General features: G+C 46.4%; 1 long non-coding RNA gene across 1 annotated transcript; it reads right to left on the reverse strand.

Moving 5' to 3' along the window:
- Positions 1-2492: 2492 nt before the first annotated feature.
- LOC135050593 (uncharacterized) lies at positions 2493-121336 on the reverse strand. Its single transcript, XR_010241686.1, has 3 exons — positions 121226-121336; positions 36455-36581; positions 2493-3563 (listed from the first exon to the last, which is right to left on the reverse strand). It is a non-coding gene; the product is annotated as an uncharacterized LOC135050593 (long non-coding RNA).
- Positions 121337-121896: the final 560 nt, after the last annotated feature.

Below are 121896 nucleotides of genomic sequence, written 5' to 3' on the forward strand. Positions count from 1 at the left end.
TTTCACTGTGGGAGGTAGCTATAAAAGAGCCCAATGCATACATGGGAAAACTGACACTTGTGTAGTAGTATGATGTACCCTGCATGGAAAGATCCACATGAAGAATATCCTGCCGATGGAGAAACCATCCAAGTCAACCATCTGGGGTGCACTGCATAGGGTGCTGCTGGCAGGGTATAAAATCGGTTGAGGTACTCATTGGGTTTGGTATGCAAGGTCGACCACACTTAGGTCGACAGTGTCTAGGTCGACCACTATTGGTCGACAGTAAGTAGGTCGACAGGGACTCTAGGTCAACATGTACTAGGTCAACATGACAGAAGGTCGACATGACTTTTTTCACTTTTTTTGGTGTCGATTTCTCTGTACAGTGACCGGGATCCCCAATTAGTGCACCGTGTCCCCTTGAGCGAAGGCAAGATGTCTCGTTGCGCTCGGCACAGGTTACCATTTCCAATTGTAGTCCACGTGGATCGCAAAGTCGGCCTTTTGTCATGTCGACCTAGAATCCATGTCAACCTACTTACTGTCAACCTAGACAGTGTCGACCTAAGTATGGTCGACCTAGAGACCGGATACCATACACATTACAGGATTAGCACACAGTGAGGCTGAATATGTTGTAAGAAAAAAAATGGCACATGGTCAGAAGAACTTTGCAGGTAACCAACAGAAGGAGGAAATTGGTATAACATACTATTTTCAAAAAACATATATATGTCAGAATTTCTTCCTTCCTCAGGGTGTCGGAAGGAAGAAATTCTGAAACGCGTTGGTGGTCAAGGATTCCTGATGGTTGGTGTTTTACCCACTGCTATCCCCATTGGCTTTTTGGAGGATCGTTTTTGGTAACATCTTGGCAAATGGTTTTGTCCCAAACTGTTTTTTTCCCGGGAGCAGAGTGGTGAGAAGCCTTTTTCCTTATAAACTTTCCATCAAAGTCCTGGGGCTCAAAGTGGAATAAAGCAACTTTCTATGAGATCAGGATATTTTTTAATTGTTTGTTTCTAACTGTCGGGGTATCCATATGATTTTTATGGGAGAATAAAGAAAAATTCTTTTAATATACCCTTGGATATCGCATGAATTACTTATTACATCCACCGGAGAGAGCCATTGGAGAGTTGGATTAAAGAAACCTTTGTATGCACATAGGGCCTAAAGTCTAGGTAAGTGTCATTCTATACGAGAGTTGCTGAATGTTTGTGAGGGGAACAGCAATCAGTTAAAAAGAAACCTTTATGTGAACGCATCTCACTGAAATACGGTGAGTCGAGAAGTTCCGGTGATAGCGACAACAAGATTGTTGTATGCTATAATTAACTGTTGTTCTTACTATCCTTCTGCGTATATGAGTATCACACAGGTTGCCACGACCAGAAGATTGTTGGGAGGTCTAGCAGCGATTGAGGACCATTCTTCTATTATTTGTATATTTGCTGATCAAGAGTTGGTGTTCTTGTGAACGGAACTAAGCTGCAGCTAAGGGGGCGTAAGTCATTTTCATCTAGTATCTGTCTGTTGGTATGAGAATGTGGGGAGCACACTAATGTCTAAAGGAAATGTCCCTGCTGATGTTTTGCTGTTGAAACCTCTGATTTCTCACCTACTGTACTGTATGTTACTAAGTATACTGCATTAACCTGTTTGAACAATCAAGACAATGGTGGTCATTCTGAGTTGTTCGCTCGCTAGCTGCTTTTAGCAGCATTGCAAACGCTAGGCCGCCGCCCTCTGGGAGTGTATCTTAGCTTAGCAGAATAGCGAACGAAAGATTAGCAGAACTGCTACTAAAAATTTTCAAGCAGTTTCTGAGTAGCTCCAGACCTACTCCTATATTGCGATCAGCTCAGTCCGTTTAGTTCCTGGTTTGACGTCACAAACACGCCCTGCGTTCGGTCAGCCACTCCCCCGTTTCTACAGACACTCCTGCGTTTTTGCCTGACACACCTGCGTTTTTTAGCACACTCCCGGAAAACGCTCAGTTACCACACAGAAACGCCCATTTCCTGTCAAGCACCGATCAGCAGTGCGACTGAAAAGCGCCGCACGAACAACAGCAAAACTGCTAAGTTTTTAGTTAAATAACTAAGCATTTAGCAACAAATCGCAGCATAGCGAAAATCGGCAACGAGCGAACAACTCGGAATGACCACCAATATTTTATTGGTGAAGAGGATACCAGACAGCAGTAATCCAACCAAAGACATTTTTTAGCATAAAGACACCATTCCAAAACTGCATTCTAAGCATCATTATGGTCTGAACAATCTTTATCACTAATTACTGTTTAACTTTGTACGTTCCTATCTTACTACTCATAGCCACCCAATGCAGACTCTGGTCAGGACTAGCCGCTAGCTGGTTATTTTCTTCAGTTGAGGTTTCTGAAGTGTTCCTGACACACGTCGCGGCTGCCCTGCAGTCAGTTCCGTGGCATTACTCATGGATGACTGGCCTGGTCTCTATCTTGTGGGTTCCTTGGAGTCTTCAAATGTTTGCAGTATTTGGCGATCAATCAAAATAAAATCTAATCATTAATTTTCCACTTGTACAAACTGAATACACTTTGATTAGTTTTAAAATACTTTTAAAGAGGATGATCTATGCAGGTCTGCTTTTTATGACAAATCACTAATATAAATCATAAAATCTCTCCTTTAGCAACAGTATATTATGCAGAGAAAAAGCTCATCTATTTACAGACCTTTTACATTCATAAAAGACAGAAATGTGTATCAAATTAGAGATAATAAACAGCAAATGTCATCTATGGTTGTACATATTTGTACATCGAATTTACGTATAAGAATGCATGCAAAAATAACATATTCATGTATATGCACCATGGATGGTGTAATGGTTAGCATTACTGCCTCACAGCGCTGATGTTGTGGGTTTGATTCCCAATGCGGCTCTAACTGTTTGGAGTTTGTATATTCTCCCCATGGTTTCCTCCCACAATCCAAATATCTTTACTGGTAGTTGAATTGTATGTGTGTGTACATGTGGGAGAAAACATAGATTGTAAGGTCCACTGAGACAGACCATATATTCTCTATAATAATAACTGGTAATAAATGTTCAGTTGTACTGGCACGGTGTGGAATCGGGTGAATCCGTAGTGGGCCACACTGCTTCGAGGCCACACCTCTTTCTGTGAGGGGGCAAGGCTTAGTGGGGCGGTGTTTGGTGGGAGGATGGCACTGCCAGCATGTCAGTCCCAGTCTGTGCTGTAACTCCTCTGGCTGGCGGTGGGTGCAGGCAGCAGCAACCTCTTCCCTCTTCTCCCCGGAAGGCTGGTGTTTTATTTGACTTTATTACTTAGTAAAGCAGGACAAGCTCAAGTCTCTGTGTGGGAAGACGGCCCTGTGCTTGCTGTGCTATCAACTCCCATAGGGAATAATAATATAACAGATGATATGTTCCAGAACACTGGTCTCCTCTCCACCCATTTCTGTAAACGGTTTCCCGATTCTCCCTTTGATATATTTGGTACATTTTTAGCAAAATGAATGAAATTCGGATGAATTTAGAAATCAACCTGATCGATTCACCAATTTCTAAAATAGAGAAGTATTTTATTAAGAAATTACTTCATACTGTATGTTGCAATTTTAGCTTTTGTGAATACATTCATGAACAGTCATTATTGATCACATTTATGCTAAGTAGTTGTGTGTTTTTCTTTGATGACATTTGATTTCCTTTTTATGCTCACATCTATAACTGTCATATTTAAAGCACTGACAAATGCAATGTTGTTGAAAACAGTCCATTATTATGCAGATGAACCTCTCTGTGTGGAAGTCAAGTCTCTTTGACAACTCCACATGCACAGTGTAGTGTATAATTGAAACTGTTGTAGCCCTCCACATAAACTTAATGATGTGCTGTTCCCACCACTCACACGGCTGACAATACTTATTATCAGTTGTATGGTGGTGGAATAAGCTCTATGTTGCTGGGAATTTCTGTTGTTTTTGATCATTGGCAAAAGTTACTTCTTGGCTTAGAAGGGTTTTTTTTAATGAAAAATCAGAAGTTCTGTAACAGAGTGCCAAAGTATATATCTTTTCTCACACAAGAAGAAACAAAAGCAGTATGTATATATTGATAGATAGATAGATAGATAGATAGATAGATAGATAGATAGATGTGTGTGTATATATATATATATATATACACTGCTCAAAAAAATAAAGGGAACACTAAAATAACACATCCTAGATCTGAATGAATGAAATATTCTTATTAAATGCTTTGTTCTTTACATAGTTGAATGTGCTGACAACAAAATCACACAAAAATTATCAATGGAAATCAAATTTATTAACCCATGGAGGTCTGGATTTGGAGTCACCCTCAAAATTAAAGTGGAAAAACACACTACAGGCTGATCCAACTTTGATGTAATGTCCTTAAAACAAGTCGAAATGTGTGTGGCCTTCACGTGCCTGTATGACCTCCCTACAACACCTGGGCATGCTCCTGATGAGGTGGCGGATGGTCTCCTGAGGGATCTCCTCCCAGACCTGAACTAAAGCATCCGCCAACTCCTGGACAGTCTGTGGTGCAACGTGGTGTTGGTGGATGGAGCGAGTCATGATGTCCCAGATGTGCTCAATTGGATTCAGGACTGGGGAACGGGCGGGCCAGTCCATAGCATCAATGCCTTCATCTTGCAGGAACTGCTGACACACTCCAGCCACATGAGGTCTAGCATTGTCTTCCATTAGGAGGAACCCAGGGCCAACTGCACCAGCATATGGTCTCACAAGGGGTCTGTGGATCTCATCTCGGTACCTAATGGCAGTCAGGCTACCTCTGGCGAGCACATGGAGGGCTGTGCGGCCCCCCAAAGAAATGCCACCCCACACCATTAATGACCCAATGCCAAACTGGACATGCTGGAGGATGTTGCAGGCAGCAGAACGTTCTCCTTGGCATCTCCAGACTCTGTCACATGTGCTCAGTGAGAACCTGCTTTCATCTGTGAAGAGCACAGGGCGCCAGTGGCGAATTTGCCAATATTGGTGTTCTCTGGCAAATGCCAAACGTCCTGCACGGTGTTGGGCTGTAAGCACAACCCCCACCTGTGGATGTCGGGCCCTCATACCACCCTCATGGAGTCTGTTTATGATAGTTTGAGTAGACAAATGCACGTTTGTGGCTTGCTGGAGGTCATTTTGCAGGGCTCTGGCAGTGCTCCTCCTGTTCCTCTTTGCACAAAGGCGGAGGTAGCGGTCCTGCTGCTGGGTTGTTGCCCTCCTACGGCCTCCTCCACGTCTCCTGATGTACTGGCCTGTCTCCTGGTAGCGCCTCCATGCTCTGGACACTACGCTGACAGACACAGCAAACCTTCTTGCCACAGCTCGCATTGATGTGCCATCCTGGATGAGCTGCACTACCTGAGCCACTTTGTGGGTTGTAGGGAGGTCATACAGGCACGTGGAGGCCACACACACTACTGAGCCTCATTTTGACTTGTTTTAAGGACATTACATCAAAGTTGGAGCAGCCTGTAGTGTGTTTTTTCCACTTTAATTTTGAGGGTGACTCCAAATCCAGACCTCCATGGGTTAATAAATTTGATTTCCATTGATAATTTTTGTGTGATTTTGTTGTCAGCACATTCAACTATGTAAAGAACAAGGGCCCTCATTCCGAGTTGTTCGCTCGCAAGCTGCTTTTAGCAGCTTTGCACACGCTAAGCCGCCGCCTACTGGGAGTGAATCTTAGCATAGTAAAATTGCGAACGAAAGATTCTCAAAATTGCGATTACACACCTCATAGCAGTTTCTGAGTAGCTTCAAACTTACTCGGCATCTGCGATCAGTTCAGTGCTTGTCGTTCCTGGTTTGACGTCACAAACACACCCAGCGTTCGCCCAGACACTCCTCCGTTTCTCCAGCCACTCCCACGTTTTTCCCAGAAACGGTAGCGTTTTTTCGCACACACCCATAAAACGGCCAGTTTCCGCCCAGAAACACCCACTTCCTGTCAATCACATTACGATCACCAGAACGAAGAAAATACCGTGAGTAAAATTCCTAACTGCACAGCAAATTTACTTGGCGCAGTCGCACTGCGAACATTGCGCATTCGCGACTAATCGCTCCGTTGCGAAAAAAAAATAACGAGCGAACAACTCGGAATGACCCCCAATGTATTTAATAAGAATATTTCATTCATTCAGATCTAGGATGTGTTATTTTAGTGTTCCCTTTATTTTTTTTGAGCAGTGTGTGTATATATATATATATATATATATATATATACACATGGGAGATATTCGGCACTCAATGCAGTATATGGTGTAACATGCCGGGTGCTATCCACATCGTTCAACCGCGTTATAAACAAACAGATAGGTGGCACTCACAGACTTCTCAAAGCAAAAGAACAGACGTGACTCTGCCCTTAGCGCTTGGGGCTGAGTCACATCTGTTCTTTTGCTTTGAGAAGTCCGTGAGTGCCGCCTATCTATTTGTTTTTATATATATATATATATACGTGTGTGTAATAGATATACCACTTGTGTGTGCAGTCGTGCTCTAATGTCGGCAGGCATTCAAATAAACAAGGCGTGCATATATCAAAGCGCGACTGAACACCCAAGAGTGGTTTTTCTACCTTATAAAATGGCCCCTGTTGTGACAAAATAGGGTGAAACCGATTCAGAATAGGAGGAAAAAATAGTTCAGTTTTAGATTTACCATACTGTCCATTTAAACTGGGACGCTCATGGATTACACAGGTTCTATGGCTGATTAAAACCAGGTGAAATGCAGGCTTTAAGTCAGCCAGCCACAGACCCTGTGTTTTTCATGTGTCTCCACTTAAAGGGATAGTATGGTAAGCCTATTCAGTATAGGTGTTTTATTTTAAAAATATAGATTTTTTCTATGTGTATTTTAAGGTTAAGTTGTCTGAGTTCCACTACAAGATAGCTTTATAAAATAGTTGTCTCTCAATTAGGTGGAGCTATAAACAGTACCCGGGCATTATTAAACTATTAGTTTAAATCTAATATAGACCATTGGTTTAAAATTGGTTTAAAATTAATATACACAATCCATACCACCCAACAGAACCCATTTCAGGAGGAACAAAATGCTCTCTATCTGGACCTCCTTCTGAATTTATGATTGCAATCACCTGTGTTGAAATACCTTTCTTATCAATTAAAATGTACAACATAGGTGAAGCCAATCATATATTAAGAGGGACATCCAATACATACAATTAGTGTCAGTATTTGCACTAGACCAATGTTCCACATATACCTATCAGTACTGTCCAAATCCCTTTATATGTTGTCCGTTTAGAACTCCAAAGGACAAAAAAAAACACAATAGAGTAATACAGTCTTTTGATCTAATGCAGGGGTGGGGAACCTCCGGCCCATGGGCCGGATAAGGCTCGCAAAGCCGTCTGTTACGGCCAACTGCTGTCTGTGTGTCAGCGAGACATGCCGCTCCTCAGTCCGGAGGTGGCGTGTCTCAGCTCTCAGGGCAGGGAGGAGAGAGTTATGTCTGGCGGCAGCAGCAGGTAGGATCTCAAACCAGCCGCCGGTTTGTGAGCCAATCAGAGCTCGCTGACCGGCAGCCAATAACGAGCTCTGATTGGCTCAAGAACCGGCGGCAGTTTTGAGGTCCTACACGCCTTCACCGTCATAGCCGCGCTCTCCTCCCTGCCTGGCCCCTGACAGCGGTGAGCAGCACAGTGGGGTGTGTGTGTGGGGGTGGGGGGGGGGGGGGGTATGTGTGGCGCATTTGTGTATCTTGCACTGTGGGGGCATTTGTGTACCTGGCACTGTGGGGGCATTTGTGTATCCGGCACTGTGGGGGCATACATGGCACTGCTGGGGGCAATTGTGTATCTGGCTCTGTGGGGGCATTTGTGTATCTGGCACTGTGGGGCATTTGTGTATCTGGCACTGCACTGGCATATGTATATCTGGCACTGCCCTATTTGGGGCATATGTGTATCACGTCCCATTTTAATTGTCCACACCCATTTTTTGGCATGCGCACTCGGTACCACTAAGGGGCATAACTACTGGGGGCAGGGTAATTTTTTAAGTTGATAATTTTTGTATGGCCCCCCGAAGGATTTTATAAATATCCAAATGGCCCTTGGTAGAAAAAAGGTTCCCGACCCCTGATCTAATGGAACACTCTTCAGTGCACGGAAGATGGAATGCTGTGCTCCCTTAGTCACATGCTTCTATGATAGACATGTTTTCCCGGAGACCGGAATTGAAATCACACCATGTGTCATCTGTATAAAAAAAAAAAATAGCTGCTTACTTTTGCTTACATATAAGCCTGCTCTCCGTATGCACATAAAGGTTCCTTTTTCCTCTTGTCCTAGCGTCCCATAAATCCGCAGCCGTATGATAACTGTATGTATGCACCGTAAGGTTTCTCAAAAGCAAAATATGGTGTTATTTGTTGGGATAAAAATGGGGGGGGGGGGGGGGAATAGCTAGCTGATTATCCACCCAGTCTGTAACTGTTAGTCACTGTTTTCCAATGCGTTTCAACGCTCTAGGGAGCACAACATTCCATCTTTCGTGCACTGAGAAGTGTTCCATTAGATCAAAAGACTGTATTACACTATTCTGTTTTTTTCTTGTCTTTATTCTTTTCATGTCCTTTGGAGTTCTAAATGGACAATATACAAAGTAGAGATGTGCACCGGAAATTTTTCGTGTTTTGTGTTTTGGTTTTGGGTTCGGTTCCGTGGCCGTGTTTTGGGTTCGAACGCGTTTTGGCAAAACCTCACCGAATTTTTTTTGTCGGATTCGGGTGTGTTTTGGATTCGGGTGTTTTTTTCAAAAAACCCTAAAAAAACAGCTTAAATCATAGAATTTGGGGGTCATTTTGATCCCAAAGTATTATTAACCTCAATAACCATAATTTACACTAATTTTCAGTCTATTCTGAACACCTCACACCTCACAATATTATTTTTAGTCCTAAAATTTGCACCGAGGTCGCTGGATGACTAAGCTCAGCGACCCAAGTGGCCGACACAAACACCTGGCCCATCTAGGAGTGGCACTGCAGTGTCACGCAGGATGGCCCTTCCAAAAAACACTCCCCAAAAAGCACATGACGCAAAGAAAAAAAGAGGCGCAATGAGGTAGCTGTGTGACTAAGCTCAGCGACCCAAGTGGCCGACACAAACACCTTGCCCATCTAGGAGTGTCACTGCAGTGTCACGCAGGATGGCCCTTCCAAAAAATACTCCCCAAACAGCACATGACGCAAAGAAGAAAAAAAAGAGGCACAATGAGGTAGCTGTGAGACTAAGATAAGTGACCCTAGTGGCCGACACAAACACCTGGCCCATCTAGGAGTGGCACTGCAGTGTCACGCAGGATGGCCCTTCCAAAAAACACTCCCCAAAAAGCACATGATGCAAAGAAAAAAAGAGGCGCAATGAGGTAGCTGTGTGACTAAGCTAAGCGACCCTAGTGGCCGACACAAACACCTGGCCCATCTAGGAGTGGCACTGCAGTGTCAGGCCGGATGGCCCTTCCAAAAAATACTCCCTAAACAGCACATGACGCAAAGAAGAAAAAAAAGAGGCACAATGAGGTAGCTGTGTGACTAAGATAAGTGACCCTAGTGGCCGACACAAACACCTGGCCCATCTAGGAGTGGCACTGCAGTGTCACGCAGGATGGCCCTTCCAAAAAACACTCCCCAAACAGCACATGACGCAAAGAAGAAAAAAAAGAGGCGCAATGAGGTAGCTGTGTGACTAAGATAAGTGACCCTAGTGGCCGACACAAACACCTGGCCCATCTAGGAGTGGCACTGCAGTGTCACGCAGGATGGCCCTTCCAAAAAACACTCCCCAAACAGCACATGACGCAAAGAAGAAAAAAAAGAGGCGCAATGAGGTAGCTGTGTGACTAAGCTCAGCGACCCAAGTGGCCGACACAAACACCTGGCCCATCTAGGAGTGGCACTGCAGTGTCAGGCAGGATGGCCCTTCCAAAAAATACTCCCCAAACAGCACATGACGCAAAGAAGAAAAAAAAGAGGCGCAATGAGGTAGCTGTGTGAGTAAGCTAAGCGACCCTAGTGGCCGACACAAACACCTGGCCCATCTAGGAGTGGCACTGCAGTGTCAGGCAGGATGGCCCTTCCAAAAAATACTCCCCAAACAGCACATGACGCAAAGAAGAAAAAAAAGAGGCGCAATGAGGTAGCTGTGTGAGGAAGCTAAGCGACCCTAGTGGCCGACACAAACACCTGGCCCATCTAGGAGTGGCACTGCAGTGTCACGCAGGATGGCCCTTCAAAAAAACACTCCCCAAACAGCACATGACGCAAAGAAAAAAAGAGGCGCAATGAGGTAGCTGTGTGACTAAGCTCAGCGACCCAAGTGGCCGACACAAACACCTGGCCCATCTAGGAGTGGCACTGCAGTGTCAGGCAGGATGGCCCTTCCAAAAAACACTCCCCAAACAGCACATGACGCAAAGAAAAATGAAAGAAAAAAGAGGTGCAAGATGGAATTGTCCTTGGGCCCTCCCACCCACCCTTATGTTGTATAAACAGGACATGCACACTTTAACCAACCCATCATTTCAGTGACAGGGTCTGCCACACGACTGTGACTGAAATGACGGGTTGGTTTGGACCCCCACCAAAAAAGAAGCAATTAATCTCTCCTTGCACTAACTGGCTCTACAGAGGCAAGATGTCCACCTCATCATTATCCTCCGATTCATCACCGTGTACATCCCCCTCCTCACAGATTATCAATTCGTCCCCACTGGAATCCACCATCACAGCTCCCTGTGTACTTTGTGGAGGCAATTGCTGCTGGTCAATGTCTCCACGGAGGAATTGATTATAATTCATTTTAATGAACATCATCTTCTCCACATTTTCTGGAAGTAACCTCGTACACCGATTGCTGACAAGGTGAGCGGCGGCACTAAACACTCTTTCGGAGTACACACTTGTGGGAGGGCAACTTAGGTAGAATAAAGCCAGTTTGTGCAAGGGCCTCCAAATTGCCTCTTTCTCCTGCCAGTATACGTACGGACTGTCTGACGTGCCTACTTGCATGCGGTCACTCATATAATCCTCCACCATTCTTTCAATGGGGAGATAATCATATGCAGTGACAGTAGACGACATGTCCGTAATCGTTGGCAGGTCCTTCAGTCCGGACCAGATGTCAGCATCAGCAGTCGCTCCAGACTGCCCTGCATCACCGCCAGCGGGTGGGCTCGGAATTCTGAGCCTTTTCCTCGCACCCCCAGTTGCGGGAGAATGTGAAGGAGGAGATGTTGACAGGTCGCGTTCCGCTTGACTTGACAATTTTCTCACCAGCAGTTCTTTGAACCCCTGCAGACTTGTGTCTGCCGGAAAGAGAGATCCAAGGTAGGTTTTAAATCTAGGATCGAGCACGGTGGCCAAAATGTAGTGCTCTGATTTCAACAGATTGACCACCCGTGAATCCTTGTTAAGCGAATTAAGGGCTCCATCCACAAGTCCCACATGCCTAGCGGAATCGCTCTGTTTTAGCTCCTCCTTCAATGTCTCCAGCTTCTTCTGCAAAAGCCTGATGAGGGGAATGACCTGACTCAGGCTGGCAGTGTCTGAACTGACTTCACGTGTGGCAAGTTCAAAAGGTTGCAGAACCTTGCACAACGTTGAAATCATTTTCCACTGCGCTTGAGACAGGTGCATTCCACCTCCTATATCGTGCTCAGTTGTATAGGCTTGAATGGCCTTTTGCTGCTCCTCCAACCTCTGAAGCATATAGAGGGTTGAATTCCACCTCGTTACCACTTCTTGCTTCAGATGATGGCAGGGCAGGTTCAGGCGTTTTTGGTGTTGCTCCAGTCTTCTGTACGTGGTGCCTGTACGCCGAAAGTGTCCCGCAATTCTTCTGGCCACCGACAGCATCTCTTGCACGCCCCTCTCGTTTTTTAAATAATTCTGCACCACCAAATTCAAGGTATGTGCAAAACATGGGACGTGCTGGAATTTGCCCATATTTAATGCACACACAATATTGCTGGCGTTGTCCGATGCCACAAATCCACAGGAGAGTCCAATTGGGGTAAGCCATTCTGCGATGATCTTCCTCAGTTGCCATAAGAGGTTTTTAGCTGTGTGCGTATTCTGGAAAGCGGTGATACAAAGCGTAGCCTGCCTAGGAAAGAGTTGGCGTTTGCGAGATGCTGCTACTGGTGCCGCCGCTGCTGTTCTTGCGGTGGGAGTCCATACATCTACCCAGTGGGCTGTCACAGTCATATAGTCCTGAGTCTGCCCTGCTCCACTTGTCCACATGTCCGTGGTTAAGTGGACATTGGGTACAACTGCATTTTTTAGGACACTGGTGAGTCTTTTTCTGAGGTCTGTGTACATTTTCGGTATCGCCTGCCTAGAGAAATGGAACCTAGATGGTATTTGGTACCGGGGACACAGTACCTCCAACAAGTCTCTAGTTGCCTCTGCAGTAATGATGGATACCGGAACCACGTTTCTCACCGCCCAGGATGCCAAGGCCTCAGTTATCCGCTTTGCAGCAGGATGACTGCTGTGATATTTCATCTTCCTCGCAAAGGACTGTTGGACAGTCAATTGCTTGGTGGAAGTAGTAAAAGTGGTCTTACGACTTCCCCTCTGGGATGACCATCGACTCCCAGCAGCAACAACAGCAGCGCCAGCAGCAGTAGGCGTTACACGCAAGGATGCATCGGAGGAATCCCAGGCAGGAGAGGACTCGTCAGAATTGCCAGTGACATGGCCTGCAGGACTATTGGCATTCCTGGGGAAGGAGGAAATTGACACTGAGGGAGTTGGTGGGGGGTGGTTTGCGTGAGCTTGGTTACAAGAGGAAGGGATTTACTGGTAAGTGGACTGCTTCCGCTGTCGCCCAAAGTTTTTGAACTTGTCACTGACTTATGATGTATGCGCTGCAGGTGACGTATAAGGGAGGATGTTCCGAGGTGGTTAACGTCCTTACCCCTACTTATTACAGCTTGACAAAGGCAACACACGGCTTGACAAATGTTGTCCGCATTTCTGTTAAAATACTTCCACACTGAAGAGCTGATTTTTTTGGTATTTTCACCAGGCATGTCAATGGCCATATTCCTCCCACGGACAACAGGTGTCTCCCCGGGTGCCTGACTTAAACAAACCACCTCACCATCAGAATCCTCCTGGTCAATTTCCTCCCCAGCGCCAGCAACACCCATATCCTCCTCATCCTGGTGTACTTCAACACTGACATCTTCAATCTGACTATCAGGAACTGGACTGCGGGTGCTCCTTCCAGCCCTTGCAGGGGGCGTGCAAATGGTGGAAGGCGCATGCTCTTCACGTCCAGTGTTGGGAAGGTCAGGCACCGACACAATTGGACTCTCCTTGTGGATTTGTGATTTCGAAGAACGCACAGTTCTTTGCTGTGCTTTTGCCAGCTTAAGTCTTTTCATTTTTCTAGCGAGAGGCTGAGTGCTTCCATCCTCATGTGAAGCTGAACCACTAGCCATGAACATAGGCCAGGGCCTCAGCCGTTCCTTGCCACTCCGTGTGGTAATTGGCATATTGGCAAGTTTACACTTCTCCGACGACGATTTTATTTTAGATTTTTGAGTCCTTTTTTTAACTGATATTTTGTGTTTTGGATTTTACATGCTCTGTACTATGACATTGGGCATCGGCCTTGGCAGACGACGTTGATGGCATTTCATCGTCTCGGCCATGACTAGTGGCAGCAGCTTCAGCACGAGGTGGAAGTGGATCTTGATCTTTCCCTATTTTTGGAACCTCAACATTTTTGTTCTCCATATTTTAATAGGCACAACTAAAAGGCACCTCAGGTAAACAATGGAGATGGATGGATACTAGTATACTTATGGATGACGAGCGACTGCCGACACAGAGGTAGCTACAGCCGTGGACTACCGTACTGCGTCTGCTAGTATAGACTGGATGATAATGATATAAAAAATATATATATATCACTACTGCAGGACAGGTATATATTGTATAATGACGGACCTGCTGGACACTGTCAGCACTGCAGACTCCTAAACTACTAGTATGAAGAAGATAGAAAAAAAAAACCACCACAGGTAGGTATACAATTATGGACGAGCGACTGCCGACACAGAGGTAGCTACAGCCGTGGACTACCGTACTGCGCGTCTGCTAGTATAGACTGGATGATAATGATATCAAAAATATATATATATCACTACTGCAGGACAGGTATATATTATATAATGACGGACCTGCTGGACACTGTCAGCACTGCAGACTCCTAAACTACTAGTATGAAGAAGATAGAAAGAAAAAAAACCACCACAGGTAGGTATACAATTATGGACGAGCGACTGCCGACACAGAGGTAGCTACAGCCGTGGACTACCGTACTGCGCGTCTGCTAGTATAGACTGGATGATAATGATATAAAAAATATATATATATCACTACTGCAGGACAGGTATATATTGTATAATGACGGACCTGCTGGACACTGTCAGCACTGCAGACTCCTAAACTACTAGTATGAAGAAGATAGAAAAAAAAACCCCACCACAGGTAGGTATACAATTATGGACGAGCGACTGCCGACACAGAGGTAGCTACAGCCGTGGACTACCGTACTGCGCGTCTGCTAGTATAGACTGGATGATAATGATATAAAAAATATATATATATCACTACTGCAGGACAGGTATATATTGTATAATGACGGACCTGCTGGACACTGTCAGCACTGCAGACTCCTAAACTACTAGTATGAAGATAGAAAAAAAAACCCCACCACAGGTAGGTATACAATTATGGACGAGCGACTGCCGACACAGAGGTAGCTACAGCCGTGGACTACCGTACTGCGCGTCTGCTAGTATAGACTGGATGATAATGATATAAAAAATATATATATATCACTACTGCAGGATGACGGACCTGCTGGACACTGTCAGCACTGCAGACTCCTAAACTACTAGTATGAAGAAGATAGAAAAAAAAAAACCACCACAGGTAGGTATACAATTATGGACGAGCGACTGCCGACACAGAGGTAGCTACAGCCGCGGACTACCGTACTGCGCGTCTGCTAGTATAGACTGGATGATAATGATATAAAAAATATATATATATCACTACTGCAGGAAAGGTATATATTGTATAATGACGGACCTGCTGGACACTGTCAGCACTGCAGACTCCTAAACTACTAGTATGAAGAAGATGGAAAAAAAAAACCCACCACAGGTAGGTATACAATTATGGACGAGCGACTGCCGACACAGAGGTAGCTACAGCCGTGGACTACCGTACTGCGCGTCTGCTAGTATAGACTGGATGATAATGATATAAAATATATATATATATCACTACTGCAGGACAGGTATATATTGTATAATGACGGACCTGCTGGACACTGTCAGCACTGCAGACTCCTAAACTACTAGTATGAAGAAGATGGAAAAAAAAAAACACCACAGGTAGGTATACAATTATGGACGAGCGACTGCCGACACAGAGGTAGCTACAGCCGTGGACTACCGTACTGCGCGTCTGCTAGTATAGACTGGATGATAATGATATAAAAAATATATATATATCACTACTGCAGGACAGGTATATATTGTATAATGACGGACCTGCTGGACACTGTCAGCACTGCAGACTCCTAAACTACTAGTATGAAGAAGATAGAAAAAAAAAAAACCACCACAGGTAGGTATACAATTATGGACGAGCGACTGCCGACACAGAGGTAGCTACAGCCGTGGACTACCGTACTGCGCGTCTACTAGTATAGACTGGATGATAATGATATAAAAAATATATATATATCACTACTGCAGGACAGGTATATATTATATAATGACGGACCTGCTGGACACTGTCAGCACTGCAGACTCCTAAACTACTAGTATGAAGAAGATAGAAAGAAAAAAAAACCACCACAGGTAGGTATACAATTATGGACGAGCGACTGCCGACACAGAGGTAGCTACAGCCGTGGACTACCGTACTGCGCATCTGCTAGTATAGACTGGATGATAATGATATAAAAAATATATATATATCACTACTGCAGGACAGGTATATATTGTATAATGACGGACCTGCTGGACACTGTCAGCACTGCAGACTCCTAAACTACTAGTATGAAGAAGATAGAAAAAAAAACCCACCACAGGTAGGTATACAATTATGGACGAGCGACTGCCGACACAGAGGTAGCTACAGCCGTGGACTACCGTACTGCGCGTCTGCTAGTATAGACTGGATGATAATGATATAAAAAATATATATATCACTACTGCAGGACAGGTATATATTGTATAATGACGGACCTGCTGGACACTGTCAGCACTGCAGACTCCTAAACTACTAGTATGAAGAAGATAGAAAAAAAAAAACCACCACAGGTAGGTATACAATTATGGACGAGCGACTGCCGACACAGAGGTAGCTACAGCCGTGGACTACCGTACTGCGCGTCTGCTAGTATAGACTGGATGATAATGATATAAAAAATATATATATATCACTACTGCAGGATGACGGACCTGCTGGACACTGTCAGCACTGCAGACTCCTAAACTACTAGTATGAAGAAGATAGAAAAAAAAAACCCACCACAGGTAGGTATACAATTATGGACGAGCGACTGCCGACACAGAGGTAGCTACAGCCGTGGACTACCGTACTGCGCGTCTGCTAGTATAGACTGGATGATAATGATATAAAAAAAATATATATATCACTACTGCAGGACAGGTATATATTGTATAATGACGGACCTGCTGGACACTGTCAGCACTGCAGACTCCTAAACTACTAGTATGAAGAAGATGGAAAAAAAAAAAACCACCACAGGTAGGTATACAATTATGGACGAGCGACTGCCGACACAGAGGTAGCTACAGCCGTGGACTACCGTACTGCGCGTCTGCTAGTATAGACTGGATGATAATGATATAAAAAATATATATATATATCACTACTGCAGGACAGGTATATATTGTATAATGACGGACCTGCTGGACACTGTCAGCACTGCAGACTCCTAAACTACTAGTATGAAGAAGATAGAAATATAATGAATGACGGACCTGCTGGACACTGTCAGCAGAATGCGTTTATAGAATAAATAAAAAAAACACCACACGAGTGTTTAACTTTTTCAGGCAGACAATATACTGGTGGTCACTGCTGGTCAGTCACACTGGCACTCTGGCAGCGAAAGTGTGCACTGTTAAATATGTACTCCTGCTATAACTGCTCCCCAGTCTCCCCCACAATTAAGCTGTGTGAGCAGTGAGCACTACTCAGCACAGTCAGATATACATAGATGATATTATCATGCAGCACACTGAGGCTGAGCACAGATATGGTATGTGACTGTGTATCGTTTTTTTTCAGGCAGAGAACGGATTATATTAAATAATAAATAAAACTGGTGGTCACCACTAGTATAACTATCAGCAAAACTCTGCACTCTCTGAGTACTCCTAAATTCCTGATGCTCCAGTAAATCAAGTGTCTCACTCTCTATCTAAACGGAGAGGACGCCAGCCACGTCCTCTCCCTATCAATCTCAATGCACGTGTGAAAATGGCGGCGACGCGCGGCTCCTTATATAGAATCCGAGTCTCGCGATAGAATACGAGCCTCGCGAGAATCCGACAGCGGGATGATGACGTTCGGGCGCGCTCGGGTTAACCGAGCAAGGCGGGAAGATCCGAGTCTGCCTCGGACCCGTGTAAAAAGGCTGAAGTTCGGGGGGGTTCGGATTCCGAGGAACCGAACCCGCTCATGTCTAATACAAAGGGATATGGACAGTACTAATAAGTATATAGAGAGCATTTTCTCCCTCCTGGAATGGGTCATGTTGGTAGGTATGCACAATCTAATATACCCCCCCCCCCCCCTTACCCCGGGCCCCCCAGCCTTAAGTGCCCAGGACCCCTCCAAGGCTTAATTCATCCTTGGGTTGCACGGTCATATACCTGTCTAAAAAAAACATATCGTCTAGTCATATATGATCAGAATTATATATTACTTTTCATTTTAATTTATTATTTTATTTCAGGAACCATTGGATAAATGTTACATATGAATAAAATCAATGTTCCTAAAAAATAGATTGTTATTTTTTGTACTGCAGCTTTATCTTTGCGGGAATGAAAAAATGTGTCTCTATGGTAACATCATTTTCATAATTAAATTATTGTACTTTTAAATACTCTTGCAAATTGGAAGGTTTTTGGAGGCATGAAATGAAACAGAATAAAGAACGGTTACAGTGTTTAGTAAAGGGAAAGCATCTTGGCAACTGTAATAGTAACTCCATTCCAAGCTGAAACCAGGAGGAAAGCTGGCAACTTCATAGGAAAGGAAGCAGCATATGATGCCTGTATACAGCACCTATGTGGCTGCTAACTAGATGTTGCTGACCTCTATAAACTGTCGGGTTGGGTGACTGGCAGTAAGCATACCAACGCCGGGATTCCGATAGCTAGTATGCTGGCTGGGGGCTCGATGGTTTGCTGCGCTGGCTACAGGAGTTATTCCCACTCTATGGGTGTCGTGGACACCCACGAGTGTGAATAGTCCCTGCTCGTCAGCATTCCGGCAGTCGGCATGTGAAGTGGTTGGGATTCCAGCGTTGTTATCCTGACAGCTAGGAAACAGACAGTCGGTCACATGACTACATCCCAAACTGTAATATAGCAGATCTACCATACTGCAGTTGGGTAAAGCTGCTACCTCTGCATTATTCCCCATAATAGCCTATTATTGTAAACATGTAGCATCTCATTGGAACAAGTATCATGGCTTTAAACGCTATCACTATGCAATATTGTTGTGATGTGGTTTCGCCTCCCCTTGTAGGGGCCATGCAGCAGATTGCTACTTTGTTACTGTGCACAACCCCTAAGAGGCAAGCATGCGGATGAGGTGAGAGTGTCACTGGAGTGTAGTGGGGGTATAAGCTGACTTCCATGTTCGTTCTTAGCATGTGGACGTAGATGGGACGCCTCTCTCTGATGGATCTTATGCAACCAGCATGAGGTAGAGGCATACACAGGCGGATACTTGCACTAGAGTAACAAAGTAAATAAGCTGCAAAGGTAGTACGGAACAGTGAATGTGCCTGACACAGAATCAGGCCCTCAATATTCTACATTAATAGATGGGAAGAATACCTCATTAACTATATTACGATATTATGTGATAAGAGACTCCCTTGATTTAGCAGTGGCCCCTTTGTGTATGCTGGAGACTTGCTGCTTAGTCTTACTATGGTGAAACAGTAACACTAATGATTTAAGTGCTATGAGTTGAAGGGGTCATGATTAAATCAGCCGATCAGAAGCGGCTAGATAGAGGTTCTAATACTCATCATCATCATCATCACCACCACCACCACATATCATTGCCCTTTAGCACCAGCAACAGAGACACCGTCTATAAGTTGTATGGATGCTTCCACGTCTACTTGTGTAGCATTTATGTGAGCACACACTTACTGTACTTTTATCTATGCTTGTTGCCCCTTCCAACCCTATTCCGCCTTTCTGGGCGTAAGGAGTCAATGATATGCAAACATGAATAGGTGAACTATGGGCCTAATTCAGACCTCATCACTGTTGTCGAAAAATCACACATCGGCCGATTACTGAATGACTGCGCGAGCCCAAACAGCAACAGAATGGTGCAAAAATTTTGATTGATATGTGTACGCAAGGTAATTGACAGGAAGCGGGCGTTTGTGGGTGGTAACTGGACGTTTTCTGGGAGTGTCAGGATAAACGCAGGCGTGCAGAAGCGTTTTCAGGGCAGGTGTGTGACGTCAGCTCCGACCCCAATCAGCTTGTTTTATGTCGCACTGTAGGAATAGTCCTAGGTTACGCACAGACTGGAAAAATAATTCGATGGTGAGTGAGTTGTGAACGGATTTGCAGATGTCCGCTGTTTGGCGAAGTTTTCGCACAGTGTACACATGCATTTGCACACTTGCACAGGGCGGGTTTTCACTCTCTATAGGCGGCAGCTATCTGATCGCAGCCCTCTGCAAAATCGCAGAGAAGCGATCAGGTCTGAAATAGGCTCGATGTTTCTCTTTGTGCAAACACACAGTATGCATAGAAGAACATATAGACATTCTGTACACTGGGGGTCATTCCGAGTTGATCATAGCTGTGCTAAGTTAAGCACAGCTACGATCGTAAACTCAGACATGCGGGGGGACGTCCAGCACAGGGCTAGTCCGCCCCGCATGTCAGTGCCGCCCCCCCCCCCCCCCCCCCCCCGCACAAATACAAAAGCATCGCACAGCAGCGATGCCTTTGTATTTGAGGAGTAACTCCCGGCCAGAGCAGCTCCTGCGGCTGGCCGGGAGTTACTCGTCGCTCCCGCTCCCCCTAAACGGCGGCTTAACGCCACCGCTCAGCCCCCTCCCACCCAGCGACCGCCTCTGTCTCAGAGGCACTCGCTGGGCACCGACGACTGCATGCGCAGTTTCGACCAGATCGCTGCGCTGCGACAAACTGCAGCGAGCGATCGGGTCGGAATGACCCCCATAGATCTTTAAACAAGCACCTTAATCTCCTATTATTGTTTAGCTCATTTTTAACAGATAGGACAATGACACAATAAATATGATCTAACTATGTAGATGGAGATCAAAAAAATCAGCACCAGATGATTATTCTTTACAAAATCTGCTTTGAAGCTCAGGTTTGATCTCAGGATCTTAGTAATGTCACTGTGTAGATTTCACTAGCTGAGCAAATGTTCATCATTTCTGATTGAATAACACAAATTTCTTATTTCCTCCAAGGTTTTTTGCTCATGTCTCATCATAATGGTCTGATTAGCAGCTGGCGTGAGTTATCATTTTAGTAATAGATAAAAGAGTTATTGGGAAAGACCTTATGATCAGTAGTTTCACAATGCCTCACGCAGAGCTTCTTCACTATTGGCAAGTCATTCAATTTATCCTGAAATATGTGAGAAATCAAGATTGCCCCCTATCGATGACAACTGTGTCGTGATTTCCCCTCTTTATAAAGACCTCTTGGTCTATGCCATTAAAGAAAATCCCTCATGTAAAGTCACTTTGGGAAGAGCATACTTCTATAGGTTATGATTAAACATCATATTTTGGACTGCTGTATTGGGATTTATAGCAAAATTCCAAATTATTTGCAAGTTTTGCATAAATGTTGTATAGCTCAAAACACTAAGAGGTCCATTTATTAACATTATTTTTACTAAAATAATGTGAAAAAGGGTGTTTTTCTCACCCTTTTCACATTATTTTAGCATCACTTGAATATATTAAAGGGCATTTGCAGCAGTTTTCATAAACACTGCTCCAAACCCTTTAATTCCCTTTTTTTTTAGTAAGCCACATCACATTCCCCATACTTATAATGGGAAATGCGATCTGACTAAATTTACTTTTAAAAAAAATGTGAAAAAATACCGCAGTGTGCCCTGTGATAATCTCGCCAGCTCAGGTTGTCGAGATCACAGAGCAGCATTGCGATAGAGAGGCATTTGCCCAGTTTTCTCTGCCCCTGGCAGAGAAAGCTGAGCAGGAGCCCGGCTCCAGTGAACAGCTATATGTGTGTGTGTCCGATGGACACACAAGCTGATCAAAGTGTTAAAAAAAAAGTAAAAAAAAAAAAAAAAACATACTCACCTGTCCAGGGAGCCAGTGTCTGCTGCTCCGGTGAGCGCTGCCGGGCGCCGGGACCCCCATATGCTGCAATGTGGCCTTATTCCATGTGGCTCATCTCTGACTTAAAGTCACGCTCAATGCCACCACACTAGGCCAGTGGCTCACATCAGACAGTGTGTGTGCTACAATCTGGTGCATCTACACCTGAGAATTGATTTTCAACCTTGTCAACACTTCATGCCACTTACAACAGTGTTTTGTGGCGATCACAACTCTTCTACCTTTCCACATTGCTGTGGCTAAACTGTTCTGGATATGACAAACCAGTGAGACTCCCTTGATTTGGCAGTGGCCCCGGCATTTGATGCTGAAGCCTGTTTTGCCGACTGGCATCTCCATCTGTACCCCCACATTTCTCGCTTTCTATGATCTCCTCCCACTGACCCACACCCACAACTTCAATACTTTCTGACCACCACAGTCTGCCTGTTAGCTTTATCCATTGCCAATTTGTTTGGGTTCAAGAAGTCAATATGCAATCTATAGTATTGTCTCATATACAGCATTGTGGGCCTAATTCAAGGTTTATTGCAAACTAACATTTTCCTCTAATGGGCAAAACCATGGGGGTCATTCCGAGTTGTTCGCTCTGTAAATTTCTTCGCATCGCAGCGATTTTCCGCTTAGTGCGCATGCGCAATGTTCGCACTGCGACTGCGCCAAGTAAATTTGCTATGCAGTTAGGAATTTTACTCACAGTTTTTTCTTTGTTCTGGTGATCGTACTGTGATTGACAGGAAGTGGGTGTTTCTGGGCGGAAACTGGCCGTTTTATGGGAGTGTGTGAAAAAACGCTACAGTTTCTGGGAAAAACGCGGGAGTGGCTGGAGAAACGGAGGAATGTCTGGGCGAACGCTGGGTGTGTTTGTGACGTCAAACCAGGAACAACAAGCACTGAACTGATCGCAGATGCCGAGTAAGTTTCGAGTTACTCAGAAACTGCACAGAGATGTCTTATCGCAACATTGCGAATCTTTCGTTCGCAATTTTGATAAGCTAAGATTCACTCCCAGTAGGCGGCGGCTTAGCGTGTGCAATGCTGCTAAAAGCAGCTTGCGAGCGAACAACTCGGAATGACCCCCAATGTGCAGTGCAGGTTGTGCAGATGTAACGTGCAGTGAGAGTTAGATTTGAGTGGGGTGTGTTCAAACTGAAATCTAAATTGCAGTGTAAAAATAAAGCAGTCAGTAATTACTCTGAATAGAAACAAAATAACCCATCCAAATCTAACTCTCTCTGCACATGTTATATCTGCCTCACCGCCAGTGCACGTGGTTTTGCCCATTAGAGGAAAAAGTTTTTTTGCAATCAACCTTGAATTAGGCCCTGTATCTCTTACATGATCTGAAGTGTAGGACTCACTCTACCCTTCCACCAGAGCCCATTTGTATTCTACATGAAATTTGTATTTCCTCACCATGGTCCTGATTCAGAGTTACACGCTGTCACGGGTGTGTCTTTTGCTGAAGCCGGGGATGATTTTCTCAATACTCAGACACATACTTTTAACATCTTATGGTAGTTCATTTCCATCCAGGGGCTCCTTACATGCACCATCAGACAGGGGCGTAGCCAAAACTTTGTGGGCCCCATAGCAACATTTTGAAAGGGCCCCCGTCCCAATGCTTCTAGAGAGACACTTCTCTGCAGCAGTTGTTAATATTATGCCCTATAATAGTGCCCTAGTTCATTTTCTGAACCATAGTAGAGCCTTATTTAATGTTATGCCCCATAGTGTTTTGTTCATGTTTGTAAATCCATTCATAAAGACACAGAGACATGTGAGTTCACTGCTGTGCTGTTTTTATTCCCTCACCAACTCCAGGCACACTGCACACTGGACCACCCACTTCCCAGCATCCCCCTGGTCCCAGGGACCATCACTGAAGATTCAGGCTTACACATATTAGTAAGGGAGTGTCTACAAATATTAAGCATTCTAATACACTAACATCACACATAGTAGTGCCCTAGATTCTTTTATGAATCGCAGTAGTGCTTAAGTTCACCCTATGTCACATTTCAGAGCTACCAGTACACATTATGTTGCACAGTACCCCCAATTCACATTATGATATATAGTGCTCCCTGTTCTAATTGTGCCTCATTACAGTGACCCGGTTCATATTATATAACTTTAAAATGCCCTCCAGTTCATTTTATACCAAACTACAATGAGCAGGTCCAGGGGCATACCTAGATATATTGCAGGCCCCAAGGAAAAAGTTTGAAAGGACCCCTACGTACCACTTAATGGCAAAAAAATGTATATAACACATGTAACTTTGACAGGGAAGGTGGGCCCCTCTCACCTCTGGGCCCCATAGCAGCTGCACTGCCTGCACCTATGGTAGCTACACCCTGTATATAACACATGTAACTGTGACAGGGAAAGTGGGCCCCTCTCAGCTCTGTGCCCCATAGCAGCTGCACTGCCTGCACCTATGGTAGCTACGCCCTTGCCATCAGATGCACCATCAAAACTTGCACAAGCCCTGTGGTAGGGCTCTGTCTGTGTATGGCCTCCTGTGTGTGCAGTTTACAGCGACACACCCACAACATGCTCGAATCTGCGTAGCCACCTCCCAGGAGCACTCACCAAATTCTATAGACCCTGCATGCAATCCTGTCCTAGAGTTCCATGTGTTAACAATCAGACCGCATGCGCTGTGCGACTTATGTGGAGAGGCCAAAACTTCAGCCACTGTGAATCAGGCTCCATGTATCATATTTCTATGTATTGTGTATTCTGCCCAATGATAGCAGTGCACCTGAGATGGCAGCCCCATCTGATGTGGGTAGGATTATGGTACAATGGGATGATCTAGGCATTTGATGTGATCTAGGGAGCTGGATCTGATGTGTTTTCTGTTTTTCCACCATAATCATATTTCTGTATATTTCTTATCATACTGCCCAAGATGGCAGCCTCCGAGAATGTGGATAGGATGAAAGATACAATTAACTTTGAATATTTTTTTTCTCTCTCATTGTTATGATTATTTCTCTATCGTCCTAGTGGATGCTGGGGTTCCTGAAAGGACCATGGGGAATAGCGGCTCCGCAGGAGACAGGGCACAAAAAGTAAAGCTTTAGGATCAGGTGGTGTGCACTGGCTCCTCCCCCTATGACCCTCCTCCAAGCCTCAGTTAGATTTTTGTGCCCGGCCGAGAAGGGTGCAATCTAGGTGGCTCTCCTAAAGAGCTGCTTAGAAAAGTTTAGCTTAGGTTTTTTATTTTACAGTGAGTCCTGCTGGCAACAGGATCACTGCAACGAGGGACTTAGGGGAGAAGAAGTGAACTCACCTGCGTGCAGGATGGATTGGCTTCTTTGGCTACTGGACATTAGCTCCAGAGGGACGATCACAGGTACAGCCTGGATGGTCACCGGAGCCTCGCCGCCGGCCCCCTTGCAGATGCTGAAAAGAGAAGAAGGTCCAGAATCGGCGGCAGAAGACTCCTCAGTCTTCTTAAGGTAGCGCACAGCACTACAGCTGTGCGCCATTGCTCTCAGCACACTTCACACGGCAGTCACTGAGGGTGCAGGGCGCTGGGAGGGGGGCGCCCTGGGAGGCAATGTAAACCTATTTTTTGGCAAAAAATACCTCACATATAGCCTCCGGGGGCTATATGGAGATATTTAACCCCTGCCAGAATCCGTTGAAGAGCGGGAGACGAGCCCGCCGAAAAAGGGGCGGGGCCTATCTCCTCAGCACACAGCGCCATTTTCCCTCACAGAAAGGCTGGAGGGAAGGCTCCCAGGCTCTCCCCTGCACTGCACTACAGAAACAGGGTTAAAACAGAGAGGGGGGGCACTAATTTGGCGTTAGAAATATATAAAAAGATGCTATAAGGGAAAACACTTATATAAGGTTGTCCCTATATAATTATAGCGTTTTTTGGTGTGTGCTGGCAAACTCTCCCTCTGTCTCTCCAAAGGGCTAGTGGGTCCTGTCCTCTATCAGAGCATTCCCTGTGTGTGTGCTGTGTGTCGGTACGTGTGTGTCGACATGTATGAGGACGCTGTTGGTGAGGAGGCGGTGCAATTGCCTGTAATGGTGATGTCACTCTCTAGGGAGTCGACACCGGAATGGATGGCTTATTTAGGGAATTACGTGATAATGTCAACACGCTGCAAGGTCGGTTGACGACATGAGACGGCCGACAAACAATTAGTACCGGTCCAGACGTCTCAAAAACACCGTCAGGGGTTTTAAAACGCCCGTTTACCTTAGTCGGTCGACACAGACACGGACACTGAATCCAGTGTCGACGGTGAATAAACAAACGTATTCCTTATTAGGGCCACACGTTAAGGGCAATGAAGGAGGTGTTACATATTTCTGATACTACAAGTACCACAAAAGAGGGTATTATGTGGGATGTGAAAAAACTACCTGTAGTTTTTCCTGAATCAGATAAATTAAATGAAGTGTGTGATGATGCGTGGGTTCCCCCCGATAGAAAATTATTGGCGGTATACCCTTTCCCGCCAGAAGTTAGGGCGCGTTGGGAAACACCCCTTAGGGTGGATAAGGCGCTCACACGCTTATCAAAACAAGTGGCGGTACCGTCTATAGATAGGGCCGTCCTCAAGGAGCCAGCTGACAGGAGGCTGGAAAATATCATATAAAAGTATATACACACATACTGGTGTTATACTGCGACCAGCGATCGCCTCAGCCTGGATGGGCAGAGCTGGGGTGGCTTGGTCGGATTCCCTGACTAAAAATATTGATACCCTTGACAGGGACAGTATTTTATTGACTATAGAGCATTTAAAGGATGCATTTCTATATATGCGAGATGCACAGAGGGATATTTGCACTCTGGCATCAAGAGTAAGTGCGATGTCCATATCTGCCAGAAGATGTTTATGGACACGACAGTGGTCAGGTGATGCAGATTCCAAACGGCACAAAGGTGTATTGCCGTATAAAGGAAGAGGAGTTATTTGGGGTCGGTCCATCGGACCTGGTGGCCACGGCAACTGCTGGAAAATCCACCGTTTTTACCCTAAGTCACATCTCTGCAGAAAAAGACACCGTCTTTTCAGCCTCAGTCCTTTCGTCCCTATAAGAGTCATATTTGCCCAGGGATAGAGGAAAGGGAAGAAGACTGCAGCAGGCAGCCCATTCCCAGGAACAGAAGCCTTCCACCGCTTCTGCCAAGCTCTCAGCATGACGCTGGGACCGTACAGGACCCCTGGATCCTACAAGTAGTATCCCAGGGGTACAGATTGGAATGTCGAAACGTTTCCCCCTCGCAGGCTCCTGAAGTCTGCTTTACCAAGGTATCCCTCCGACAAGGAGGCAGTATGGGAAAAAATTCACAAGCTGTATTCCCAGCAGGTGATAATCAAATTACCCCTCCTACAACAAGGAAAGGGGTATTATTCCACACTATATTGTGGTACTGAAGCCAGAAGGCTAGGTGAGACCTATTCTAAATCTAAAAAAATTTGAACACTTACAAAGGTTCAAATCAAGATGGAGTCACTCAGAGCAGTGATAACGAACCAGGAAGAAGGGGACTATATAGTGTCCCGGGACATCAGGGATGCTTACCTCCATGTCCCAAATTTGCCCTTCTCACTAAGGGTACCTCAGGTTCGTGGTATAGAACTGTCACTGTCAGTTTCAGACGCTGCCGTTTGGATTGTCCACGGCACCCCGGGTCTTTACCAAGGTAATGGCCGAAATGATGATTCTTCTTCGAAGAAAAGGCGTCTTAATTACCCCTTACTTGGACGATCTCCTGATAAGGGCAAAGTCCAGGGAACAGTTGGAGGTCGGAGTAGCACTATCTCGGATACTGCTACAACAGCACAGATGGATTCTAAATATTCCAAAATCGCAGCTGATCCTGACGACACGTCTGCTGTGCCTAGGGATGATTCTGGACACAGTCCAGAAAAAGGTGTTTCTCCCGGAAGAGAAAGCCAGGGAGTTATCCGAGCTAGTCAAGAACCTCCTAAAACCAGGAAAAGTGTCAGTGCATCATTGCACAAGGGTCCTGGTAAAAATGGTGGCTTCCTACGAAGAAATTCCATTCGGCAGATTTCACGCAAGAACTTTTCAGTGGGATCTGCTGGACAAATGGTCCGGATCGCATCTTCAGATGCATCAGCGGATAACCCTATATCCAAGGACAAGGGTGTCTCTCCTGTGGTGGTTACAGAGTGCTCATCTTCTAGAGGGCCGCAGATTCGGCATTCAGGATTGGATGCTGGTGACCACGGAGGCCAGCCCGAGAGGCTGGGGAGCAGTCACACAAGGAAAAAATTTCCAGGGAGTGTGATCAAGTCTGGAGACTTTTCTCCACATAAATATACTGGAGCTAAGGGTAAATTTATAATGCTCTAAGCTTAGCAAGACCTCTGCTTCAAGGTCAGCCGGTATTGATCCAGTGGGAAAAACATCACGGCAGTCGCCCACGTAAACAGACAGGGCGGCACAAGAAGCAGGAGGGCAATGGCAAAAACTGCAAGGACTTTTCGCTGGGCGGAAAATCATGTGATAGCACTGTCAGCAGTGTTTCATTCCGGGAGTGGAAACTGGGAAGCAGACTTCCTCAGCAGGCACGACCTCCACCCGGGAGAGTGGAAACTTCATCGGGAAGTTTTTCCACATGATTGTGAACCGTTGGGAAATACCAAAGGTGGACATGATGGCGTCCCGTCTGAACAAAAAACGGGACAGGTATTGCGCCAGGTCAAGAGACCCTCAGGCAATAGCTGTGGACGTTCTGGTAACACCGTGGGTGTACCAGTCGGTGTATGTGTTCCCTCCTCTGCTTCTCATACCTAAAGTACTGAGAATTATAAGACGTAGAGGAGTAAGAACTATACTCATGGCTCCGGATTGGCCAAGAAGGACTTGGTACCCGGAACTTCAAGAGATGCTCACAGAGGACTTATGGCCTCTGCCGCTAAGAAGGGACTTGCTTCAGCAAGTACCATGTCTGTTCCAAGACTTACCGCAGCTGCGTTTGACGGCATGGCGGTGGAACGCCGGATCCTAAGGGAAAAAGGCATTCCGGAAGAGGTCATTCCTACCCTGGTCAAAGCCAGGAAGGAGGTGACCGCACAACATTATCACCACATGTGGCGGAAATATGTTGCGTGGTGTGAGGCCAGGAAGGCCCCACGAAGAAATTTCAACTCGGTCGATTCCTGCATTTCCTGCAAACAGGAGTGTCTATGGGCCTCAAATTGGGGCCCATTAAGGTTCATATTTCGGCCCTGTCGATTTTCTTCCAGAAAGAATTGGCTTCAGTTCCTGAAGTCCAGAAGTTTGTCAAGGGAGTATTGCATATACAACCCCCTTTTGTGCCTCCAGTGGCACTGTGGGATCTCAACGTAGTTCTGGGATTCCTCAAATCACATTGGTTTAAAACCAGTCAAATCTGTGGATTTGAAGCATCTCACATAAAAAGTGACCATGCTCTTGGCTCTGGCCTGGGCCAGGCGAGTGTCAAATTGGTGGCTTTTTTCTCAAAAAAGCCCATATCTATTTGTCCATTCGGACAGGGCAGAGCTGCGGACTCGTCCCCAGTTCTCTCCCTAAGGTGGTGTCAGTGTTTCACCTGAACCAGCTTATTGTGGTGCCTTGCGCCTACTAGGGACTTGGAGGACTCCAAGTTGCTGGATGTTGTCAGGGCCCTGAAAGTATAGGTTCCAGGACTGCTGGAGTCAGGAAAACTGACTTGCTGTTATCCTGTATGCACCCAACAAACTGGGTGCTCTTGCTTCTAAGCAGACTATTGCTAGTTGGATGTGTAATACAATTCAGCTTGCACATTCTGTGGCAGGCCTGCCACAGCCAAAATATGTAAATGCCCATTCCACAAGGAAGGTGGGCTCATCTTGGGCGGCTGCCCGAGGTGTCTCGGCTTTACAACTTTGCTGAGCGGCTATTTAGTCAGGGGCAAACACGTTTGTAAAATCCTACAAATTTGATACCCTGGCTAAAGAGGACCTGGAGTTCTCTCATTCGGTGCTGCAGAGTCATCCGCACTCTCCCGCCCGTTTGGGAGCTTTGGTATAATCCCCATGGTCCTTTCAGGAACCCCAGCATCCACTAGGACGATAGAGAAAATAAGAATTTACTTACCGATAATTCTATTTCTCGGAGTCCGTAGTGGATGCTGGGCGCCCATCCCAAGTGCGGATTATCTGCATTACTTGTACATAGTTACAAAAATCGGGTTATTATTGTTGTGAGCCATCTTTTCAGAGGCTCCGCTGTTATCATACTGTTAACTGGGTTCAGATCACAGGTTGTACAGTGTGATTGGTGTGGCTGGTATGAGTCTTACCCGGGATTCAAAATCCTTCCTTATTGTGTACGCTCGTCCGGGCACAGTATCCTAACTGAGGCTTGGAGGAGGGTCATAGGGGGAGGAGCCAGTGCACACCACCTGATCCTAAAGCTTTACTTTTTGTGCCCTGTCTCCTGCGGAGCCGCTATTCCCCATGGTCCTTTCAGGAACCCCAGCATCCACTACGGACTCCGATAAATAGAATTATCGGTAAGTAAATTCTTATTTTTAATGCACACCTTGTATAAACCTTGTCATGGCTGATGTGCTTCATATGTGCTGTTAAGCGTAAACATAAAAATGATAGAAATCAGTACAGAATACCTGCACATGGGATAGCGGCGTTCATAATACCGACACCGGGATCCCGATGAAATTCCGCCAGGGGTGAGAAGAGGCTATACCCCCCTCTCCCCTACCCCCTAACTCTTTGTTCCCGCAGCCTAACCTCCCCTCTTAGTGCCTGACCCTAACCACCCCCGGAGGTGTCTAACCCTAACCCCCCATACCCACTGCCTAAATCTAACCCCCTCTCCTCCGCAGCCTGACCCTAACCCCTCCTCCCAGCATCCCTAAACCTAACCCGCCTGGTGTTATGTTCGGTATGCCAGCTGTCGGGATTCTGGCACTGGTCTAGCCCTTTCAGAGTTCCGGCATCAGGATTCCAACGGGTGTCGGGATTCCGGCGTCCATATTTCAACTAGCATGATCCTAACAGCCGGCATCCTGACCGCATCCCACTTTATACTGTGCCTATAAAATAAAGACTCGGAGACATGAAATTTTACTGAAAATTGTTAGCTATTTATTTTAAGTCAGAAATGAAAACTAAAAATTAAAAAATGTATGGTGGCCCAGAAAAGTACATCCAGAATCAATGCAACCCATCAATGTACCACAGACAACAACATTGCAAGTGGATATTGTCAAGGGGATCCGGTCTCAAGTTTGACATGACTTATGTCGACAGTGTCTAGGTCGACCACTATTGGTCGACAGTAAGTAGGTCGACAAGGTTTCTATGTTGACAAGGACTCTGGGTTGACATGTACAAGGTCGACATGTCAAAAGGTCGACATGAGTTTTTCATTATTATTTTTGAATTTTTTGAACTTTTTCATACTTTACGATACACGTGGACTACAATTGGGAATGGTAACCTGTGCCGAGCGCAGCAGTAGCGGAGCGAGGCACTTTGCCCGAAGCATGGCGAGCAGAGCAAGCCATGCAAGGGGACACTGTGCACTAATTGGGGTTCCCCATCACTCTACGAAGAGAACTACACCAAAAAAATGTAAAAAAACTCATGTCGACCTTTTTTTCATGTCGACCTAGTACATGTCGACCTAGAGTCCCTGTTGATCTAGAAACCATGTCAACCTTACTGTCGACCAATAGTGGCCGACCTAGACACTGTCGATCTAAGTCTATTCTATCTAACATACCACACCCATTAACAAGGGTGGCAAACAACAAGACAAGCACAACACAAAGAGGGTATCCTACTAAACCTTCTAACATGACTACCCACCTGTAAGGATGATGTTGCTGCCCCTGTTAGGGTGTTACAGCCAACTAAAATAGTCAACTAAAATGAGTGCACCCAAAATTAAATAACCGCATTACAGTTGATGACCTGCTGTTCTTTTCCGGACACAAAATAGCCAACAACACACAAAACAACTACCAAAATCAGGTCAGTGAGGATAGGGAAAATTCACAAATCAAAGAGGCAACAGCCGGAGTCTTATAAAAGTTACACACAAGCCACACCCACTTAAACTTCCCAGGCTGCCCCAAAACAACTCACCTACACTGGGACTCCGCCCACAGCCTTGATGTTTAATTAACTTCAGTCTCATGGCAATCCTTTGTTTTACTTTCTGCAGTATGACTATTGTAGTGTGCCCAAGTTGGCTCACCTTTAGTATAAAGTGTCTTGAGTACTATCAGAGAAAAGCATTACATAAATAAAATCATTAGTATAAGTACTAAATTGGAAATGTTGACTGTATTTGTCAATATGCCCTTTGTGAGAATCAAGTGTGCAACACAATGAAAAATATCTTACAAAATGCATAATACATTCGAGAGGTGGTTTCTTCTAGATTATGGACCCTGATACAATGAGATCATGGAAAGTCATAAAAGATAAATTACAATAATTAATTTCCTTGATTCAGAAAATAAAGAGTGCAGTATACAGTACTTAGCAGATCTAAGGACACTCCCTGTTGACATCCATTGAGAGATCTAAGTGCCTCTATATGATTTATCGTTGCAATCTCAAACAAGAAGCATCTGGGTCCATGAATGGAATACTTGGCAATGATGCACAGGATGTTTGTAATACAATTTTTATAAACAAAAATGTCATGTACTCACAATAATATGGCAAACATGGACTAGCTTGTGCGCTCCAGATAGTGCGCTGTATCATAATGATAAGCTGTTAGTGGAATGGTTCAGTGGTTAAGTGTCATTTTTGGATGCTAGAATGATTGCAAAATCTGTGTAATGTAAGTCAGATGACAGCATGTAAAATAATGTGCAGTGACCACTGATGGGTTGGTACCAGGTAATATTAATTGGATAATTCAAATAATAATAATTATTTTTTTTTGCAGTTTCTTATTTATAGCTGATTGCCCTTCATGTACATTTGACAGCAAATCACGTAGTTGAAACAGGAAAATCCAGTTTATCACGTCAATCTAAAGAATCCAATTCACCTTCAAAGCCCTTACCAACACTTCACTATTCTCAAGTTACTCTACTTCTGCACATCTTAAAACTCCAACTGACCTGCGCCTCACTTTCACTTTCATAACCCCCTCTCACCCGTGCCTCAAATACTTCTCCTATGCTGCTTTCTTCTTCTATAACTCCTAACCAGTCTCTCATGCAACTTTATTTGTTGTTTTCTCAAAATCTACTACATCACTATGGGCACTCTCGGCTACTATCCCATCTAATGCCTATAGACTCAGCATTGCCATGTCCATGTTGACTGAAAGCTCTCAAAAGCATGGCCTACTCTATCCTTCATCTTCTGTCTGCAACTTCTCCATCTACCTCCTGTATACAGTACTTGTCTGTTTTTCTTGTCTTGCTGTATAACAACATTCTGGCCTTGCAGAGTTTTGTGGCACTTTATAAATAAACAAAGAAAATGGATATCAATAATTTGGTACCAAGTCATCAGGCTCAAGATGGCAAAAAATTGGGTATGAATAGCTTTTGTGTTATGTACACTCCTACACATTGCACTATAGTTCTATCTCTCTCTGCCTCTTTTATTATACATTTCAGCATATCAGTTACTGATTTTAAGGGCAAGTCCCACTCATCCTGCAGTTCATGGATTTCAAGTCCACTGGTCACTGATAGCCCATATTGCTCCTCCATGGGTACCTCAGGCAACGAGCACTAAAAATACCAAATACCACAGAGAGGAGAGGCTCCTTCAGTCTTGATCTATTGCAGAGAAAGTGTGCCTTTTTGCAGATAAAACAAAGATATGCAACAGGGTAGACACACCGGGAGAAGTAAAAGAAATAATTGATGATCTAGATAGACTTGAGGAATGGTCAAGAACGTGGCAACTAAAGTTTAGTGCTAAAAAATGCAATATCATGCACTTGGGTCTCAAAAACGCAAAGGTTAAATTAAATATAGTATCTAGGGTACTATAATGGAGACCACCAAGGATGAAAGGGATTTAGGCGTCATTATTTCAAGTTCAGGAAGCAATGCAACAAAGCAATAAAAAAGACTAGTCAGATGCTTGGTTGCATAGGGAGAGGAATCAGTAAGCGGAAATAAATAAATAATATTAATAGTAATAATATTATTTATATAGCGCTCTTTCTCCATTAGGATTTAAGACACTTAACAGAATTAACATAATACAGTGCAGAAACAATGAAGTACAGAGAGCATGGAGACATTAAAGGGACAATTATGAAACTGCTTGAGTAAACAGGAAAGTCTTGAGTTTGTTTTTGAAGGATTCTGGACTGAGGTCCTCTTGAAATGTACGGAGAAGTGAGTTCCACATATATATATATATATATATATATATATATATATACACAGAATTGAACTCCGGCACTAGGTTCTGCCTCTATTATGGGGCTAGGAAAAAACAATGGTTCCCTAATGCACACCGAGTGAAAAATATTACTACATAATAGTCAGATTATACGGAGATATTGGTTGCGTATATCTGCAGATATAGGGTTAAGCCCCCAGGCCGATCGACAAGGCTTCTCCGTCACTGGGGGTCCCTAATACTAGGTATGGGTCCGGGGTGCAGGACCCCATAACGTCGGCACAGGTCGGCTACCCCAGGTCAGCACACATGTGAGAGTTAATAAGGGTTAATTAGAAGCACAGAAATGCTATGTAAGTGGTGTGATTAAAATAATACAAAAATATATACAAAGTGATAGGGAAAATCATAAGTGTTAATAAAGTGTTAGGGTGTGCCGACCTGAAGCAGGCCAGCCATACCGACACAGGGGCCACCACACCCCACACCCACCCCATAAATAATTACAAATATGTCTGGGTTGAATTCCCAGTGTAAGGCCACATGGTAATGGCTCCTACAGCATCTGAGAGCCAGCTTACCTGGAAATACCCCTAGCTTCTCCTATGGCAGTCTAGAGTCAGCAATCCCTCCTAATGCTGACCCATTCATGCCTCTCAATACAATGCAAAAAATGGTGAGCTGCTCAATCAGATAGTGATGTCACTCAGGTGCTAAAAGGGAGGGGTAATTCTGTGTAGGAAAAAACAATGGTTCCCTAATGCACACCGAGTGAAAAATATTACTACATATTATAATAGTCAGATTATACGGAGATCTTGGTTGCGTATATCTGCAGATATAGGGATTGCTGACTCTAGACTGCCATAGGAGAAGCTAGGGGTATCTCCAGGTAAGCTGGCTCTCAGATGCTGTAGGAGCCATTACCATGTGGCCTTACACTGGGAATTCAACCCAGACATATTTGTAATTATTTATGGGGTGGGTGTGGGGTGTGGTGGCCCCTGTGTCGGTATGGCTGGCCTGCTTCAGGTCGGCACACCCTAACACTTTATTCACACTTATGATTTTCCCTATCACTTTGTATATATTTTTGTATTATTTTAATCACACCACTTACATAGCACTTCTGTGCTTCTTATTAACCCTTATTAACTCTCACATGTGTGCTGACCTGGGGTAGCCGACCTGTGCCGACGTTATGGGGTCCTGCACCCCGGACCCATACCTAGTATTAGGGACCCCCAGTGACGGAGAAGCCTTGTCGATCGGCCTGGGGGCTTAACCCTATATCTGCAGATATACGCAACCAAGATCTCAGTATAATCTGACTATTATGTAGTAATATTTTTCACTCGGTGTGCATTAGGGAACCATTGTTTTTTCCTACACAGAATTACCCCTCCCTTTTAGCACCTGAGTGACACCACTATCTGATTGAGCAGCTCACCATTTTTTGCATTGTATTGAGAGGCATGAATGGGTCAGCATTAGGAGAGATTGCTGACTCTAGACTGCCATAGGAGAAGCTAGGGGTATCTCCAGGTAAGCTGGCTCTCAGATGCTGTAGGAGCCATTATCATGTGGCCTTACACTGGGAATTCAACCCAGACATATTTGTAATTATTTATGGGGTGGGTGTGGGGTGTGGTGGCCCCTGTGTCGGTATGGCTGGCCTGCTTCAGGTCGGCACACCTAACACTTTATTAACACTTATGATTTTCCCTATCACTTTGTATATATTTTTGTATTATTTTAATCACACCACTTACATAGCACTTCTGTGCTTCTTATTAACCCTTATTAACTCTCACATGTGTGCTGACCTGGGGTAGCCGACCTGTGCCGACGTTATGGGGTCCTGCACCCCGGACCCATACCTAGTATTAGGGACCCCCAGTGACGGAGAAGCCTTGTCGATCGGCCTGGGGGCTTAACCCTATATTTGCAGATATACGCAACCAAGATCTCCGTATAATCTGACTATTATGTAGTAATATTTTTCACTCGGTGTGCATTAGGGAACCATTGTTTTTTCCTACACAGAATTACCCCTCCCTTTTAGCACCTGAGTGACATCACTATCTGATTGAGCAGCTCACCATTTTTTGCTCTATTATGGGGCTGTCTTGCTCGGGTGCCCTCCTCCAGGGACAAAGCCCATATGGATACCAGCAAAGAATGAAGAGGCGGCACTCTGAGTCTTCAAACAGTGTAAACCTTGTATTGATGCGTATCAACGTTTCGGGGTCTCCCCCTTCGTCAGGATTAATGCAAAACAACAATCAGTGAATTTAAATAAGACTTACCCCCATTAGGAACATCCCCTCAAGCGTGTGCCGCTGGGCGCGCCATCCCGGCATCCAGACTGACGTCACTGGCGTCTCCGCGGAAGTGACGCGCCGGCGCCCGGAGGCGCATCCATGGCAACGCTACCTGCCAACAGAGATGTAAGCAAACCCTCAGTGAGACAGCTCCGTGCACGCTAGCAGCTCTAGCGTGTAATATACACATAAAGTGCTATCTTATGCATCTACAATATAATGCAGTGACTAAACATACAGTGTTATACACATGTGCTGCCAGGTTAAAAAATGATAATAGTGAACTACATTTATGACATAAACACATAAGAAATTCATATCAAAACTTCATGTAAAAAACACACATAAGATGCTTAAACCATGTCCTGGCTATATACCAGTATACTACTGCTCCCTCATCAAAGATTGCCCCCTTATAAGATTCTAGTGTTAATCATCAGTTCCATAATACATGTGTTGATCTTCAGAGTTTAAATAAAACTGATGAGGCCTAAGTTATCATTAAGTCCCACAGGTCTAAGTGTATTTAACCTGTGAATCCACCGCGACTCTAATTGTAGAAGTTTCTTCCCTCTATTACCCCCCCGGATAGATTCTGGCATATGATCAATTATTCTGTGCTTGAAAGTGGCCATGGTGTGTCTCTGTTCCACAAAGTGTTTTCCTGCTGAAAGGGCATTTTTTATTGCCAACCTGTGTTGTGCCATCCTGGTCTTAAATTGACACTCAGTTTTGCCTATGTAGTATCTGCCGCATGGGCACATAATGGCATAAACTACGAATTTGGTGGTACATGTTAGAGGTCATATAATGGGGAATTTTTTTCCTGAACACGGATGTGTACTGTGGTCACCTACAGACATATGTGAACACGTCGTGCAGCCTGTGCACTTGAAGCAACCATTTTTGCGCCTCAAAAAATGTTTAGGTTCCTCTCTAAACTTGGCCATATCGGTCTTAACGACCATATCTTTAATGCTACAGCCCTTAACATAACTGTGCATAATGCGCTGGTGACGAAAAACACAGACAAGTCTGGGTCAGATGTAACCACAGGCCATAGTTTTTTTACCTGTTTTTGGACATATGGACTGTGCGTGTTGAACTCGCTCACCCATGGAATCACTTTGCCTAACTTTTTTGCTCTTGTGGATGTAAGGCTTTCAGCTCTGCTTTTATTCACTGCCTTCTCTCTGGCCTGTGTCAAAAGGTACCATGGGTAGCCCCTAGCTCTTAATCTAGACTCCATTTCATCCAATTGTATATCTCTCTTTAATGGACTACTGTTGATTTTACATACTCTTAAGAATTGAGCATAGGGGACACTTCTGACCATAGAGGTCGGATGACAACTGTCGTATCTAAGGATTGTATTACGATCTGTCGTTTTTTTTTTATAGGGATGTGGCCAACCTGCCCTCCTCGATTTTGATGTTAAGATCCAAAAATCAAATCTCGTTTGGGCTACTACTCAATGTTAGTTTAACTGGACTCTCCGTGGCATTATGTGTCACAATGATGTTGTGCAAATCTGTCACTTCCCCATGCCACATCAACAAGAGATCGTCTATGTACCTATAGTATAAGAACAATCTACTGGAAATCGTCCTGTTGGCAAAAAACAGACTACGTTCGACCTCCCACATGTAAGCATTTGCAAACGAGGGTGCCACGGAAGATCCCATGGCACACCCCGTTCGCTGCCTGTAAAACTGCCCGTCAAAACTAAAAAAATTATGCGTGAGAGTGAACTCCAATAATTACATGAAAAAGTCTATATCAGGACCCTTATATAATGCATTACCAGTGATCAATTGTCTGACGGCCTGCAATCCCTGTGAATGGGGTATGCAGGTGTACAAACTAGTGACATCAATGGTGGCTAGCGTGATATCAGCCGGTATCACATCATAAGCCAAAAACTTAAAGTAAAGTAGTGGAATCTTTGAGGTGGGTAAATGTACCCTGTACACAAGGTTGTAGATAGCTATCCAGGAAGATAGAAATTGGTTCGCACAGAGACCCACGGGCTGAAATGATGGGTCTGCCCGGTGGCATCTGTGCGTCCTTATGAACTTTGGGGATGGTGTAAAACAAGGGAGACACAGGAAACTCTGACCCCAATTTCTCAAACACCTCAGCAGAGATAAAATCCTCATCCCTAGCTTGCTGTAAAATGTGTTTCAGTTCAGCCTGATATTCAGCTGAAGGGTCATGCGGTAGTTTGCTATAGGTGGATTCATCGTTAAGCAATCTCTGACACTCTTCTCTATAGTCTGTGACCTCTTGTACCACAATAGAACCCCCCTTGTCCGCACTGCGGATGACGATGTCCTTTCTCTTACTTAATACACGCAAAGCCTCTCTCTCTGCCCATGTAAATTAAATAGTCCATGTCTCTGTTGTGTATTGCCAGCAGCTTCCAACATCCTGTGGAATGTTTTAAGGGAGGCGTTATGCGTAATAGGGTCAAACCGTTATTTCGGACCTAATTTCTGGATCCTTGTAGGTAAAGCGGCTTTCTGTTTACCAGGTGGTTGTTTACTGAAATATTCTTTCATTTTTAAAGTGTGGTGCAGTTTGTAGGTGTTAACCTTCCATTCAAAAGCGTCCCCAAAATTAGTGGGTATAAACGAAAGCCCTTTACTCAGGACCCTCATCTCCGCTGGAGTAAGTGGGGTTTTGGATAAATTAAAAATCAGTGTTTCTTCTCCCTGGGCAGCCTTGGTCGGGTTTTGTCTTTTGTTCTGACCGCCCCATCTTGTCCATTTCTGTTTCTCCCCCGTGCGGAATATTCTGCATGGGTATTTACCCCTAAAGGGGTCTCACGTTGCACAGGAGATGGAGATAGATTGCGGGCTTCATCAGATTCACTCGCAGATGTATTATCAGATCTCTCAGGCTGTTTCATTCTGCAGAATCGCTGGGGTTTGCCTCCCGTCTGTGCACTAGTGGTGGTCCCCAACCACGGGTACACACGATGGTGGGCATAATCAAGTTGCACTTTAGTGAGCTTTTCTTTTTACATTTTAACAAATTATTCTTATATTGTTCCACCTGCTCATTTAATCTTGTTACCCATCCCGTGGGCTGTTCAGCTGTCAATACTTGGGCATGCTCTTTCTCAAAAGTGGTAATGAGCTCTCTTGTTTTCCCATGCTCCCTGGTGGACTCATCGATCACGAGGAGGATCAAATCCATGGAGCATTTATTCAGTATGGAAATCCACTTTTTGCAGAACTCCATACTGTATCTCCCAGTCGTTGGTATGTTATGTACTCTAAACCCTCTTGGCAGCTGTTTAGCCCGGTAATAGTCTGATAAAGTGCGGCAGTGACATAAATAGTCAAGTTCTCTTTTCTTCAGACGAAACAACTCCTTGAAAGCCTCTTCATTAGTGGTGACCAATGATTCCAAAAAAATAGGTTCTTTATGTAAAATGTTTTCTGCTTCCATGTCAGAGAAGCTGAGCGTATCATACATGTCACAATGCAGGAGAAATGAGGTAAAATCACTAGGCTCAGCAGCAGATGTCGCCATGGTTTAATGCATAAAAAGTGCTAGTGTCCAAATAAAGTGCTACCAGTGCTAGTGCAAAATGTGAAAACAAAGTGCAGAAAAAGTGCAAAAAAGAGATGATCCTGCGGGTGATATAATCTTTCCCAGTTTAGCAAAGTCCTGTGCCTTGAGCTAAGGGCCTCCGTGCCTACACGGCACCTGAGGACCTAATACATACACAGAATTGAACTCCGGCACTAGGTTCTGCCCCTATTATGGGGCTGTCTTGCTCGGGTGCCCTCCTCCAGGGACAAAGCCCATATGGAAACCAGCAAAGAATGAAGAGGCGGCACTCTGAGTCTTCAAACAGTGTAAACCTTGTATTGGTGCGTATCAACGTTTCGGGGTCTCCCCCTTCGTCAGGATTAATGCAAAACAACAATCAGTGAACTTAAATAAGACTTACCCCCATTAGGAACATCCCCTCAAGCGTGTGCCGCTGGGCGCGCCATCCCGGCATCCAGACTGACGTCACCATGGCAACGCTACCTGGCAACAGAGATGTAAACAAACCCTCAGTGAGACAGCTCCGTGCACGCTAGCGGCTCTAGCATGTAATATACACATAAAGTGCTATCTTATGCATCTGAGGGTTTGTTTACATCTCTGTTGCCAGGTAGCGTTGCCATGGATGCGCCTACGGGCGCCGGTGCGTCACTTCCGCGGAGACGCCGGTGACGTCATTCTGGATGCCGGGATGGCACGCCCAGCGGCACACGCTTGAGGGGATGTTCCTAATGGGGGTAAGTCTTATTTAAGTTCACTGATTGTTGTTTTGCATTAATCCTGATGAAGGGGGAGACCCCGAAACGTTGATACGCACCAATACAAGGTTTACACTGTTTGAAGACTCAGAGTGCCGCCTCTTCATTCTTTGCTGGTATATATATATATATATATATATATATACACTGCTCAAAAAAATAAAGGGAACACTAAAATAACACATCCTAGATCTGAATGAATTAAATATTCTTATTAAATACTTTGTTCTTTACATAGTTGAATGTGCTGACAACAAAATTACACAAAAATTATCAATGGAAATCAAATTTATTAACCCATGGAAGTCTGGATTTGGAGTCACACTCAAAATTAAAGTGGAAAAACACACTACAGGCTGATCCAACTTTGATGTAATGACCTTAAAACAAGTCAAAATGAGGCTCAGTAGTGTGTGTGGCCTCCACGTGCCTGTATGACCTCCCTACAACACCTGGGCATGCTCCTGATGAGGCGGCGGATAGTCTCCTGAGGGATCTCCTCTCAGATCTGGACTAAAGCATCCGCCAACTCCTGGGCAGTCTGTGGTGCAACGTGGCGTTGTTGGATGGAGCGAGACATGATGTCCCAGATGTACTCAATTGGATTCAGGTCTGGGGACCGGGCGGGCCAGTCCATAGCATCAATGCCTTCGTCTTGCAGGAACTGCTGACACACTCCAGCCACATGAGGTCTAGCATTTGTCTTGCATTAGGAGGAACCCAGGGCCAAACGCACCAGCATATGGTCTCACAAGGGGTCTGAGGATCTCATCTCGGTACCTAATGGCAGTCAGGCTACCTCTTGCGAGCACATGGAGGGCTGTGTGGCCCCCTAAAGAAATGCCACCCCACACCATTACTGACCCACTGCCAAACCAGTCATGCTGGAGGATGTTGCAGGCAGCAGAACGTTCTCCTTGGCGTCTCCAGACTCTGTCACGTCTGTCACATGTGCTCAGTGAGAACCTGCTTTCATCTGTGAAGATCACAGGGCGCCAGTGGCGAATTTGCCAATCTTGGTGTTCTCTGGCAAATGCCAAACGTCCTGCACGGTGTTGGGCTGTAAGCACAACCCCCACCTGTGGACGTTGGGCCCTCATACCACCCTCATGGAGTCTGTTTCTGATCGTTTGAGTAGACACATGCACATTTGTGGCTTGCTGGAGGTCATTTTGCAGGGCTCTGGCAGTGCTCCTCCTGTTCCTCCTTGCACAAAGGCGGAGGCAGCGGTCCTGCTGCTGGGTTGTTGCCTTCCTACGGCCTCCTCCACGTCTCCTGATGTACTGGCCTGTCTCCTGGTAGTGCCTTCATGCTCTGGACACTACGCTGACAGACACAGCAAACCTTCTTGCCACAGCTCGCATTGATGTGCCATCCTGGATGAGCTGCACTACCTGAGCCACTTGTGTGGGTTGTAGACTCCATCTCATGCTACCACTAGAGTGAAAGCACCGCCAGCTTTCAAAAGTGACCAAAACATCAGCCAGAAAGCATAGGAGCTGAGAAGTGGTCTTTTGTCACCACCTGCAGAACAACTCCTTTATTGGGGGTGTCTTGCTAATTGCCTATAATTTCCACCTGTTGTCTATTCCATTTGCACAACAGCATGTGAAATTGATTGTCAATCAGTGTTGCTTCCTAAGTGGACAGTTTGATTTCACAGAAGTGTGATTGACTTGGAGTTACATTGTGTTGTTTAAGTGTTCCCTTTATTTTTTTGAGCAGTGTATATACTATATATATATATATATATATAAATAAAAAAGAGCACTGGAATAGTGTTTACAGGCAGTTATATTTGCCCGGTTAAGAGGTTCTGGGGTTTGGATGGAGAGGGAGGGCTGGCTCCATCCATTAAGGCCCAGTTTGGATCTTAGGATCTGTTGCCTGAGAGCAGGCTAATTAGTGATCTCATCTGCATGAGGGTGTTAAAAGGCTGTTAGCCTGATCATTAGTTCTCTCATACTGCCTCGGGAAAAAGAGACTGCACAGTCTGTGGGCGGGATGTATTAAGGTACATCGCCGCCCCTCGCTGCTTACCGCAGCGATGTTGATTGCATATGTACTAACATATGCGATCAATATCTCAATGCGGAGACGGAGGCCCCCCGCGATACCTGTGAGGAGGTCTGCTAAGGGTCTCCGTCACCTCCCCGGGATCTTCACACTGTCTAGACGCCGGGAAGCAGCAGCAGGCTGCCCCCGGCGCCTCCTCCTCCCCCCTGCAGCCGGAAGGACCTCCGGCTGCGTTGCTAGGGGGAGGAGGAGACTACCTTCCGGTTCAAGGGCAGCCTGGAGGAAGGTATGCCGGGGGGGAGGGGGGGAGGCGTCTGCAGCGGGGGCGGCGGAGGTGGCGGGTTGCGGCGGTCGGCGATAAGAAGCCCATAGGCTTCTATAGGGTATTGCCATCCAAAGATGGCGATACCCTGGACGGCCTAAACGCGGCGGTAGGGTCTTAGTAAATTTGAAAATGCGGTAAAACCCCCGTTTTCGGAGGCTGTTTTGTTAAATTAACATTCCTGGGTATATGGTAACATTAATATTGTTCTACCCACTGATTTTATTCTATAATATACCCATTAGGTTGGATATACTGGGAATTTCCCTGATCCTATTTATTACTAATATCTTATCTATTACACACCACTTTTGAACTACTCAGGTATGTGTCCCTAAAAATGAATCCTTTCTTTGAGACTTTCTCTTGTTGGAAAATTGTTATGGTAACGTTTCCTGATAGGTGATTGGGCTACGTACATAAGAACCACATACTCAATTGGTAAAAACCTGAATGTCCAAAAATATTTTATCTACTTCTGAGTTTGAGGATTGCCTAATTTTTTAGTAAGGTATGTGCCCTTATGTATCAAATGTGTGGTTCGGCGCATTCCTTTCTCCCTCTCTGTTCACATTTTGTACTGCCATGTCATCAGCTGGATTGCATTATGTTGTTTTCATTTTTTTGTCCGTTGTATAACATCATATTGTATGAAATACTAAAGTCCTAAAAAATCACATTCTGTACTAATAGATGTTCAGATAGATCCATGGTTATCTTGGCTTCTTTGCTGCGCCTAGGCACACCATGGTTTATTTACATAAACCCTTCATCTAGTGTTCTCAGCTGCAATACAATACAGAGAACAATACAGCATGGGATTAAGTCATTACAGCAGGGGATTAAGTCCGACTGCCCAGTCTCAGTTAATCCTAATTAAGGCCAAGGTAAACATGGACCCATCTGTACCCCTGATGAAGTCTCGGAATAATGACAAAACGCGTTGGTTTATCTGTATCTATTTATGACCTCTGATCTCTATGAATAGGAGGAGAAATAGGATTTCTGTGAAATACTTGAAATTTTATGGATTTTAATAAATATATGGATCAAGCAAAACAAAGTTAATATTTGTTGTTTTAATATTTGGGTTGTTATATTCCGCTATTAGGCGGTAAATGTTGATGTTTATGTGAACAGTTCTGGATCTAATTATTATAGGGGCGCCCCTTCACTTTTGGTATACATTCTATCCTTCTTGATTCTGGCTAACAGGGAATCTAAGTGAAAACGGCTGCCCATATTATACTATAATTAGTATAGGACTTTTACAAGCACAGGAAGAGAGTATTGTGTGTGTGTGTGTGTGTGTGTGTGTGTGTGTGTGTGTGTGTATATGTATATATAGCCAGAATCTCACAATAGAAATAACACAACTTGCCTCGATGCCAGAAAGTATCTGGTGGGTGGAGTCCTATAGTCCAGGGGTGGTTGGGGCACGTTACATTGGAGACCTCATATGTGTGGTAAGTATGTTCTGTTACTTGCATCTACTTTTTACGTAGTGCATTACAAGGTACACAAACAGATGAGCTAAACAAGAAAAACGTGACTTACAGTACAAAACATTGCAAAACAGAAACATGGTTTATACATATTACTGCATCAGTAGTCATAGCACTCAAAAAAGCAGCAGGGCAGCAGCAACCAAGGGTTAGGTCCCGTTGTAGGGAGTATGGAGTAGACGACAGTAAAAGAAAGGGAAGGAGACGCACATGAAGGAAGAGGGCCCTACTCATGTTTAAATTGAGTTTATGATCTCAAACCCATTCAGTTGAAAAAGTGATGTGCACCCATCCTGGTGTTAATTTGAGGGGCTGCCCCGCTTGTAAACCCTCGCTGTATCAACATATTCATTTCTAAAAAAATAAAAATAAAGAAAGAGTGCCTCCTAGTGCAATAAATAAATAAATTAATTAATTAACCAATGTGACAGAAAAAAAAACACATAAATCATGTCAGGTGGTCACGTACCAAACGTAATAAATAAAGTGCTTATCTCTACCAGTCTTGGGATGAGTTTCAGTTGCTCGAAATTCTCCAGTCCAAATATGAGAACAATATCAACTCTCCTTGTTGTGTGTTTTAAATTTAAAAGCAAATAATAAACACCAATATTGATCTGCTGGATCCTCAGTAACTGAAGGACCCAATGTGTATGCGCTTTTATATATACTGATTTTATATATATATTTTATATATATATATATATATATATATATTTATTATGCTGTACATCAGTTATATATCTTTTGCGATGCTCCTGCGGCATTAAATAGGTAGGGAAGAGATTTTGCGAACATGTCCTCAACAAGTAGAGTCATGCAGTATCCAATCACTTTATTTCCCATCACAATTCCAATCCTGAAAAATCATCTTTCAAAGCTATAGCACATGTTACTATGGGAGAAAAAGGGGGAGAGCCTGTAAATAAATTGTAATAATGTGAGATGTATTAGATCCCTAAACTGCAAACGTTGTTACCCATGAGAGCTATGAAAGAGCATCCTTCATTTGATGAATGGATTATCCTGTCTTTCTCTTTCTTTCTCTTTTTTCTTACATGTGCATATAATTTTGTGGAGTATATCAAAAATTGTATATATTTTATTGGCTCATATATATTTTTTTAACAATTTAAATATGTATTGTTTAATATGTCTCTCTTTAGTGTGCAGTGAATTTTTGTATATTATTTAAATATTATTTATTATCATTATATTTTGTATATATAGTTTTAGGAATACCTTTTATATTACTATGTGTAATGAGTATCCATAATAGTGTATTGTGCCGACTTGAATGTGTATTTATCGTCTTCCACATCACTAATGCTATGAGCATTTAATATAGTGGTTGGTGCTGATATTAATGCTCTGTTTCTGCATTTTCTTCCTTGTTTTGGTGTTGCCTGGCAACCGCATTATAGACCAAGATGGCTCCAAAAAACCTACCATGCATTCACTTCATGGAATCATTTTCTCAGAGATTCTTTAAAGGTAGGGCAAAGGGTGTGTACATAGGGTAGCCAGGTAACAAGAATTTCTCGACCATGCATTCCTTGTGCATGGATGTTTCCACCCAGTCCATCATGAACAGAAAATAAATTCTAGGGTGCAATGTAATATAATGTCATTGGGGTAGACGCCTTGTGATAGCCACTGTGATAATATAGCTTTTACAGTTCCACTGCTAACTTACTCTCATTGCAGTCACGTTAAACAGCCCTTCAGGTCGCGTCTAGTCATGAGTACGTTTACCGACATCGAGCATTTTTTGTGCATTTTTTCCCTGAAAATGTCCCCTTACTGGCATCACTATGCAAAACCCACAAGCAGACTCTGCTGATTAAAATGATATGTCGCTTTATGTGCAATTGTTTTATAAATAAATTATTATACATTTTTGCACTAATTTCTATATCCCTTTTGTATCTCCATATATTGTGTGCATGAGACTTAATACATTAAGTCAGGAGAACACTAAAGGGAAACAATCCATACCAGGAAAGGAATAATTGGAGGAAAGTATTGTTTGATCAGTATATATACATAATTTTGGGTTCTTTTAACAGTATCCTCACTATAAATCACAGCGCATCTTCGACCTATCCTTTCAACTTATCTATAATATTCATTTATCTGGGTTAGTAGGGGTTAACCTTGGTCAATTAATCGCTGCAGTGACTTAGTGAATACACCAGCGCCCAGGTATATCCTACTATCTATTCTTTAGTGTTAACCAACCAGACCCATTCTAGCCACATAACACCCATCCTCTACTCCCTTCACTGGCTACCTGTAAGATGGCGAATCATCTTCAAGATTGGCTTACTGACTTTCAAAGCACTACATGACCAGGGCCCAAGATACTGAAACAGCTTCTGATTCCATACTGCCCCACTCGATTACTGCGATCTGTAGATTAAGGACTTTTAGCAGTACCTAGAATCTCCCATAATTCATCTGGGGGTCGAGCTTTTAGTCATGCGGCTCTGACTCTATGGAACTCACTTCCCTGCACAGTGTGAGAGGCCCCAACTACACAATCCTTCAAAAATAGACTCAAGACTTTCCTGTTTACTCAAGCATTTCCATAATGTCCCTTTACATGCTCTCTGTATTTTATGAAAAGCTGTTCTGTACTTCATTGTTTCTGTACTATATTATGCTATGTATCTGTTAAGCGCCTTGAGTCCTATTGGAGAAAGAGCGCTATATAAATAAAATGATTATTATTTCCTTTGGCAAGAAACTACGGGGACCTGTGGAGGTAACTTGCCAGGCTTTGTTCTTGAATATGGAGGAATAATATTTTATGATGTGGGCACCATTTATAGTGACATAAAATATTGTTTCCCCTTTCTAAATATCTAAATAATACATGTATTATGGACCTGATGGACGCGTTGTCGATCTTGTACACTGTGAAGCAATATTTTCCCTTTGTGCCTGCAAATAGGTCACCACGATGCTCTTGTGGTGGTGGTTGCAGTGAGGATATATTCACAGAGTGAGTGACAGGAGAGTTTGTGGGAGCTAACGGGGAGTCGCAACTCAAACACAGGCATGTCACAACTGTTTTGGGGGCGTGTCACAGCTTGCAACTGCAAGCTTACCCATTCCATAGGGTTGCTCAGAAGGTTTATTATCACCCAGTGTGGGTTCGATACTTGCCTCTTCATACACCAGGCTGAATCTAAGATGACTCCGGAGCTCAATATAAAGCACGGCAGCTGCAACATCTGCATTTTTTCACACCACTGTGGCTTACAAAATCATGTCTGCTTGGCATTTGTGACCAGCTCTGAATACTCTGTGTCACCTCATGACTGACCATATGTTAGGGTCTCCTGCTCTGTGCTGCCACGTCGTCATGGCAACTGGGAGACAAGTGCTAGCGGAGTAACCTGAGCGTAGCTGATACTCCGGTTCGGGTCTTTTGCTGTGCAGAGGTTACAGGCTCTGTGCACGGCAGGGGATCCGGTGCTGGTTTTTGTGCTCACAGTCTGTGAGGTCTGAGTGGGGCATGGACAGCACCTGCTATATAAATAAACCCTCTTCTCAGGTTAGGCAGATGCTGCTGAATCTTTGTTGGTTAGTCAGTTCCTGAAAGCTAGCTAGTACTGTGTAAACTTTGTATTTGTTTGTTGCTTACTGCAAATAGGCCTTGGGATTTGGTATTACACTCTGCCAATCCAGACCTAGCAGTAAGACTGGAGTCAGTCGTTTAACCTGCTGGGGTTCTTTTGCTACTCTGTGAACCTAGCAAGTTTGCGGCTGTATTCTCAGACTTGCCTGCCAAAATCCTTTCTCACTGGGCAAGGTGTTCAGGTGTCAGTTTAGTGGCAGTAAACTGAACCAGTGCACTGCAAGTGAGGACTAGGATTGTGGAGACTTTCCTTGTGTCTATTATTCCATCTCTGACCAAGGAGTTTACTGCCACACCCGTTGGTAACCCTTTAGGGTTTTGCTGTTGCCCTTAGCAACAGCATTTCGGGTTCTCTACGTATTAAATCACTACATCTTGCTTCTTTCCATCTGAGCATTCCTAATATTAGGGAGACACCCAGTTTCTTAGCCTTTGGGCTTCTCTGTTCACTTTGTGTTTATTTTGTTACCCTATCACCTTCTGTGTATGTAATGTCATATTCCCCAGTCTGTCTGTGAGTTCATTTGTTTTGCATCCCTCACCGTTCAGACACCAGTACATTCCTGCTGGCACTGGTGTGCATAACACCATATAGCTCACATAGCAGCTATTTTTTAGGCATTTTTGGATATATTTGGTGGTTTTTAGTCAACCTGTAAAAATATTGTCTCATGGTGTCTACTAAACTGGTGGTTTTCCAGCACCTTGTCAGTAGTCTGGGCTTTAGTAAATATGGCAGATGAAAATCCATGTAGAAAGAGGCCAATAAAAATAAGAATTTACTTACCGATAATTCTATTTCTCGGAGTCCGTAGTGGATGCTGGGGTTCCTGAAAAGACCATGGGGAATAGCGGCTCCGCAGGAGACAGGGCACAAAAAGTAAAGCTTTAGGATCAGGTGGTGTGCACTGGCTCCTCCCCCTATGACCCTCCTCCAAGCCAGTTAGGTACTGTGCCCGGACGAGCGTACACAATAAGGGAGGAATTATGAATCCCGGGTAAGACTCATACCAGCCACACCAATCACACCGTACAACTTGTGATCTAAACCCAGTTAACAGTATGATAACAGCGGAGCCTCTGAAAAGATGGCTCACAACAATAATAACCCGATTTTTGTAACTATGTACAAGTATTGCAGATAATCCGCACTTGGGATGGGCGCCCAGCATCCACTACGGACTCCGAGAAATAGAATTATCGGTAAGTAAATTCTTATTTTCTCTATCGTCCTAGTGGATGCTGGGGTTCCTGAAAGGACCATGGGGATTATACCAAAGCTCCCAAACGGGCGGGAGAGTGCGGATGACTCTGCAGCACCGAATGAGAGAACTCCAGGTCCTCTTTTGCCAGGATATCAAATTTGTAGAATTTTACAAACGTGTTCTCCCCTGACCACGTAGCTGCTCGGCAGAGTTGTAATGCCGAGACCTCTCGGGCAGCCGCCCAAGATGAGCCCACCTTCCTTGTGGAATGGGCCTTAACCGATTTAGACTGTGGCAGGCCTGCCTCAGAATGTGCAAGTTGAATTGTGTTACAAATCCAACGAGCAATCGCCTGCTTAGAAGCAGGCGCACCCAACTTGTTGGGTGCATACAGTATAAACAGCGAGTCAGATTTTCTGACTCCAGCTGTCCTGGAACATATTTTCAGGGCCCTGACAACTCCTAGCAACTTGGAGTCCTCCAAGTCCCTAGTAGGTGCAAGGCACCACAATAAGCTGGTTCAGGTGAAACACTGACACCACCTTAGGGAGAGAACTGGGGACGAGTCCGCAGCTCTGCCCTGTCCGAATGGACAAACAGATATGGGCTTTTTTGAGAAAAAACCACCAATTTGACACTCGCCTGGTCCAGGCCAGGGCCAAGAGCATGGTCACTTTTTATGTGAGATGCTTCAAATCCACATATTTGACTGGTTTTAAACCAATGTGATTTGAGGAATCCCAGAACTACGTTGAGATCCCACAGTGCCACTGGAGGCACAAAAAAGGGGTTTGTATATGCAATACTCCCTTGACAAACTTCTGGACTTCAGGAACTGAAGCCAATTCTTTCTGGAAGAAAATTTACAGGGCCGAATTTGAACCTTAATGGACCCCAATTTGAGGCCCATAGACACTCCTGTTTGCAGGAAATGCAGGAAACGACCGAGTTGAAATTTCTTTGTGGGGCCTTCCTGGCCTCACACCACGCAACATATTTTCGCCACACGTGGTGATAATGTTGTGCGGTCACCTCCTTTCTGGCTTTGACCAGGGTAGGAATGACCTCTTCCGGAATGCCTTTTTTCCCTTAGGATCCGGCTTTCCATCGCCATGCCGACAAACGCAGCTGCGGTAAGTCTTGGAACAGACATGGTACTTGCTGAAGCAAGTCCCTTCTTAGCGGCAGAGGCCATAAGACCTCTGTAAGCATCTCTTGAAGTTCCGGGTACCAAGTCCTTCTTGGCCAATCCGGAGCCATGAGTATAGTTCTTACTCCTCTACGTCTTATAATTCTCAGCACCTTAGGTATGAGAAGCAGAGGAGGGAACACATACACCGACTGGTACACCCACGGTGTTACCAGAACGTCCACATCTATTGCCTGAGGGTCTCTTGACCTGGCGCAATACCTGTCCCGTTTTTTGTTCAGACGGGACGCCATCATGTCCACCTTTGGTATTTCCCAACGGTTTACAATCATGTGGAAAAAACTTCTCAATGAAGTTTCCACTCTCCCGGGTGGAGGTCGTGCTGAGGAAGTCTGCTTCCCAGTTTCCATTCCCGGGATGAAAAACTGCTGACAGTGTTATCACATGATTTTCCGCCCAGCGAAAAGTCCTTGCAGTTTCTGCCATTGCCCTCCTGCTTCTTGTGTCGCCCTGTCTGTTTACGTGGGCGACTGCCGTGATGTTTTTCCCACTGGATCAATACCGGCTGACCTTGAAGCAGAGGTCTTGCTAAGCTTAGAGCATTATAAATTTACCCTTAGCTCCAGTATATTTATGTGGAGAAAAGTCTCCATACTTGATCACACTCCCTGGAAATTTTTTCCTTGTGTGACTGCTCCCCAGCCTCTCAGGCTGGGCTCCGTGGTTACCAGCATCCAATCCTGAATGCCGAAACTGCTGCCCTCTAGAAGATGAGCACTCTATAACCACCACAGGAGAGACACCCTTGTCCTTGGATATTGGGTTATCCGCTGATGCATCTGAAGATGCGATCCGGACCATTTGTCCAGCAGATCCCACTGAAAAGTTCTTACGTGAAATCTGCCGAATGGAATTGCTTCGTAGGAAGCCACCATTTTTACCAGGACCCTTGTGCAATGATGCACTGTTTTTAGGAGGTTCCTGACTTGCTCGGATAACTCCCTGGCTTTCTCTTCCGGGAGAAACACCTTTTTCTGGACTGTGTCCAGAATCATCCCTAGGCACAGCAGACGTGTCGTCGGGATCAGCTGCGATTTTGGAATATTTAGAATCCACCCGTGCTGATTGTAGCAGTATCCGAGATAGTGCTACTCCGACCTCCAACTGTTCCCTGGACTATGCCCCTATCAGGAGATCGTCCAAGTAAGGGATAATTAAGACGCCTTTTCTTCGAAGAAGAATCATCAATTCGGCCATTACCTTGGTAAAGACCCCAGGGTGCCGTGGACAATCCAAACGGCAGCGTCTGAAACTGATAGTGACAGTTCTGCACCACGAACCTGAGGTACCCTTAGTGAGAAGGGCAAATTTGGGACATAGAGGTAAGCATCCCTGATGTCCCGGGACACTATATAGTCCCCTTATTCCTGGTTCGTTATCACTGCTCTGAGTGACTTCATCTTAATTTGAACCTTTGTAAGTGTTCAAAAACAAATTTTTAGAATAAGTCTCACCTAGCCTTCTGGCTTCAGTACCACAATATAGTGTGGAATAATACCCCTGTTCTGTAGTAGGAGGGGTAATTTAATTATCACCTGCTGGGAATACAGCTTGTGAATTTTTTCCCATACTACCTCCTTGTCGGAGGGAGACTTGGTAAAGCAGACTTCAGGAGCCTGCGAAGGGGAAACGTCTCGACATTCCCATCTGTACCCCCGGGATACTACTTGTAGGATCCAGGGGTCCTGTACGGTCTCAGCGCCATGCTGAGAACTTGTCAGACGCGGTGGAACGCTTCTGTTCCTGGGAATGGGCTGCCTGCTGCAGTCTTCTTCCCTTTCCTCTATCCCTGGGCAGATATGATCTTATAGGGACGAGAGGACTGAGGCTGAAAAGACGGTGTCTTTTTCTGCAGAGATGTGACTTAGGGTAAAAAACGGTGGATTTTCCAGCAGTTGCCGTGACCACCAGGTCCGATGGACCGACCCCAAACAAGTCCTCTTCCTGTATACGGCCATACTGTGCCGTTTGGAATCTGCATCACCTGACCACTGTCGTGTCCATAACATCTTCTGGCAGTTATGGACATCGCGTTTATTCATGATGCCAGAGTGCAAATATCCCTCTGTGCATCTCGCATATATAGAAATGCTCTATAGTCAATAAAATACTGTCCCTGTCAAGGGTATCAATATTTTTAGTCAGGGAATCCGACCAAGCCACCCTAGCTCTGCACATCCAGGCTGAGGCGATCGCTGGCCGCAGTATAACACCAGTATGTGTGTATATACTTTTTATTATATTTTCCAGCCTTGTCAGCTGGTCCTTGAGGACGGCCCTATCTATAGACGGTACCGCCACTTGTTTTGATAAGCGTGTGAGCGCCTTATCCACCTTAAAGGGTGTTTCCCAACGCGCCCTAACTTCTGGCGGGAAAGGGTATACCGCCCATAATTTTCTATCGGGGGGAACCCACGCATCAACACACACTTTATTTAATTTATCTGATTCAGGAAAAACTATGGTAGTTTTTTCACATCCCACATAATACCCTCTTTTGTGGTACTTGTAGTATCAGAAATACGTAACACCTCCTTCATTGCCTTTAACGTGTGGCCCTAATAAGGAATACGTTTGTTTATTCACCGTCGACACTGGATTCAGTGTCCCTGTCTGTGTCTGTGTCGACCGACTAAAGTAAACGGGCGTTTTAAAACCCTTGACGGTGTTTTTGAGACGTCTGGACCGTACTAATTGTTTGTCGGCCGTCTCATGTCGTCAACCGACCTTGCAGCGTGTTGACATTATCACGTAATTTCCTAAATAAGCCATCCATTCCGGTGTCGACTCCCTAGAGAGTGACATCACCATTACAGGCAATTGCTCCGCCTCCTCACCAACATCGTCCTCCTACCTGTCGACACACACGTACCGACACACAGCACACACACAGGGAATGCTCTGATAGAGGACAGGACCCACTAGCCCTTTGGAGAGACAGAGGGAGAGTTTGCCAGCACACACCAAAAACGCTATAATTATATAGGGACAACCTTATATAAGTGTTTTCCCTTATAGCATCTTAATATATATATAAGCATATCGCCAAATTAGTGCCCCCCCTCTCTGTTTTAACCCTGTTTCTGTAGTGCAGTGCAGGGGAGAGCCTGGGAGCCTTCCCTCCAGCCTTTCTGTGAGGGAAAATGGCGCTGTGTGCTGAGGAGATAGGCCCCGCCCCTTTTTCGGCGGCCTCGTCTCCCGCTCTTAACGGATTCTGGCAGGGGTTAAATATCTCCATATAGCCTCCGGAGGCTATATGTGAGGTATTTTTAGCCAAAATAGGTATTCATTTGCCTCCCAGGGCGCCCCCCTCCCAGCGCCCTGCACCCTCAGTGACTGCCGTGTGAAGTGTGCTGAGAGGAAAATGGCGCACAGCTGCAGTGCTGTGCGCTACCTTTAGAAGACTGAGGAGTCTTCTGCCGCCGATTCTGGACCTCTTCTTACTTCAGCATCTGCAAGGGGGCCGGCGGCAAGGCTCCGGTGACCATCCAGGCTGTACCTGTGATCGTCCCTCTGGAGCTGATGTCCAGTAGCCAAGAAGCCAATCCATCCTGCACGCAGGTGAGTTCACTTCTTCTCCCCTAAGTCCCTCGTTGCAGTGATCCTGTTGCCAGCAGGACTCACTGTAAAATAAAAAACCTAAGCTAAACTTTTCTAAGCAGCTCTTTAGGAGAGCCACCTAGATTGCACCCTTCTCGGCCGGGCACAAAAATCTAACTGGCTTGGAGGAGGGTCATAGGGGGAGGAGCCAGTGCACACCACCTGATCCTAAAGCTTTACTTTTTGTGCCCTGTCTCCTGCGGAGCCGCTATTCCCCATGGTCCTTTCAGGAACCCCAGCATCCACTAGGACGATAGAGAAAGTAAGTTCACACAAATCGCCCTTTATTAACACCCCCCCACCACACACACACACACACACACACACACACACACACACACACCAACCCCACCACCACCACCCCACACACCCACTCTCCCACTCACACATGAGCACCACCCCATCAACACCACCACCATCCCATAACCACCATGATTCCAGAAAATACAGGGAGTGGACAGACAATTTAGGGACTGAAAGAGAAAAGCTGCATTTAAAATAGATTGTAGTGCGATGACCTGTCTGGCCTAGGGAAGACCAGTAAAAAAATACACCAATTGGACATGAACATGGATATGGGAATAAAGAACAAGGTGACACCTAGCCAGAGCAGGTAGACCACTACTATTGAATACTTGCTGTCTTTAATGAGGTTGCAGCTGGGATTTACCGGAGATCATCGTGGGAAGGGCAGGGGAAATGTCATCGCGAATCACCTCATTTCTGGAGGTTACAATGAGATGATTCAGCACAAATTGTGTCTTCAATCCACCAGACCAATCATTTCACTAGAGAAGCATCAGAATCTGGTTATTACTCTACTAGAAGTCCAGGAGAGCTCCTCATAATTCGGGAGCAGGAAAGTATGCTCTATTGCTTTGTGTTGGGGGATCCTGTTCCTTCCACTATGTAACTCCCACTCTGTGGCACTGCCTCTGTCACATGTATTCCTGTCATTAACATAATCATAGAAGTGTGCAGGTCAATGCCTCCTACAAGATTAGCACACTCATTTCCTGAAATACTCTGTTGCTGCAATCTGTTTTGCCTTTAGGTTCCTGGCTTGAAGTCAGCAGCAATAGAACAACCTAAGGCAAAACAGATTGCAGCAACAGAGTATTTCAGGAAATGAGTGTGCTAATCTTGTAGGAGGCATTGACCTGCACACTTCTATGATTATGTTAATGACAGGAATACATGTGACAGAGGCAGTGCCACAGAGTGGGAGTTACATAGTGGAAGGAACAGGATCCCCCAACACAAAGCAATAGAGCATACTTTCCTGCTCCCGAATTATGAGGAGCTCTCCTGGACTTCTAGTAGAGTAATAACCAGATTCTGATGCTTCTCTAGTGAAATGATTGGTCTGGTGGATTGAAGACACAATTTGTGCTGAATCATCTCATTGTAACCTCCAGAAATGAGGTGATTTGCGATGACATTTCCCCTGCCCTTCCCACGATGATCTCCGGTAAATCCCAGCTGCAACCTCATTAAAGACAGCAAGTATTCAATAGTGAGGCTTTTATTGTGGCTGAATAAGGACTCTGGTGCCAAGTGACTCTCTATATGAAGCAAAGTTTGCACAACCAAGCTGCATATATACATGAAAGCAAATTGTCTTAATTATGTTTTGAAGACCGTCTACTACATATGTGGGATGCAAAATCTATTATAATATCATCTTAATAACACTCACCTGCAAAAGAAATATTACTTCACTGTTTAACATCTCAATGGCTTTCTGTTTCTTTGTTTACAATTTACATAGCATTACCCAAGCAGGCTGGCTCCATAGCAAGAAGTGTCTTATTTACGTATCACTGGGTATCGCTTAGTATGAACGATTCTATTTTTCGTGTTGTGCGCATTTGTAGACTAAAGATACTGGTGTATCTTCAAATTGTCATATATTAAAAGTAATAAAGCTTTTTATCTTACCCTGTAGAAAAGTTCCCCATGGAAACACGGTAATGAGCTCAAAAGGGTCCTTAATTGTTCATCCACTTATGCCATTTGCTTCTATTCATTTGCTTTATTCCCAAGCCCCATTCATATAATCGTTAGGCTTTGGCTCATTCTGAACCATCTACTTTTTACTTCTATTAGTTGACAAGCAAAACAAAAAGCCTTGTTCTGCAACTGCAGCGAGCACGCAGAGCATTTTAAAAAGCAGAACAGCGAGACTGCAAATTGAGTTTGTTCAAGAACTGCTTCCAGCTTCCTTCTATCACTAATGAGTGCTTTCTAAACCTGAAAGATTTCTTCTAATTAAAATATGCTACAAAATACCCTTTCGATATGCAAAATTATACCGGCAAGCATCATCAATAAGTCTAAGATAGTAGTAGATATTATTTATCTGCTTTCACATTTCAACAGAGCATTTACATTTTTCCCCATACTTCTTTCGCTTATATATCAATCGTTCAATAAATAATCTTACTATACTCGGATATGAATTTTTAAAAAATTGCTGTAACCAGTGCGGTCTTGAGAATAAAAGAGTGAGCCACCCTCAATTAATAAATAATGGCATCCCTCGTACCCCAAACTAGCAAAAGGTGGGGATCCAATGTCTAGCGCCCAATAATTTTGAAGGTTTTAAAATAAATTATACTCCCCTGACTCAGGAATCAATCCCTGGAATTAATACATTTTGCGTCTGCAAAAAGACTGCATTTTGCGACCTGTTACAGGTCACTGGTATTTGTAAGTCTGTAGTTGCAGGGTGCTACAGCTCCCTCTACTTCATATATCTGCTCTAATGCAGGTGGATGCATGATTTCAGGGTACCCAAGTAGCCTAGAACATCTGAAAGGTGAAGCAAAATATGGTAGATGCAATTATGACATTTTCTTTTCTTTAACAACAACACCTAAAGAAAAATATAGTAAGTGCAGGCTTCCCATTCCCCAACTGAGTATGAAGCATCCATGTAAAACAAGAGCTCAATGTACAAAGTGCCCATGCTCATCTTTGCTGCAATACAGTATGCTGCAACACAGCTTGCTGCCTGGCATGCCAGGCTGCGATGAATAGTCGCAGCCTGGCCAGCCATGCAGCATGCCATGATACAGAATGGCGCATCACAGTAAGATGTGTATGGCTACATCTGTAGTGTAAAGTGAATTTTTAACACACTTACAGCTGTTTCAGACCATTTGCATAAATGGGTGTGTTTTTAATGTTTGCGACCAATCACATGCAGTCATCATCATCAGTGTGAAACTTACTCCAGGGCTATAGAACCTACAGGCCATGCCCTTCCATTTGGCTAGGTTTAAGACTTTTTGCTCCCATTTTAGTTGTACTTTGTGTCTGTTACTATATTTTCGTCCTCCTAGTTGTATGTAGTGATAGATATGGCTTATGCATGAAAAAAGATGCACATTGCAAAACTTTGAGCATGTACATTACAAAAAAAAACACTTGATGTGTAAAAAGCCATAAATCGCATTTAAGCCTCACTCTGAAAAAGGTCTGCTATTTGAGAATGGAGCGAGGTGGTTTCCCATACAATAATTTGCTTGGGTGGACAGCTCTTCTAATATAGGTTATGAAAGGTAACATTCAGAGTTATAGTGTCAGTAAATAATCAACTAATAATAATAATAATAATAATAATAATAACAGTGTAAATTTGTGTGTTACTAGAAGTCTTACTAAAGTCAGGCAAATTGACATTCAACATTTGTGCCCATTGCAGTTCCAATTCTTTATATTTCCAGTATTTCCATAAAAATAATTGTTCAATAGGAACAAGGTATTCATTTAGTAAGAAACATTGGAGCATAGAGAATCCTTAACTGTGGAATTCACTATTACTGTACTATCTGTAATCTACTATGGTTTTTATATCAGATTCTTTCTTCCAAAATGGGCATTTCATGAGTGGTAGATTGCAATATACAAGAGTGGGTCAATAAGTAAGGTAACAAGACCTCTCACGTGTGTAATGTTCTCTATTTCATTCTTATTTTCCACCAGGCCAGAGCAGGTAGACCACTACTTCCCCTAATGGCTATTAGACTGTGCTTCAGTCAAACTGTCCAAACATCAGTTGTAAGATAGTGGGGCTGGCGGAAACATGGTCAAACATTGAGGTGCGTAGTGTGATCAGGCTTCTGTGTCTAAAGGGCCCATCAGCAGCTCAAATTCATCCCACACCCAACCCAAAGAATGGTAACACCCCTAGGAAGGCACTCCCTGGTGCTGCAACTGTTACAAAAGGTATTGTGGCTGCCACAAAAAGGTAGGTATGCTGGAGAGAATGGCTATATTAGAAACATTAATGTAATCATTTGAAATGTTGAAAGTCATACTGGTCTGTTGTAGAAGGTCCGCAACTGTATCCAAATTGCTTTCCATAAAAAAGTGTTCTTAACTGAAGTGAAAACAATGATATTAATAGAAATACAATGAATGGGAACTACAATGGATACAAAGTTTGCATACCAGTATGGCAGTCTTCAGAAAGACTTCTAGCAGCACATAACTATTACACTCTTACCAGGTTGACTATTTATAGTAGAATGATGGATTTGAAATTGTGACCATATGCCAACAAATATTTTCCTAAAACACACACATAAATCAGAAAATCAAACTATATGCCTAAGTTAGGGGGAAAAAAACCTAATCATAGTGGAACCTTCACAAAAAGCCAATCACTAGTAATCTGTTAGTGTTGAGGACAGGCATTAATGTCATCAGCTACTTTTATCTGTCATGACTTGCACAAACATGTCTTTATTGTAGTCAGCCTTTGATATAAGCCCCCATCCCACCTATCCAAATACTGGCAAGTGTGGTGTAAGTCGCAGAAATATGCAAATCTGTGAGCACATATACACAGAATATGAATCACTTGAGATGCAAACAGGCATAAGGGCACATATTTCAAGAATTGGAGTGAGATAAAGTGAAGTTGCCTAAAGCAACCAATGAGCTTCTAACAGTAATTTTATAGACTACATAAATGACAGTTAAAGGCTGATTGGCTTCTTTGAGCAGCTTATCTCCTTTATCTCTCTCCGAGCCTTGATCTCCCTCAGTACTCACTCTGCAGCAGCCACAATGGGGCAGATGTATTAAGCCTGCAGAAGTGATAAAGAACCAGCCAATCAGCTCCAATATGTAAATTGACAGTTAGGAGCTGATTGACTGGTGCATTACCACCTTCCATTTATCACTGCTTTATCATTTCCCTGGGCTTAATATATCTGCCCCTATGTGCCAAATTGCACCTATTTACATCCACCTGCTCATATCACTTCTGAATGTAAGCATGGTATGTTTAAATCTTGCCACCACTTCCAATAAACCCTTCTCATCTGTAAACGTTGCTAGCTTAATACTGTATCTATATAGAATTGTTTGATTTTGTTTTATATAGGTGCCGTCCTCCTGTAAATGTTTCATTCACTTTTATCATGTGACTGACCCCAATTTTGACATAATAAAATAAATTATATTATCACGCCACAAAGGTTTGCTTCTAAAAATTGAAGGGGAAAAAAAAAAACACACCAGAAAAAAGCACTATGGCAAATGTTAATTGTATGCCTTGAATTAGTGCAGTGTGGTATTTGATCACAAAGGACTGTGTTCTTTGATCGTGGATGTAAATGTCCATGAATAATGTTGGTACTCAATGACTCTGGCAAAGGATATATACGTTGGGAGGGGTGAAGTGATATGATTGCAATACAGAAAATGTCAAGATCTCGTCCACAACAAAAGAATCCCTTTATTGAAGGTATTCTTATATTAGTCATGTACTTTCCAGATAATAACTAAAATTTAGCATGAAATACAAATCCATTAATTCATTATGCTACTAGTTTTGAAGTACCATTGAGGACTTTCCATCCATGCAAGGGTGAGCTAAAATTCCTATTACATGAAACAAGTTCTGATTGCTAGAATGTGCTCAACTCTTTCTCTGCCAGTATGGAGTTGGCAGAGGAAGACTAGAATATTATGGAGAGTAGGCTAATTCAATAGACTATTATTGTTGAAGATTATTAACCCTCAAGCAAGGACTGGCCAGACTTTTAAAGCTGGAGATCTACTTAAAAAAAAATTAAAGCTTTCGCAACCTACCAAAGTGGCATATTTGGCACATCGCATGCACGCGCCCAAGAGATGGTGACGTGGTATAACATAAAAAGCATGTGGCCTTGCTAAACAGGGTGTGGGGACTGTCTCACACATTGGTCCCCACAGTAAAACCTATTGGCCCCCACAGGGAAATAAACACACACACACACACACACACACACACACACACACACACACACACACACACACACACACACACACACACACACATTGTCCCAACAAAAAACAAACCCATTGATCCTCACAAGAAAAAAAATTAAATTGCCCTAGTGCCCCCTCCATATAAACTGACCTAACCTCAGAGAGAAGATCTCCCAGTCCTCCGCCATAGCAGTCCACCAGCAGCATCCTGTAATTTCTGTGTTCAGTGCGAGGGTGGGTGGCTGTGGTTGCCACCACGGCCGCCAGTCTTCTTTGGTGCAGGGTCCCGGTGTTAGCCACACTGAGCCCTTTAGCTGACCCTGCCCAATCCACCCCCCCCCCACCCCCCCTTTATCCCTGCAGAATCTGGCCCCTAGTGTTTGGCATTATAATGTTATACACTTCCTATTCTATATAATGCATATACAGTATATATATATATATATATATATATATATACACATATAGAATTAAATTTTTTCTCATTTTATATATTAATAAAGCAGTAGTTTGAGTTTTAATGCAGTCCCTTTGGAATACCCTTCCAATCTTGTGCAAGTAACATCCACACAGCATGCAGTACATGATCTATTTAAGATGCCAATCATTTTAAAATCCTTTTAATGTAATGACATTTGTCAATAATAGAATAAAACCTTGGGCGGGATGTAATGGAGCTGGAGTTTGCCCGACGCGTGGGATGCCACCCGAACTGGGACTTTATTTTAAAGGGACACTCATTTACAAGGTAAAACCAGACTATCCACCATAAGGGGCGGGATTCTCCTTCTAGTGGATAGACTTTATTTTGCAGTGCACAGCTATTATCAATAGTTATTGTATGTCAGATTTGATTATTTATATTCTGACATTTATATGTGTTCTTGTATTTTTGTATGTACAAGCATCAAAAAATGATCAACAGTTATATAAAACTATACAACAGATTTGGTTTACTTAAAAGCTATACAGAATACTACAGAGCCTAGACAGCGGAAATCAGCTGTTCACTGCTGAGAGTCCCATTCAGCACAGGAGAATGGGGGGTGGATTCTGTTCTCTTCAATAGAAGTCATGCACAGAACAGAAACTTTAGAAGGCTGAAATGTATGTTCTACTATGGTATCATTAAATAAAGTATTTTACTAATACACTGGGTTACTTTTCCCACATATTAACAATATTATTTCTCAAAAGAAATCTATAGTGGTCTTACTGACCTTCTATGGGGTATATTCAATTAGGGTCGGATCCATTCCGACATGCATTTGTCGGAATGGATCCGACAACCCCTATTCAATCTCATCTCAATTTGACTTTTAAAAAGTCGAATTGAGATGAGAGACCCAGAGGAGGAGAGGGGGGGGGGGAGCCGCGGGGAGACCAGCAAGGACAGCCGCGGGAGGAGATCAGTGCTACAGCAGCGCTGCAAGAGGTTGTCACACAGCCGCCAGACCTCACGGCAGTGTCCACCTGGCTCCAGCAAGCGTGATCTCACTTGCTGGAGCTGGGTGGACGCTGCCGTGTGCGGCGCGGCTGTGAGACATCCTGCTGCAGGGCTGTGCTGTAGCGCTGCTCGTACCTGTATGCCTGCGGCTGTCCACCGTCTCCCCATGGCTCCCCCCCCCCCCTCCTCCTCTGGATCCCACTTCTCAGTCCGTCATTTGGCCCCGTATTTGGCCCCATTTCACTCAAAAGTACGTGAATCGGCAGCTATACCGCCGATTCACGTACTATTCGACAAGCCGAATTCCACGACGAATAAAACTGCTGGAACTGAATAGGTCGAATCACTATTCGACCTTAAAAAGTCGAAAACTGCCGTCTTTTCGACAGACGGCAGTTTTCGACCCTAATTGAATATACCCCTATGCCTCTTATCAGAACTTTAGTATCTCATACAAGTGATAAGGTTTTGTCTACATTATTTACATGTTTTGAAATCCATCAAAACCGATGAAAATCGACTTTTAGTAAATATACCCCTAAAATTTTTGCTATTGAAGCTGTAAGCAAAACTAACGCAAAGTACACAGGATCAAAATAAATTTGCCCTAACAGTGTGAAGAAAAAAATCTGCACTCAAAATTTAGAGCATCCTAGTGAAATAATATAGAGAGGATCCTAGAAACTGAAATACAATAGAGAAAGTCTGCCATATAATAAGGATACCGTCACAGTAACATCCACATAATACATAGAGAACCTCAGTGATAGCCATACACTATAGCGAGCATCCTAGTGACCACCATACAATATATAGAACAACATACCAGTGGTGGTTCTAGAGGTTAGGCTGCAGTGCAGTTCACAATTCAAATAGGGGAGCCACACCAGCTGCCATATCAAATGCTGCCAAACATTGCCGGACAGGACTCAGTGGCAGTAGGTGTGGCTCCTCTATTTGAAGTTTGGACTGCGCTGCAGCCCCATCTATGGAGCCATCACTGCTACAGACCACCATAGAATACAGATCATTTTAATAGAGAGAGCATCTTAATGACCATCAGACAATGAATGGAGCATCCTGCAGACCACTCCATAATACAGAGAGTATTGTACAGACTGCTACATAATATAGAGAGCATCCACGTGACTGCCATACATAAGAGAGAGCATCATACAATAGAGTTACATATCCTGACATTACCTACCTGTATGTAGTGCCTGAATCTAGGCACTGTTTCTCTCTACATCAAGCACTTGTCATATCTATTTTACAATGGATCATTCCACAGGTCCACTATTCATACCATGGAATGTATTCACTGAGGTCCAGTCATAGAATGGGATCTGAGCACCATACTATGGATTTAGACTTTTCCATCTTTTTATTCTTCCTCCTTAATTTTTATTTCTCCTCCTGAAGTAGCCCAGTATGAAAAGTCCCAGGAGGGAACCTGTACCTGCTGCCATCCATCTTCATCTCTCATTATGCAGCCTATTTGTCAAGCATCACATAATGCAGAAATGACTGTTTCCACATGATTAAGGCAAAGCGCTGGTGCTATTTAACAAAAGTCTAATGCAGAAGGTATTATAGTAGCAATAAATACCACAGACCCCTTTTTCTTAGTGGGGACTGTGATCTGGAGCAGTATATAAATCTCAGGAAAGTATAACATTCAGATCTAGTCTATGATTGCAACCACAATCTGAGGATGGTGTAAGCGCCTAACCTATAGGGAAAGCAGCACCTGGGTGGGATCGATCCCTCCCTGACAGGCTGGACCGTGTGCATCCCCAAACTGATTGGCTGTGTATGTGTGCAAAATGACACCAGGGGGTAAATTTACTAAGATGGGAGTTCTATTCAAGATGGGATGTTGCCTATAGCGACCACTCAGATTCCATGTATTATCTTCTAGAAGTTGCTAGACAAATGAGATGTAGAATCTGATTGGTTGCTATGGGCAACATCCCACCTTAAATAGAACTCCCGTCTTAGTAAGTTTACCCCCAGGTAAGAACCTGAAGTTCATTACTTCGCTGCTGAATGATCCATCAATGAGATACAGTCACCACTGGCCCAGCCTCATATCACAGGCGCTGTCTTGGCATGACATTATTGAGAAATTAAGTAGAAAATTAGGGGTAGATGTACTAAGCAGTAAAAAGAATGGACAAGCGAGCCAGCGAAGAAGTTGCAAATGGCAACCAATCAGTATTGACGTAACATTTAAAATTTGCATACTACAAAATTATACAGAGCAGCTGATTGGTTGCCATGGGCAACTTCTCCACTGGCTCACTTCTCCACTCTTTTCACTGCTTAGTACTTCTCCCCCTGAATCTCTTATTTCTGCAAACAGAAATGATACAACCATCTGTAACTCTGCATGACCATCCGTAGATCAGGTCACTTTTAAGTAGACCATGTTAATGTTAGTGTGTGCTGTTTATAGAAATAACACGCACTTACCTATTATTTGAGTCTTGGAAAAAAAAAATTCTGTTGTCAAATAAACCACTTTGCAAAAGCAAACGTCCTTGGATTTAAATTTTAAATAGATGCTGCTAATAACTGACATTTATTCATTCACCTATTAGAAAATCCTGCAACTGTAGAATAATTCACCTCCTACATCAAGAACTACAAACAGGCACAATTATAGTAGTATTTGTATTACAGGATGGATGAGTAATTGTGACAGAAAACGTATCCTCAGTTCAACATGCAATGATATAATTAATAAATGCGCCTCTAACACCGCATGATACACTGAATGCTGACTTATTCATACATTCTGGAAATGTCATGGGTGAAATGCTGTGTTTAGCAGATCATCTTTCAGGTTGTGAGTACAGCAAACATAACAGAAAAGCAGAACTGTTCCCTGTTAAATTAACTAAAAAGCAATCACTTATACTGCACACTAATTTTACAATGTTTATGGGATTCAAAATGTCATACATTGGAAACACTATTTTATTTAATACTGTGTAAGCTAATGTCAACATTAATCTGATGATACACAGAATGAGAAAATATAACGCTGATGCACACTCTATAGTAACAAACACTGCTAATCAGAATAATTATAACTAGCTGATGTGCCTAGTTTCAATCGGATATGCTTTGCGGAACATTTTATCCCTTTTCACCCCCTTAGGAGTTGAAAAATCCCTGCTTAGTATGTGGCTGCAGTTAGGGTCGGACAGGCCCACAGGGGTATAGGGAAACCCCCTGGTGGGTCCCACTGCCTGAAGGCTTACCCCCTCTTCTAGGGATAAAGTTCTAGACTGTTCACTTGCATTACGCATTATACATATGTTACATTATACTGCACAGGACTTTGGTGTATTTTCTACATTGCATTACTGTTTTTCATTTGGTACGTTACCATGTACTCAGTGGCGTCACAACGGGGGTGCGGCCCGCACATGGGTGTCACCCGCCGAGGGGTGACACCAAAGTGCCGGCTCCTCCGCAGTGACAGGAGCAGGGTGCTACACTGTGACTTACGTGTATGAGCCAGCACTGTACTTGCACTGGTCCCCAGGGACAGTCCACATCTCCAGGACCCCAGGGACAGTCCACATCTCCAGGACCCCAGGGACAGTCCACATCTCCAGGACCCCAGGGACAGTCCACATCTCCAGGACCCCAGGAGATGTGACAAAACGGGTGTCCAGGTCGCGAAGCCATGACCCCTGCTCTTGAGGCCATGCCCCTTCCCAGCTGGGCCACGCCCCTTTTTTGCTGGCACACGGATTAACCACGCACTTAATATGCCCTCCTGCACCGGATGTCACTGCAATCAGTGACGCCTCTGTATGTACTAGCAGTATTTACTATATATATTAATATAGGGGCCTAGACAGTGCACTCTCTAATGGTTAGCCAAGCCTCTATTCTGGCTGGCCACATGGTCCCCTACCATTGCATTCTATAGTGGTTTAGTGATTTTGCACTGTGCATGCCCTGTACCTAAGCACCTGCATATACGTCGATTCAGATTCATACACAACTGTGTCGCATCTCCACCACTGGCTGAAGGGGTATTACTTGGAGGTAACAAGGCTAATTGGGGTATTTATCAAAGCATGAAAAGAGATTGGGCCAGATGTACTAAGCCTGAAAAGTGATAAATATCACAGTGATAAAGTACCAGCCAATCGGCTCCTAACTGTCATTTTTCAAACACAGCCTGTAATATGGCAGTTAGGAACCGATTGGCTGGTACTTTATCACAGTGATATTTATCACTTTTCAGGCTTAGTACATCTCCCCCATTAAGTGGGGAGAAATAAAGCACCGATCAGCTCCTAACTCTCATATTTCTAACAGCCTGGAAAATGAGAGCTAGAAGCTGGTTGGTTAGTGCTTTATATCTCTCTCTATGCTTTGATAAATACTCCCCCAAGTGTAGAGGGAATAATCACAGCTGTGATTATGCAGAGATCCATCTGATCTCAGACAGTTCTCTTGCACCAAGGGTAATGTGCTGATGCAAGTATACACTGATAATGATAACGTTATGAAAGCAAGGATTAAGCTGGGCATACAGTACGCTATACAATTATCTACCAGATCATCTGCCTGGTCGGAATGAAAATCTAGTTATGTATGGGAACAAATGACAATTGACCATTTGCTCCCAAACACTGGAAAATTGACAAAAATAGTCGATCAGAAGTTGGTTAAACTCGTGATTTAACCAATCTGTCTGAAAGACAGTTTTTGTCCAACCAGGCAGATTAAGCAGATGATCTGGCAGATATTGCATAGTGTATGCCCAGTTTAACGATAGTGGTTGTGTGCCTGCATAGATGTGTGCACATATACACATATACACATATACGAGCGCAGTGTCGGATTGGGGCATGAAGTGCCACTGGGGGAATGCAGTGGTAGGGGCAGAGGCGTAACTCTGGGAGGCAACGGAGTCATCTGCCGCCGGGCTCCTGCACTGACGGGGGGCACCTCTCCTCCCATTTTGTGACACCATTGAATTAAGTTAATCGATAGCTGCCGCTATCTCTTCAGTGGCCGATTTCCTCACTGATCCCTGCACCTTACAAATCACACACTTTTTATTATACTGTAGATATACATTTTACAAGTGCCATACCCAGGATTAGAAACCACAACCTATTACACTGGAAGCAGGCACCTCAGTGATGGAGCTATTTGATCCTGTATAGGAAATATGATAATTCTAACTACATGAAGTTACTGCTCTGACAATTACACGTAACCTCATATAGTTAGAATTCTCATGCTTCCTGTACAGGAGCAAATAGCTCCATCAGTATAGTTTCTGCTGTCAGTGTAACAGGTCATGGGTTACACATACATAAATATATTTATCTAAATATGGAGGGGGCACCAATATTTAGCTTGCCTCCGGGCAACTGGTACGAACTTACGCCACTGGGTAGGGGCCTATGTTTAGGAGCGTGGCCAGTCTCTAGTTGGGTTGCATGTTCTGGGCCTCATGATAAATATATATTGTAAATACTCCTAGTGCATGCAGGATAATGTAGCAGAATAATACTAGAAATCCACTGTAGAAAATATACCATAGCCCTGTGCAGTATAAGGTAACATATGTATAATGTATAATTCAAATGCAATTCAACTGCACAGTCTGGAACCTGATCCCTAAAGGAGGAGGTGGGCCCCCAGGCATTAGGGCCCACCGGTGGTTTCCCATGTACCCCTGTGGGCCAGTCCGACTCTGTACGAGCGCATATCCACATTAAGTTGTCAGTGGTAAAAGTTATGTAGAAATTGTGACATTCATCAAACTCCGAAAATGCGTTTGTTTCGTAGTTTGACAGTGAAACTGTTCGCCATCCAGAGATAGCGTACAGCTTCCAAATCTCTGCAGTACTTACAGGATATATGAAATGGAATACAGAATCTGATTAGGAAAAGGATTTACATATGGAACTGCACTCATCTAGTGCGGCTCCATCGCAAGCATGCACTCCTGGCAGGACTAGGCGATCTGGCCCCACCCCTTTCATGGGCCCCACCCCTTTCATGGAAAAAATACTGTGATTTGTGGGTTCACGGATGAAATGACGAGATTCACAACATTTAACCCCACCCCTTGATACCACGCTGTGATTCCCAGGATTATCTCCCCATCTTGCCTGCTTCACTAGGAAGTGGGAGATCTCCCTACTCTTTCGGGGTAGCGGGGGACTCCAACTACTCAGAAAAATCAGGTCTCTCTTGGAGAGAAATAAAGTACCAACCAAACAGCGACTAACTGTCACTGTATAGCAGGGTTGGACTTGGACCTCTTTTCGACCCTGGCATATGTGTGTGGGGGCGTGCGTGACGCAAAAGGGGCACATGGACACTGCAAATGGGGACGTGTCGCAAGTCAGGGGGCATGGACTCGTGGCAAGCCCCCATATTGCTTAGCAACGGGGCACTACGGACGGCGGCGGCAGCATGGGGAAAACCAGAGAGCCAGAAGCTGCGTTGCAGGCGCCCTTTACCGGCTCTCTATTGACCGGACCGGGCCACCAGCCCAACAGCCCTTCTGGTATTTGCCAGAAGTGCCAGATGGGCAGTCAGGCCCTGCTGTACAGGCTGGTTAAAAACTGGCAGGAGCTGAATGGTTGGTACCAGAGGTTAAAGTGAGCCGGAACGGGGCAGAACTGCGTTCCGTCAGTTCCAGTCGTTCCGCCTCCTCTGGCTCAACTAACCCAGAAAGTAAGCCCAGAGCCGCATGGGGATGCCGGGCGCCCACTGAGGTTGTGTTACCAGCGGGCGCCGGCACCTTCCCCTCAGCGGCAGCTGGAGCTCACTCCTGAGCTCCGGCTGCCGGCTGTGTGCAGCGCTATGGGAGAGACGTCATGACGTCTCTCCCATAGATCCGAGTGCCGGGCGACCCGAGTGCCAGCGGTCCTGAAGCAGGAGTGGGGCTGGTAAGTATTGTGCAGGTTTTTTTTGTTTGTTTTTTTGTGTGTGTGAAGTGGCGCTACTAGGGGGCAGCTTTTACTGGGGGCAGCTTATACTGGGGGCATCTATACTGGGGTATAACTACAGGGGTCAGCTTCTACTGGGGGCATCTGTACTGGGGCATAACTACAGGGGGCAGCTTCTTTCTGGGGGCATCTGTACTGGGAACATCTATACTGGGGGCATAACTACAGAGGGCAACTGTACAGGGGGCATCTTCTACTGGGGGCATCTGTACTGGGTGCAATATACTGGGGCATAACTACTGGGGGCAACTGTACTGGGGGCATCTGTACTGGGGGCATAACTATAGAGAGCATCTGTACTGGGGGCATAACTACAGGGGGCATCTGTACTGGGGACATCTACTGAGGGCAGCTCTACTAGGGGCAGTTCTACAGGGGACAGATGTACTGGGGGCATAACTACAGGGGGTATCTCTACTGGGGGCATAACTACAGGGGGCATCTGTACTGGGGGCATAACTATAGGGGGCATCTGTACTGGAAGCATAACTACAGGGGGCATCTGTACTGGGGACATCTGTACTGAGGGCAGCTCTACAGGGGACAGCTATACTGGGGACAAACCTACAGGATGTATCTCTACTGGGGGCATAACTACAGGAGGCATCTGTACTAGGGGCAGCTTCTACTGGGGGCATCTGTACTGGGGCATAACTACAGCGGGAAACTGTACTGGTGCAGATTCTACTGGGAGCATCTGTACTGGGGGGCATAACTACAGGGGGCAACTGTACTGGGGGCAGCTTCTACTAAGGGGCAGCTTCTACTGGGGGCATTTGTACTGGGGGCATAACTACAGGGGGCAACTGTACTGGGGCAGCTTCTACTGGGGGCATTACTTCAGGGGGCATCTGTACTGGGGACATCTGTACTGAGGGCAGCTCTACAGGGGACATCTGTACTGGGGGCATATCTACAGGGGGTATCTCTACTGGGGGCATAACTACAGGAGGCATCAGTACTGGGGGCAGCTTCTACTGGGGAATAACTACAGGGGGCTACTCTACTGAGGTCAATACTACATGGGGCATTACTACCGGGGGCATATCTACTCGGGGCACTACTAATGAGGGCATTACATAGGGGGAACTTAATAAAGGGGATCACTCCTGGGGACATAAGGGGCACTACTACTGGTGGCACTGTATAAGTGGCACCAATACTATGGGCTTTACATATAGGGCACTACAACTGTGGGCACTACCACTACAGTGGGCATTGCATAAGGGGCACTACTACTGAGGGCATTGTATAAGGGGTGCCACTACTGTGGTCATGTTGGCTGACCACGCCCCCTTTTTTGTGACGCCCTCCGTATGCACGCACAGTGCCTTTAGAGCTGGGGTGGGGGGGGGGGTGAGTTCCACCACCTCTCCAGGACCACTTTAAGCACTGGTTGGTACTTTATCTCTCTCCACTTTATCTCTCTTCAAGCTTTGATACATATGCTCCTCAGACTTCAAGGTCCACCAGAAGTTAAAGTGTTAAGTGGGCGACATGTGTGTGTGATCTGGAGATAAGACAACATGTAGTTTTCTATTAGTTTTGTTCCTGGACTGGAAACTTCATTTTTGTAATAGGGCAAGAGAAAAAATTGATCTCCCAGGGTGTGGAGCTAGCAAGGTGAGAATGAAGTCTTGACAGCAGTGGTGGGAAAGTTTCTGCACGGTCTGTATGTGTGTTATCCAACAGAGTGAGCTCAGATGATAAACTTCTCCACTAGCAGCCTAGCAAGAAGGCGTGAGCCGTGAGGTAGATGGCTGTATAGATGTACTGACGCACAGTATAATAGCACAATAACAAGTCAAACGTCAATCTAACATATTGCCTGATACTGCTTATCTGATATCATGACAAAAGGGTGCTCAGTGATATAAACTATTTCTATATGTGTAGTGAGTAAGAAGATAGAAGTTTATATTTACTACTTTTTAAATTGCAGTTGGTCACCTAAACATAATGAACAACAAATGCCCCCTACAGACTCACAATCCGCTGCCGAGCTGCCCGATGACGGCGGATACGGCCGACGGGTGACACGGCGGCGGGGGGGAGGTGATGGGGGGAGTGACGTTTCTTCACTCCCCCAGTCACCCGGCTCCATAGCACTGCATGCTAATATGGATGAGATTGTCCATATTAGCTTGCATGCATAAGCAACCCGGCACCAAGAATGAATGAGCGCGGGGCCGCGCATCGTTCATCGTTGGTGCCTACCGGGGTGTAACTTCCTATTGGCCAGGATAGCACTCGCCAGGGGCGCCAACCAAAGAGGGGCGCCGTCCAGGGGTGCCACCCGCGGGCAGTAGGTAGATTCACTTTTAGAGGCAGCAGCTATCCCCCCACCCCCGTGTAGTTCCTCACCAGCAGGGATCATTAATGGGCATCCCTGATGTTGAGGAACTACACGGGGGTGGGGGGATAGCTGTCGCCTCTAAAAGTGAATCTACCTAAAAAGTTCTGCCTTTAATAGTAAAATCAACATGGGGGTATATGTGTGTCTGGCACTGTGGGGGCATACGTCTATCTGGCACTGTGGGGGCATTTGAGTGTCCGGCACTCTGGGGGCATTTGAGTGTCAGGCACTGTAGGGGCATACGAGTGTTTGGCTCGGTGGGGGCATATGTGTATCTGGCACTGTGGGGGCATATTTGTATCTGGCATTGGGGGCATATGTGTATCTGGCACTATACTCGGAGGCATTATGTGTATCTGGCACTGCACTACTGGGGTCATTATGTGTAACTGGCACTATACTGGGGGACATTATGTGCATCTGACACTATACTGGGGACATTATGTGTAATGAGAGAACTACTGTGGGTATTGTGTGTAAGGCTGCTAATTGTGTGTGCGCGCATGTGTAGGGGGTGTGATTATATATTTATAGTTTCATATCATTATATCAAATTGTGAGGCCACGCCCACTTTCCCAGGAGCGTGCACTCCTTCCCATATATATATATATATATATATATATATATATATATATATATATACATGCATACAATAACGAGGCAGCACTCAGAGTCTTCAAAACGGCAACAAACTTTGTATTAGTGCATATTAGTGATATGCACTAATACAAAGTTTGTTGCCGTTTTGAAGACTCTGAGTGCCGCCTCGTTATTGTATGCTTGTTTCCATATGGACTTAGTCCGCGGAGGAGGGCACCTGAGCAAGACAGTCCCATAACAGGGACAGATCCAAGTGCCGGAGTTCAATTTGCTGCATATGTATGTATATATATATATATATATATATATATATGGGCACTACTGTGGGGCATAATGTGTATAATGGGTACTACTGTGTAGCATAACGTGAATAATGTACATTACTGTGCTGTGTAATGTGAGCAAGGCACACTACTGTGGTGTCATTTGAATTGGGGTACTATTGAGTGGCCACGCCCCTTTTTTGCCACACGTGCCTTCCCTATTTCAAATATGGGGTGGGGGGGGCACCAGTCCTTTACTTTGCCAGGGGCGCTCGGACACCTAAATACACGCCTGGGTGCCTGCACACTTAACGATATGAACGAGTTCTCGTTCATTAATGAACGAGAACGTTCATATCGTTCTGTGTTATCTGCCAGTGTGTAGGGCCCTTAAGAGGTATTCTATTATATCATCTGAATGCTTCCAGGAAGTAATAGCAAGTGATAATATTTCATAAGTATGAGGAAGTGTAAAAAGGGAATCTAACAGAACGTATAATGAAAATCCTGTATGTATGCACATCATCCTGTATGTGTGCACAATATCGTTAACGATGCAGGTCATTAACGATGTCCAATATATTTAGTTCAAGCCTTGAAATCTAAAGATATTGAACAAGACTGGATGTGGGTGGATGCCGTCACTAACAATATCAGTGACTATATCGTTCAGTGTCTATGCCCGATATCTTTTGCCTTGACGATGTTGCATCTAGGGGGTCATTCTGACCCGATCGCACGCTGCAGTTTATCGCAGTGGTGAGATCGGGTCAGAACTGCGCATGTGCGGGTGCCGCAGTGCGCCTGGCGCATGCCAGACGGCCGAAAGCCGTCGGGCCGGTACGATCGCCTCTGCCTGCTTGACAGGCAGAGGCGGTTACTGAGCAGGGGGGAACGGACCGGCGGTGTTTGCCCGCCATTTCGTGACCAAACGGGGGGCGGGCCGCAGCGGCTGCGTGACGTCATACGCAGCCGCTGCAGGCCGGGGAGCGATGAGTAGCTCACGGCCAGCACGCTAAAGCTGCGCTGGTCGGGAGCTACTCTTGAAGTGCAAAGGCATCGCCACTGTGCGATGCCTTTGCACTTCTGCGGGAAAGGCCGGCAGAGACATGCGGGGCGGGATAGCCCTGTGCTGGGCGTCCCACCCGCATGTCAGCGTGATGATCGTAGCTGTGCTAAATTTAGCACAGCTACGATCATCTTGAAATGACCCCCCGTATGCGCATCGTCAACTGTGTACCCAGTCTTAGTGTTTCCATAAGATATCTATATGGAATTCAAAATATTACCTTTATGATGAAAAGGGAGAATCAGTAGCAAGGGTGCCTTGACTTGCCACATTGGTGCATATTTATCAAAGCTTTGAAAGATTTAAACTATAGGGGCATACTGTATGTATCAAAGCTTGGAGAGCGATAGAGTGGAGAGAGATAAAGTACCAACCAATCAGCTCCTAACTATCATTTTCAGCAAGTAAAGTGACAGTTTGATTGGTAGTTTATACCACTTTGTCCCTCTCCAAGGATTAGCACATCTGCCCCAAAGTGGAGAGAGATAAAGTGCCAACCAGTCAGCTTCTAACTGTTATTTTACAGGCTGTGTTTGAAAAAGTTAGGAGCTGATTTTTTGGTACTCTATCTCTCTTCTATCTCTCTCTAAGCGTTGATAAATCTACCCCCATAGTTACGTAAAAAGAAAGCTTGTCATTTGTTGATGCTGTGTGGTCCCTATGCAGCCATGCCTCCCAACTTTACACATGATAAATTGGGACAAATAATCATTCTCACTCCAAACCCACCCACACCCCACAACAGACCTACAAAATAATCTCGGCTAGGGGTGTAAATCTAGGTACACACTTAAACAACCGTGCGTCCCAGCAATACAGCGAAGCAATGTAACGATATATCACATCACCACACATACTACACAATGATCTGTACAACAATGTGATATATAGTTACATGCTTCTCATAACAATACTGCGTCATCTGTGGAATTATCCCATTGAACAGACAATGGGACGATGCAGTGAACGATGGATTGTGCACACATTATTTGTCAAAAGTACCAATATTGGCCCTCATTCCGAGGTGATCGCTCGCTGACGTTTTTCACAGTGCAGCGATCAGGTTACTATTGCGCATGCATATGCACCGCAATGCGCACGCGCGTCGTACGGGTACAAACAGCATCGTTGCTGTGCAATGCTTCTAGTGACGAATCCATTCGCACAACCGATCGCAAGGAGATTGACAGGAAGAGGGCGTTTATGGGTGTCAACTCACCGTTTTCTGGGAGTGGTAGGGAAAACGCAGGCGTGTCCAGGCGTTTGCAGGGCGGGTGTCTGACATCAATTCCGGGACCGGACAGGCTGAAGTGATCACAAGGGCTGAGTAAGTCCAGAGCTACTCAGAAACTGCAAAAAACTTTTTAGTCCCGCTCGGCTGCACAAGCGGTCGCACACTTGCAAAGCGAAAATACACTCCCCTAGAGGCAGCGACTATCTGATCGCCGCTCTGCAAAAAATAGCTAGCAAGCTATCAACTCGGAATGAGGGCCATTATACGGTACAGTATATGCCTTAATTACAACCACTTCCATGTAAACTCCACCATTTTTGAGGTACTCCAGTTGAGAGAGTTTGGGTGCCATGTGCAACTAACCAGTGCAAAAAATATATTTTAACCTTTAATAAGCAATTGTGAAAGCGATCACATCCAGAACACTAATATTTTCCACTGCTGTATAGTCTAGTTAACTGGTAGGCATGTCCTTCTTCAATGTAAATCATAGAATTGTAATTTCCATACAGAGTACCGTTGGGAAGATGTAATAAAGTGCAGTTTATTGTAAGGTCTACAAACAGCAAGCGCCACATCTAAGGTTTCCTGATCCAAACTGCTAACAAATTAGGATCAAGGTTCCTTTAGTGATTTTCCCCCCAAAAATCTATACATATGTTAACAGGCTGACAAAAATTGCATTGGCCACAATTCCTATTTCTTGTTTATTCAGGACAAATCTTTAATTGTGGGACTAAAAATGTATCTGTTTAAAATGTGACAAAAGTGTGTATTTTTCTATTATCCCCAATGATTTAAACCTGACTTCCTAATCTCTATTGCTTTATAAGAATAATCAAAAATAATGTTTACCATTTGTTCTTGTCCAGCTTCCTTGTCCATTCTATAGCCACCTTAATTCTTATACAACTGTGATCTACTACAGTATAATAAGATTTTACTTACCGGTAAATCTATTTCTCGTAGTCCGTAGTGGATGCTAGGGACTCCGTAAAGACCATGGGGATAGACGGGCTCCGCAGGAGACATGGGCACTTTAAGAAAGAATTTAGGTTCTGGTGTGCATGGCTCCTCCCTCTATGCCCCTCCTCCAGACCTCAGTTAGAGAAACTGTGCCCAGAAGAGCTGACAGTACAAGGAAAGGATTTTGGTAATCCAGGGCAAGATTTATACCAGCCACACCAATCACACCGTATAACATGTGATAACAACCAGTTAACAGTATGACAAATAACAGAGCATCAGGTCAAACCCTGATGCAACCATAACTTAACCCTTATTGAAGCAATAACTATATACAAGTATTGCAGAAGAAGTCCGCACTTGGGACGGGCGCCCAGCATCCACTACGGATTACGAGAAATAGATTTACCGGTAAGTAAAATCTTATTTTCTCTAACGTCCTAGTGGATGCTGGAGACTCCGTAAGGACCATGGGGATTATACCAAAGCTCCCAAACGGGCGGGAGAGTGCGGATGACTCTGCAGCACCGATTGAGCAAACACAAGGTCCTCCTCAGCCAGGGTATCAAACTTGTAGAACTTTGCAAAAGTGTTTGAACCTGACCAAGTAGCCGCTCGGCAAAGCTGTGATGCCGAGACCCCTCGGGCAGCCGCCCAAGAAGAGCCCACCTTCCTAGTGGAATGGGCCTTAACTGATTTTGGCAGCGGCAATCCAGCCGCAGAATGAGCCTGCTGAATCGTGTTACAGATCCAGCGAGCAATAGTTTGCTTTGAAGCAGGAGCACCAAGCTTGTTGGAAGCATACAGGATAAACAAAGACTCTGTTTTCCTGACCCTAGCCGTTCTGGTTACATAAACCTTCAAAGCCCTGACCACATCAAGTAAGTCGGAATCCTCCAAGTCAGTAGTAGCCACAGGCACCACAATAGGTTGGTTTATATGAAAGGATGAAACCACTTTCGGCAGAAATTGTGGACGGGTCCGCAATTCTGCTCTATCCGCATGGAAAACCAGATAGGGGCTTTTATGTGACAAAGCCACCAACTCTGACACACGCCTAGCCGAAGCCAAGGCTAATAGCATGACCACCTTCCACGTGAGATATTTCAACTCCACCGTTTTGAGTGGTTCAAGCCAGTGGGATTTCAGGAAACTCAACACCACGTTAAGATCCCAAGGTGCCACTGGAGGCACAAAAGGGGGCTGAATATGCAGCACTCTCTTTACAAACGTCTGAACTTCAGGTAGAGAAGCCAACTCTTTTTGAAAGAAAATGGATAGGGCCGAAATCTGGACCTTAATGGAATCCAATTTTAGGCCCAAATTCACTCCGGACTGTAGGAAGTGAAGGAACCGGCCCAGCTGGATTTCCTCCGTAGGAGCATTCCTGGCCTCACACCAAGCAACATATTTTCGCCATATACGGTGATAATGTTGAGCTGTCACGTCCTTCCTAGCCTTTATCAGCGTAGGAATGACCTCATCCAGAATGCCTTTCTCTGCTAGGATCCGGCGTTCAACCGCAATGTCGTCAAACGCAGCCGCGGTAAGTCTTGGAACAGACAGGGCCCCTGTTGCAACAAGTCCTGTCTTAGAAGAAGAGGCCACGGGTCCTCTGTGAGCATTTCTTGCAGATCTGGATACCATGTCCTTCGTGGCCAATCTGGAACAATGAGGATTGTTCTCACTCCTCTTTTTCTTATTATCCTCAGCACCTTGGGTATGAGAGGAAGAGGAGGAAATACATAGACCGACTGGAACACCCATGGTGTCACCAGGGCGTCTACAGCTATCGCCTGAGGGTCTCTTGACCTGGCGCAATACCTCTGTAGCTTTTTGTTGAGGCAGGATGCCATCATGTCCACCTGTGGCAGTTCCCACCGACTTGTAATCTGTGCGAAGACTTCCTGATGAAGTCCCCACTCTCCCGGGTGGAGGTCATGTCTGCTGAGGAAGTCTGCTTCCCAGTTGTCCACTCCCGGGATGAACACTGCTGACAGTGCGCTTACGTGATTCTTCGCCCAGCGAAGAATTCTGGTGGCTTCCGCCATCGCCACTCTGCTCCTTGTGCCGCCTTGGCGCTTTACATGAGCCACTGCGGTGATGTTGTCTGACTGAATCAGAACCGGTTGGTCGCGAAGCAGGGTCTCCGCTTGACGTAGGGCGTTGTATATGGCCCTTAGTTCCAGGATGTTGATGTGAAGGCAAGTCTCTTGACTTGACCACAGACCTTGGAAATTTCTTCCCTGTGTGACTGCACCCCAACCTCGGAGGCTTGCGTCCGTGGTCACCAGGACCCAGTCCTGAATGCAGAATCTGCGGCCCTCGAGAAGGTGAGCGCTCTGCATCCACCACAGGAGTGACACCCTGGCCCTGGGGGATAGGGTGATTAACCGATGCATCTGAAGATGTGATCCGGACCACTTGTCCAGTAAGTTCCATTGAAAAGTCCTCGCATGGAACCTGCCGAAGGGAATGGCCTCGTATGATGCCACCATCTTTACCAGGACACGAGTGCAGTGATGCACTGACACCTGTTTTGGTTTTAATAGGTTCCTGACCAGTGTCATGAGTTCCTGAGCTTTCTCCATCGGGAGATAAACCCTTTTCTGGTCTGTGCCTAGAATCATGCCCAGGAAAGGCAGACGAGTCGTAGGAACCAACTGCGACTTTGGAATATTAAGAATCCAGCCGTGTTGCCGTAACACTTCCAGAGAAAGTGCTACGCTGATCAGCAACTGTTCTCTTGATCTCGCTTTTATGAGGAGATCGTCCAAGTATGGGATAATTGTGACTCCTTGCTTCCGCAGGATTACCATCATTTCCGCCATTACCTTGGTAAATAATCTCTGTGCCGTGGAGAGACCAAACGGCAACGTCTGAAATTGGTAATGACAATGTCACAACTGAGGGCCTGAGCTGACGGGAGGCAGCCTCAGTTGTAGGGGCTGAGATGTACCGGAACCTGGGAGGTTGTATCAGACCCCTGGACATGTAAGTAACATGAATAATAACTGCCCGAAGGCGTGACCACGACAACTTAGATAAAAGTCAATGATGTTTATTATGACAACTCCGCATCACAGCAGCAATAAAAGAAAACGTAAAAGTCAGCAAAGAATAAATACAGTTCCTGAGTACTACAGCATGGCAGGAGCCACAGGGCACTGGTAGTGTGAGATAGTTCTTATGATCTTCTAGATGGAAAGTCCTTACCAGGCCCGGCTGTAGCAATGGAGATAACCCAGGATTGTACCAGCTGGTGTTCCAGGAAGAGCTGGGTTGCTGAAGGTAAAACAGCTGCTGTGGATACTGGCTGGAACCAGACTGTTGTTAGCACGGAGTGGATACTGGCTGGAACCAGTTAAATAATAAATGAACTTTGGGAGCGATGAAATGTGAACTGAAATGTAGAACTTGAGAGCGGAGAAATAATAATTCCGGTGGAGAGTGGTAAAGTGTAGAAAGGACACCGGCCCTTTAAGGGAAGCTGTACTCTGCTGGAAGCTGAGGCTGGAAGCAGGTAGTGTTGTAGCTGGAAACAGATGAATCCACAATGGATTGGAGAGTCAGGCTACACCGCAGGTGGAATGCTGGTGCGGGTCTCTATGGTGGAAGTCTTGAGACAGGAGCTGGAACCTGGAAGACAATCATAGAAGAGAGACAAACAGGAACTAGGTTTGACAACCAAAGCACTGACGTCTTCCTTGCTCAGGTACAGCTTACTTATACCTGCAGCAAGGAAGGGGTTGGCTAGGCAATTATGCAAATCAACAACACAGACAGCAGATTGGTGGAAATGATCAGATGTCAGAATCCAAGATGGCTGCGCCCATGCAGACACTTGGAGGGAAGTTTGGTTTGTAATCCATGTGGTCTGGGAAACAGTAATGGCGGCGCCGGCCACTGGAGACAGGAGACGCCAGGCTGATAGATGCACATTTAACCACGCGGGCACAGCGGAGGCCGCGGCTGATGAAAAGACCACTCTGCATGTGGAAACTCAGGAACAGCGGAATCCGGTCCTGGAACGCTGAGCCCGCCTTAGGAGGCATCTGAAGGGTAAGTAATGGCGTCCAGATACCCGGATCGTGACAGCACCCCCCCCTTTAGGAGTGGCCCCAGGACACTTCTTAGGCTTTAAAGGAAACTTTGCGTGGAAATTTCGGACCAAGGCAGGAGCATGGACGTCAGAGGCATTGGTCCAAGAGCGTTCTTCAGGACCATAGCCCTTCCAGTCAATGAGATACTGAAGTTGACCGTAACGGTGACGTGAGTCCAGGATCTTGGCCACTTCATACTCAACGCCTCGTTGAGTTTGGACTTTCGGAGTTGGTGGAAGTGAGGAATGAAACCGATTCAAGATTAGCGGTTTCAACAGGGAAACATGGAATGTCCTGGGTATTTTTAAGAAGGGAGGTAACTGGAGTCTGTAAGCAACAGGATTGATGACTTGATCAATTTTAAAAGGACCGATGTAGCGAGGTGCAAACTTCATACTGGGAACTCTTAACCTCAAATTCTTCGTGGATAACCATACCCGATCACCCACCTTGAGAGCAGGAACTGCTCGACGCTTCTTATCCGCAAACTTCTTGTACCTGAACGATGCCTTGAGCAGAGCTGATCGTACGCTCTTCCAGATATTGGCAAACTGATGCAAGGTGATATCCACTGCGGGAACAGAAGTTGCTGGAAGCGGTTGGAACTCAGGGACTTTAGGGTGGAATCCAAAGTTGGTGAAGAATGGTGTTGAGGAAGATGAAGAATGATACTGGTTGTTATGACAGAACTCGGCCCAGGGAAGTAATTGAACCCAGTCATCTTGAGAGGAGGACACATAGATGCGGAGGAAGGCCTCCAAGTCCTGATTCACCCTCTCAGTTTGACCATTGGTCTGAGGATGGTAAGCCGTGGAAAACTTTAACTTGACTTGGAGGACTTGACATAAACTTCGCCAGAATTTGGCTGTGAATTGAACTCCTCGATCTGAGATAATTTCTTCTGGAAGACCGTGGAGTCGGAAGATCTCTTGTATGAATACTTGAGCCAACTTGGAAGCTGACGGAAGACCGGTGAGAGGAATGAAGTGTGCCATCTTGGTGAACCGGTCAACTACCACCCAGATGGTATTGAACTTGTTGCACATGGGCAAATCTGTAATAAAATCCATCGACAAATGGGTCCATGGTCGACGGGGAACAGATAGTGGAACCAGTTGCCCCGCAGGCGACTGGCGGGATACTTTATGTTGAGCACACTTTGGGCAAGATGCAATAAACTCCAAAACGTCCTTTTTCAGAGTTGGCCACCAATAGGACCTAGAGATAAACTCCAGGGTTTTTTGGATACCTGTATGTCCGGCAAAACGGGAAGCATGGGCCCAATGCATGAGCTTCTTCCTTAGTGTCGGCTTCACAAAACTTTTCCCTGATGGGGGCGTAGAGTCCATCCCTACCGTGGAGAATGCCAACGGATTTATAATAGGATGCTTGTCTGAAGACTCTGACTCATTTTCTTGCTCCCATGAGCGGGAAAGGGCATCGGCCTTGCGATTCTGAGAGCCCGGACAGAACTGGAGTTTAAAGTCGAACCTGGAAAAGAAAAGTGCCCATCTGGCCTGACGAGGGTTGAGACATTGTGCGCCTTTTAGATATAGAAGGTTCTTGTGGTCTGTAAGGATGGTGATTGAATGAGAAGCTCCCTCCAACAGATATCTCCACTCCTCTAGAGCGAGCTTGATGGCTAGCAACTCCTGGTCGCCAATGGCATAGTTGCGCTCCGCTGGGGAGAACTTCCGTGAGAAGAAACTGCAAGGATGTAAATGACCATCTTTAGCCCTCTGAGATAACACCGCTCCTACTCCAACGGAGGAGGCATCCACCTCTAAGATGAAAGGAGAGTCGATGTCAGGCTGTTTCAGGACAGGTGCAGAGATGAACCTCTGTTTTAAAAGATGAAAAGCTTGCATGGCTTCTTCAGACCACTTGGACGGGTTAGCACCCTTCTTGGTGAAAGCAGTAATAGGCGCCACAATGGTGGAAAAGTCTCGTATAAACTTTCGGTAATAATTGGCGAACCCTAAGAACCTCTGGACCCCTTTGAGGGTTAAGGGTACCGGCCAATTCTGGATTGCTTGTAGTTTCTCAGGATCCATCTCTAGTCCGGAACCGGACACAATGTACCCTAGAAACGGAATGGACTTGACTTCAAAGACGCATTTCTCTAATTTGCAGTAGAGATGATTGACACGGAGACGGGACAGAACCTCCTTTACCCAGAAACGATGTTCCTCTAAATCGTTGGCAAAAATGAGGATATCATCTAGATAGACCACGACATGACGGTATAGAATGTCTCTGAAGATCTCATTGACGAAATGCTGGAAGACAGCTGGAGCATTACTCAATCCGAAGGGCATGACGAGGTACTCATAATGTCCATCACGGGTGTTAAATGCGGTCTTCCACTCGTCACCCTCACGGATCCGGATGAGATTGTATGCACCTCTCAGGTCCAGCTTTGTAAAGATGGTAGCTCCGCTAACTCTGTCAAAGAGCTCAGTAATCAGGGGTAAAGGATAGCGGTTCTTGATGGTAATGTCGTTCAAACCTCTGTAGTCGATGCACGGCCGCAGACCACCATCTTTCTTCTTTACAAAAAAGAAGCCTGCGCCGGCTGGAGAAGAAGAAGGTCGAATGAACCCCTTTGCTAGGTTCTCTTTAATGTATTCCTCCATAGAATGTGTCTCGGGGAGAGACAACGGATAAGTTCGGCCTCGAGGTGGAACCTTCCCTGGAACGAGATCAATCGGGCAGTCCCATTCTCTATGAGGAGGAAGGATATCAGCAGAAGCTTTACTGAACACATCCGTGAAATCTTGATATGGAGGAGGTGGAACATCAGACGACCTGGGGGAGGAAGAACAGACAGGCAACACTTTAAACAAACATGTCTTAGTACAGGAGGAACCCCATGCCAGGATTTGCGTAGTCGTCCAATCAATTGTAGGATTGTGAAGACGGAGCCATGGAAGGCCCAGGACCACAGGATGTGTGGCTCTTGGAATCACTAAAAATGAAATAAGTTCGGAATGAAGAACTCCCACTCTCAGACGAACTGGTAGAGTCCTTAGAGAAATAACTGTATCAAAAATTTTACTGCCATCCACAGCAGTTAAGGAAAAGGACGAAGGAAGTCTCTCGGTGGGTAGGGACCACCGTTTAACATAGGCTTCAGTAATAAAGTTCCCAGCTGCTCCGGAATCCAGGAGGGCAATGACGTTCTGATAACGTTGAGCAACTTGAAGCGAGACTGGGAGGTTACAATCTTGAGGAGATGGAGAGGAGATCATTACTCCTAGCCGGCCCTCTCCTTGGCGAGCTAGGGTTTGGAGTTTCCCGGACGTTTGGGACAGGCATTAATGGTGTGAGACGGAGCTGCACAATACAGACAGAGAAACTCGGAGAGAGTCTTCGGCGCTCAGCAGGAGTTAAACGGGAACGGCCAATTTGCATGGGTTCATCTGTAGTTGGTGACAGTTGGCGAGGAGGAGGAGTAGAAGATTTTGGAGCAGATGATCTTCCACGCTCAGTTGCTCTCTCTCTGAAACGTAAGTCAACTTTCGTACAAAGTGAGATTAGCTCATCTAACTTGGAGGGTAAGTCTCTGGTAGCTAACTCATCTTTAATACGCTCGGATAAACCATGCCAGAATGCAGCATACAGGGCCTCGTCGTTCCATGCCAGTTCGGATGCCAGGATCTGGAACTGTATAAGATATTGTCCTACAGTACGTGATTCCTGGCGTAAACGGAGAATCTCAGACGAAGCTGAAGTTACCCGGCCTGGCTCGTCGAAGATGCGCCTGAATGTTGACACAAATGCAGTGTAAGAAGATAGCAGGGTGTCGGACCTCTCCCATAACGGTGATGCCCAATCAAGGGCTGAGCCACTGAGAAGAGAAATAATGTAGGCAATTTTTGTACGGTCACTGGGAAAATTGCCAGGTTGTAGCTCAAACTGAATCTCACACTGGTTGAGAAATCCCCTGCAGAATCTTGGAGATCCGTCAAATTTTGCTGGCGTTGGAAGATGAAGACGTGGAGCAGAAATGGGTAAGGTGGGTGGGGTTATAGCTGGAGTCACTGTGGTTGACGCACCAGACGCGCCTGATCCACGGAGAGTTGTCTGAATCCCATCCAGCCGAGTAGAGAGATCCTGGAGACAGCGGATGATGTGGCCCTGTGCAGCCTCCTGATGTTCTAGTCGGGCTGCCAGTTCTTGCATCGGCCTGGCCGCTTGATCCTGGTCTCCGGCTGGATTCATTAGGTCAGTGCTTACTGTCACAACTGAGGGCCTGAGCTGACGGGAGGCAGCCTCAGTTGTAGGGGCTGAGATGTACCGGAACCTGGGAGGTTGTATCAGACCCCTGGACATGTAAGTAACATGAATAATAACTGCCCGAAGGCGTGACCACGACAACTTAGATAAAAGTCAATGATGTTTATTATGACAACTCCGCATCACAGCAGCAATAAAAGAAAACGTAAAAGTCAGCAAAGAATAAATACAGTTCCTGAGTACTACAGCATGGCAGGAGCCACAGGGCACTGGTAGTGTGAGATAGTTCTTATGATCTTCTAGATGGAAAGTCCTTACCAGGCCCGGCTGTAGCAATGGAGATAACCCAGGATTGTACCAGCTGGTGTTCCAGGAAGAGCTGGGTTGCTGAAGGTAAAACAGCTGCTGTGGATACTGGCTGGAACCAGACTGTTGTTAGCACGGAGTGGATACTGGCTGGAACCAGTTAAATAATAAATGAACTTTGGGAGCGATGAAATGTGAACTGAAATGTAGAACTTGAGAGCGGAGAAATAATAATTCCGGTGGAGAGTTGTAAAGTGTAGAAAGGACACCGGCCCTTTAAGGGAAGCTGTACTCTGCTGGAAGCTGAGGCTGGAAGCAGGTAGTGTTGTAGCTGGAAACAGATGAATCCACAATGGATTGGAGAGTCAGGCTACACCGCAGGTGGAATGCTGGTGCGGGTCTCTATGGTGGAAGTCTTGAGACAGGAGCTGGAACCTGGAAGACAATCATAGAAGAGAGACAAACAGGAACTAGGTTTGACAACCAAAGCACTGACGTCTTCCTTGCTCAGGTACAGCTTACTTATACCTGCAGCAAGGAAGGGGTTGGCTAGGCAATTATGCAAATCAACAACACAGACAGCAGATTGGTGGAAATGATCAGATGACAGAATCCAAGATGGCTGCGCCCATGCAGACACTTGGAGGGAAGTTTGGTTTGTAATCCATGTGGTCTGGGAAACAGTAATGGCGGCGCCGGCCACTGGAGACAGGAGACGCCAGGCTGATAGATGCACATTTAACCACGCGGGCACAGCGGAGGCCGCGGCTGATGAAAAGACCACTCTGCATGTGGAAACTCAGGAACAGCGGAATCCGGTCCTGGAACGCTGAGCCCGCCTTAGGAGGCATCTGAAGGGTAAGTAATGGCGTCCAGATACCCGGATCGTGACAGACAATCCTGTACCACAAATCTGAGGTACGCCTGATGAGGTGGATAAATGGGGACATGAAGGTATGCATCCTTTATGTCCAGACACACCATAAAATCCCCCCCTTCCAGGCTTGCGATGACCGCTCTCAGCGATTCCATCTTGAACTTGAACCTTTTCAGGTATATGTTCAGGGATTTTAAATTCAATATGGGTCTGACCGAACCGTCCGGTTTCGGGACTACAAACATGGTTGAATAATAACCCCTTCCTTGTTCAAGGAGGGGAACCTTGACCACCACCTGTTGAAGATACAATTTGTGAATTGCAGTTAACACTATTTCCCTCTCGTGGGGGGAAGCTGGCAGGGCCGATTTGAGGTATCGGTGAGGGGGCATCTCCTCGAATTCCAGCTTGTATCCCTGAGACCAGGGCCGGACTGGCCATCTGGCACATGCCAGAAGGACCGATGGCCAGGTGGGCCGGTCTGGCAGCTGCAACCCCTCCCTCTTGACACTCCCACCTCCTCGCTGCGGCCGCTGTGCTCCGCGGAAAAGTCCTCTCCGCTTTCGTCCCACCTTCCCAGAATGCCGATGGGGGTGCGACGTCATCGCGCACAGCATTCTGGGAGCAGCCGCGGTGATGGGAAAAGGCCGGGGAGCAGCAGCAGCAGCCGCCCCAGCATGGCGTGTACTACACGCAAGGACCATGTCTGCTGCCTGCCTGAGCCCCTGAGGAGGAGTCCCGCCGCCACCATGCAGATCCCGGCCCAAGCAGCAGCATACACATGGCCAGCTGCAGCATCAGCACTGCAGGGAGAGTGCTGTCCCCTGGCCAAGGTGAGTGCGAGTGTATACATGAACTGGCTGATTCCTCCCTCTCTCTATCTCTCTGTCCTCACCCCCCCTCTCTCTCTCTCTCTCTTTCTTTTGTCCTCACCTCTCTTGTTCTCACCCCCCCCTCTCTCTTGTTCTCACCCCCCCTCTCTCTTATCCTCACCTCTCTCTTTTGTTCTCACCCTTCCCTCTTGTTCTCACCTTTCTCTTTTGTTCTCACCCCCCCTCTTGTCCTCACCTCTCTCTTTTGTTCTCACCCTTCCCTCTTGTTCTCACCTCTCTCTTTTGATCTCACCCCCCCTCTCTTGTTCTCACTTCTATCTCTTTTTTCCTAACCCTCTCTGTCTCTTCACCTCTCTTTTCCTCACCCCTCTCTCCCATCCACATCCCTCTCTCCCATCCACATCCCTCTCTCTTTTTTGTCCCCACCCCCTCTCTTTCTTTTGTCCCTACCCCCTCTATTTTTTGTCCACACCCCCTCTCTCTTTCTTTTGTCCTCACCCCTCTTTTTTGTCCCCACCCCCTCTCTTTTTGTACACCCCCCCACTCTCTTTGTTTTGTCCTCAACCCCTCTTTTTTGTCCACACCCCCTCTCTCTTTCTTTTGTCCTCACCCCCTCTTTTTTTTCCTCACCCCCTCTTTCTTTTGTCCTCACCTCTCTTTTGTCCTCACTCCCCCTCCCTCTAGTCCTTACCTCTCTCTGTCTCTTTCTTGTCCTCGCCTCTCTCTTTTGTTCTCAGCCCCCCCGCCCTCTTGTCCTCACCTCTCTCTATCTCTCTTTTGTCCTCACCCTCTCTCTTTTCCTCCGCCCTCTCTCCCATCCACATCTCTCTCTTTCTTTTGTCGTCACCCCCTCTCCTTCTTTTGTCCTCACTCCCCTTCTCTCTCTATCTCGTCCTCACCTCTCTTGTCCTCACCTCCCTCCCTCTCTTTCTTGTCCTTGCCTCTCTCTCTCTTTCTTGTCCACACCTCTCTCACGCACTCTCTCTCGTTCTCACCTCTGTCTCTTCTGTCCTCACCTCTTTTACTCTCTTCTGTCCTCACCTCTCTCACTCTCTCTCGTCCCCACCTCTCTTTTGCACTCCCCTCTCCCTCTCTCTCATGCCCTCACCTCTCTCTCAGGCCTTGACCTCTCTCCTACTTGTCCTCACCTCTCTCTCTCTCTCTCTCGTCCTCACCTCTCGCGCTCTCTCTCTCTCTCGTCCCCACCTTTCTCTCTCTTGTCCCCACCTATCTCTCTCTTGTCCTCACCTCTCTCTCTCTTGTCCTCACCTCTCTCTCTCGTTCTCTGTTTGGCTTTAAAATATAGATTGCCTTGCTCTAGATGGGCGTACAGTGAGGAGCTAAACTGGACAGACCTGTGCGCTCAGCCCTTCTCTGCACCTCCGCCAGCTCCCACAGCCTTCTCCTCCGCACCATCTTCGAGGCCCACAGCCTCCTCCGCCCCGCGCCGATCACAGCCTCCTCATCCACCACAGCATCCTCTGCTAAATAGGTAATCTTACCCTGCTGCCTTTCTCTCTCTCTAGTCCCTACTGTATGCCCTTGCTGTCCCTCTCTCTATCACTCTCCCTGTCCCTATGTCCTTACTGTCACTTTCCCTGTCCCCCCGTCACTCTCCCTGTCCCTCCGTCACTCTCCCTGTCCCTATGTCCTTACTGTCACTTTCCCTGTCCCCCCGTCACTCTCCCTGTCCCTCCGTCACTCTCCCTGTCCCTATGTCCCTGCTGTCACTTTCCCTGTCCCTCTGTCACTCTCCCTGTCCCTATGTCCCTGCTGTCACTTTCCCTGTCCCTCTGTCACTCTCCCTGTCCCTATGTCCCTGCTGTCACTTTCCCTGTCCCTCTGTCACTCTCCCTGTCCCTATGTCCCTGCTGTCACTTTCCCTGTCCCTCTGTCACTCTCCCTGTCCCTATGTCCCTGCTGTCACTTTCCCTGTCCCTCTGTCACTCTCCCTGTCCCTATGTCCCTGCTGTCACTTTCCCTGTCACTCTACCTGTCCCTATGTCCTTACTGTCACTTTCCCTGTCCCTCCGTCACTCTCCCTGTCCCTCCGTCACTCTCCCTGTCCCTATGTCCCTGCTGTCACTTTCCCTGTCCCTCTGTCACTCTCCCTGTCCCTATGTCCCTGCTGTCGCTGTCACTTTCCCTGTCCCTCTGTCACTCTCCCTGTCCCTATGTCCCTGCTGTCACTTTCCCTGTCCCTCTGTCACTCTCCCTGTCCCTATGTCCCTGCTGTCACTTTCCCTGTCCCTCTGTCACTCTCCCTGTCCCTATGTCCCTGCTGTCACTTTCCCTGTCCCTCTGTCACTCTCCCTGTCCCTATGTCCCTGCTGTCACTTTCCCTGTCCCTCTGTCACTCTCCCTGTCCCTATGTCCCTGCTGTCACTTTCCCTGTCCCTGCTGTCACTCTCCCTGAATTTTGTCTCATTCCATGTGGCATAATGTGAATTTCGGCTCATTCAGTGTGCTACAATGTGAATTTCAGCTCATTCTGTGTGCTATAATGCAAATTTCGGCTCATTCCGTGTGCTGTAATGTGAATTTTGGCTCACTCTGTGTGCTATAATGTGAATTTCGGCTCATTCTGTGTGCTATAATGTGAATTTCGGCTCATACCAGGTGCTGTAATGTGAATTTCGGTTCATACCGGGTGCTATAATGTGAATTTCGGCTCATTCTGTGTGCTACAATGTGAATTTTGGCTCATTCTGTGTGCTATAATGTGAATTTCGGCTCATACCAGGTGCTGTAATGTGAATTTCGGTTCATACCGGGTGCTATAATGTGAATTTCGGTTCATACCGGGTGCTATAATGTGAATTTCGGCTCATTCTGTGTGCTATAATGTGAATTTCGGCTCATTTTGGGTGCTGTTATGTGAATTTTGGTTCATACCGGGTGCTATAATGTGAATTTCGGCTCATACCTTGTGGTATAATGTGAATATTGGCTCATACTGTGAAAGAGGCACCAGTACTAGATAGTATAAGGGGTCCTACTATTGTGGTGCATAATTTGAATAGGGGGTATATGGTGTGGTAAACTACACTGAAGGACACGCCCCCTTTTGAGTGACCATGCCCCCTTTTCCGGAGCGCTTAATTTCAACCTTCACTTTTCCATACCCCCACTTAAAAATTTCCACTTCAACCACTGGTTGTGTGTATTTTAATAGAGAATGATGTACCCTTGTATGTTGTTATAATATTAATTATATTTGTAAGAGCATAGACTAAAAAGTAGGAGGAGTCAGGAATACTAAGGGGAGGAGTCGCCGAGGTGGGCCTGTGTGCTTCAAAAATGCCAGGGCCTATTTTTAGTCCCAGTCCGGCCCTGCCTGAGACACACTATCTATTGCCCAGGGATCCAACTGGGAGTGAACCCACTTGTGGCTGAAATTTCGAAGACGTGCCCCCACCGGGCCTAGCTCCGCTTGTGGAGCCCCAGCGTCATGCGGTGGATTTTGTAGAGGCCGGGGAGGACTTCTGTTCCTGGGAACTAGCTGTGTTGTGCAGCTTCTTTCCTCTGCCCCTGCCTCTGGCAAGAAAGGACGCACCTCGGCCTTTCTTGTTTTTCTGTGATCGAAAGGACTGCATTTGATAATACGGTGCTCTCTTAGGCTGTGAGGAAACATATGGCAAAAAATTTGACTTTCCAGCAGTAGCTGTGGAGACCAGGTCCGAGACACCCTCCCCAAACAATTCCTCACCCTTGTAAGGTAAAACCTCCATATGCCTTTTTGAGTCGGCATCACCTGTCCATTGCCGAGTCCACAGGACCCTTCTGGCAGAAATTGACATAGCATTTATTCTAGAATCCAGTAGACTAATGTCTCTTTGAGCATCTCTCATATATAGGACAGCGTCTTTAATATGCCCCAAGGTCAACAATATAGTATCCTTGTCTAAGGTATCAATTTCCTCAGACACGGTATCCGTCCATGCTGCTACAGCACTACACACCCAGGCCGACGCGATCGCCGGCCTCAGTAAGGTACCTGAATGTGTATAAATGGACTTCAGGGTAACCTCCTGTTTGCGATCCGCAGCATCTTTGAGGGTAGCCGTATCCTGTGACGGCAGGGCTACCTTCTTGGATAAGCGTGTTAAAGCTTTGTCCACCTTAGGGGAGGATTCCCAGCGTAACCTGTCCGTTGGCGGGAAAGGATACGCCATAAGAATCCTTTTGGAAATCTGCAGTTTTTTATCTGGAGATTCCCAAGCCTTTTCACATAACTCATTTAGCTCGTGTGAGGGGGGAAAGGTTACCTCCGGCTTCTTTTCCCCATACATATGTACCCTCTTGATAGGGACTGGGATTTCCTCTGTGATGTGCAACACATCCTTAATTGCTATAATCATATAACGGATGGATTTAGCCAATTTTGGCTGTAACTTTGCATCATCGTAATCGACACTGGAGTCAGAATCCATGTCGGTATCTGTGTCAACAATTTGGGATAGTGGGCGCTTCTGAGACCCTGACGGCCTCTGCGACATAGGATCAGGCATGGGTTGGGACCCTGACTGTCCTGAGGCTTCAGCTTTTTCTAACCTTTTATGCAAGGAATTAACATTATCATTTAAAACCTTCCACATATCCATCCAATCAGGTGTCGGCGCCGTCGGCGGAGACACCACATTCATTTGCTCCCGCTCTGCTTCCACATAGCCTTCCTCATCAGACATGTCGACACAAGCGTACCGACACACCACACACACAGGGAATGCCCTTTTTGAAGACAGTTCCCCCACAAGGCCCTTAGGAGAGACAGAGAGAGAGTATGCCAGCACACACCCCAGCGCTATAAACCCAGGAATAACACAGTAACTTAATGTTAACCCAGTATCTGCTGTTTATATATTGTTTGTTTGTTTGTTTGTTTTTGCGCCTAATTATGTGCCCCCCCTCTCTTTTTACCCTCTTCTACCATGTATCTGCAGAGGAGAGCCTGGGGAGCTTCCTCTCAGCGGAGCTGTGGAGAAAAAATGGCGCTGGTGAGTGCTGTGGAAGAAGCTCCGCCCCCTCGGCGGCGGGCTTCTGTCCCGCTTAAATATGCAATTTTTATCGGGGGCTCATACATATATACAGTGCCCAGCTGTATATATCTTTAACTTTTGCCAAAAGAGGTCCCAAATGCTGCCCAGGGCCCCCCCCCCCCCCCCCTGCGCCCTGCACCCTTACAGTGACCAGAGTATGTGAGGTGTGTGGGAGCCATGGCGCACAGCTGCAGTGCTGTGCGTTACCTCAGTGAAGAACGGAGTCTTCTGCCGCCTGTGAAGTCTTCTTTGCTTCTCATACTCACCCGGCTTCTGTCTTCCGGCTCTGCGAGGGGGACGGCGGCGCGGCTCTGGGATTGGACGGCGAGGGTGAGATCCTGCATACGATCCCTCTGGAGCTAATGGTGTCCAGTAGCCTAAGAAGCAGGACCTAGCTTCAGAGAGTAGGGCTGCTTCTCTCCCCTCTGTCCCACGATGCAGGGAGTCTGTTGCCAGCAGAGCTCCCTGAAAATAAAAAACCTAACAAAATACTTTCTCTCAGCAAACTCAGGAGAGCTCACTGAACAGCACCCAGCTCGTCCGGGCACAGATTCAAACTGAGGTCTGGAGGAGGGGCATAGAGGGAGGAGCCAGTGCACACCAGAACCTAAATTCTTTCTTAAAGTGCCCATGTCTCCTGCGGAGCCTGTCTATCCCCATGGTCCTTACGGAGTCCCCAGCATCCACTAGGACGTTAGAGAAATAAAAGCTATCATGCTCCAAAGTTTATTGTGTCTCCTCCCCAATACTTTTGATTTTGGGGGTTATTCAGAGTTGTTAGCAAACAAGGTAGATTTGGGTGAGTTAATAAGAATTTACTCACCGGTAATTCTATTTCTCGTAGTCCGTAGTGGATGCTGGGAACTCCGTAAGGACCATGGGGAATAGCGGGCTCCGAAGGAGGCTGGGCACTCTAGAAAGATTTATGACTACCTGGTGTGCACTGGCTCCTCCCACTATGACCCTCCTCCAAGCCTCAGTTAGGACACCGTGCCCGGACGAGCAGACATAATAAGGAAGGATTTAGAATCCCGGGTAAGACTCTTACCAGCCACACCAATCACACCGTACAACTCGTGATACTATATCCAGTTTGACAGTATGAAAACAACTGAGCCTCTCAACAGATGGCTCAACAATAACCCTTTAGTAAACAATAACTATATACAAGTATTGCAGACAATACGCACTTGGGATGGGCGCCCAGCATCCACTACGGACTACGAGAAATAGAATTACCGGTGAGTAAATTCTTATTTTCTCTAACGTCCTAGTGGATGCTGGGAACTCCGTAAGGACCATGGGGATTATACCAAAGCTCCCAAACGGGCGGGAGAGTGCGGATGACTCTGTAGCACCGAATGAGAGAACTCCAGGTCCTCCTCAGCCAGGGTATCCAATTTGTAGAATTTTGCAAACGTATTTGCCCCTGACCAAGTAGCTGCTCGGCAAAGTTGTAAAGCCGAGACCCCTCGGGCAGCCGCCCAAGATGAGCCCACCTTCCTTGTGGAATGGGCCTTTACAGATTTTGGCTGTGGTATGCCTGCCACAGAATGTGCAAGCTGAATTGTACTACAAATCCAGCGAGCAATAGACTGCTTAGAAGCAGGAGCACCCAGTTTGTTGGGTGCATACAGGATAAACAGCGAGTCAGATTTTCTGACTCCAGCCGTCCTGGAAACATATATTTTCAGGGCCCTGACAACGTCTAGCAACTTGGAGTCCTCCAATTCACTAGTAGCCGCCGGCACCACAATAGGCTGGTTCAGGTGAAACGCTGACACCACCTTAGGGAGAAATTGGGGACGAGTCCTCAACTCTGCCCTATCCATATGGAAAATCAGATAAGGGCTTTTACATGATAAAGCCGCCAATTCTGACACTCGCCTGGCTGAAGCCAAGGCTAATAACATGACCACTTTCCACGTGAGATATTTCAGATCCACGGTTTTAAGTGGCTCAAACCAATGTGATTTTAAGAAACTCAACATCACGTTGAGATCCCAAGGTGCCACTGGAGGCACAAACGGGGGCTGAATATGCAGCACTCCTTTTACAAAAGTCTGAACTTCAGGTACTGAAGCTAGTTCTTTTTGAAAGAAAATTGACAGAGCCGAGATCTGTACTTTAATGGAGCCTAGTTTTAGGCCCATATCCACTCCTGCTTGCAGGAAATGCAGAAATCGACCTAGTTGAAATTCCTCTGTTGGGGCCTTATTGGCCTCGCACCATGCAACATATTTTCGCCATATGCGGTGATAATGCGTTGCCGTAACATCTTTCCTGGCCTTAATAAGCGTAGGAATGACTTCTTCCGGAATACCCTTTTCCTTTAGGATCCGGTGTTCAACCGCCATGCCGTCAAACGCAGCCGCGGTAAGTCTTGGAACAGACAGGGCCCCTGTTGTATCAGGTCCTGTCTGAGCGGTAGAGGCCACGGGTCCTCTGAGAGCATCTCTTGAAGTTCCGGGTACCACGCTCGTCTTGGCCAATCCGGAACCACGAGAATCGTGTTTACTCCTCGCTTTCTTATTATTCTCAATACCTTTGGAATGAGAGGCAGAGGAGGGAACACATAAACCGACTGGTACACCCACGGTGTCACTAGAGCGTCCACAGCTATCGCCTGAGGGTCCCTTGACCTGGCGCAATATCTTTTTAACTTTTTGTTGAGACGGGACGCCATCATGTCCACCTGTGGTTTTTCCCAACGGTTTACCAGCATCTGGAAGACTTCTGGGTGAAGTCCCCACTCTCCCGGGTGGAGGTCGTGTCTGCTGAGGAAGTCTGCTTCCCAGTTGTCCACTCCCGGAATGAACACTGCTGACAGTGCTAGTACATGATTCTCCGCCCATCGGAGAATTCTTGTGGCTTCTGCCATCGCCATCCTGCTTCTTGTGCCGCCCTGTCGATTTACATGGGCGACTGCCGTGATGTTGTCTGACTGGATCAGCACCGGCTGGTGTAGGAGCAGGGATTTTGCTTGACTTAGGGCATTGTAGATGGCCCTTAGTTCCAGAATATTTATGTGAAGGGAAGTCTCCTGACTCGACCATAGTCCTTGGAAGTTTCTTCCCTGTGTGACTGCCCCCCAGCCTCGAAGGCTGGCATCCGTGGTCACCAGGACCCAGTCCTGTATGCCGAACCTGCGGCCCTCTAGAAGATGGGCACTCTGCAGCCACCACAGTAGAGACACCCTGGTTCTTGGAGACAGGGTTATTAAGCGATGCATCTGAAGATGCGATCCGGACCACTGGTCCAACAGGTCCCACTGGAAGATTCTGGCATGGAACCTGCCGAAGGGAATTGCTTCGTAAGAAGCCACCATCTTTCCCAGGACCCGCGTGCAGTGATGCACTGATACCTGTTTTGGTTTCAGGAGGTCTCTGACTAGAGATGACAACTCCCTGGCTTTCTCCTCCGGGAGAAACACTTTTCTCTGGACTGTATCCAGAATCATACCCAGGAACAGTAGCCGTGTCGTCAGAACCAGCTGTGACTTTGGGATATTCAGAATCCAGCCGTGCTGGTGCAGCACTTCCTGAGATAGTGCTACTCCCACCAACAACTGTTCCTTGGACCTCGATTTTATTAGGAGATCGTCCAAGTACGGGATAATTAAAACTCCCTTTCTTCGAAGGAGTATCATCATTTCTGCCATAACCTTGGTAAATACCCTCGGTGCCGTGGACAGTCCAAACGGCAGCGTCTGAAATTGGTAATGGCAATCCTGTACCACAAATCTGAGGTACTCCTGGTGAGGATGGTAAATGGGGACATGCAAGTAAGCATCCTTGATGTCCAGGGATACCATGTAATCCCCCTCGTCCAGGCTTGCAATAACCGCCCTGAGCGATTCCATCTTGAACTTGAATTTCTTTATGTATGTGTTCAAGGATTTCAAATTTAGAATGGGTCTCACCGAACCGTCCGGTTTCGGTACCACAAATAGTGTGGAATAATAACCCCGGCCTTGTTGAAGTAGGGGTACCTTGATTATCACCTGCTGGGAATACAGCTTGTGAATTGCCGCTAGCACCGCCTCCCTGTCTGAGGGAGCAATCGGCAAGGCAGATTTTAGGAACCGGTGGGGTGGGGACGCCTCGAATTCCAGCTTGTACCCCTGAGATACTATTTGCAGGATCCAGGGATCCACCTGTGAGCGAACCCACTGATCGCTGAAATTTTTGAGGCGACCCCCCACCGTACCTGGCTCCGCCTGTGGAGCCCCACCGTCATGCGGCGGACTTGGAAGAAGCGGGGGAGGACTTTTGCTCCTGGGAACCTGCAGTTTGTTGCAGCCTTTTTCCCCTACCTCTGCCTCTGGACAGAAAAGACCCGCCTTTTCCACGCCTGTTTTTCTGGGTCCGAAAGGACTGAACCTGATAAAACGGCGCCTTCTTAGGCTGTGAGGGGACATGGGGTAAAAATGCTGACTTCCCAGACGTTGCTGTGGAAACTAGGTCCGAGAGACCATCCCCAAATAATTCCTCACCCTTATATGGTAACACTTCCATGTGCTTTTTTGAATCCGCATCTCCTGTCCACTGGCGAGTCCATAAGCCTCTCCTAGCAGAAATGGACAATGCACTTACTTTAGATGCCAGCCGGCAGATTTCCCTCTGTGCATCTCTCATATATAAGACTGAGTCTTTTATATGGTCTATGGTTAACAGGATCGTGTCTCTGTCTAATGTGTCAATATTTTCTGACAGTTTATCTGACCACGCAGCGGCAGCACTGCACATCCAAGCTGACGCAATAGCTGGCCTAAGTATAATGCCTGTGTGTGTATATACAGACTTCAGGATCGCCTCCTGCTTTCTATCAGCAGGTTCCTTGAGGGCGGCCGTATCCGGAGACGGTAGTGCCACCTTTTTAGACAAACGTGTGAGCGCTTTATCCACTCTAGGGGGTGTTTCCCAACGTGACCTATCCTCTGGCGGGAAAGGGAACGCCATTAGTACCTTCTTAGGAATTACCAATTTTTTATCAGGGAAAGCCCACGCTTCTTCACACACTTCATTTAATTCATCTGATGGGGGAAAAACTACGGGTAGTTTTTTCTCTCCAAACATAATACCCTTTTTAGTGGTACCTGTAGTTATATCAGAAATGTTTAACACCTCTTTCATTGCCTCAATCATGCAGTGAATGGCCTTAGTGGGCATCAGATTTGACTCATCGTCGTCGACACTGGTGTCAGTATCAGTGTCGACATCTGGGTCTGCTTGAGGTAGCGGGCGTTTTAGAGCCCCTGACGACCCATGCGACGCCTGGGCAGGCACGAGCTGAGAAGTCGGCTGTCCCACATTTGGCATGTCGTCGATTTTTTTATATAAGGAGTCAATACGTGCACTCATTACTTTCCATAAGCCCATCCACTCAGGTGTCTGTCCCGCAGGGGGTGACATCCCTTCTAAAGGCATCTGCTCCGCCTCCACATCATTATCCTCATCAAACATGTCGACACAGCCGTACCGACACACCGCACACACACAAGGAATGCTCCGAATGAGGACAGGACCCACAAAAGCCCTTTGGGGGGACAGAGTGAGAGTATGCCAGCACACACCAGAGCGCTATATAATGCAGGGACTAACTGAGTTATGTCCCCTATAGCTGCTTTTAATATTATATATATATATATATTGCGCCCAAATTTAGTGCCCCCCCTCTCTGTTTTTACCCTGTTCTGTAGTGTAGACTGCAGGGGAGAGCCAGGGAGCTTCCTTCCAGCGGATCTGTGAAGGAGAAATGGCGCCAGTGTGTCTGAGGGAGATAGCTCCGCCCCTTTTCCGCGGCCTATTCTCCCGCTTTTTTCTGGATTCTGGCAGGGACCAGTGACCGGAGTGTGAAGTGTGCATGAGGAGCAATGGCGCACAGCTGCAGTGCTGTGCGCTACCTTGGTGAAGACTGATGTCTTCTGCTGCCGTTTTTCCGGACCTCTTCTTGCTTCTGGCTCTGTAAGGGGGACGGCGGCGCGGCTCCGGGACCGAACACCAAGGACTGGGCCTGCGGTCGATCCCTCTGGAGCTAATGGTGTCCAGTAGCCTAAGAAGCCCAATCCGGCTGCAAGCAGGCGAGTTCGCTTCTTCTCCCCTTAGTCCCTCGCTGCAGTGAGCCTGTTGCCAGCAGGTCTCACTGAAAATAAAAAACCTAAAACTATACTTTCTTTCTAAGGGCTCAGGAGAGCCCCTAGTGTGCATCCAACCTCGGCCGGGCACGAAATCTAACTGAGGCTTGGAGGAGGGTCATAGTGGGAGGAGCCAGTGCACACCAGGTAGTCATAAATCTTTCTAGAGTGCCCAGCCTCCTTCGGAGCCCGCTATTCCCCATGGTCCTTACGGAGTTCCCAGCATCCACTAGGACGTTAGAGAAATATTGGCCCTCATTCCGAGTCGTTCGCTCGTTCTTTTTTTTCGCATCGCAGTGAAAATCAGCTTAGAGCGCATGCGCAATGTTCGCACTGCGACTGCGCTAAGTAATTCTGCTATGAAGAAAGGATTTTTACTCACGGCTTTTTGTTCGCACCGGCGAACGTAGTGTGATTGACAGGAAATGGGTGTTACTGGGCGGAAACACGGCGTTTTATGGGCGTGTGGCTGAAAACGCTACCGTTTCCGGAAAAAACGCAGGAGTGGCCGGAGAAACGGGGGAGTGTCTGGGCGAACGCTGGGAGTGTTTGTGACGTCAAACCAGGAACGACAAGCACTGAACTGATCGCACAGGCAGAGTAAGTCTGGAGCTACTCTAAAACTGCTAAGTTTTTTTTGTTCGCAATATTGCGTAAACTTCGTTCGCACTTTTAAGATGCTAAGATACACTCCCAGTAGGCGTAGACTAAGCGTGTGTAACTCTGCTAAATTCGCCTTGCGACCGATCAACTCGGAATGAGGGCCATTGTTTCTATGCAAGGTAAATACTGGCTGCTTTATTTTTACACTGCAATTTAGATTTCAGTTTGAACACACCCCACCCAAATCTAACTCTCTTTGCACATGTTACATCTGCCCCACCTGCTGTGCAACATGGTCTTGTCCAGTTGCTAACGTTTTTGGTTTGCCAACAACTCTAAATAACTCCATTTGTCTATTTGACTTTTTCTACTTTTTGCTATATTCTGTCACATCTGTTTTCGTATTGTGGCAAAGCTGGGAACTTACCACATGCTTATGGAGGAAATTCAGTCCTACAATACTATTATTATTATTATTATTATTATTATCCTTTATTTACAAGTATATGGCACCAGAAGGGGTCTGCAGAACCTTACAAAGTACATAAATAGAATGAACAAAACAAGAATACTGTGACTTACAGTTCACAACATTGTAGGACATGGATATGATTTATAAACATCTCTGCACCAGTGGTCATAATACTGAAATAAGCAGCAGAGCAGCAGAACCACCCAGGGTTGGGTGTCGCTGTAGGGTAGGGGTGGGCAACATGCGGCCCGCGGGCCGGATGCGGCCCGCGAACCGATTCTGCCTGGCCCGCTGTCCCATACCACTGTGCAATGACAAGCGGCCCGGCTGAGCCGCTTGTCATTGCGCTACGAAGCTCCGAGATGCGGCGCCGCTGAGGAAATACCCGGTCTGCTGACCGGGATTTCCTCTGTGACATCAGGCGCTGGGCGGCATAGGGGGCGGAGCCACGGCAAGAGAGTGCAGAGGGCAGCGGGTAGCAGCAGCGGCTCTGCGCAGCGCAGCGGGCAGCGGATCTGGCAGAGAAGGCGGTGGATAATCTGGGCAGCAGATCTTCCACAGTGAAATAAAAACATCAAAGGTAAAGCGCTATATGGGTCCGGGGGTGGGGTGGGGGGGGGGTGGGGGGGGTGTGTGTGTTCAGGGAAAGGGGGGTAGAGAGACTGCTGTACAGGTTCAGGGGAGGGGGTGAAGGGGGGTAGTGACTGCTATATGGGTTCAGGGGTGGGGGAAGGGGGGTAGAGACTACTATATGGGTTTAAGGGAGAGGGGAGGTTTGAGACTGCTATGTGGGTTCAGGGAAGCGGGTGGGGGGAGCTAGTAACCAGCTGTGAATACGATTGATAACAGCATTACACAGGATGCTGTTTGTTTGTTTGTTTGTTTTCAGCAGTTTTTTATTTTTATTTTTTTATTACTGGATGTGTTTTTTAAGCCCAGTACCCACGGGCCGATTTGGGAGAGATGTGTGCTGAGCGAACCGCTCAGCACACATCTCTCCTGCCGCTCAGCACAGCGCAATCTGTGCTGAGCGTGCGGGGGGAGACGGGGGGGGCGCTCACTTCACCCAGCGGGTGAAGTGAGCGACCCGCTAGATTGGCCTGCATGCAGGCCAATCTAGCAGCAGCGATAGCGATGTGCGGGGCCGCGCATCGCTATCGCTGAGGGGGCTACACACGGAGCGATCATGCCGATATTCTAAGCAATCTAGTCAGATTGCTTAGAATATCGCTCCGTGAGTACACCCCTTTAGACATTTGTATTTTGCCTGTAAAAAACTACGTATGCGGTGTAATGTATATTGTGGTGTGTGTGTTTTTATAGATATATATATATATATAATACTATGTTTTTATGGTTATAGTTATATATATATATATATATATAATAAGATTTTACTTACCGATAAATCTATTTCTCGGAGTCCGTAGTGGATGCTGGGGTTCCTGAAAGGACCATGGGGAATAGCGGCTCCGCAGGAGACAGGGCACAAAAAGTAAAGCTTTTCCGATCAGGTGGTGTGCACTGGCTCCTCCCCCTATGACCCTCCTCCAGACTCCAGTTAGGTACTGTGCCCGGACGAGCGTACACAATAAGGGAGGATTTTGAATCCCGGGTAAGACTCATACCAGCCACACCAATCACACCGTACAACTTGTGATCTAAACCCAGTTAACAGTATGATAACAGCGGAGCCTCTGAAAGATGGCTTCCTTTAACAATAACCCGAATTAGTTAACAATAACTATGTACAACTTATGCAGATAATCCGCACTTGGGATGGGCGCCCAGCATCCACTACGGACTCCGAGAAATAGATTTATCGGTAAGTAAAATCTTATTTTCTCTATCGTCCTAGTGGATGCTGGGGTTCCTGAAAGGACCATGGGGATTATACCAAAGCTCCCAAACGGGCGGGAGAGTGCGGATGACTCTGCAGCACCGAATGAGAGAACTCCAGGTCCTCCTTAGCCAGAGTATCAAATTTGTAAAATTTTACAAACGTGTTCTCCCCTGACCACGTAGCTGCTCGGCAAAGTTGTAATGCCGAGACCCCTCGGGCAGCCGCCCAAGATGAGCCCACCTTCCTTGTGGAGTGGGCCTTTACAGATTTAGGCTGTGGCAAGCCTGCCACAGAATGTGCAAGTTGGATTGTGCTACAGATCCAACGAGCAATCGTCTGCTTAGACGCAGGAGCACCCATCTTGTTGGGTGCATACAATATAAACAACGAGTCAGATTTTCTGACTCCAGCTGTCCTTGCAATATATATTTTTAATGCTCTGACAACGTCCAGTAACTTGGAGTCCTCCAAGTCACTTGTAGCCGCAGGCACTACAATAGGCTGGTTCAGATGAAATGCTGACACCACCTTAGGGAGAAAATGCGGACGAGTTCGCAGTTCTGCCCTGTCCGAATGGAAAATCAGATATGGGCTTTTGTAAGATAAAGCTGCCAATTCTGACACTCTCCTGGCAGAAGCCAGGGCTAGAAGCATGGTCACTTTCCATGTGAGATATTTCAAATCCACCTTTTTTAGTGGTTCAAACCAATGAGATTTTAGGAAGTCCAAAACCACATTTAGATCCCACGGTGCCACTGGAGGCACCACAGGAGGCTGTATATGCAGCACTCCCTTAACAAAGGTCTGGACTTCAGGGACTGAAGCCAATTCTTTTTGAAAGAAAATCGACAGGGCCGAAATTTGAACCTTAATAGATCCCAATTTGAGACCCATTGACAATCCTGATTGCAGGAAATGTAGGAATCGACCCAGTTGAAATTCCTCCGTCGGAGCACTCCGATCTTCGCACCACGCAACATATTTTCGCCAAATTCGGTGATAATGTTGCACGGTTACTTCCTTCCTTGCTTTAATCAAAGTAGGAATGACTTCTTCCGGCATGCCTCTTTCCTTTAGGATCCGGCGTTCAACCGCCATGCCGTCAAACGCAGCCGCGGTAAGTCTTGAAACAGACAGGGACCCTGCTGAAGCAAGTCCCTCCTTAGAGGTAGAGGCCACGGATCTTCCGTGATCATCTCTTGAAGTTCCGGGTACCAAGTCCTCCTTGGCCAATCCGGAACCACTAGTATCGTTCTTACGCCTCTTTGCCGTATAATTCTCAATACTTTTGGTATGAGAGGCAGAGGAGGAAACACATACACCGACTGGTACACCCAAGGCGTTACCAGCGCGTCCACAGCTATTGCCTGCGGATCTCTTGACCTGGCGCAATACCTGTCCAGTTTTTTGTTGAGGCGAGACGCCATCATGTCCACCATTGGTCTTTCCCAACGGGTTACCAGCATGTGGAAGACTTCTGGATGAAGTCCCCACTCTCCCGGGTGAAGATCGTGTCTGCTGAGGAAGTCTGCTTCCCAGTTGTCCACTCCCGGGATGAACACTGCTGACAGTGCTATCACATGATTCTCTGCCCAGCGAAGAATCCTTGCAGCTTCTGCCATTGCCCTCCTGCTTCTTGTGCCGCCCTGTCTGTTCACATGGGCGACTGCCGTGATGTTGTCCGACTGGATCAATACCGGTTTTCCCTGAAGCAGAGGTTCTGCCTGGTTTAGAGCATTGTATATTGCTCTTAGTTCCAGAATGTTTATGTGAAGAGACGTTTCCAGGCTCGTCCATACTCCCTGGAAGTTTCTTCCTTGTGTGACTGCTCCCCAGCCTCTCAGGCTGGCGTCCGTGGTCACCAGGATCCAATCCTGTATGCCGAATCTGCGGCCCTCCAATAGATGAGCACTCTGCAACCACCACAGAAGAGACACCCTTGTCCTTGGAGACAGGGTTATCCGTAGGTGCATCTGAAGATGCGACCCTGACCATTTGTCCAACAGATCCCTTTGGAAAATTCTTGCGTGGAATCTGCCGAATGGAATCGCTTCGTAAGAAGCCACCATTTTTCCCAGGACTCTTGTGCATTGATGTACAGACACCTTTCCTGGTTTTAGGAGGTTCCTGACAAGCTCGGATAACTCCTTGGCTTTTTCCTCCGGGAGAAAAACCTTTTTCTGAACCGTGTCCAGAATCATCCCTAGGAACAGCAGACGAGTTGTCGGCATTAACTGGGATTTTGGAATATTCAGAATCCACCCGTGCTGTTTTAGCACTTCTTGAGACAGTGCTAATCCCATCTCTAGCTGTTCTCTGGACCTCGCCCTTATTAGGAGATCGTCCAAGTATGGGATAATTAATACGCCTTTTCTTCGAAGAAGAATCATCATCTCGGCCATTACCTTTGTAAAGATCCGAGGTGCCGTGGACAATCCGAACGGCAGCGTCTGAAACTGATAGTGACAGTTTTGTACAACGAACCTGAGGTACCCCTGGTGTGAGGGGTAAATTGGAACGTGGAGATACGCATCCTTGATGTCCAAGGATACCATAAAGTTCCCCTCTTCCAGGTTCGCTATCACTGCTCTGAGTGACTCCATTTTGAACTTGAACTTCTTTATGTACAGGTTCAAGGACTTCAGATTTAGAATAGGCCTTACCGAGCCATCCGGCTTCGGTACCACAAAAAGAGTGGAATAATACCCCTTCCCTTGTTGCAGAAGAGGTACCTTGACTATCACCTGCTGAGAGTACAGCTTGTGAATGGCTTCCAACACCGTCTCCCTTTCGGAGGGGGACGTTGGTAAAGCAGACCTCAGGAAACGGCGAGGTGGATCTGTCTCTAATTCCAACCTGTATCCCTGAGATATTATCTGCAGGATCCAGGGATCTACTTGCGAGTGAGCCCACTGCGCGCTGTAATTTTTGAGACGACCGCCCACCGTCCCCGAGTCCGCTTGAGAAGCCCCAGCGTCATGCTGAGGCTTTTGTAGAAGCCGGGGAGGGCTTCTGATCCTGGGAAGGAGCTGCGTGTTGCTGTCTCTTCCCTCGACCTTTGCCTCGTGGCAAATATGAATAGCCCTTTGCTCTCTTATTTTTAAAGGAACGAAAGGGCTGCGGTTGAAAAGTCGGTGCCTTTTTCTGTTGGGGAGTGACTTGAGGTAGAAAGGTGGATTTCCCGGCTGTAGCCGTGGCCACCAAATCTGATAGACCGACTCCAAATAACTCCTCCCCCTTATACGGCAAAACTTCCATATGCCGTTTTGAATCCGCATCGCCTGTCCACTGTCGCGTCCATAAAGCTCTTCTGGCCGAAATGGACATAGCACTTACCCGTGATGCCAGTGTGCATATATCCCTCTGTGCATCACGCATATAAAGAAATGCATCCTTTATTTGTTCTAACGACAGTAGAATATTGTCCCTGTCCAGGGTATCAATATTTTCAATCAGGGATTCTGACCAAACTACCCCCGCACTGCCCATCCAGGCAGTTGCTACAGCTGGTCGTAGTATAACACCTGCATGTGTGTATATACTTTTTTGGATATTTTCCATCCTCCTATCTGATGGATCTTTAAGTGCGGCCGTCTCAGGAGAGGGTAACGCCACTTGTTTAGATAAGCGTGTTAGCGCCTTGTCCACCCTAGGAGGTGTTTCCCAGCGCTCCCTAACCTCTGGCGGGAAAGGGTATAATGCCAATAATTTCTTTGAAATTATCAGCTTTTTATCAGGGGCAACCCACGCTTCATTACACACGTCATTTAGTTCTTCTGATTCAGGAAAAACTATAGGTAGTTTTTTCATACCCCACATAATACCCTGTTTAGTGGTACCTGTAGTATCAGCTAAATGTAACGCCTCCTTCATTGCCAAAATCATATAACGTGTGGCCCTACTGGAAAATACGGTTGATTCGTCACCGTCACCACTGGAGTCATCGCCTGTGTCTGGGTCTGTGTCGACCGACTGAGGCAAAGGGCGTTTCACAGCCCCTGACGGTGTTTGAGTCGCCTGGACAGGCACTAATTGATTGTCCGGCCGTCTCATGTCGTCAAACGACTGCTTTAGCGTGTTGACACTATCCCGTAGTTCCATAAATAAAGGCATCCATTCTGGTGTCGACCCCCTAGGAGGTGACATCCCCATATTTGGCAATTGCTCCGCCTCCATACCAATATCGTCCTCATACATGTCGACACACACGTACCGACACACAGCAGACACACAGGGAATGCTCCTAATGAAGACAGGACCCACTAGCCCTTTGGGGAGACAGAGGGAGAGTTTGCCAGCACACACCAAAAGCGCTATATATATATCAGGGATAGCCTTATAATAAGTGCTCCCCTATAGCTGCTTTGTTATATAAAAATATCGCCATAAATTTGCCCCCCCTCTCTGTTTTACCCTGTTTCTGTAGTGCAGTGCAGGGGAGAGACCTGGGAGCCGTCCTGACCAGCGGAGCTGTGAGAGGAAATGGCGCCGTGTGCTGAGGAGATAGGCCCCGCCCCTTTTCCGGCGGGCTCGTCTCCCGCTATTTTGAGAAATCAGGCAGGGGTTAAATATCTCCATATAGCCTCTAGGGCTATATGTGAGGTATTTTTAGCCTTTATAGGTACTCATTTTGCCTCCCAGGGCGCCCCCCTCCCAGCGCCCTGCACCCTCAGTGACTGCCGTGTGAAGTGTGCTGAGAGGAAAATGGCGCACAGCTGCAGTGCTGTGCGCTACCTTTAGAAGACTGCAGGAGTCTTCAGCCGCCGATTCTGGACCTCTTCTGTCTTCAGCATCTGCAAGGGGGCCGGCGGCGCGGCTCCGGTGACCATCCAGGCTGTACCTGTGATCGTCCCTCTGGAGCTTGATGTCCAGTAGCCAAGAAGCCAATCCATCCTGCACGCAGGTGAGTTGACTCCTTCTCCCCTCAGTCCCTCGCTGCAGTGATCCTGTTGCCAGCAGGAATCACTGTAACATAAAAAACCTAGCTAAACTTTCTCTAAGCAGCTCTTTAGGAGAGCCACCTAGATTGCACCCTTCTCGGCCGGGCACAAAAATCTAACTGGAGTCTGGAGGAGGGTCATAGGGGGAGGAGCCAGTGCACACCACCTGATCGGAAAAGCTTTACTTTTTGTGCCCTGTCTCCTGCGGAGCCGCTATTCCCCATGGTCCTTTCAGGAACCCCAGCATCCACTAGGACGATAGAGAAATATATATATATAACTATGGGCCTAATTCAGACCTGATCGCTAGGGTGTGATTTTTGCACTGCTACGATCAGGTAGTCGCCGCCCACAGGGGGAGGGGGTAATCGCTGTGCAGGGGAGCGATCGCATGTGCAGGAGAGCTGCAGAAACAGAAGTTTGTGCAGTCTCTGCACAGCCCAGGACTTACTCTTCCAGTGCGATGATCGGGGCCGGAGCTGACGTCAGAAACCCTCCCTCCAAACGCCTGGTCCCTCCTGCATTTTTCCGTGCACTCCTCTAAACCGGTCAGTTGCCACCCACAAACGGCCTCTTCCTGTCAATCACCTTGCGATCACCTACCTGTGCGATCGCTTTGTTCGCACCATCCCATCACTGCCTGACGCTCCCCAGCGCGGCGGACCGATGTGCCTGCGCACTGCAATGCATGCGCAGTTCAGACCCGATCACCCGCTGTGCGAAAATACACAGCAGCGACCGGGTCTGAATTGGGCCCTATAACGGGTCTTATTTTGCAGCAACTGCTGACTAAGGGGCTGATTCAGACCTGATCACTGTGCTGCAAATTTTGCTGTCCTGCGTTCGGGTAGTCGCCGCCCCCAGGAGGAGTGTAAATTCACCCGTGCAAGTGTACGATCGTATGTGTACGCAGAGCTGCAAAAATCTACTTTGTGCAGTCTCTGCGCAGCCCAGGACTTACTCCTACAAATATTTGTTATTCATATTAGTCCCCACCCTTGTGTGTGGCCCTCGAACATTCACTGGAAGTGTTAAGCGGCCCTCCAGCTGAAATAATTGCCCACCCCTGCTGTAGGGAGTAGATGATGGTATAAGTATGGCAGGGCCAGCACCAGGCCTACTAGTACCCTGAGCGAGAACATGTAAAAGCGCCCCCCCCATGTGCGCGCCGAAGGCGCGCGCGCTCCAGGAAAAGTTGGTGTGGTCTCTGGAAAAGTGGGCGTGGCCTCAACTTCATATTATTAGACTATAAATAAATATATTTTCACACCCCCTCTACGCACACAATTAGCAGCCTTACACATAACAGCCACAGTAGTGTTCCTTACACACAATGTCTCCAGTATAGTGTCAGATACACATAATGTCTCCAGTATAGTGCCAGATACACGTAATGTGCAGTGCAGATAGACATGATATGCCCCCCAGCAGTGCCAGCTACACATGATAGTGTTCACTTTTTAGGGCAGGGAGGGCACATTTTTAAGTTAGGAGGGCAAAATGATGTACATACTGTAATGCTTGGTGCTCATCTACCTACATGGTAAAGCATGGACAGTGCGCGCCGAAAGCGCGTAGCCAAAATTTAGGGGCGTTGCTTCGTGGGGAAGGTGCGTGGCCACATAATAGTGCAATTCGCATTACACCACACAGTAGTGCAGTTAATACACACTGCACCAGGTAGAACCTCCTACACACTTTGCGCCAGGCAGAGCACGTTAGACACTTTGCGCCAGGCAGAGCACGTTAGACACTTTGCGCCAGGCAGAGCACGTTAGACACTTTGCGCCAGGCAGAGCACGTTAGACACATTGCCTAGCCACAGACGCCTAGCGGAAACACTACATGATATGCTCCCCAGCCGTGCCAGCTACACATGACATGCCCCCCAGCAGTGCCAGCAACACATGACATGCCCCCCAGCAGTGCCAGATACATAAATGGCCACACAGTGCCAGATATGTCCCCACAGTGCCAGATACATAAATGCCCCTACAGTGCCAGATACAGAAAAGCCCCCACAGTGCTAGATAAATGCCCCCACAGTGCCAGATAAATGCCCCCACAGTGCCAGATACATAAATGCCCCTACAGTGCCAGATACAGAAATGCCCCCACAGTGCCAGATAAATGCCCCCACAGTGCCAGTGCCAGATATGCCCCCACAGTGCCAGATATGCCCCACAGTGATACATAAATGCCCCCACATTGCCAGATACATAAATGCCCCCACAGTGCCAGATAAATGTCCCCACAGTGCCAGATAAATGCCCCCACAGTGCCAGAAATGCCCCCACAGTGCCAGATAAATGCCCCCACAGTGCCACATAAATGCTCCCACAGTGCCAGATAAATGACCCCCACAGTGCCAGATAAATGCCACCACAGTGCCAGATAAATGACCCCACAGTGCCAGATATGACCCCACAGTAGAGATGTGCACCGGAAATTTTTCGGGTTTTGTGTTTTGGTTTTGGGTTCGGTTCCGTGGCCTTGTTTTGGGTTCGAATGCGTTTTGGCAAAACCTCACCGAATTTTTTTTGTCGGATTCGGGTGTGTTTTGGATTCGGGTGTTTTTTTAAAAAAACCCTAAAAAACAGCTTAAATCATAGAATTTGGGGGTCATTTTGATCCCAAAGAATTATTAACCTCAATAACCATAATTTCCACTCATTTTCAGTCTATTCTGAACACCTCACACCTCACAATATTATTTTTAGTCCTAAAATTTGCACCGAGGTCGCTGGATGACTAAGCTCAGTGACCCAAGTGGCCGACACAAACACCTGGCCCATCTAGGAGTGTCACTGCAGTGTCACGCAGGATGGCCCTTTCAAAAAACACTCCCCAAACAGCACATGACGCAAAGAAAAAAAGAGGCGCAATGAGGTAGCTGTGTGACTAAGCTCAGCGACCCAAGTGGCCGACACAAACACCTGGCCCATCTAGGAGTGGCACTGCAGTGTCACGCAGGATGGCCCTTCCAAAAAACACTCCCCAAACAGCACATGACGCAAAGAAAAAAAGAGGCGCAATGAGGTAGCTGTGTGAGTAAGCTAAGCGACCCTAGTGGCCGACACAAACACCTGGCCCATCTAGGAGTGGCACTGCAGTGTCAGGCCGGATGGCCCTTCCAAAAAATACTCCCCAAACAGCACATGACGCAAAGAAGAAAAAAAAGAGGTGCAATGAGGTAGCTGTGTGACTAAGATAAGTGACCCTAGTGGCCGACACAAACACCTGGCCCATCTAGGAGTGGCACTGCAGTGTCACGCAGGATGGCCCTTCCAAAAAATACTCCCCAAACAGCACATGACGCAAAGAAGAAAAAAAAGAGGCGCAATGAGGTAGCTGTGTGACTAAGATAAGCGACCCTAGTGGCCGACACAAACACCTGGCCCATCTAGGAGTGGCACTGCAGTGTCACGCAGGATGGCCCTTCCAAAAAACACTCCCCAAACAGCACATGATGCAAAGAAAAATGAAAGAAAAAAGAGGTGCAAGATGGAATTGTCCTTGGGCCCTCCCACCCACCCTTATGTTGTATAAACAGGACATGCACACTTTAACCAACCCATCATTTCAGTGACAGGGTCTGCCACACGACTGTGACTGAAATGACGGGTTGGTTTGGACCCCCACCAAAAAAGAAGCAATTAATCTCTCCTTGCACAAACTGGCTCTACAGAGGCAAGATGTCCACCTCATCATCATCCTCCGATTCATCACCGTGTACATCCCCCTCCTCAGAGATTATCAATTCGTCCCCACTGGAATCCACCATCACAGCTCCCTGTGTACTTTGTGGAGGCAATTGCTGCTGGTGAATGTCTCCATGGAGGAATTGATTATAATTCATTTTAATGAACATCATCTTCTCCACATTTTCTGGAAGTAACCTTGTACGCCGATTGCTGACAAGGTGAGCGGCGGCACTAAACACTCTTTCGGAGTACACACTTGTGGGAGGGCAACTTAGGTAGAATAAAGCCAGTTTGTGCAAGGGCCTCCAAATTGCCTCTTTTTCCTGCCAGTATACGTACGGACTGTCTGACGTGCCTACTTGGATGCGGTCACTCATATAATCCTCCACCATTCTTTCAATGGTGAGAGAATCATATGCAGTGACAGTAGACGACATGTCCGTAATCGTTGGCAGGTCCTTCAGTCCGGACCAGATGTCAGCATCAGCAGTCGCTCCAGACTGCCCTGCATCACCGCCAGCGGGTGGGCTCGGAATTCTGAGCCTTTTCCTCGCACCCCCAGTGGCGGGAGAATGTGAAGGAGGAGATGTTGACAGGTCGCGTTCCGCTTGACTTGACAATTTTCTCACCAGCAGTTCTTTGAACACCTGCAGACTTGTGTCTGCCGGAAAGAGAGATACAACGTAGGTTTTAAATCTAGGATCGAGCACGGTGGCCAAAATGTAGTGCTCTGATTTCAACAGATTGACCACCCGTGAATCCTTGTTAAGCGAATTAAGGGCTCCATCCACAAGTCCCACATGCCTAGCGGAATCGCTCCGTGTTAGCTCCTCCTTCAATGTCTCCAGCTTCTTCTGCAAAAGCCTGATGAGGGGAATGACCTGACTCAGGCTGGCAGTGTCTGAACTGACTTCACGTGTGGCAAGTTCAAAGGGCAGCAGAACCTTGCACAACGTTGAAATCATTCTCCACTGCGCTTGAGACAGGTGCATTCCACCTCCTATATCGTGCTCAATTGTATAGGCTTGAATGGCCTTTTGCTGCTCCTCCAACCTCTGAAGCATATAGGGGTATATGCAATTCACGGCGAATCGCGGCAATTTTTCGCCGTTTTTTTTTCCGACTCAATTCGCCAGGTGAATTCCGGCAGGTGCCTGCCGGAATTCACCATATTCAATGAAAAACGGATTCGCCAGAATCGCGGGCGAAAATCGGCCGATTTGGCGGATTTTGCCGCGATTTTAAAAAACGGTAAAAAACGGGAAAAACCCGGAAAAAAAAAATGGCGTGGGGTCCCCCCTCCAAAGCATAACCAGCCTCGGGCTCTTCGAGCTGGTCCTGGTTCTAAAAATGCAGGGGAAAAATTGGGCAGGGATCCCCCGTATTTTTAAAACCAGCACCGGGCTCTGCGCCTGGTGCTGGTGCCAAAAATACGGGGGACAAAAAGAGTAGGGGTCCCCCGTATTTTTAACACCAGCATCGGGCTCCACTAGCTGGACAGATAATGCCACAGCCGGGGGTCACTTTTATGCCGTGCCCTGCGGCCGTGGCATTAACTACCCAACTAGTCACCCCTGGCCGGGGTACCCTGGGGGAGTGGGGACCCCTACAATCAAGGGGTCCCCCCCCCAGCCACCCAAGGGCCAGGGGTGAAGCCCGAGGCTGTCCCCCCCCATCCAATGGGCTGCGGATGGGGGGGCTGATAGCCTTTTGTGATCATGAAAAGAATATTGTTTTTTCCAGCAGTACTACAAGTCCCAGCAAGCCTCCCCCGCAAGCTGGTACTTGGAGAACCACAAGTACCAGCATGCGGGAGAAAAACGGGCCCGCTGGTACCTGTAGTACTACTGGAAAAAAAATACCCAAATAAAAACAGGACACACACACCGTGAAAGTAAAACTTTATTTCATACGCCGACACACACATACTTACCTATGTTGACACGCCGACTGCCACGGTCTCCGACGATCCGAGGTACCTGTGAAAAAATTATACTCACCTTCCAGCGTCCAGAGGTACATCCAGGTCCAGAGATAATCCACGTACTTGGCAAAACAAAAAAACGAACAACGATCCATACCGGACTAGAAAGGGGTCCAATGCTTTCACATCAGACCCCTTTCTCCCGAATGCCGGGACATCACGTGACTCCTGTCACTGAAGTCCCTTCAGCCAATCAGGAAGCGCTACTTCCGTGGCGCTCATCTGATTGGCTGTGCGCTGTCTGTGATGTGACAGCGCATCGCAAAGCCGCTCCATTACTTTCAATGGTGGGAACTTAGCGGCTAGCGGGGGGGTCACCCGCCGGTCAGCCGCTGACCGGCGGGTGACCTCACCGCTAGCCGCTAAGTTCCCACCATTGAATATAATGGACTGGGCTGTGCGATGCGCTGTCTGCTCAGACGCACAGAGCCAATCAGATGAGCGCAACGAAGTTGCGCTTCCTGATTGGCTATAGAGACCTTTCTGTGACAGCTGTCACTGACAGGTCTCTCTGCATTCGGGGATAGGGGTCCCATGTGTCAGCATGGGACCCCTTTCAGTCCGGCATGGAGCGGGTGTTCGGTTTGTTTTTTTCTCCAAGTACGTGGATTTATCTCTGGAGCCTGGTTGAGGTGAGTATATTGATCTTTTATTTTCAGGTACCCCTGGATTCTACATGGAGAAGAGGACCGATGTCGGCGTGTGAACATAGGTAAGTATGTGTGTGTCGACGTATGAAATAAAGTTTTACTTTCACGGTGTGTGTGTCCTGTTTTTATTTGGGTATTTTTTTTCCAGTAGTACTACAGGTACCAGCGGGCCCGTTTTTCTCCCGCATGCTGGTACTTGTGGTTCTCCAAGTACCAGCTTGCGGGGGAGGCTTGCTGGGACTTGTAGTACTGCTGGAAAAAACAATATTCTTTTCATGATCACAAAAGGCTATCAGCCCCCCCATCCGCAGCCCATTGGATGGGGGGGGACAGCCTCGGGCTTCACCCCTGGCCCTTGGGTGGCTGGGGGGGGGACCCCTTGATTGAAGGGGTCCCCACTCCCCCAGGGTACCCCGGCCAGGGGTGACTAGTTGGATATTTAATGCCACGGCCGCAGGGCACGGCATAAAAGTGACCCCCGGCTGTGGCATTATCTGTCCAGCTAGTGGAGCCCGATGCTGGTGTTAAAAATACGGGGGACCCCTACGCTTTTTGTCCCCCGTATTTTTGGCACCAGCACCAGGCGCAGAGCCCGGTGCTGGTTTTAAAAATACGGGGGATCCCCTGTCAATTTTCCCCCCGCATTTTTAGAACCAGGACCAGCTCGAAGAGCCCGAGGCTGGTTATGCTTTGGAGGAGGGACCCCACGCCATTTTTTTTTTATGATTTCACCGTTCCAGCATAAAAAATAAATAAATAAAAAAATATTTTAAAAAATATATAAATAATATTTGTGCCTCCAAAAAAAAAAAAAAAAGTACCTAATCCCTTCTAATCTGCTATTCCCAAAAAAAAACACACAAAAAAAAACATGTTTAAATTTTTTTTATTTGTTTTCACCCTCCAAAGTGTGGCGGATTGAAAATGACGAATTTGCTGTCTAAAAGCACTGCTGTCGAATTTCCAAACTTGAATTGAATATGCTTTGGTCGAATTGCAGCACTTGTATCATTGCAGAAAAGTCGAATTTGCAAAAATTCGAATTTCAAAAAGTCGAATTATGAAAGTCCGTTTTTTGGTCGGAAAGCACTGAATTGCATAGGCGATTTTTTTTTTTGGGTCGAAAATGACCCGAAATTCGACAATTTCGGGAATTCGACCGCAATTGCATATACCCCATAGAGGGTTGAATTCCACCTCGTTACCACTTCTTGCTTCAGATGATGGCAGGGCAGGTTCAGGCGTTTTTGGTGTTGCTCCAGTCTTCTGTACGTGGTGCCTGTACGCCGAAAGTGTCCCGCAATTCTTCTGGCCACCGACAGCATTTCTTGCACGCCCCTGTCGTTTTTTAAATAATTCTGCACCACCAAATTCAAGGTATGTGCAAAACATGGGACGTGCTGGAATTTGCCCAGATTTAATGCACACACAATATTGCTGGCGTTGTCCGATGCCACAAATCCACAGGAGAGTCCAAGGGGTAAGCCATTCTGCGATGATCTTCCTCAGTTGCCGTAAGAGGTTTTCAGCTGTGTGCGTATTCTGGAAAGCGGTGATACAAAGCGTAGCCTGCCTAGGAAAGAGTTGGCGTTTGCAAAATGCTGCTACTGGTGCCGCCGCTGCTGTTCTTGCGGCGGGAGTCAATACATCTACCCAGTGGGCTGTCACAGTCATATAGTCCTGAGTCTGCCCTGCTCCACTTGTCCACATGTCCGTGGCTAAGTGGACATTGGGTACAACTGCATTTTTTAGGACACTGGTGAGTCTTTTTCTGAGGTATGTGTACATTTTCGGTATCGCCTGCCTAGAGAAATGGAACCTAGATGGTATTTGGTACCGGGGACACAGTACCTCAAACAAGTCTATAGTTGGCTCTGCAGTAATGATGGATACCGGAACCACGGTTCTCACCGCCCAGGATGCCAAGGCCTCAGTTATCCGCTTTGCAGCAGGATGACTGCTGTGATATTTCATCTTCCTCGCAAAGGACTGTTGGACAGTCAATTGCTTGGTGGAAGTAGTAAAAGTGGTCTTACGACTTCCCCTCTGGGATGACCATCGACTCCCAGCAGCAACAACAGCAGCGCCAGCAGCAGTAGGCGTTACACTCAAGGATGCATCGGAGGAATCCCAGGCAGGAGAGGACTCGTCAGAAATGCCAGTGACATAGCCTGCAGGACTATTGGCATTCCTGGGGAAGGAGGAAATTGACACTGAGGGAGTTGGTGGGGTGGTTTGCGTGAGCTTGGTTACAAGAGGAAGGGATATACTGGTCAGTGGACTGCTTCCGCTGTCGCCCAAAGTTTTTTAACTTGTCACTGACTTATGATGAATGCGCTGCAGGTGACGTATAAGGGAGGATGTTCCGAGGTGGTTAACGTCCTTACCCCTACTTATTACAGCTTGACAAAGGCAACACACGGCTTGACACCTGTTGTCCGCATTTCTGTTGAAATACTTCCACACCGAAGAGCTGATTTTTTTGGTATTTTCACCAGGCATGTCAATGGCCATATTCCTCCCACGGACAACAGGTGTCTCCCCGGGTGCCTGACTTAAACAAACCACCTCACCATCAGAATCCTCCTTGTCAATTTCCTCCCCAGCGCCAGCAACACCCATATCCTCCTCATCCTGGTGTACTTCAACACTGACATCTTCAATCTGACTATCAGGAACTGGACTGCGGGTGCTCCTTCCAGCACTTGCAGGGGGCGTGCAAATGGTGGAAGGCGCATGCTCTTCACGTCCAGTGTTGGGAAGGTCAGGCATCGCAACCGACACAATTGGACTCTCCTTGTGGATTTGTGATTTCGAAGAACGCACAGTTCTTTGCTGTGCTTTTGCCAGCTTAAGTCTTTTCATTTTTCTAGCGAGAGGCTGAGTGCTTCCATCCTCATGTGAAGCTGAACCACTAGCCATGAACATAGGCCAGGGCCTCAGCCGTTCCTTGCCACTCCGTGTGGTAAATGGCATATTGGCAAGTTTACGCTTCTCCTCCGACGATTTTATTTTAGATTTTTGAGTCCTTTTTTTACTGATATTTTGTGTTTTGGATTTTACATGCTCTGTACTATGACATTGGGCATCGGCCTTGGCAGACGACGTTGATGGAATTACATCGTCTCGGCCATGACTAGTGGCAGCAGCTTCAGCACGAGGTGGAAGTGGATCTTGATCTTTCCCTATTTTTGGAACCTCAACATTTTTGTTCTCCATATTTTAATAGGCACAACTAAAAGGCACCTCAGGTAAACAATGGAGATGGATGGATACTAGTATACTTATGGATGACGAGTGACTGACGACACAGAGGTAGCTACAGCCGTGGACTACCGTACTGCGTCTGCTAGTATAGAGATGATAATGATATAAAAAATATATATATATCACTACTGCAGGTATATATAATATAATGATGGACCTGCTGGACACTGTCAGCAGACTCCTAAACTACTAGTATGAAGAAGATAGAAAAAAAACCCCACCACAGGTAGGTATACAATTATGGACGAGCACTGACGACACAGAGGTAGCTACAGCCGTGGACTACCGTACTGCGTCTGCTAGTATAGAGATGATAATGATATAAAAAAAAAATATATATATATATATATCACTACTGCAGGTATATATAATATAATGACGGACCTGCTGGACACTGTCAGCAGACTCCTAAACTACTAGTATGAAGAAGATAGAAAAAAAAACCCCACCACAGGTAGGTATACAATTATGGACGAGCACTGACGACACAGAGGTAGCTACAGCCGTGGACTACCGTACTGCGTCTGCTAGTATAGAGATGATAATGATATAAAAAATATATATATATCACTACTGCAGGTATATATAATATAATGACGGACCTGCTGGACACTGTCAGCAGACTCCTAAACTACTAGTATGAAGAAGATAGAAAAAAAAACCCCACCACAGGTAGGTATACAATTATGGACGAGCACTGACGACACAGAGGTAGCCACAGCCGTGGACTACCGTACTGCGTCTGCTAATATAGAGATGATAAAGATGATAGAGATGAACAAAAAAAATATAACACTACTGCAGGTAAATATTTATATAATATAATGAATGACGGACCTGCTGGACACTGTCAGCAGAATGCGTTTATAGAATAAAAAAAAAAAACACCACAGGAGTGTTTAACTTTTTCAGGCAGACAATATACTGGTGGTCACTGGTCAGTCACACTGGCAGCAAAAGTGTGCACTGTACTATAACTGCACCCCAGTCTCCCCCACAATTCAGCTGTGTGAGCAGTGAGCACTCAGCACAGTCAGATATACATAGATGATATTATCATGCAGCACACTGAGGCTGAGCACAGATATGGTATGTGACTGTGTATCGTTTTTTTTTCAGGCAGAGAACGGATTATATTAAATAATAAATAAAACTGGTGGTGGTCACTAGTAACTATCAGCAAAACTCTGCACTCTGAGTACTCCTAATGCTCCCCAAAATTACTAAGTTAGTAGTAAATCAACTCAAGTGTCTCTATCTATTCTAACGGAGAGGACGCCAGCCACGTCCTCTCCCTATCAATCTCAATGCACGTGTGAAAATGGCGGCGACGCGCGGCTCTTTATATAGAATCCGAGTCTCGCGATAGAATACGAGCCTCGCGAGGATCCGACAGCGGGATGATGACGTTCGGGCGCACTCGGGTTAACCGAGCAAGGCGGGAAGATCCGAGTCTGCCTCGGACCCGTGTAAAAAGGCTGAAGTTCGGGGGGGTTCGGATTCCGAGGAACCGAACCCGCTCATCTCTACCCCACAGTGCCAGATAAATGACCCCACAGTGCCAGAAATGCCCCCACAGTGCCAGCAATGCCCCCACAGTGCCAGAAATGCCCCCACAGTGACATATAAATGACCCCCACAGTGCCAGATATATGAATGCCCCCAGGCCCCCACAGTGCCAGATACATTAATGCCCCCACCAGTCCAGATATGCCCCCCACAGTGCCAGATAAATGAACCCCACAGTGCCAGATAAATGACCCCCACAGTGCCAGATAAATGCCCCCACAGTGCCAGATAAATGACCCCACAGTGCCAGATATGACCCCACAGTGCCAGCAATGCCACCACAGTGCCAGCAATGCCCCCACAGTGCCAGCAATGCCCCCACAGTGCCAGCAATGCCCCCACAGTGCCAGATAAATGACCCCCACAGTGCCAGATACATGAATGCCCCCAGGCCCCCCACAGTGCCAGATATATTAATGCCCCCACCAGTCCAGATATGCCCCCCACAGTGCCAGATAAATGACCCCCACAGTGCCAGATAAATGCCCCCAGTACCTGCTGTGCCGAGGGAGGGGGAGTGCTGATGTGCGCGCCGCTGCCTGAAACAGAAGTGCGCGCACTGTGCGGCGCCGGGGTCTGACATCAGATGCCGGCGCCGCATAGCGCGCACAGCAGGCTACAGGACAGGGCCAGCTCCAGGCTCCAACATGGCGGCGCCCTTTAAGGGTGGCGCCCTGTGCGGCCGCTCGAGTGGAACATGCCTCGAGCCGGCCCTGAAGTATGGGAAGGAAAAGCACATGAGAGTAGAGACCCCTGCTCAGAAAAGCTTACATTCTACAGAGAGGGGAAACAGACAGGGGTGACTCAGATGGAGATACAGTGAGGAAGAAGCATGGAGCAGTGGGTTAGGATGAGAGCTGGATTTAATAAAGAAGTGGGTCTTAAGAGCCTGTTTGAAGTTCTGTAGAGAGGTGGAGAGTCTGATAGGGAAATAGTTATAGAGGAAGGGAGCAGATGTAGCATGTTTGGAGAGGAAGATGAGCCAGGCTGCAACATTGAGGTGGGATGCACGGAGATTAGATAGGAGGAGGTTACAGTAGTCCAATCTGGAGATGATCACAGAGTGAATGATGCTATTAGTTGCCTCAAGCATGAGAAAGGACCTCATCATAGAGATATTTCTGAGATGGAACTGACAGTACTGTGAGATGTACTGAATGTGTGGTTTGAAGGAGAGGGGAGTCAAGGATAACTCCAAGAATGCGCTGATTTTCATAAGGGCAGTTTCTGTGTCGTGGAGAGGACGAAATCCCAACTGTAAAAGGTTAAGCAGGGAGTGGGAGAAAAACAAAAGTGTTAAGGCTTTCCAAGACAATACGCTCTAGGAGTTTGGAGGCAAATGGGAGGAGAGAAATGGGGTGGTAGTTAGAGAGATGAATCAAAGGTGAGTTTTTTTTAAGAATAGGGGAGACAAGAGCATGATTGAATGCAGAGAGGACAGTGACTGATGAGAGGGATGAGATTGAAGAGATGGGCAAAATGGGAACAGGCATTAAGAGAGAGGTAGTGGAGGAGTCTACCTGCTGTACACTAGATTGCAGTCCCCTGCTGCATCAGTTGATCTGTTTAACCCACAATTGCCAAAATTCCTGCTATTCTCTCTAAGTGCTGCATCATCAGTTATCTTTCTGTATCCACTAGTACCAACACTATGGCACTATTCTCTAAGTGCTGGTCCTCCTCTTTAAACTAAGGTGACTTTGTTGCTACATTGTCCTTCTGCACTAGAGTCTGGGTGCATCCTTGCCCCACTTCTAGCACACTGCTTTTGGGCTCACAAGTCTTCTGTTACAATTGCTCTCAGTCTAAGGACCAGCATGCTTTTTACCAAAGTCACCACCAAAGTCCTAATGTACAGATACCTTGTTAGCACATTAGTGGTAGCGGGTGTCTGGTCTCCTTTCTCTAGGCATGTGGTAGTGCGTTCAGGTGCCAGTTCCTGTTCTGTCTCAGGGTGCAAAGTTCCAGGCCTGTGTGTCTGCACTCCAGCGCACCAATCTGAGTTCCTCATACCTCTCCTTAGCACTAAGTCCTGAGTTAGCTTATTCAATCCTATAGTACAGTGTCCCTGAGTTCCCAGTTGGGAGTGCCAGCTCCATGCGCCTAGGTTCAGGTGGTTTGTTTGAGTTCTTAATTTGTTCCAGGATGCTGTGCTTGGGATTCCAGCTCTGTACTCCAGTCAAGTCCCTAACTAGGGATCAGCCCAGTTCCCAGTGTTAATCCGGTCTGGGATACTATATTACATTTGTCCAGCCTCAGCTCACTTTAGCTTCAGCTAGACCCTATGATCCTGGCTAGGATCAACTTAAAAAGCCCAAAGTGTGTCTATACTCCAATAACAATAAAGCAAGCACATAAAACTTAGATTAGTAATTGCTGTTACCAGGCTGCAGGATCTATAACTGTGCCAATAGGCTACCAGTGACAGGAACATAATCATTGTAGAGTAAAAATGTTTGCCATGCCTCGCAGACCACTATGGTAACCAGTGGCGGATACCAACCATGGACTGCAATGCAGATCACACATTGCATAGTGGGGGCAGTAAGCACATATAAACATACATGTAATGTAATGTTGTATGTGATGTATGTGCTTACCCTGGGGATCGTCAGCCATGTGCGTTTCGCAGCCGCCGCTGCACCTGGGACTTAGCATTCGGCTTTACTTCTCCTTACTATATAAGCCCGCCCCCAGACTCCCATTGGCTAATTTCACAGGAGTTTGGGGGTGGGCTTATAGAGGGAGATGAAGTGAAGCTGAATGCTGAGTGCCGGGTGCTGCGGTAGCTGTGAAAGAATCCCCAGGGAAAGGCAGCCAGCACATATATTACATACAACATTACATGTATGTTGTTTATATGTGTTAACCAGCCCCTGCCCCATGCAATGTTTGGTCTGTGCCACAGCCCACAGGCAGCAGTCGCCATTGATGGTAACTAGTGGCGGTGCTACATTACATATCACTGCTATATGCAGTCATGCATTATGATAGGTCAAAATCCAAGAATTCAGATAAATACAATTTAATATAACGAAAATGAATTAAGAAACAACACAAATACAAAATTATTCAGTCTTCATCGAACCTGGGAGATATATGGAAGACTCAAATATACAATAAAAAGAAATAACTAACAGATAAGATGAATTGTAAACTGCTGTTTTTTCTTATTGCTGTGACAAAGAAGTGTAAGAGCCTATTCATCACTCATTTTTTTTTAATGCTGAAACTTTATTTCCTACATAGTTTTGTGAAATCTAAGTATCGAAGATATTCATGATATTCATACTGCAGGAGACATCACAAGTATTTCCTGCTTACCATTCAGAACCAAAGCGGGCCGCTGTCTCCATACACTAGTATGAGGAAGTCAATTCATCAAGCTCCGACAAACTGAATGTTTTGGGAGCTTGACAGTGGAACTAACACTTTAGCTCACCAAGCCCTTCTACCTCCTATTGGAATGAGATGCGCCTCCCCTGGAACCTCCCCTGGAATTTGCTGTGCACATGGATTAACACAGGTGGTCATTCCGAGTTGTTCGCGCGCAAGCTGCTTTTAGCAGCTTTGCAAACGCTAAGCCGCCGCCTACTGGGAGTGAATCTTAGCATATCAAAATTGCGAACGAAAGATTAGCAGAATTGCGAATAGACACTTCTTAGCAGTTTCTGAGTAGCTTCAAACTTACTCGGCATCTGCGATCAGTTCAGTGCTTGTCGTTCCTGGTTTGACGTCATAAACACACCCAGCGTTCGCCCAGACACTCCTCCGTTTCTCCAGCCACTCCCGCGTTTTTCCCAGAAACGATAGCGTTTTTTCACACACTCCCATAAAACGGCCAGTTTCCGCCCAGAAACACCCACTTCCTGTCAATCACACTCCGATCACCAGAACGAATAAAAAACCTTGTAATGCCGTGAGTAAAATACCTAACTGCATAGCAAATTTACTTGGCGCAGTCGCACTGCGGACATTGCGCATGCGCATTAGCGACTATTCGCTCCGTTGCGACAAAAAAATAACGAGCGAACAACTCGGAATGACCCCCACAGTGTAAACTTTTGCTGCTACTAATTTGCTGCAAAAGTAGCAGTGGCAGCGCTGACAGGGACAACTGTTTTCCTGGACACCTCTTCCAGGAAAGAAGCAATACGGAATTGCTCTGGTAGATTTGTATCTGCAGCTGCAACTTACGACATATCAGATCCTTCAATATTGTAGTCCAATTGGAATTATTAATGAATATTCCCCTAAATGTTAAAAAGTCAATGTTTTACTTATGAGCGTGCAACTGAGACGCACAGCGCCTGCCACCCGAGCGGTGACAGGTTGTTGGCTCGAGTTGGGGGGCATGGTAGGGACTGTATTAAAATATGTAGTTCTTCTGACATGGGGCCTTTTTCAGCTTCAGTTGCAAAATCGCGAATCATCCAATTATCAGACGTCTGTGCATGCTCTGCACCCGCAACGCACGTACTGAAGCTCAAAATGCATTTGCAATGCAATTGCAGGCCCACCAAAGTATGATCGCATAGCGATTGCCAGAAAGTGACCGTTAGTGGGAGGTAACATGGCGTTTGTGGGAGTGGTTGGGAAAATACAAGCATGTTAGGGTTAGCCCTAACTGCCACCCCTGGCAGGGTAGTCCTAGCTGCCATTCCTGGAGGGTTAGGGGAGGGGAGGGTGAATTAAAAAAAAACTTACACCCTCCGACGCCGGGATCTTCAATGTCAGGATGCCGGTTTTGGTCATGTGACCGCCGGCATCCCAACAACTGGGATATACTGAATCCAACATAGAGGGGCTGGAGCAGACTGAACATAGGTCAGTTTGTGGAGTATATCTCGTGTCTAGTACAGGTTATGTACAGTGGCACACACTTCAGTCACATCTCCATTTGCAGTTGATGGGGCGTAGCTGGGCTGGGCATCGTAACCAACAGAGGCGTAACTAGGGTTCTTGTAGCCTAGATCAGGATTAAGAATGGCACCCCCCCCCCCCCCATCCCCCAATAAAATAAAGACCAACAACGTAAAGCGTGTGCATGGCTAAAAAATTGTCATGGCCACTAACCAGAAGGGGGCGTGCCAACATGACACACCACCTGTTTCTTATCACTCTAGGAACATTCATTTCAATTCCACATGTACCTTACCTATATGATGGTTTCTCACAATGTGGACCCTCTGAAGGAATGTATCCTCTAAGGCAGACAGCGTCTTCAGTTGATATTCACTATTCATCTAGGAGATTACATCATCCAGAAGATGTCTGTTTGTGTAGGAATATTAACAAGGTCAGCATCATACAACAGCAGTTCAACCAGACTCGTGTAACCTGTGTCACTTTCTGCCCCTGCATCTCTCAGCCATACCATCTCCCCCACTGTGTCTCAGCCACACCATCATCTCCTCCACGTGTCATCTCTCAGTCACACCATCACCTCCCCCAGCATCATCTCTCAGCACAACATCACCTCCCCTCCCCCTGCATCGTCTCTCTGCACATCATCTCTCACCCTGCGCAGTCACTCAGCACACTATCACCTACTCCCTGCGTCATCTCTCAGCACACCATCACCTACCCACTGCGTCATCTCAGCACACTATCACCTACCCACTGCGTCATCTCTTAGCACACTGTCACCTACCCCTGAGTCATCTCTCAGCACACCATCACCTCCCCCTGCGTCGTCTCTCACCACATCATCACCTTTCCCTGCGTCATCTCTCAGCACACCATCACCTCCCGCTGCATCATCTCTCAGCACACCATCACCTCCCGCTGCGTCGTCTCTTAGCACACCATCACCTCCCCCTGCATCAT

This window comes from Pseudophryne corroboree, chromosome 2 (assembly GCF_028390025.1).
Source record: "Pseudophryne corroboree isolate aPseCor3 chromosome 2, aPseCor3.hap2, whole genome shotgun sequence".
NCBI lineage: Eukaryota > Metazoa > Chordata > Amphibia > Anura > Myobatrachidae > Pseudophryne > Pseudophryne corroboree.